The sequence below is a fragment of the Glossina fuscipes genome, unplaced genomic scaffold, assembly GCF_014805625.2.
Source record: "Glossina fuscipes isolate IAEA_lab_2018 unplaced genomic scaffold, Yale_Gfus_2 2, whole genome shotgun sequence".
Classification (NCBI taxonomy): Eukaryota; Metazoa; Arthropoda; class Insecta; order Diptera; family Glossinidae; genus Glossina; species Glossina fuscipes.
Window position 1 is genome coordinate 30,269,834 of NW_023998416.1, and position 144,179 is coordinate 30,414,012.

At 34.2% G+C, this 144,179-nt stretch overlaps 7 protein-coding genes across 8 annotated transcripts in view; 1 reads left to right on the forward strand and 6 right to left on the reverse strand.

Moving 5' to 3' along the window:
• Window positions 1-47,219: 47,219 nt before the first annotated feature.
• Window positions 47,220-50,623, reverse strand: LOC119634126. Its single transcript, XM_038028078.1, has one exon. It carries the CDS (start codon window positions 50,452-50,454, stop codon window positions 47,653-47,655), a length of 2,802 nt encoding a protein of 933 aa, XP_037884006.1. The 5' UTR covers window positions 50,455-50,623; the 3' UTR covers window positions 47,220-47,652.
• A 4,888-nt stretch (window positions 50,624-55,511) lies between these two features.
• LOC119633760 (histidine protein methyltransferase 1 homolog) lies at window positions 55,512-56,758 on the reverse strand. The gene is made up of 4 exons (XM_038027481.1): window positions 56,745-56,758; window positions 56,555-56,681; window positions 56,092-56,500; window positions 55,512-56,033 (listed from the first exon to the last, which is right to left on the reverse strand). Exons 2-4 carry the CDS (start codon window positions 56,638-56,640, stop codon window positions 55,632-55,634), a joined length of 897 nt encoding a protein of 298 aa, XP_037883409.1. The 5' UTR covers window positions 56,641-56,681; window positions 56,745-56,758; the 3' UTR covers window positions 55,512-55,631.
• A 536-nt stretch (window positions 56,759-57,294) lies between these two features.
• Window positions 57,295-60,084, forward strand: LOC119633412 (splicing factor 3B subunit 2). The gene is made up of 5 exons (XM_038026956.1): window positions 57,295-57,420; window positions 57,471-58,198; window positions 58,269-59,229; window positions 59,290-59,534; window positions 59,595-60,084. The coding sequence occupies exons 1-5, from the start codon at window positions 57,412-57,414 to the stop codon at window positions 59,956-59,958; spliced, it is 2,307 nt and encodes a 768-aa protein (XP_037882884.1). The 5' UTR covers window positions 57,295-57,411; the 3' UTR covers window positions 59,959-60,084.
• Window positions 60,085-60,094: 10 nt separating this feature from the next.
• Window positions 60,095-63,459, reverse strand: LOC119633411 (pre-mRNA-processing factor 40 homolog A). Its single transcript, XM_038026955.1, has 6 exons — window positions 62,731-63,459; window positions 62,418-62,671; window positions 61,009-62,360; window positions 60,880-60,948; window positions 60,725-60,811; window positions 60,095-60,652 (listed from the first exon to the last, which is right to left on the reverse strand). The coding sequence occupies exons 1-6, from the start codon at window positions 63,132-63,134 to the stop codon at window positions 60,344-60,346; spliced, it is 2,475 nt and encodes an 824-aa protein (XP_037882883.1). The 5' UTR covers window positions 63,135-63,459; the 3' UTR covers window positions 60,095-60,343.
• Window positions 63,460-65,776: 2,317 nt separating this feature from the next.
• On the reverse strand, window positions 65,777-67,841 carry LOC119633578. The gene is made up of 6 exons (XM_038027193.1): window positions 67,771-67,841; window positions 67,523-67,672; window positions 67,189-67,458; window positions 66,876-67,129; window positions 66,417-66,729; window positions 65,777-66,351 (listed from the first exon to the last, which is right to left on the reverse strand). The coding sequence occupies exons 1-6, from the start codon at window positions 67,838-67,840 to the stop codon at window positions 65,777-65,779; spliced, it is 1,632 nt and encodes a 543-aa protein (XP_037883121.1). The 5' UTR covers window position 67,841.
• A 6,663-nt stretch (window positions 67,842-74,504) lies between these two features.
• Window positions 74,505-120,116, reverse strand: LOC119632983 (myb-like protein P). Of its 2 annotated transcripts, none has more exons than XM_038026160.1 (4): window positions 118,505-120,116; window positions 76,089-77,882; window positions 75,209-75,445; window positions 74,505-75,126 (listed from the first exon to the last, which is right to left on the reverse strand). In XM_038026160.1, the coding sequence occupies exons 2-4, from the start codon at window positions 77,700-77,702 to the stop codon at window positions 74,596-74,598; spliced, it is 2,382 nt and encodes a 793-aa protein (XP_037882088.1). In that variant the 5' UTR covers window positions 77,703-77,882; window positions 118,505-120,116; the 3' UTR covers window positions 74,505-74,595. The 2 variants fall into 2 exon arrangements, with proteins under 2 accessions (XP_037882088.1, XP_037882087.1); XM_038026159.1 differs by lacking the exon at window positions 118,505-120,116 and adding an exon at window positions 103,928-104,455.
• A 5,782-nt stretch (window positions 120,117-125,898) lies between these two features.
• The window catches only part of LOC119633136 (lethal(2) giant larvae protein), a 29,499-nt gene continuing 11,218 nt past the window's right edge, over window positions 125,899-144,179 (reverse strand). Inside the window, exons 3-11 of the mRNA XM_038026440.1 lie at window positions 130,431-131,209; window positions 129,804-130,364; window positions 129,233-129,738; window positions 129,043-129,167; window positions 128,878-128,983; window positions 128,171-128,810; window positions 127,628-128,112; window positions 126,449-126,557; window positions 125,899-126,384 (exon numbers count right to left, since the gene is read on the reverse strand). Of these exons, the coding sequence (XP_037882368.1) occupies window positions 126,252-126,384; window positions 126,449-126,557; window positions 127,628-128,112; window positions 128,171-128,810; window positions 128,878-128,983; window positions 129,043-129,167; window positions 129,233-129,738; window positions 129,804-130,364; window positions 130,431-131,209 (3,444 nt within the window). The 3' untranslated portion in view covers window positions 125,899-126,251. The remainder of the gene's footprint in view (window positions 126,385-126,448; window positions 126,558-127,627; window positions 128,113-128,170; window positions 128,811-128,877; window positions 128,984-129,042; window positions 129,168-129,232; window positions 129,739-129,803; window positions 130,365-130,430; window positions 131,210-144,179) is intronic.

Here is a 144,179-nt window from a genome sequence, read left to right on the forward strand (position 1 = left end):
ATATTCAGTTGAACTGGCAACAACGTAGATCCCTTTCCTTACACCAAGAAGGGTTGTGAAAGCAAGCGCCTGATCCACGTAAAATTAAGCTTTTTGATACTAAGTAGTAGTAAATCGTATTTTCTAAGCGGCAGCCATTCAACGGCTTATGTTCGCACAGCTCTCGTTTAAGAAATAATGCGCAACGCGTAGTTTTAAAGCAACTGTAGACAAAGCCAAGGATGCTGGGACCGATTCATGGCTTGTCATCTTCCTTTTAGTCGCATTTAGTACAGGGAAAATCAATCAACACAAACTTGTTTTCGTCTCTTGTGTATAGACCGGTATTTTATGAGTTGTAATAACAGTCTGTTCTTCTCAATTAACTCGAAAATGCATATGAAATATTAATATTGACTATGGCTTTACTTTAATGGCTTAAAGTTTTTTATTCACTCGTTATAAAGCACAGTTTCAATTTCTCTTGGTTACTAGATTGACTAAGTTCTTAATTTCTCTTTTAGTTTTATTTTCCTCCCATTCGCCTCCCCATGCGAACAAATGTTCAAGGTATGCTAAAGTGACAGCAATTACACGACCATCAGCCGTTAACAACGATCGCACTTACTTTCACGCGGCACCTTGCAAAAGGGACTGACTAATAACAATAGCTGCGAAGCTCTTCAAAATAAAAGATTGCAAGCTCCCCGGAAATTGTTGATGTTTCTGTTGTCAATAACAGTGATAGAGTCTTTTTGATTGCTTGCTATTTCCTCTCTTTATTTGCAAAGACAAATATCCTTGCGAATGGTTCCTTGGTACGATATCTCACTGTATCGAACGCTTACAAAACTAAAGCATATAGGAGGGAGAAGGAGGAGGTCTTAAAATATATATCTATATATATGCAAAAGTAAATCATTGCTACAACATAACTTTTTTACATAATAACAAGTTACTGCGTATTCTTCAAAAAATTTTTAGGGAAATTTTTTAAATCGTTTGACAAACACAAGGATTCACAATCCTTCAATATGCAATAAAAGATGAAACAAAATCAAGCCGTATATGCACTTTATAAGTATACCATAGCGTATGTGATTAAAATGCAGAAATGTGTACGCGCGCTTGCTTTGTAAACGTTTGATAGAGTGCAGAGTCATATCAAGGAACCATTAGCAGAATTTTTGATCATTTTTCCTTTTGCAAAACAAAAGTGGTTTCAGTTTACGTGGTACTGTAGTGTTTTTTTTTTTCTCAATAGCAATCTGCGTGCCGCGAACTTGCAATGTTTCTGGCAAACCTGAAGCTTGCGTTTTGCAGTCTGGCGAATATTTACCTTACACCAAATGAATACACTTTCCCTTCCTTTGGCAATGGTTAGGGAAATGGGTGTCATCGACTCACACACATCGGCTCACAACGTAGAAACACACAACAACTGCAATTTGTCAGATTTTCTACTGTAACTTCATAGCCCGATAAAATACTTCTGAAAATCTGATAACTAGTGCAGTCTAGTCTAGTCTAGGAGGTCGAAAATAGCCCCGATCGGTTTACTAATTCGTGCACGCTCTACGATAAAATCTTTATTTTAATTGCTTTGCAATTAATTCCAGCTGCGAAACCTATTAACGAATAAGATGATAGCAGCAGATATCAAACTACTTCTCAAGAACACAAATTGAAAACGTACGCTTGAAAAAGAGTAAAAAACGAATGCTTGTGGACAGAAAAATTATAAAATTTCATTATGCAAAAGAAATAGAGCGTCTTATACTAGCACTGTAAATATGTTTGTGATACACATTTATTTAGTATAACTGTGCTCTCTGTGAAGCATGTGCATCATAATTATAGTTATAAGAAGGAAATACAAATAAACGTCATTTGAAGTAATTTTCATTTACAAAAATATATGAGTTTTAAGAGTAGAAAAGTGATAGCATCAAAAAGCATTCTAAGGACATAAAACGAAGTGTTATCGGAAAGTAAACCGATCGGGTGTACGTTTAAATCAGAAATGAATTCGATCCTGGCGAATATAAAAAAATTCTCGTTGCTTTTTTTTTCTAGAGGTTATTCAATTTTTTTTATTGGATATGGGCATGCACGTGGACAGATCACCTGTCTTCTTCTTATATCGGATTCTCAGTAGATCAAAGAACACTTATAAAGAATATCACCTTCTTATCTTCTTATCTACAGAAACCAGATAAACAAAACGCTCCCTTTTGGTAGAAATAGATATACGTCATCAGGATCTCAGCAACCAGATCAGATAGAAGGAAATTGATTATAGAAATTTAAAGACATTTTTGTGATGTACTCACGTTCTTACACGTTGAGTTATCACTTCTTATGTTCTTATTATGTGTACATTCAACAAACCCTATGATATTGACAGAGAAGCAAATATAGTGTAAGCTGAAGAGAAAGGAGATGCGTTTTTACATCGACGTTAATATAAAATTTTTTGCGTAAAAATAAATATCGTTCAAAAAAGTTAGGAACGTTACGTACATGTAGTAACCATTTGTATACCCTGCATCACTTGGTGCTGGTAATAAGGTATATTAAGTTTTTGCGGGTGTTTGCAAGAGAGTTTGCACCCAGAAGAACGTGAATAGATCCACGTTTTATTATATGGACAAGAATGTAATTCTAAATCGATCTACGTACGACGTACAATCCGTCTGTCTGTCTTGTTTTCATGTGTTCAGCCTACAAGACGCAATTATTGAAACATTTTCATGAAATGTGGTACACCGGCATGTTATGTTATGGCCCATTGGTGAAAGGTGTTGAAAATGGTTTTGATTGGATTACTTTTTCGATCACTCCATACATAAAAGCTTCTTTCAAAAGATCGTTATATGTATATGTAAGCGATGTAAGCTGTTTAATGATGGGCTGCGTTCCACTATAATGTTTTCACCTATTTTAGAGCTCGAAAATTTAAAAATAATGAATTCGACGCACTCGATTGTTCTAGCGTTGACAAGCACTTGAGCATAATAACAAATCTTTCTTACAGATTTTTTAGTCTATTATTGGCCTGCTTCTCAATGAATTACTCTCCATTTAATCTTGGGAACGAACACTTGGGGCAGATTTCAGCTTTCTCATGCTAAAATCCATGGAATGTCCGAGTGTCACAACCAAAATGAGGAAGTTATCAAATGCCTGAGTTTTAAGTATGACAAAAAAAATTGCTTCTAAAAAACGTTATATATTCGTATGTCGCTCTAAAGTGCTTGAAAGCAACGATTTAAGAGTTTAATTAAATTAATTCATTTATAAAATCGTTCCAAAAACATAAAAATATGTAAATGTTTTGTTATCTGTTTCGTTAACAAGGCATATATCCATTTACTTCAAAAAGGTTTAGTATAATTTTTTATTTATTTTATTAACAATTGTGACTCTAGAGCAAAAACTTCATTATAATCGACAACAGTTGAATTAATCGTGTATTAGGTTTGAGCGTATGTATGTAACAAGTTGAATAACTAAACGATTTAGAATTATTTTCTGAGTATATTTCAGCATTTAACGTCTGTCTATCCCATCGTCTACTTATCTCTCTGACGCTCCTCAATACTATCAATACAGACGTAGCCTATCTCGTCCATGACACATGGCCACATGACATTTTAACTGATTTTCACTAACGATATGTATGCATTTACTTTTCGATATCAATGTGAAGTGCTAGAAAAATGCAACGCTAGCTATGTAGTTGTGACCTCTTCTGCTTTTTCAGCTCTTATCTTGTTCGTACCTATCCATAGTTATCCATATATATATATGTATATATATATATACATAAACGTATATTTATTATTAATTGCTTTATTATGTGGTACAAAAATAATCACAACAAAATTGATGCTTATGTCTATTGTTGCTGTATTATCCACACATATTTCTGTTGATTGTATAACAATAAAAAAAATAGTAAACGTATAAAATGATAGAAAAAAAAAGAAGCAATCCATGAGTAGAAACAATTTTCATCCAAAAAAAAAAGAAGAAAAATACATAAGCAATTCGTAAATGTGAACATTTTATATAGTTTTTATGTGTACGTGTTTATGCAGGCATGTGTGCGTGTGTATATGTGCACAGTTTTAATTTATCGTTATTATTATTTTATTATGATTTTTTTTTCCTTTTTTTTTTTTTTTGGTGAAGCTATTTTCACATGCAAACTCGCATATACACGCAAACGTGTTTTATCGTATGAAATTCAATTAACACACACCACCAGACAGACAAATAGGGCAACAATGTGGTGAAAGGACATTTTTCGTACACTGGTAACAATAAAATGAATACAGAAAAAATGAACACCAAAAAAAAAATGTAATACGAAAAGATAAGAATTAAATTTAAATTTAAAAACAAATATACGCGGGTAAGTCATTAAGCACATGTCGAGATATACATACACGCATGTACATCCAATAGCTGTTCCTATACAACATATATTACAACTAATTAAATTAAAAAAAAAAATAAATAATAGAGAGAGAGAAAGAGAGAATCACTGAACATTACAGCTAAGTATTGAGCTTAAGTAAGACTTAGTCTTATAGAATATTTTAACAGATTGCCTGAAGTTGATTGTATGAACAAATAAATAATTATTGAAGGAGTTGTGCTATGTCGAAAAATTATTTGTTGTTAGCATACAAAAGCAATTCGATGAACATGAAAGCAATCAAAAGAAATTAGGAAAAGAAAATCATTGAATCATTTAATTAGTGTACTTTAACTTATCTTTCACTCTCATGGTCGTTCATTGTTTGTTTGTATGTATGTGTGTGTGTGTGTGTGTGTGTGTGTGTGCGTTTGTCTTGCAGGGATAAGAGAAAATCTCTCTTAATGAAAGCAAATAAGAAGAAAAAACAAAAATGAAGCAACTTTTATAGATTACAAGATATTTTTACACAAGCAAACAATAAATACATTTACTTATTTATATAATATGTGTACGTTCACATATATATATGTGAATATATATTTACATTGATATACAAATACATGTATAAATAAATAGATATATTCCGTTACTTTGTGGTCCCTCCCATACATTGAACGAATGCTCCGAATTGAACTGTGATAATAGTTCAAACTGTGAGATAATTAAATTGGCTTAAAATCCAATTCGACTATTTTGTCGACACATTACGAGTAAATGTATATACACTTACGTCTCATGGTTGCCACCTACCACATAACTTTAAGCACACTACAGCCGATGCATGGGTTAATAACGCAGCATAAGAGCATAAGTTATATATCGCTCTATAACTTCTATAACTAGCGCGAACGAACGCTCAAAGCTTGATCTAAACGACTTAGATCTACACGACCGCCTAACGCCTTTAACTTGCTCTATTGACTTCAAACGATTTTTCTAGAGCAAAAAAAAAACTTAATCTTACGCCCCCTTTCATTACACCCGTAAACTTGATTTCAAAAGTCAACCAAACCTTTGAAAATTGAACAATTATCTTAAATGTTTTTGTCTACTAAGGTCTTCTTTATTAAACTCCTTATAATCAAAAAAAGGTTCAAGGTTATTAATGTCATACTCTGTGCTTAAGTTATGTTAAGCAACTTGCTTTTCGGGTATGCACCGTTTGCTTGCTTACAAACAAAATTTTCAAATAAGAAATGTTGAGCATATTTTTATTATGCTACTGCTTTGTTTGCGTTGCCTTTGGAAATTCAATATCAACGAAGAATCTTCTTTGTATGGAACACTTTATTTTGTATACTGATGCTTAGAGAAACTTTTCAAGACTATCCCGCTTTAATTCCTTGGCAAAACACAAACTACCTCTCTGTGTAAATTGAAATCATTCTCTCTATAGGACACATCATGGATGCTATCCTCATTGCCAAGTTACCAACTATTGTTCTACTTTTATCTTTCATTAGGAGGTCTTTCAAACACTGGTGTGCATCTATTGTTTCGGAATGAAAACGTAATATAAATACTTATTCATGATGCATGTTCATCTAGCTTATTTTGTTTAGCTAATACTTTTTACGAACGAATAGGAAGACGAAGATTATTTATTAATAAGGTTATATTTAATTTCATACCTTCGATAGGATTATGGTGATTATTATCATGTTCTACTAAAATAGCCCCTACTCCGTCATTAAATTTATTAGGTGAAATTTCGTTAATTAATTTGAATTGTGGCATGATCTTGGATTCCTGTACTAATGTTCTCTTTATTATCATTTTTTAAAGCTGCGTACACTTTATATTTATATGCTTATAGACAAGACGGAGAAATTTGTTCAAGTGTTGTCAGCTTTAGAAATGGAAAAATTCGAGAGTTTTTTTTATTATTTATGCAATGATTTGCTTTAAATTTCTCTTATTATAAAGTATGTATAATAGATCTTATGATTGGAAGTCATATATTATCATACATTATCCATCTTACCAATAAATAGAAATATAAAGGAATAATCGCACAACATCAAAGAAGTGTCAATATAAAGCTCCGCAAGGTTCCGCAATAGTAAAAGGAGCTTCAACGTATTCATATGCTTGTAATCTAGTAAAAGAGTGAAAAATACTCCTTGAGTTTGTAACTTTTTACATTTTAAAATACTTGGTTCATCAAAAAAGCCTATTCATCAAATTTATTCGACAAATTTAGACATTGCCTTATGGTACAAATGGAACCTTAACCAATGCTTTACGGGTAGCGTGAAAGATTGCATAATTTATATTAAATGCAAACATATCACATTGAATAAAGATAAATTATTTCTAAAACATAAATTCTTTTTAATTATGAAAAATGTCTTGACATTTCCATTAAAAAATATCACTGAAGTTTATAGAAGCGTTTGACGAACATAAAATTGCGAATTTTTTTAATGTGAGCTGATATAAACGATAAAATTCATATATGCGTATGGGTATCGTAACGTATATGCACTTAAAAACATGGAAATGTATAATCTTCATTCTTCATTTCATACGAGGTGACGTCCCATTACGAAAGTTTTAAGAGAAAATTTGCCTACATTAGCTATGAGAATGAAGAAGAGGAAGCAGTTAAGTGACAGCTAATTTAACAACATTAAGTTCGCGTAACGTTCCCAAAGACTGTAAAAGATTCTGAGAGATTCTGTTCTATAAATAAACATGCTTCCCCTCAAGACTAGTTCTATCTGATATTGCAATTCCCGCGAATTAAAGACACTGAACATTAAATTCTTGGCTTTTATTATGTTATATCATCTTTTTGCCATTTTGCGTTAATCTACGAAATGTCCTGAAATGTCCTTTCAAAAATGCTAATCTCTTCATATATGTGATATTAAATAGCGCAGACCAAGTTTGTCACTCTTCATCTATATCGCAGTAAGTACTCTCTATACTGCTATACTACTTATGATATCTTATGTTATCTGATACGTTAATCTCAGAATTCTTAACATATTGCTATTATATGATTACGATCCATTTGGAATTTTTATCTTAAATATCTTGCTTCCTGTGCTTTGTTATGTTAAGCTATATATGATTTTATGTTAATTTACAAATATTTAAAAAATCTTAACTTAATTTTTTTATGGTGTAATTACAACAACTTTTCGGTACGTTGTTTGTGGCATACTAGATTAAGTATGAAGTGTTAACCTAAAGTGTTTAACTGTTCATCTGCATTATACTAAATGTTAACTTTGTTATTCTTCATCGACGTTCTGTGAAGGCGTTAAGTAAATTATCAAAGGTTTATGTGTATGTGCGTTAAGTTGGTATGCCTTGCATTTTACGTTAGATGCAATGAATTCGTTTTCTTAACAAGCAGTTTTTGGGTATAAAGCGATTCGGCCTAAGTTGTCTGTAGTTGTTTTCCTGCTTTATGCTTTTCAGTTTGCCTTACGATGTTGTTGTAGCTATTACTGTTACACTGCTGATGATGACGATAATGGCTTCACTAACTAGCACTTAGTCGTAATTCTAAAAATAATTAAAATTCCTCGAACATAAATTTGGACACAGACACATACATACATGCATGCATACATGCACATAAATACACCTTATCCATATATTCTGTTTACCTTTATGCATTCATATACATATATATATATATATAAGCATATCTAATAAGTATGGGCGGACGTATATGCGTAGTTCGGCTCTACCGCCCACACAAATGTTTCTATTTAAATGTATGCATTTATGCAGAAATTTTGTTATGCAAACTATTATAATTCCATTTCTCTGTTATGTGTGCCTGTGTATATACCTATATATTCATGTTTGTTATATTATAATTTATATGGATTATGCAACACAGTCGAAAATCAATTAATTTTCATTTATTTAGTTATACAAAATATAAATAAATCAATAAATTTTTATTTTTAAATGTGCATACGTTACTATTATTATTATTATTATTATTATTATTATTACCTATAACTATATATAAACGAAAGGACCTTAAATATTGATATATGCGTATAAATAAATAAAAACAATATTCTATGTATTTGCTTTTTTCTCTTTTGTTTTCTTTTCGTAATATTTACTAGAATCAAAAGTAAAGATTAAAATGTTAGCAAACATTTTACATATTATTGCAAAAAAATAAATCATTTGCGTTTTATGCATAGGGAAAAAATGTTCTCTAAAAATATGTATTTTCTATGTAATTCTAATAAGTATATGGAAATCAGTTGTCATGCTACAAAAAGTACTATCCCCTTCGCTACGCTTCGCACAAAATACCAAAGCATGTAATTATTTTCATTGCTTGAAAAACAAGCGGGATTAGCAATGCCCCTCCGTACTTTTTCATGCATATCTTACTAAAAGCTGTAAGCCGCAAAATTGAGATAGAAAGTTAAACAATGGTGCCATATATATGTGCTTGCTTCGGCGTGTGCAGAGATGAAATTTGAAAATCTGTCTCGATCAACTTATCAGTACGTTGATAATATTTGCAAATTTTAATAAACGAAAAAGAAAATTTTCAAAACTTACGCCTATATATAGAAACATACCCAGCTGTCCGCAGCTATTCTTCTCGTTTTTCGTACAATTTTCATACCCTATATGACTTGCGATTCAGAGCTTTATTAAGTTTACACGAATGTGTGCAACACTCGGAAGGACACACCGATCGATACGGTATCGCTTTTTGTGTTGATGAAATCTTGTCTGTTCGTCTTGTTTTCTTATGTTCAATGAAATTTGATACACTTATGCGTTTTGCCACAGGGACGGATACTATTGAAAATGGCTCGAACCGGACCACGTTCTCGATCACTACCCATGTAAAACTATGATTAACTATAGGATTATGGAGGGTATTCAACGGCCGGTGGTGCCCCAACCCAATGTTTTCACTTATTCTCTCTAGTTTTGTACTATTTTTCTAAGATTTGAAAAGAATTCTAATTTATAAATGAGATAAGATGAATGAGGAATGAGATGACAGAATAGTCACAGTAGAGATCGAACTCTAACTGTGGCTGACAAACTAGCGAAAATTTCAATTTCCTTAAGAAGACCCCTATTCGATAACTATGATATTTTGCATGAGCAATTATATAGGTCATCTTCTTCATCTAACCGCTTTCCTTACTTACCCACAAACCCACAAACATCAACATTTACTTTTCGTTTGTTCATGAACTTAAACAACTGAAAGTCTTCAACGTAGATATACTTGTGCATCATCATTAGATCAAGCCAAAAAACCTTTCTTGCTTTACTAACTAATATCTTGTCAAAAAAATATTTCAACTCGAGAACAATAACATATATCTCTATGTATTCTCTATATATAGGATACAGGATACCTTCGTAAAATAAGTTCTTGCGAGCTTATGTCATTGCTTTTATCTATTCTCTCTCTCGCTCTCTCTTGATATTTCAAGTTGTGAAAATCCATAATTAACTTGAAGAACGGTTGGGGCTTGAAAAGAATTTTTCAAAATTGTTTATTAAAATTCATCTTCGATGACGTATGTCATAACTTTTGCTATAAGTGAATAAACAGTTTGCGGAAGTATTAAAACATATTTCCTCATGTGTATGTATATTGATTTATTCGTTATATGAAGCCTGCACATTAAGGCAAACATTGCCGCCGTGTGAAGAATTGTTCGTAAAGAGCCAAATTTATTCAACTTATTTAACTTCTGAGCACTTTACGCTCTTTTTACAGCAGCTGCTTCAGAAAAATTTGTTAAATTGTTTAATTCCCAAAACTTCTTAACGGATCTCCGTGTGAGATGATCTGAGACGAAATTCTTAAAAGAAAACCCTATAGATTACAAACGCTACCAGAACATCTTTGTCGTTTTGAGATATATATTTTAATTTATTTTAATTTGAAAATTACGTCAGCGCACCTGTTAACAATTATTACAACATTTTAGACAACATTGGAGTAATCAAAAAGGGTAAACAACGATGAGTTTCCGACTTCCACCCCAGTTGAACTCGCTATAAAGCGAGAAAAAAACCGAAAAAGTAATGAATAATAAAACAAAAACTTAAAACTAAATAAATCATTCGCCTTGATTAACCTGCGGCTAATAATCCATTCAAGTCTCTTCCACGCGTATATATGTTGCTTGGATTAAAAAGTTGTTTTTTCTATATTTTGCAAATGAAAAAAATTATTTAAATCTTAAAAAATAATTTTACCAACAAGTTAAACAAGACACACAAAATGTGTTAATCTATAGCGACAAGAACGTGTTTGCACTCGTCTTAGATACCAAAGTGAACAAATGACGCGGTCTCTGAAGCTTGGCTCTGACTGCTGCAGACGGTTTGATAAAAGATTGAAATTTTAATATTGTATAATATTAAGTAGGCGTGGCCGATTTTTTTCATTTTTACACAAGTCTTGAACGATCACCCATAGAAAATAAATGCAAATTTTTTCGTTGTGCTTTATAAGTAACGACGAAAAATTCAAATTTTTGTTTATTTTTGAAAACAAGCGCGATCTCAGGTTACATTTTAATGTGCTCGTGTCGATATGGCTCAACCTCAATACCAATCTGCGTGCAAAAACGGCCGACCTCTGCGCGCAGTTTGAAGACAATCATTGGATTTCCGTGACTAAGACAATGTGTACCGCAAACATTTCATAGGTAGAAAGACAGAGGGACGTACGGTCGGACCGGACCGCTTAAATCGGGTTAGAATTTTATCCTGATCAAAAATATACATACACTCTGTGCAGTCTCTGAGGCCTCCTTCTTGGTTCATCCTTCGGCAGTGGGTACAAAAACCCCCGAAGGGTTTGGAATTAAAAAAATATTCCTGGAAAAACCAACCGATAAAAAGATTGGCAATGATATCAGAAGGATATCTTGACTTATTCGCAAAAAGTTTATAAACAAAGGATTAGCCTAAGGCGGAGAGAGCCGAATTGTGACATTAGAAGCAGGAAGTCGGTCAAGTGTGTGTGAGCTCAATAGAGTAAAGTGTTGCGAAATGCTAAAACTCTACTTTCTATAAATGGATTTCTTTTACGCTTTGTGTACGATTAAGTTTAAATATCTGTTCTAAAATTGTAAGTACAACGAATACCATTCGCAATCTATTACAAACCTAATCCGAGGAATAATAGGATAAACAAACAAAACTAAAAGGAATTTTACATAACAATGAACTTATTGTCTTGATTATAAGTCAAATTAGACACTCCTGTCCCGTGTGTACATCCATCTATTAAGGACATTCTTTACACAGCATACAGCAGAGATGCAAAACTAACCTAGCATGTATTGCTAACGTACCAAGTGAAGTTTAATAACGTTTTTAATCTGCTTGCAAAACTTCTTAAAATACTTAAAAAACAGCAACAACAACAGTGTTGTAAAAGTACAACATTTTTCACATGTCAGGATTTTCCCCAAAATTGCGTAACTTTATCGGACTGTTGTTGCTCCATGTAAACGCACTATCTATAAACTTTACGCATCTGTATAAGTAATCCGGCTTAAACGTGCGCAACAACACCTCAGAAACCACAGGATATGCAGAGCTTTCGATTGACAATACTTTAAATCAAATATTTGCTACCATTTTTGCTCTTTGAATAAAACAAAAAAAAAGAAAGAAAGAATGGTCTTGAACTATGTCTACATTTGGCGTTTCGATTCGTTGAAAAAGGCAGTAAATGTTTATCTTCCTCTTCCTTCATATTTTTGTGTGCTTATTTTTCTTGCGACGACAAATGAATGCCATTAACTACTTCCGAGCTGTTCGGGATGACGCAATATTCCCAAAACTTTGAACGGTAAAGCTTTTTAATTGGTCCGCATCTCTCAATACTTTTTTTAGGCATTTAAGACAATCGTGATGACGCTCTGTGACCGACCTACTGATGTGACAAAAAATTTGTACGCTTTTCCTGGATTTCGAAGCTTATGAACCAGTCGTCTTTCTTCTTCGCTACAATGATATGGTCGACCCATCTAATATTACTATAAAAATTAATTCATATTGCAATTCCTTGGCGAGAAAAACGATCCAAAATATTGGAAAAACCATCGACATGTAAAGGCTATTAAGGCCCTTGGTTTCTTACTGCAGGAACTAGCTCACGTAGGACGCGCAAGGGTAACTCTGAGCAGTGTTGAGGCATGTAAAAACGTTTTACGCTCTAAGTGGAAACCACCTTTTCCGCTTTCTGTGGCATAGAGCTCACCGCGCATCTATTTCTCGATTCACATATGTATATTCGAGGACGAACTCGGAATGATTCCCCTCTCGGCTATTTCCATATCAGCAATTAACTGACTATTATGCTAAGTTCACATATTTGCGTAAATCGCCTTAAGTCGAAGAAGATTATTCTACTTCGTAACTTCCTACACACTGCCTGATGTGAAATACATTTATTTGGGGTATAAAATATAATATTGTGTGAACATGTGCCGAAACTAAAACCAATAAGTGAACTCTGATTCGTTTCCAACATAGATTATTCGTTTGCTCGGTGACTGCATTTTTGTGTTCAACATAATGATCGCACTTGAATGAAATTTTATATTATATGAAATAACTTGATCGAGGAATGACCTTGATTAAAATGGAGAAGGTAAGACCATTTTGTCAACTGCCCCCCTTATACTTAATATAGGCCAGGACAAATCGGTAAAAGAACGAAATTTTGGCATATGATAGATGATTGTTGAAAAACTTGCATGGGAAGGAAGGAGATTTTTGAATGTTCCTACAAACATTAGGCTACGATATGGCAACAAAGTCGAATTTTTAATACTTTATGATGATTACTTGCGCAAAGGCAGATAGCCAATAGTCTCATATTCAAATCCAGTGGAGCTTACTGTAATTGTAGTAATAGCGCATACTGAGCCGATAAAGGTATAACTCTTACCCATCAGTTGCGCACCAACCATACTGCAGCCAACTCACTATGTTTATCTCGCTTTTCTCAATTCTTTTTGACGGTCACCGCCTTGCACGTACAGGCGACATTGACCCCTGTAACAAAAATAAGTGAGAAGAACTTTATTACGGGATCTAACCAAAGTATTTAATGATCGATTTTGCCTGAGCAAGGAACTAGCTTCTTTTTTTCCATTGCTGCATGACGTAGCATGAAAACACGCGTTTCACTGCAAATAAGTGCAGCATCGAACCAACTAACGTTCAGCACGTTGAAATAACCTCCAATCGCACACATAAGATCGTTCATATAAATCAGTTTTGCAAGGGTGCGTCAGCAAATTTTGCCAAATTTCCGAATTGCATTTCTGGATATTAACAACGGAAAAACAAAATTAGCGCTCTACCTCCCTCTCACCCTTCGCGAAAAGCGGAATTTTACTTTCATCACATTACAAACACACATGCACCTAAACGAAAGTTTATTGTAATTAACTACATATACGTATAGAGAGATGCATAAGCATACTGGAGCTATTTAATAAGACATAAACGAGTTACGTTCGCTCGCTCGCATATAAAATGAAAATCGATACTTTAAGAAATATAAAAATAAATAAATATATATATATATATATATATATATATATATATGTATACATTTTGAAGAAAAGCAAGAAAACAAGTATTGTATAACATATTTACCGCATTTCGCGAGTACACGTTGCGTGCCGATAATTATGATTATAATGGAGCAAAATGAAAACACACATACGTACATACGTAGATGTAATCAACACACATACGTACATACGTATGTATATATATATATATATATATATATAAGTACATCAATATATACATTCGCGTCGGCAAAAGCACACAGACGAACCAAATCATATATGTTTGTTTGCATATAAATACTCTGCACGAGAAGAATTTCCTTTTCTAGTTTTCTAAATATTTTTACAGACTAAATACTAAAATCCAATGAAGCAAAAAAAAAAAAAAAAAAAAAAGGAAAAAGTGATATACATGTATGTGCATATGCTTGCATGTACATCTATGCAGATCGAAAACATTTAGGTATAGTCGGAAAGCACGAAACAAGTAAATGAATGAGTTTTTGAGTTAATTAGCATTTCTGTCGTACCACACAAAACAGCAACATCAAACCCCAACAACACAAGAATGTTTGTATAAATAAACATATGCACGCACACCCAAACAGCCAACCAATACATACCATAAACAACTAATTTATTTTAGTTTTAGGACCGATATGTATATATACATTTATATACATGCACTCGTGTGTGTATGTTTTTCGATAATCTCTCTTTGCAACAGATATCAGTGAAAATCATATTATAACAGCAAAAGCGAAAAAAAGTATACCAGCAGCTGCAAAAAAAAAATTATTCAACACAATTTTATGATATCTAGAAAAATAAAGAATAAACATAAAAAAAAAAAAAAAATGCCAATGTCTATTAAATGGGTAGTAAGGAAAGCGTCAGCGTTTTGTTCTCACATCTAGCTCTTAGTGTTCTCGAAATATCATACATAGGAGAGAGGTCGCAAAAATAGAGAAATACATAACAGTTTGGAATATTAAGAAAAAAAATTTATTTTGCAACGTAACCAATATTGATGGATGATTCTCTTAGGTCCATTGCGATGCTAACTTTGGCTAAATGGCTTTTTAAAGGATTACAATAATTACTCAGATTGGTCAGCCCTTTCTTGCTTGCTCTGCAGTGGGTCTGCCTTACGATGTTGAAGGTTACCTGAGATCTCATCTTAAAATAAATTTGAGATAAAAGAAAAGAGAATAATATATAAGCATTTTGCAGGGATTCTTAAATAGCCGTCATCCACATAATTTCAAAAACGCTCTTTAGCAATAAATGTAAGATATTTTATATCGACATCTACTCTTACGCGTCAATAATTGCACGTTTCTGCGTTATATGCTAGAGAATGCATTCGACTTCTTTTTAAACTTGATTTTTGGCGAAAGAAAAGAAGTGACGGAATAGTGTTGAAGATATTGTTGGATGTACCAACCTAACGCATGCATGAACTGGGAAAAAAATGGAGCGGAAGAACAGACCAATGGTCTGACCTTTGAATAAATTATTGGATTCACCGAGCGACGGACGATAGCTCGAACAAGATAGCAAACCGATCGGAGTGACCAACAGTGGTCCACGAGTGTGGATCAATCAACGGACTAGACGGACCAGACTAGACGTAACGACTGGTTCACGTATTAGCGGACGTGGAGTGGTTTGGGAATGGTGACTGTCAGACAACGGTGTTAACGGACAAACGAGCAGAAAAGCGTTTCAATGGAGAGATTGTCGAATGTGGTTATGAGTCTGTGCAATGGTATGTGATGGGGTGCATTATGAAATCCTTCCGTCCGGCCGAATAGTTAACAAATAATATTATTCAAGTCTGCTTGCCTGGAAGCGAAACGAAAGTTAAGTCGACTTGATAAACGCAGTGAGCTAAGTTATACAAGATTTCTATTTTATGTTCTTGGGTAGGAGCGGCCTTAATTGTTGGATTACGTAAAAAAAATGTATCGAAATTATCCGACAGTACTTTTCTTGGACCCCCATAAAGATTTGCGCACGAAAGTTTCTATAACAGTAATATGGAGTAATATAGGAATTTATGTATATGCAGAAAATCCTTTCACAAGTTTTTCGAAAAATAAATTCAGAAATATAGAAAGCTTTATAGAGCATGTAAAGAATACAAGTAATACCCTAAGGGCAGAAATTTCATTTTGCAATAAAGGCATCTTCTATCCAGGAAAGTTATTATTAGAGCAGATATATCACAACAGCAGCAGCAACAATTAGTAGCACTTGAAAGTGCATTGCCTGTTTAGGGAGGTAGCACTTCTCAGGAAATCCCTACTTGAAAGTGCATTGCCTGTTTAGGGAAGCAGCACTTCTCAGGAAATCCCTACTAATATATATCCATATGCAAGACTTTTGGCTTTACAATTAGGGCGGCCTTCTCATGAGTAAAAAAATTAAAAAAAAAAAAAAAAAAAAAAAAAAAACAAATTATTTACAGTAACTCGTATAGATGTACCATTTGGTATCGAACACCATTCAAACTTAAATGTGTAAAGTTATACGTATGCAGCATGTTTGCCCCTAATGATCCGCTGAACATGTCGTTCTTATTTAATATTTTTGTAGGTATTAAAATCAAAATGAAAATAAAAAAATACAAATACTATATTCAAATTTTAATTCCGGTTAAGTTGGCATACAGCTATAATACCACCAACGCTGACGACAAACCTACAAGCAACAACTACAATACTCGCTAATGGTGAAATTCATGCAAAAGTATATTAAAATGGAACAAAAAAAAAATTAATAAATAAAATAAATAAAAATAAATACGAAATCTCTTTACACAAATGTATCCCCGAAAAATACCTGTACATTCAACAGTCGTACATGTACAAGCTAGCAAGGAGCAAAGTGAAACAAAAACAAAAAAAAAGCAAAAAAAAGAAGAGGGTGAGCGAGAAATTATAAATAAAATAATCCAATTTCCAGCGTAATATGCCTTAGACACGCAAATCATAAATAAAGTAATGATATTATGACCGACCGTGCACACACACAGAACTTATGCACGTACCAGCAGATGTGATTATATGAATAATTGTAAGTATAATGCTTTGGCTGTTTTCCCCCATCTACGTGAATTAAGCTTACAAACACACACAAACGTATTGTCTAATGGCTGGCAAATTGAAATTTTTTTTTTTTTTTTTTAACTCTATCAACTTTTCATTACAACAGAATTGTTCTTTTTGTGTTCATGTGAAGAATAAAAAAAAAAAAAGAGAAAATACGCATATACATACACACACACACACACATACGATATAACATTTTACCCAACAAAGACATTAAATAATTTTTCTCCGAATCAAACTTATTTTGCTTACTTTCTTTAGGTTTCTTCTCCTAATTGTGGGAAAATCCTTGAAAACAATTTAACTGTTAGCAATTAAAAATAAATATATATATATATATATATATATATATCTAATAATTGCAAGGTAGAAGGATTAACATTTAAAATTTAAAACCGTTGTCGATAATCGAAGGATAATTATTAAATTTTTATACAATGAAAAACGTTTTATTACATAATGCACGAGTGTAATTTAACACGCCATCCGTCATCATTATGTTGAGAGAGCGTAATTAAAAATGAAAATAAAAAGTTCATTTATTATTATTTCTAGATAACTAAATATGCGATTCTTATTAAAGCTCAATTCATTTAATAAACCGTGTGATGCAAATCTAATTTGTTAAGATTTCCATGTCGATCTCACCGAGACTTTTAGCTAGTAATTTTTCCCTTTATCCATTTACGGTAAACTTTTGCCTAAAACTATTAATTATTTTGTTAGAAATATTGTGCTTGAATTTTAATCTCTTCAATGCTTTGTATCAAGAACGATGAACGTTTCATTTCTAAAGCCAGTTTTCGATTTACTAGTCAATGGAAAATTTATTTTTGTTATTAAAAAAGTTCTATTCAAACTTTTTATTTAATTCACATACATCATGAAAGCGAAATTTTCAACAAATTATTACATTATTTGTTTCATCATATATTAGTACAGACCATACATACATGGTATACATATACGTGTATGTCATACCTTGTGATTAAGTAACCTATAAATGTATAGAAACGTGCATTATTCCTTTGCAAAATTACACTTATTATGCTATTGTTGCATGTTATTTAAAATATTATTTCCACACAATTTGTAAAACAACACCACGTCTATGCAAAGCGTATGCAATGTTTGCATTCAAAGAGGGATAAATAAAATGAGAATCACTTAAAAATACACCGACTAATTAAAAACATCGGTTTCCGGTACGAATCTCATCTACTCGTCCGAATTGTTTTTCGAAATTTGCCTTGAGCTATCCACATATAGTAGAAATATTTAAGAGCAAAATTTGCCGAGATCGAAAAGCGAAACCTTAATTTTTGGTCAAGTCCGGACGGGCTTACTAACAAAAAATGTTGCTATTTGTTTGAAGAGTATAGATTTTCCTACTGAGTGACGCTATTAAATATATTATGCCTATGAATAAAATATTTCATAGCGTAATGGAAGCGCTTTGTATGGATCTATAAGTATGAAATGATGATTTCTATTTCAAAAAAAGACAACACGATACACTCATACTCTTCTATTGCTGGTTACAAATTTTTTCATTCAGCTATCTGTTCCATCCGTTTTCCAAACCAAAGCTCTGCTTAGCTAATTCGTAAGCCATCAGTACAAACAAGTGATAATTGAAAGTCCTTGGATCTGGTGAATAAGCGGCACGGATTAAGACTTCCCACTTGCGTGCTTTTACCGCGTTCTGAATCGAAAAATTAATAGCAAATTTCATCCGATATACCATCATATCATATTGCATCCGATTTTCAAATTAGTTGTTGTCAATATCTTTCCCTAGCGATGGTTGCTTTTGCTTGAAGCAACCTCAACCGAAATTGAATAAAAGAACAAAAAATAAATATATTTCTTCCCATAGCTGCTTACACTTTTTTACCTATTGTAAGAGATATGTTTTTAGAACTAAAGAAAAAGTCGTTTATCAAAAACACTTGGCAGTTAAACAGTGTGTAAGTGCAAATAATTTATGCCGGAGCTCTAATGCAACCTTTATGACACCACAACTTACGTATAAGGAATATATTGGTCTCTATAGGATATTCTGCTTGCAAAACGCACACAAAACATAAATATATGTCTATATAATATATCGATTGATTAGTCCCGGGACTGCCAAAAGAAATATCCCATCTCTAATAAAAGATAATCCGTATTAAAAAGCCTTTCATTGGGAGCGATACTTTTTAACATTTGAAAAAATGCAACTCAACGTATTGTAATGGAAATCCGAAATCCAGATCATTCCAACTAATTGATTTTCCCACATAATAAATTCCCTAGAGAGGGATAACCCAAATGCACATTCGCGGCGCATCATACAGCCGCCTGCCGAGGAAAACGAGTAGCGGATTAAAAATGAAGCCATGAACTTAGGTAATAGTAATATGCTTATAAAAATATGGGTAGCAAATAAAAGAACTTGGAGAGTAGAATTCGAAAAGGATAATGGTGGGTATGCGAGGTTCGGTCCCCGCCGAATATAACTTTCTGACTTGTTTAAGATATCAAAACGAAGATTTTACCTGAAAACTGCGTCTTTAGAAAACCATTTTTCCCGAAGAAAGGAGAGTTGAGGAGTCGTGCAGAAGTCGACCCGATGTGCTTATGGGCTGGATATTTATGTCTCCAATTGTTGTAAACAATTTTCGATAAGCCATTTTTCCTACGCTACACCTAATGCAGTAATATAAACCTAATCTGTACAATGTTGGGAAAAGCATGTAAAACGAAAAATAATTTTATGCAGCAGTTTCACTAAATATCGAATTACATCAAAAAAAATAATAATAATAATAATAATGATTTGTGGTAAGGCAAGGGGATGCAAGGCATGAGATCACAGGATATCGCTTTCCTAGAATTCGCATATATATCTAACAGAAATTTTGTATTCGTATTTCGGGTTAAGCCGAATATAATTTCTGTTTTCGTTTTTGTTTTTGTGCTTGTTTTTGTTTTTGTTTTCGTTATTGTTCATTTACAATATATATGTGTGTGCATATATTTGGCGGTTATCATAAATTAAAGGTTTCTTAATTTATATACTGGGAAGCATATGCAACGAATAACGTTTAACATGGTAATTATCAGGCCATTAAAATGATTAAGAATATTGTAAAAACATGCTAAAGAGTGAGAGAATATAATTAACATATAAATGCAATAAAGTATTGCAGTTTCTCAATAAATTCAATTTCACATTTGCCACAATTCCAGGGAAAAGAACGAAAGAAAGAAAGAAGCACCTCAACGCAACGCAAACAAATGCAGTTCATTATTTAACTTTTAGTGAATGAAGGGAAAAGAAAGAAAACAAACGAAGGAAAATGTAAATAAGAAAACTTTGAAATGAAAACGGAAATCGATGTAATGGACACACATTTAAGTTTAAGTAACTACGTAAGTGAAAATACACACACACACACACACAGGCTGGTATATTATTTTGTGCTAGAATACAACGTTAATGAAGTTGAATTCATATACTGACCTAAGGCTAAAGAGGAACCAAAGAATAGAATGACTAAAAGAAAGGAAAGCTCAAAAAAGACATAGGAAAAAACAAAAAAAAAAAAGAAAAAAACAAATTATGCAATAATTCATAAGAAGACAAAAGAATTTATGAAGTCATAAAATAAAAAAGCATAGCATAGTCAGACCCGACATACGCTTTTACCAGACATAGTAAACCTCAATATTTAATAACATAAATTTAATTTATATATTTCTTTATATATATATATATATATATATATATATATATACATATTTATATAAATAGCAAAAAGGAAATTTTATGTACGAGTGTATGTATATTTATGTTAGTTTTCACTGACAGTGAGTTTACGGTTGTCATTAGGAAAACACTTGTAGTAAATAAAACTCTTTGAGAGCGTTCCATAATATTATTGTGAAACCTAACTACTCTGCGACAAGGCATAATTTCAATGACTGCCTGCCGTGTACTTTGTACCAGTTGCCGGAGAAAAAGCATAAAAATTCATATGCTCGTTATTGCTTTTTGTAATTTTTTTTTCTTTTTTTTTTTTTTTTTTTTATTTCCTTTTTCTCCTTTGCTTTGCAAACGACGGACGACCTACAAAAGTTTATGAATTTTTTTATTTGATTTGTTGAATATGCTTTTGTTCGCTCTTTTTTTTACACGGTATGCAAAATGCCAGACTAGGGAGTTTTAAAAAGGAATACTTTGAATATTTCTATATAACGTTGATCGGTTTCCTTTTGTCAATCGTTTTTATGCCGACTTTTGCTATGCGGTATGCTAAGCTTGAGAAAGGTTTTGGACCATTAAACATGCCCAAGCAGCTTATTAGGTCTGCAAGTTTAATTTGATTCATTTTATGCGCTGGAAGCAGGTCAAGAACATCGTACTCACACTCAGGTTCAAATATAGAACAATGGAGATTCTAACTCTTTGCGCCCATCTGTAATATCTCCTATGTTAAGACAACATAAAACAAGGAAGAAAGTGTAATTCGCAATGATGACCCACCTTATTAAAGCGTTTCAATATATGTAGGTCTATATGTTGTTAGATCGGCATTTCATTTAGACAGGCACCTTAGTTTGCTGTAAGAACTCTCTAAAGTTCATTTCAATATCTCTTATAGACCGATGGGTCTCTGCGTAAGCGGGTCAAAGTTATTTTCAAACGTGTTCTCTAGCCATCAACTAGGAGTGCATGTATGTGCAGGGCTTTAGCTTAAATAAAAAATAGACGAACGACTGGGCAGACAATCAAGGCAAAATTGACTTAGCTTCGTGTGTTGATCGAGGGCGTAAGTTTCTTAGCGGGTCGTAAATATTTTTTTTTTTTGCCGTAGGTGAAAAGGTCACTATTGCATCCCCTTGCACTCATAATACCACTGTTACGTGTTCCTTCACACCTGAGGGGAGTAGGCCATTGGTCTCTTTTTTATTTGGTCAGCACGTAAGTAAACAATGAATTTCTCGTACCAGAGGAATAGCGCATTAGCAGGATACTGCTAATGAATTATTGGAGCATTTAGTTTTCTGGATCTGTAGAGTTTAGTGTAGTAGAGTAGATTTATAGAATATGTTTATTTATTTATTTGCTTGCTTATTTATATATTTATGTCTGGATATTGGAAATAGAAGATTCAGTCAAGTTGTTGGTATACAAATTATATGGTACTCCCTTAAAGGGATAAGTGATGATTGTTTAACATTGCTTGCTTACTGTTCTTTTGAATGACCTGAATCTTAGGTATATAAAATATGTACTTTAACCATGATGTGAGAGGTTTTTGCTTAATGCTAATGAATAATGGCTACTTCCAAACCGAAACTGTGACTATCAGAGCTATTTGGCTTCATCAATACCCTCGTAACATTAGCTAATTAATGACAGTCTTAGGACAGTGTCGTGTCGTCAATGTAATTAAATGACCAAGCATACTTGCTCAAGAATTACTAGTACTTTGATATTCTATACTCACTTTTTGCGAGCGAAGTAAAGAGAAAAATAAGCGAGATTAGTAATTAAAGAAAGTTCATTATATAATATTCGAAAAGCACTGATATTTTAAAACTCGAAAAAAGTTTATTCCAAAAGAACAAGGGACCATCTGCTTTGTATCCGGGGAAGTGTTGGTCTTTTAAAAAGACGCGACGCACATCCCACATCCCCTTCTCTACTTTTCTAAACAATGAACTCCGACATTCTTAACGTTTTGCGTCAAGGAAAAAGTTCGTGGCGTTGTCCACAATCCATGAAAAAAGTCCTTATTTTTTATAAAACCACAAATTTGAGAAGAAAGTCATAGCACATATCTAAGTACAACTTGTTTGTCCTTCTACGATGTTCTATTAAACTCTTCAAGCTGAGTTCAAAACATGCGTGGAAAGATGACTTGATCCCGTTTCTTGGCTAAAAAAGCCAGAACTTCTACAGTAATAGCGTAACGGAAATTCTAGAATATGATAAGAGATTCTCAATAAACACTGCCTGTATTAGGTTTAATGAAGTTCTGCTCGAACGTGGATGCAATCTATTTGCATTTCACGGAAAACACCATCGCGATCTTCTTGTTGATTGGATATTTGAAAGTAGAATGCTTACGCTACGTTTATCATGCTTTATATTGAAATGGGTAAGTCGATTTAAGTCGAATATAATGTTACTTTTATTTTAGTATACCCCTCGGTTGGTTGGTGCCTTTGTCATGAGTTTTTAAAACAAAGCATTTACATAATTTATTTGATTTAACATGTTAATGAACGGTTTTAATGACACTTATAGCCTGGAATTCAAAAAGTTAGAATAGTAGTTCTGTATTTGCTATGAAGTACCATTACAAACGCCCCGAAAACAAAATAAGCAACAACAACGACGACAACGACAGCAAACATAAAGACCAATAAATGTTTTTGTTATTCTTTGTTGACACTTTAGTGTTAGTGTTGAGATTCTCTTCTTCTTCTTCTTCTTCTTCTTTTTTTTTTTTCTTCCTGTTCTGATAACTTTAAAATCTCCCCTTAGGGCGTATGAATGATTTTAATGTAAACAAAACTTGTTGTTCAAGTGTCAGCACTTGGGAAAACAATTTCTTTAACAGTAGCAGTAGTACAGCACCAGGAAGGGCAACAGCATCGTTATGTTGAACGTAAATTGTAATACAATATCTTTTCCATATTCATTGGCAGTGCCACAAGTTTTAATGTCATATTAGTTGTTTTAGTGTCGCAACATGTCCACTAGCTTTCAATCCAATCTCCAACAACGATAAGAGCAATTTTGCTAAACAAAAATGTTGTTCCATGGATAACAAACAAACAAACAAACACTTGTCGCATTGCAGTACACTCTTGAGCGGCTAGTGAAACTATGTTTCACCCGGTACGGTTCATTTCAGTACTATTACCAATTATTGTATTATGAAAAGGAGGAATTGATAGCAAAGAAAAGGAAAACTTTTCCACTTTCTTCTATAATTTTCAAGTCGTTGTAAATACGAACATACATACTTGCTTGAAAGGACAAAAACTTTTTCTTTTGTTTCTTCAAACTTGCATTTAATTTTTGCTTTTGCCTTTGCCTTTCTTCGCTTTCATACTCACTTGTCACTAAACCATTCCGTTCAGAGTTCAAAGTGCAATTTAAAAAAAAAAATAACTGCGCTTGTGTAAAGTTAGAAAAGAACTATTCAACTACTGTTAGTTCGATTCCCAATATAAAAATAAATATTTATCAAAAAAGCAAACAATAACAATAACATGAAGATTTTTAATAAAAACGAAAATATAAAACTAAAAAAAATCTGAAACCTAACCGCAGCCAAAGGACAAAAAAAAAAAAATGAAGAATTATGAAAAGAAAACAATTTTTAAATAAAAGATTTTTAACACAACACTCACACAAATCTTCTATGGCTATCAAAACTTCTTCAACCGCAAACGTAAATAAAATTATTTGAATAGAATATATTAAGGAATAATTTCAATCTGTTTGCATATAAATTTTAAAATACTTTACCAAAAATATTAAAGGAATTTTTTCGAAATTATTTCATAGAAAAATTCCTAATGAAAATTAAATGAAATTATATTTGAGAAAAATGGAATTCTTTACACCAATCAATTGTTGTTGTGTTTTAAATAAACTCTTCAAATAAATGTGACACATCACTCCGGGCTTAGCCCATACGCTTATGTAAATACGTTAATGGGCTCAGGTAGTAAAGCGGAAAGTTGGATAAGGTAAGTGAGATAGGCCGGCAGTTGTGTCACCGATCGCCAAGTATGAAGGCCGCATGCCAATCGCAATTAAAGTATGATTTACCGTAGTGTGTGGATTGAAGCCGAGCAAGGCAACTTGATAATCACCCTTCTTATCCATTATACAATATATATGATTGTTTTTTTTTTTTTTGTTTTTTAAACATACCATGGCATGTAACCAAAGTCATGAGATTGTCTATATAACAAGCACTTCACTTAAAAGAAAATCACTTGCAAAGAAAAAAACATTGCAACTGTAATCTCTCTTCAGTACTCTTGTCACGCTGCTGAATTTTGTATCTTTGTATCTTATTCATAGGTAGAACCAACTCCTATTAACGGCTAATCGGTGTGCAATTAATTATATCATTCAACGCCAGACAGACAATAGACGCCCAGCTTTCTGCCCGCCGTGCAGTTTGCTAAACCAGAGCACAAATCAAGTAAGCACACTTAGTACGAAACGCCATTGTTTATTTTCCAATTTTTCAAACGGCAATACTGCCCGCACACCTGCCACCATTCAGCCCATTCATCATATGCAGCTTTCGGTGAGATTTTCACCTTTATTTGCGTTTTTGAAAAGTAAAAGAAAAAATTTACGAAATTGTCATTGCGGTATGTATATCGTCCTAAGCGCGATTCCTAGGTAAGTGTTTATATTTCTCCTACACGTATATATGGCAGCAGCAGTTACATACCATGTTTTAGGCAAGCAAAGCTAACATATCAGACGAGGCGAGCAGATTTGCCGAACACAGATTGATTGGAAATTCTGGACATTGTGATAAATACAAGTAAACCTGTGATCTATATATGCAAAATTTCAAATGTAACACAATGCAAGTAAGTGTGTTAGAGTTCAATACAATTTTTAATTTTCTTAGCAAATTTTTTAGATAAAAAAGCTTTACATATATCTGTCAAATGCTATTCGCTGTTAATATAACTTTTCCTGTAAGTTAACTCCTAGGAAAATGTCATCTGTATCGGGAGGGATTACGATTAGACACAATATGTGTACCTCTGAAAACATAATACGGAGACGAGGCGGACTATTACCATAGGATTTAGTGGGGTCTCGTTCGGTAGGGTCATAGAAAGTCTATATTTGCAATAAATGATGCAATTCAGCCGAGTATTGAGTAATTTAGGAGAAAACAATCGTTATATGCCAAAGGCATGACACTCGACTCTATATTTCTACATATGTATGTATAGCCTATTCAGGAAACGTTAAAGGACCGCACTTAGTCTACCATGAGCTGTTAAACGTTAGTGACATCCAACTAACAGCTCCTCCTAGTAGCGCCACAAAAATAGCGCCTTATATATATGTCTCCAAAACTTGACAGAATTCATATACGATACAGAAAGTAGTGGTTAACGATAGACTATTTAGATAAATGTCGCAAAACGTCGCACATCATGTTTTTAATTAACATTCAATTTCACTAAAAAGCAGGCAGCAAACTACAGCATACATCTCTCTTCCCCGACAAACAATGAAAATATATTCAAACAAATAGTCTATAGCTTGAAGTTCCATAAGAATATTAAATGTGCTCTCGGAGAAAAAAGTTTCATTTTCTCGTTTTTACAAAGACTTGCTGACCGACGTCAGGCGTAAGCAATTAAATCTGCAAAAGAAATAGTTTCTCTTCATTCTTCTTCTTTCCTATCCTTTTTTTTTATTAACAAGTTCACTGTAATAATTGAACAATATTTTCTCTAATTACATAAGCTGATATTCCAATTTTATAATACAATTAAATTCTTAGAGTTTATTAATTTCGGTGTCCAATAATTCTCAAGTTTTGTCAGTATTGAAATTCGAAATTTGTACGGTACAAATATACGTGTGTATCTAAAATTTGTCTTTAATAAAGTGTAATGTAAAACTTTCAATGCCGGTCGATTTTTAATCTTTTTAAAAGTTTATGTGTGCGAATGTATATGTGTATATGTGCATGTGTGAATTTTTGCTCAAAACAAAATCTATTTGCCAATTAAAAGATAATTACATTTCTATAACACAAAAACTAATTTCCATTACACAATGTAAACACACCATTACACACACACAAAAATTCTCAAGCATGCATACATATACAATACATATCTACAGATATATATATAAAAATGTTTATAACTCTCTGCCTTTTGCTCTCTTCCGATCCCTATTTCTGTATCTTTCTTTGTGTATATATTTACTTTACATGCACTACTTGCTTTCCTTACTATACTGTTTTTTTTTTTTTTGTAGCCAAAGGCAGCGGCTGATGGCATGTTAAGTTTGTCATTCCATGACAATGGTCGGAAAGGTGCATAAAAACTCCAATGCTGTCTTCCAATTTGCTAGGAACTCTGGATTAATAGAACTTACAGAAAACTGGACAACAAAGTTTTGATTCCATACCAATAAATAATTGGTCTCAGTTTTCTCCTTCACTCTTGCTGTCCTCATCAGATTTCTATATACTCGCAAAAAATCTGCCGAAAATATCTCTTTTAATTTCTACTTTGTATTGCTAAGCTATTACATGCTCTGCTCTGGTTGTTGTGTTAACTATATTGCACTTTGTACTTATGGTCGAATATGGGTGCGCCTATGCATATGTTATAGTTTCAATGTATATTATGTTATAGCGAAAGATTACATTTGTTGTCATATTTGAATCTATGGAGTTCGCTTAAATACCGGTACGAAGTAAATTTCACGTGCTTTGCATAGCGTGTTACACTTCTGAACAATTGCGAATATACGTAAGTTCTTGAATGAAGAAGAATGAAGTGATAAGTGCCAGAAACGTCGGCATAAGCTAAATGTGATATTTTTCTGGTTTCTTTTTTCTTATATTCTCTTTTACTTAAATATTACAGTTATTACTGTTGTTGTTTTTATTTTACTTATTGTACTTGCTGCTCACAAACGTACATATTTACAAAATGCCGATTTCATATTTTTCTTTTCTGGTAATGAAAAATTAGAAAAAATAAATCATATACTGAAAGCGTTGATAGATAAGAAAACGGGTAAGTGCGGAGAGAAAGAAGGCCATGACAACAACAACGACAACGGCAGCAAAGACAAACAGTAATAAGTAAACATTGCAATATACTTAAAATCTCTTTTGCATCGTAGTCACTAAGTTAGCAATATTTTTGCTGTATAAATAGCAAAAGTTTGCTGTTAGGCCTTCTCGTAGAGAGTTGCCTCTTTCAAAAGGCAATAACGCAACTCTACGTTGTTGTCATTCAGACCGCTCTTAATAAAAATAATAATAACAACAACAACAACAACAATATCAATAGCCGTAGCCTAGGTTGTTTGATTGTTGATACTGCACAGGATATATGAATAAAATGTGCGTATATGTGCTTGTGTGGCATATGATAGATGAAGTAGTCTTTTTTTCTTAGTCTTCTTCAAAGTAGCGCTTCAGCATTTGAACTCTTCCACGGAACGATAATATATTTTATTTTTCTTTTACAATTCTTCACATTTGTTATCATTGTTCGCGATACTGAAGGAATTTCTTTTTTTTTTTTTTGTTGATTGCATGATTTGATGATAACGTGCTATTTACTGACGTTTTTCATTTACTATTTCCTGTCATTTTCAATTTTTATAATGAAGAATGGCACAAGAAGCGCATCATGACATATGCATATTTTACATATAAATAGACATTTTAGTGTTGTTAAAGTATTTTAATCTGCAAACTGGTTAAATGATTTCCTAATGAAATGTGTGCTTGTCATGGAGCGAATCAAAAAATAAAAATCAACTTTCATTCCCATCACAGAAGGATGCGAGTAGAGTCATTTCGTCATAATGTTTGTCATGCCCAAAGGAAGCTTTCGTAGTCCGTATAAAGTCTACATATTATTGATAAACTTAAAAGTCTGAGTCGACTAAGCCACGTCTGTCCGTCTGTGTGTCTCTGTGGTGTGGAGCACACGACCGCGATTAAGCGTAATATATAATCTTTTTTATATAAATGTATCGAAAATATGCATTCATCTCCCCTTGTACGTCTCCTGAATAGTTTTATACAATTTTTATAGGCGTGGCATTCGATTTTATCCTATTTTCAAAAAAAAAAAGAATATTCTCTTTCCATATATATTCACAGAAATGGTTTGGTTGAAATGTAATATATAATCTTTTTTATATAAATGTATCAAAAATATAAATTCATCTCCCCTTGTACGTCTCCTGAATAGATTGAAGCTTTCCATACAAACAACAACGAAGAATTTTTCCGTTTAGTTAAAGCGTTCGCCTTTGACATGTGTGAAACAAGTGGTAGCGTCCTCAAGCCGTCCTCTTAACTTTATAGAAATAGTACGAACATTGTAGGTTAAAGAAAAAAAAAAAAATCTATACGCCATCTCTTGCACTTCTGGCAACATTCTCATTAGTAATCGAGTCACGCTGCTCTTCCCGTGTGCTTAACAAATTCGAGAAGTGCAGGTGTGCATTCAATGGGATTGTTTTTTTTTTTTCAAATTTGAAGCATGATTCTCTACTACGGGCATATAGGCTTAGTCTCATCAATCGACGCCAATTTCATTGACTTCGAGAACTTCAAAACCAGAAGACAGATTTGCGAGCAGACATTCCTAGACGGCCCATCTTCTTCTAAGATCGAATCGAAGGTGTTAAATCGATGTAAGCAGGTCCGTCCGTCTGTATGTCTGCCTGTCCATCTGTGGAATATAGATCGTAAAAATTTCCTTGGTCACGATGTTAAAAATATCGCCTTCCAGTGGAAGTTATCGCTCGCAGCTTTGGTATAGCCAAGCTGCCCAAATCGCATAAAAAAAAGATGCATACAATGCGACATAGACCTTTACAAACAAAAGAATTTAAGTTTTTGCCCAAGATGCATTGGGAAACGTTTCCGGTATATTTCTTGGTTGATAGCAAACTAACTGTGCAAAAATGGAAAAATTCAGTCACGGCCATCTAATAGTATGCAGTATCGAAATTTCAATTTTTTTCATGTTTTTTTAAAATAAAATATTTGAATATAGACGATACGACCGCAACCGCATATAATGTACTTACTTGATTTTCTTCTAATTATTTCACTTTACATAATTTTATAGCTTCTACTCTTATTGAGTCAATTCCTCTTTTTCATCTGCTTACGTATTTGCTCTCATGTAGAAATTATTCGACAGATTCATCATATAATCATAAGTTAATATCGTTTTATTCAAGATTCTCATTTCATATTTTATTATAGTTCGGTTGAATAACTTATGCTGCAATATCTCTTCTAATTAACTAATTAAAGGAATAAATAATTGAAAAATAATTTCAGTTTTGAAATTCCATTCTGAAGTTGTCATAAGAAAATGACAGAACGGTAACATCCTCTATAATCATTATGCACATCACAGCGATTTTCGATTGTTGATTTGCTGAACAGAAGGTGAAGAAGAAGAATATATATGCTATAATCATTTTGTTTTCGGCAAAAATAATGAGACATTTCGTTCAGCTCATCTCAAGACATAAAATAAAAATATTCTCTTAAAGACTTATTTCGTTTTTGTGCACAACTGATCAATACTTAAGCTCTTAAAAAAAGCCTTGAGACGTGGAATTGGCAAATATCTTTTTTATAGCTGCCATCAAAAACTTTTGTTTATAGCAGCCAGAAATAGGCAACAAAGACGCCATAAACACTTTCAGATAATCAAAAAAAATATTGTCGGTGTATTCTTGATAGCATGACATATAAGTATTTCTTTGGTTTCGTCTAATCATTTCTCTGTTTGTTTCGCTGTCGACCTGCGCGTTCAGAAGTCTACTTTTTCTTCGTGTTCTGATTAGTATGCATATGTGTTGTCACGTCTTGCCTAACTATTATATGCTTCGATCGACTCTACGAATTAAGCTTGGTTCGTTTCATCCATATTTCAACACGAAATTAAAAAGAAAAGTTCTAGTAACTGGAGGACATTATAAAAACAGTTTAGTATATTAACATCAAGCATCAATGAGATGCCTATAAACATCAAAGGATTAGTGCGGTTTGAAAGTATATATCGTTTTTTTCACTTGACATTCAATTGCCTACAATGGGTATCAAAACTATTACGATGCACTTACTCTGTGACTATGACCACCACATTTATAACATAATGGAAAATTCATTCTATATTCGATAGACGGGAGTGTGAAGACCAAAGCGGTGACTAGTTGTAGTCTCACACATAGTAGGTTAAGTGAACTGTACGTGTCTTCAATTATAGTATGGCTAAGTTACGTGCGACTCTGACAGACGTGAGAGGTACGCTTACGCCCTATTCGAAGAGCGAACAGATGACTTCGACTAAGGTTTGGAAGTCAAATGACGATGCCAGGTGATAGATAGGCGATAGATAGCTAAGATAATGCAAGTCTCCAATTTCTGTCTCGTTGTTCTAATATGAGCAAACACGAGCGGTCTGTAATGAATAACTTGTACTTGTGGACTTGCGATAAAATATAACCAAATAATGAAGTGTAATAAATGAATTATACGTGAAGGTGTCAATAATACGTGCAAATGATTGTGCTGACAAGGCACAGTGATGATTATCAAAAAAAAAGGCCATGTAGACAGCTTAGGAACAGTTTTATTTGCATAACCTAATTAGACAATAGCAGCGTCCAGTCCATAGCTCGATTGTTAAGTGCGCAGCGGGAAATAGAAATCTTCTTATAAGGTAACGTGGCACATAGTTGAAATTTGGAACAAATCAAACCCTGCAAAATGATTGTAGTTACGTGGCGGACGTCATAATACGCAATACATAATAGATATACGTCTGCAATCGAGCTAAGCGCCAACTTTGTTAACGTTTAAATATAGAATTTCCTATATTTTACTCAACTCAGTAAATCGTCTATTGTTGATTTGCCGACTCGCAGAAGAAGCAAAAGACTTGACAAACAAAAAATTTTTGAAATTTATTAGATTGAGAAAATTTTAAGGAATGCGTTTCAGAAATTCTTTTGAATTCATAATAAAAATTGCAATTATTATTAATGGAAGCGTCGTGAATTGTTCACCAAACTACGAAGGAGGCAAAGGAGTGGTTAAGGTGACATGGAATGACTACTCAGGAGTTGGTACAATACTCTCGGAACGCGTTATCCTGGTTCATTACGCTCCAGATCTGACCGATGCTTTTGAGGGCGATAAATTAAAAAAAGTGAGAAAAGTAGGAAAGATTTTCTGTGGATCACCTGCGGAAGGTGATTATAAGAAGAGTTGTAATCAAATCAGATGGAGGAAAGCAATTAATTTTGCCGGCGATAAGGAGCCAGCAAACAATCAACCGCAAATTGCATTAATTAAACTAAATCGGGAAATTGATCCGGCATTTACGATCAATAAAGTGATTCCATTAGCTAAAGGGGATCGTCAAGAAAACAAAGAATGCGTAGTGGTCAGCTTAAGCAAAGATAAAAAAAAATTGATGGAAACCGAAGCTACCGTCGTTGGCTACGATGAATGTGCAAACAAGGTTCCTGCACTATACCAAAATGCTACTTGCGTAACTCTCTCGAGCGGCAACCACTGCGAAAGATTATATGGCGGCGAACCACTTATTTGCGGTGGCAAGTTGACGGGTGTAGTCAGCAGTCTTAGCAAAGCAGATTGCAAATCTGACGGTCCCAGAATATGTGCTGAAATTTCGAAATTTCGCGATTGGATACAGAATGCTGTAAAGCAGCCTCAATTCTCAAGATATCCTAGAAAATTGTCAAGTCCTACTGATATCCATAAAAATATTGCTTATCTTTCGTGGGAACGGGATGGGAAGAGCACGTTTAGCGGCGTCGCAGTTATAATAGCTAGAAATATTTTATTAACTAATCACGGTGAAGCCTCTGAAGAGGAGGAGGAAGAGGGCGAGGGAAGTGCAATATACGGAATAAATGGGCGGTCACCAAAGCAACAATATTGGTATAAAGCAATCAACTATGAGAATATTAGTAATCCCAAGCGTGAGGATATCCAACTTGCGTTGTTAGTTTTAGAAAATCGTATAGATGTAGACAATATTCAAACGGCAGTGATGCCATTACCACAAGTTGATCCCTTACAAGAAGGCGTATGCGTAGTTGTTGGAGTAAATTCGGAAAAAGTTCCAACCCAAACTATGGCTAATATTGTGCCTGAAAATGAATGTAAGAAGCAAGTACCTAAACCATATAACAATGCCATATGTATTGACATACCACCGGATTCTGCTGGTGTGAGAACGCATTGTGATTTGTTCGCTACGGGCTCAGCACTCATTTGCAATGACATGCTCGCTGGCATTGTCAGCTCATCTGATAATTGTGATGGCGCCACACCTCGCTTTGCTGCTAATGTCTACAAATATAGGGAATGGATGAAATCTACAATGGAGATGTATAGTTTCTCAAGTAGAAAGTCTATCCAGATTCCTTTCTTTTATATATTTTTTTATTATTTACCGGCTTTCTAACGGCTTTGATTACATATAAAACATACTTGATGACGTGTTTTCTGCCTAAAGAGCTTTCTTTTTCTTATTACATTCGCCATTATCCAGGCCGTCTCGTCAAAAACAAATCTGCTAATAATTTCTCTGACTAGTGTAGAAACTCTTAATGAAAGCTGCGTTGGAGACCAACTATGAATAGATGTAAACTGATTTATGATGTATTGATCTAAGAAGTTGAAATATAAATATTTTCCTTGATCGCATGCGAAGAGTTCTACAAATAGAGGGAACTCTGCTCTTTACAATACTACAAAGAATACTACAAAGGGTTTCATGACTCTTATGTTTACCAGGTACCTCCATATAAAAATTTCACATCTATCTGGCAATTTGGGGATGCCACGCCTTAAAAACTGTGACTCTTTTGAGGTAAGCAATCAAACCATTTTCAAATATTTTCTTAATGAGTGAAGCGCTGCTTAAGACGTGCGTGTCACACAAATGCAAACAAATTGTAAGGACTTGAGTTTGGTGAGTAAGCCCCATGTACTACCACTTGCCAGCTAAGTGCTTCCAACGCACTGCGATCTGATTTTACCTACAGACGTATGGCTGGATGGATATTATGTTGAAAAATTACTTCTGTTACTGTTCTGAACTGTTCAAATCGTTGGTGACTTTAATGGTTAATAACAAATCGGTCCTACCAAACAAAGAATATCGTCTTCCTGGCAAAGTGATTCATCTTGGCATTCGACCACTAAACTAGCATGCGATGGGATAAACACTATCTTTTGGATCATTCGAGTAGAGAATAAATGCTGTCGGCTTATACTGTATGCTTGGCACAAAAGTCAAAATTTTCGTTAGCAGAAAAGGTATTCTTGTGTTGGGGTTAATGTTGATACTACAACTGATTATTGTTGCCAATGTCCAAATGATAAGACGCACATAGCTTCAGACATATGTTGCCGCGACACATGACATTAGAATCATCCGATTTCTTATTTACATATCTAGTGCATGTTGAAAAAACGTATTTAGGAAATCGAATAATACCGCCATCCCGTGCGGGGGATATAAAGAATTGAAATAAATTTTATTCCCTTGCACGCTTGACTTATTCATATAAAAACTTAATTATCCGCAACAATATAAGATAATTATCATGGTCATGATCCTAATTCAAGAGCGCGTTAATTCTGGTATCGTGTTACATTAATGAATTTCTTTTCAGTTTTTTTGCCGTTGCACGAACTCTTGCTTTTTCTAAATACTAACGTTTTGTTATTGAAAATTTGTTCCCTCCTTTTTTCATTCTTTTTCCATTTTTTTCCATTACATTTCAATTGCAAATATTTCACCTAATGATGGAATTCAGTAAAAGTTTCTATGAATGTGTGCAAGTGCTTGAGTGTATGCGAAATAGTCATAAAAGATAATATTGAAGCGAAGAGAAAATAAAAGAAAGAAAAGAAAAATACATAAAAAAGTCGCTTTCATACCAAATTTCAAATAGGATAGGAAGGAAAGAAAGAAAAAACAGCACACGCGGAACACAAGGACAACAAAGAAAAATGTTAATATCGTGCAATTATTATCAGAACTCAATGTAATATAATAACAAATTCCCATTCTTTCTTTCATTAAGCTCTTTTTCGTGTATTACTTTCTCCCCGCGATGACCCCTCTCTTAACTCAATCACTAAGTGCTCAGTATTTTCTCCTTTTTTCTCATTTTTTAATATTCTCGGGGAACGTATTTAAATAAATTGTTTTGCTCGCGGCTGCATTAAAAATATTTTATGTTAATATATGGAGCAGGGAATATAAAAATTTAATAAACACATTATGAAAAACATAATAACGTTTAATTACATGCTTGAGAATTTTATTCTGTTTTATATAGCGCTCCTCAAGGCAAAATAGAGAATAGGGAGAATAGCAAACAGACAGTCACATTTTGCCAGGCAAATCTGTCAAGCTTATGTTATGACGCGCGACCAGGCACATACTTTTACCTATTATTCAAAGAGTCATACCCAGGAGCTTTTTAAATAAAGCAAAGCCTAACACTTCTTTTCTACACCGAGCAGCGAATCAATTATCTGTTGTTGAAGTTCAAAAGAAAACCACTTAACACTTTCCGAGTAAATGTGTGAAAAGGAGAGAAAGTGCTCGCCCGTCAAATAATGTCAAAGGGATATCAGGATATAAGAAACGGCAACAAAAGATTGGTGTCCTAATAAATTCTAATAAAAGTTGATTCTTCTTATAATGATTTTTCATTCTATCTTGCTAATTTTCACCTCTCCCAGCTAAAGCTTGACACCACTTGACTACACTCAAAGACACTCTCTGTCAATGCATCGGAATATTAGACCAGCTGCATTTCCATTCCTCCCGCACAATTCACAAATTTCTCGTCCACACCCTATCGCCATTTTAATCAATCTGTCTTCAAGCAGCTCGAGATATAGGCCTATTACCCGCAAGGCCTCTCTCCAACCGTTTACAACAAAGCAAAAAAAAAAAAAAAATTTTTAATTTGAAAAAAAGAGGTTACTTCGAACTTCACTTTGTAATTGGATCCTTTCAGATGCAGGCCTACCTTTAGGTACAATATAAGAAACGTGTAAATGCAGTTTTTTTTTACTTACCGCATAAGTGCCTGGGTATGCCAGATGCTAATAGATTTTAAATTTTACACCCAAATATATGCGTCAGGGACCCTGTAAGGTTTATATTTTATACCTGAATCCCTGTAGCTATGTACGCTTGCTTGTTCTCAATTATCTTTCAAAATCTTGAGAATGCAAAATAGAAAAGTCCAATGGAACTAAATGCGAAAATGGAGCCGATTCGCTCATAAGCTTGATTTCTCTCTCTCTCTCGATTACTTACAACTTACTCCATATGTACATCGGAATCAGTTTAAATATTTACCATCATACTCTTGCATAAAACGCACTTATTTCCATATCTATCTATATACATCCGTACAGGCCTATGGGAAACAGTCTTGAGACAGTTACTCCAATATTGAAATACCTTAAAAGTATCAATTTAAGATTATTCGTCTTATTGTTGTTCTTACAGCCATATTCTGAAGTTGCGACCGGTCACTAATCTTAAGACAAAACCGCAAATTTGTTTTCCTCGCAATATCATTTTTGTTATAAGACAAACAAATGGCAAACAAAAAAAAAAAATTCTTCTCCTATGAGTACTTGCTCCAAGTATGTTTTCTACTCGATGAAGAAGATAAGCCAATTTTGTTGTTCTGCCTATGAAGCCCAACGAAACGCAGTTGAACTTTATTTAAGATAGACCCAACTTTTTATTTTATACCGATTAATTCAGAATCACTTTTCGCATCGACCTATGCTTGCCCGTCTGTTCGTCCAGCTGTCTGTGTGTCTTGCCTTCTTGCGTTTAATCTAAATTCTCAACTTTTCAGATATTTTTATTAAAATTGGTTTGACCCAAGGATGCTCGATATTGAAAGTGGTTCGGATAGGACCATTTTTTCGAAAACTTCTCATATAACGGCTTATTTTGAACAATCGTCATATGAATAACCGTATTAAACGAAGTGGTCATATTCCTCGGCGCCTTTCGCTCCCTCGGTCTATAATGTAAGACTATAGTGGACACGGGAGATAAGAAGGAGAGACATAAACTAAGGTTTAAGTGTACCTTTAAAATCTTTTCAGCTTACTAGCGAAGAAATTTGTCTTGTGAGTACAACCAAAGTATTTCATCTAAAATTCTATGCTCGGAGTGTTTGCAGTTTAAGTAGCACCAAAAAATCTTAATTCGAGCGATTGACAAGATAAATGCGTGGCTTCCTTGCAAACCATTTTGTTTTCGCTATCAATCTATTCGCTCGCTTTCCTGTCTATCAGTTTGCCTTCGTATCTGTCTGTCAGTTTGTTTGTCTATTTTTCTATTTTCCCGTATGCTTATCTAACCACTTTTTTCTCTACGCGATATGTCGATCTATCTGTCTTGCATGTCAAACTGTCTATTGATTTCCTTGTTCCTTGACGACATTAAAATTTCATAAATTCCTCAGAAAAGATTTCACGTTTTCTCATACCTACTCTTTCGTTTTCTTTTCGCTTTTACTTTCGCTGAAGATTAAATGCTTTTACGAAGCAATAATTTCTACGAATTTCCAAATTCGACCATTAAGATGCCCTACATCACCTATGACGGATCTTTTTAAGTAAAACTCTTTGTAAGGACTCTTTGTCAAGAGTCGATCGTTTTTCGATCGTTTCCCCAAAAAAGTTGCCTTGTGTAGGTTGAACACAAAAAAAATAACTTGGACCTGACATTGAAACGACGCATGCACAAATGGCAGATAACCTTGGATCAAGTCAAAAATTTATTCAGACTCAATTGATGGAATAAAAAGTAGTTCAGTCTCAAATCGTTCGAGTGTTGTAAACAATCACACAAACTTATTATATACGCTATACCAAAAAATGATGTGTGCATGGTATAAAAAATATATGAACCATTAGTGTTAAGCTATTTGCTTGCAAAAAATGAAAAGGGGGAGAAACACTAACGAAAGTGAGAAGAACAAAGTTGTGGAAATTCTATAGCTAATCCTGAAAAGTATAAAAGTTCCAAATCCAACTAATTATGACCGAAGGTAATGTTGTGTATTAAGTTGGAGGTAAAAGCAAACCTTTATACGCATCCAAACCGGATAAGCTTTGGTTACTACGCGTTGTAAAGTGAAAACACGTTTGTTTTTGGTTATTATTTTTCTTTTTTTTTTTTTTTTCTTTCTTTCTCTTTCTTTCTTATTGTAATCCATTGGATAGCTGTTAAATCTTTTTTTCATAATTTATTTTTATTTTTTTTTTATTACATTTATGTTTTCATTTATTTAATGTTATTATTATTCAGTTTTTGGTTTTCATACTCCGTATATTTTTCACTTTTAATTTATAATCAAAAAGTCTTTTTGTGATTTGTTTTTGTTGCATTCTTTTTTTTTTTTTTTAATTAAAACTAAACAGCATTTTGCTTTCTATTGATATAATCACTTAATTATAAATGTTTATCTTTAAATAAATATGTTTTCTTGTTGTGTATTCATACATTTGCTCATTCATTCATTCACTCATTCATTTATTCATTCATTTATAATTTATAGTTAGTATGTGCATATATAGGTAAAGTTTATAAGTACATAAGTACATTGTATTCATATACATAACTAACTAACTAACTAACTAACTAACTAACTAACTGGATATGAATTTCTGTCTACATACAAATTATTGAATACAGTATTGTCATAATCATCAAGAAAATGACCATTATTTCTCATTTATTATATTAATTATATTAAACTTAAAAAGTGTAAATTATGATAACGACTACGATGATGATGATGATGATTATGATGATGATGATGATGATGACGCTGATGATGATGACGGCAATGCTAACGCTAATGCTTATGCTGATGCTGTTGATAATAATCAATGTTTAAGGGAGAGAAACGAATTATAAATACATCCTTACACCCTTACAATTACATACGTAACTAATCGTTTTATATTAATAGATCGATATTATCATTAATAGGCGTGTTTTATATATAAAGGATATGTACATAATTTCATATATATAATTGCTATTATTATTACATAACAGTTATACATATATATACATATACATATATATATATATATATATATATATATATATATAACATATATTAACATATATTACAAACATTTATACAAATAGATAGATTGATAGATAGATTTGTTATTTTAGGTCGTTTTAATAATTAGATAAAAATAATAGAATCAATTATTGATTTGCTTTCAGATAAGTAAACACATATGCAAACATACACATATATTATATATATATATATATATATATCTATATATATGTATATATACACGCATACACACACACACACACATATATATATATATAAACACACATATATGTATATATATATATATAACGTATATGACTATGCTTATTTGACAATTCACTAACTAACAATTCAGAAGTACTTCACTCAATTGGATAAATTCGATATTTATCTCTCTCTTCATTATTAATGGTGTTTCAGCTTATGTGGTTATGAATTTTTACATGCTATTATCGTTTAGTGTTATGCAAAGAAGTACTATGACCCGTATTCTATAGGCATTTACTCGTATGCGTGTATGTATATTTATATACAGCGAGAAATTATTATAAATTGAATTTTGATTGTTTGTTTTGATGAAAAGTATACACACACATATACACACACACGCACACATACACATGTACACAAGTGCACACATCCCAAATAAAATAGCCTACGTAATCATTCATTTATTCATTATTCACGTTATTATGTAAATATTTATATTGTATTTGTAATTGAAACCTCTTTTCTCTTCATTACATTTTTATTCAAAAATTTACATTTTATCCCACAAATTAAGAACTACGTAATAAATTAATGAAAGGAAATAAACCATTATTATGTTAATGAGAACACTCGTCAAGTCATAACAAAGATAGTAGTGGTAGATGGCTTTCCATCTACAGCTCCAAATAAGAACAAGCATACAACTTGGCCTTTTAACGAAAATAACGCCTTTTCAGCGACGCACTTCTTGTGGACGAAAAAGAAAAAAAACTTTTTTTAGCGACGAAGTTACTTCTGGACACTAGAATAGAGTCCTTTTTGGGATTTGAAAAAGATGTTCATTTCATTGTAAATGTTTTTCAAGACACATGCAGTGCTAAAAGCTAGATTCACCACCTTCTGTATTACTAATAATTAATTGATTTAATGCATTATACGAACTTTAACATAAAGGTATATCTGATCAAACTTTTTATATGAAGCGTTCGCAGTCTGTACACCGCAACATTGGACAGGGGAAACTTCAGCGAACAACTATCTTTATTCTATATCTCGCTTTTAAGACTAGGACGAAGGGACAATCTCGGTATGATTCAAAGTACTTTTATAATTTATTTTAACTATAGCATACAATCTTAAATGTTACAAATAGAACATTGGAACTTGTAAACCATCGCAAGTGAAGTGATATTTATGATTAATTTATTTACTTGTTTTATTTATCTATTTGCATTTTTATGGGCTTTGTAAAATTGATTTATCGTAAATGAATTCACTGCAATGCACAAACCGAACTAGAAGGGATTCAGAGATTGTAATGACGGAATTTACTCTAAAGGTTCACTCCAGCTGTTTATTTCTTAAAGCGCTGAACACGCTGAATGCAATTGCATCGTACATCATGCAAATTTTTTTTTTTTTTTTATATAATACACGATGCAACACTTAAGAGCCACTGAGAGAAAGCGAAGAACTGGTATTCTCTGCCTCCTTTACAACATCAGCGAGTACGGGTCGATCTTTTCTCCCATTTTCCTTATATTTCATTGCTCTTTCATCACAAACTGGCTGAAAAATGGGTATAATTCGCGGAAGGTGGAATCACAAGCTACGCATGGCGTACGAGTCAGTACGAATAGTGGAATTGGGTTTTTGAGATATATTTAAAGGAGGGAAAGCCCAGTTCGGTTTCTACTTCGATGGTTAATATAAAGCAGTTTGACTTAAACTCTTTGCGTTCACTGTTGTCTGATTAAAAAAAGATATATATATATATATATATATATTTATATATATACACATGCCTTGAAAAAATCCAATATATTTCATAAGAAGAAATTGCGTTAGTTGCCCTGTACTTGTGGGTAAGCCAACAAAATACCGAGCCTTAATTGAAATAAAAGATTTGTGCCGGCACTTTAGCGAGTACTATCCATGACGTGCAAATCTGAGGAGTAAAAACATTTCTGAAACCTTACAAATGTGCCAAATTAAGCGAACTACTGCGCTACGAACTGTATTACGAGATGTATTAAACTTAAAATTTTCTCCTTTCTCTATAATAGGTTTAAACTAAGACTACAGTTTGTCCGATATGTACTTCCTGGCTTGAAACTTAATCTAGTATACACCCCCCTCTTACCGAAACTACCGGACTTTGCCAAATTTCGTACTAAAAAAAAACTTTAAACGGCTGACAAACGACTTTTGGCGATTGTAGAACTATAACGTCAATGTTTCTTAATAAACTGTTTTACGAGATATCTTAATTCTGCAATTTGCTCCTTTCTCTACAATAAGTTAATACTGAGCTCAGAGGTGCTCCGATATGTACTTCGTAACCTTGTAAAAATTCGAACAATTCAGCATAAGCTAGCAGAAAACTTTTTCCCGTTTAAGACCAATGTAGCGCTTTCACTGACTTGTATTTAATTTTTCAATCGATTTTAAAAAGCAGACTAAATTATTGAGATGGAATCAATGACAATGAATGCTTTTTCATTTTGCTCTCTTCATAAATAATTAAAATCTGATATTCACAACATTTTCACATATGCACGTACGTATGTAGTTACGTTCAAATTAATTAATAATTTATAATATTTTATTTGAATTAATTTGCAAAAAGAAATAAAAATGCAAAACACTTCCTTTACGTCATTGTTAGCTATTTTGATAAAATTTAATAAAACTTCCAATAAAAAGAGATTCTTAAGGATGATAGGGAACAAGAGTAGGAGTAGGAGACTGTTAAGTATGCGGGCTTCACGTATGCGTTCATCTAATTATGTATATGTGAAGTAAACTTTTCCATCAATAGCAAGAAACAGAAAATAACAAAAGGTAGCATTTAATTACTTAATTAAATTTTAAATCACATTAAATCGGAACCTACTTTTGATTTAATTCCTACGCCTATTAACTCAATTTAAAATCAACGCGTATTGATTTCTTTCTATTTAAACAAACTGCAAAGCAATTCACTTTATAGGAGAAATAAAGTGATTTTCTTCATTTTTTGCGTTTTCAATTTAATATAAAATAAAAAAAAAAAAAAAAAGAGAGAGAGAGAGAGAGAGGAACAAACATTCACTACTTAACGTCATTCAGCATTTATTTTACTGACCGCATAAAAATAAGAATAAAAAGTTTAATGAACAACAATTATAAATATTTAGGTTTTTTATTTATGGGTTTGTCTAGCAAATAGATCTTTTGGCCTCCCTCTCTCGTCAAATTAAGTTCGAAGATGAGTTAAATCGATCCTAAGCTTTGTCTGGGATTAGTAAAAAACTCAATATGAAATATTTACTCCATAAGCGTTAAATTTTCATTATGTTATGTCCGAGCTTCAGAAACAACAACGCATTTTTTCCTTTCGTAGAATGCTTTAATGATGACTTACAAATGAAGGCATATTTAGGATGTCGGCAAATCTTTTTAAGAACAGTCACACACTTATTGTTATAAAAATTATGTTAAATTTGCTGAGGATGTGTGCTCGACGCTCAGAACAATTTAGATTTGACGGACCGTAGGTGACACCAATCCACTCTGTTCTATTTTTGGAATGTCTTTTAGCATGTCCAGCTGCCTGTCTGTATAAATACATCCCTGTATTTCTCACTTTACCGAGATATCCTAATTTTTGAAACAATTTTACGAAACTACGTACACTGGCATCCTTTGCAAGGAAACCATGCTCCTTTGCATGAAACAAGTTTTATGATCACGCCGTACGTATTGCGACATGTTTAAGAGAAGTCTTTACATATCTTTTTTTTAATATGAGCCAATCACTCAGAGCTGGTTCCCTAATCGTGTAGCACTGTGATGATCGGAAGAAAGTGGGCAAAATGAAAGAGATAGGGAATGTGATGGCCGCAGCAATCACTTTAGCTATGACAAAAGTAACTTTTAGCGCATTTAAGATTTGAAACCGCAAACACTGACTTGGTAGCCGCAATTCTTACCTATTAAGCTAATATACGACATAATAAGAATAGTAGCATGTGACACATGTGGATAGTATTCTATTATGCAAAGTGAACGCGGAAAATGTAAATAGAATGAAATGATTTTTCAAAGCTCCTCCCCTATAAACGTTCTTGCAAAAGCGATGTCTTTATGCGACGACAAGATCAAATTGACAATGGTGCGATTTCGCTACCATATTAACCCACCAATGTTAGAGCAGTTTTGTTACTTTGATGTTTTAAGACGAAAATAGATGAGGAGAATAACTTTAGAAAAATAAAATTTAGAAAAATAAATAAATAAATAAAAAAATTTATATTCAATATAATAATCAAGAGTAGCCGTTTTTTTTCAATTTACTTATAGATACGCTACCATCATCCAAAGTATATAAATGTACAAATATGTGAAGACTTTTATCGTAGTATCTGTATTAGGCTAAGATTGACAAGCAAAACCCAATATATTTTGATTTTTGAAACAGCGGCGCTCCTAGTTTACCATACTGTAATGGTGTTCTTTGACAAAATGGCGTTTGCTCACTCGGTTAGTCAGTACGCACGTACCGTCTAAGTAATCCTTACGGCCGAACTTGCATGTAAGAACTTCCAATGTTTTTAGAAATTTTGGATTTTTGCGAACAGGATAGTGTTTGTTGCAAATATTTACGGAATGAGAATTTGATACTAACCACGAGCGTATATAGTTTACAGGGCGTTTAAAACTTTTTCTGAGTGTGACATCCTTTTTGATAAAATGATGAATATGAGAATAGAGCTTTGAATGGAATTTGCCGCCGTCACAAGCTACGCTTGCACCATTCTCATATATATACTAAAGCAAGATTGAGTTTAACCCGAATTGCTTTCCAATGAGAGCGCGATTAACCTGCAGTCAAATGTTCACATTCAATAGCGCAAAACTTTTATTTATGCTAACTAATAATTTTTTGCCATATACAGGAGACTCTTACCAAGCGAACTAAACAATTTAACGAAAATTTATTAAATAATAAGAAAAGATTCGCATAATTAGGTAAAGTTACTCATGAACGGAAGTATCGACAATGCTCAAAAATGATTATAAGACTCAAGCTCAAATCGCTTAAATATGATCAACAAGTACGCAATTCTCCTCTTATAGCCAGAAGGTTCAACAAATTGTTGTTATGTAATTCAAGCATGCGAGGGACTCTATATTGCATTGCTATAGCTAGTCTAAAAATTTGATATATATATAGAATCGTTTAAAAGAAATGCTATAAGCATTGCCTTCAGGGGAACAAAATCGAGTCTCGAATAAAGTAAATGTGAAATATTAATAAAAAAAAAAAAACCAAATAAACATGATATAAGCACATTAAGCTAATAGTCCTTCAATCACATTATATATTGAAAATTTTTTATATGAATATGGCAAGAATAAGAACCTCTACAATGAGTGAAGGTCATGCTTGCATGCACTCATCCATAACATCTGACATTTTAAATATCTTAGAAATTTCTTAGACGCGCTATCAAAATAAGAAGTAAAATAAGTTTGCCCTTTAGGTTTTTTCATTATCTTCTTCGGAGTGAAAATTCTTGCTTTCTTTCAAGTGTTCTTTTAAGTTTTCATATATATATACATCTATATGTAATAGAATATTCATCGATTGTCTTATGAAACTTACAGAGTACACGACAAGGCATATTTAAGCTTAATTATAGCATCGAATACGGGAATCTATACTGTAAAATTCTATTCTAGAAACGTATTCAGCCTTTAAAAGATCAGAATTCATATTGTTAATAACGTGTGCTTTCGATACCCTTTAGAATGCCTAACATATTAAATGAAATGGCAGCGTAGTCATATTATGAGAATGTTACTTTTTTCTTAAATTATATAACTGTTCACTACTACTACTACTACTACTACTACTTCAATTCGTACCGAGAAATATATTACATATTAATTCAGAACCGTCTGTCTATCAGTCTGTGAGCCTATCTATTTTGCCTGTTGCCGACCTCATTTCACTAACAACCCTTGTACCTTCGCCTTATTTAGACGCGTAGAAAACATCCAGTCCTTTTAAAAAAATCCGTACTTCGAACGATTATGATTGCAAGTATTGTTTGAAATATCAAATTTGGCCCACACATGCTTAGTTGATGACCATAGACAAAATTTACAGATGGGCAGCAATCATTCGCTATATGAACGAATACACAATGTGTTAACCTAAAACTAAAAAGAAATCTTTCGTAGAATCCTTTGAGCCAACTCACTGAACCACGTTACAATTTTAAAGCATTTCAGTTTATGTTTGAGTCAACGAAATTTCACAAAACATAATGTAAACAATAGTTTAAAGTTACGCTAGTAAAGCGCGAAGACGCCAGTCATTCTCTTTAAATTTTATTTAAATATTTCTTGCAAAATATTAAGAAATCTTCGCGATTAACAAGCGAAAAAAGAGTAGTAAAGTGATGACAACAGCAATTCAACAGTTGCCAACGTATACCAAATTAAAGGAATAACAAATAAAACAATAGCGCAAGAAAAAATAGTGAAATAAAAAAGAAAAAGAGTAAAATCTTACTCATCCGTCAGTGAGTTGATTGCTTTGTGTGCATACGGACCATGGAAAGCCATCGAAAAGCAGCAAAAGGAATTAAAATGGTTAGTATGTGTTTACGTTTGCGGTAATATGTTTACGGTTTTACGTGTATTACGCGAATTTTTAATAAATTTCAATTTCACATACATGCACATAGACCATTGTATGTATATACGCGTAAACACGCATGCATATGTATGGTGATGATAACATGCTATGTACATAGTTCTATATATATATATATATAATCATACATTTTCTCAGTTCTTCTTTACCGTTTCATTTATTTTTATAAGTGTGTGTGTGTGTGTGTGTGTGTATGTGTGTGTGTATTGCAGATGAAAATATAAATTTTCAGAGAACTTAAAATAAAATGAAATCGTTATTTAATCAACTCTCTTCTTTTCTGCGAAGGAGGTATACAGCCTTCAAGCAGCCGTTTTCCATTTGCAACTTTTTAATGAGAAAACATACAACTTTATGAAACTTTTATGAAATGTACATTCAAGCATTTAAACATTGAAACGTTCAAATTTACATACATATTAACGTATACATGTATATATACAAATGTATATATAAGCATAGATACATACAATATAACATACAGACAGTATATAAATGCTTTAAAAGACAAGAGCAAAACTTAAACAAAAGAATAATTTAACATTGAATACTTAGTTTCAGAAGAAAGATAATAATAATAAATGCATGCATGTGTAAGTACATATGCCGCTGCATATGCATATATGAATTGCTTATTCAGTGAAAATGTTACTAATGTTCATTGTTCAATTTCAACACTCAGCTGAACTAAACTATAAGCTAAACTAAACGAAAACTAAACTAAACTGAACTGAACTGAACTAAAATGAACTGAAATAAAACTGACTGTTTTTGCGCTGTTATCTAAAAACTCACATACGTTTCCAACATAATTTAATTCAACTTAAGACTACAAGAACACAAAAAAAGCAAAAAGGAAAAAAAAAAAAAAAAAAAAAAAAAAAAAAAAAAAATTAATGGATACGTGTACGAGTACATATGTATATATATTTACATATAATTTTGCCCTCACCAGAGGGATTTTTTGTTTTTTTTTTTTCTTTTTTTCAGATATGTATAGCGAGTAAGTGAATGAGTAGATGTACTTTAATTATAGTATGTTACAAAGTGACCCAAATTCTCTTTTAGTATACTGGGAAGATTCAACTAAAGTTTCCTATAGAATATAAACAATGTATAGAAGCGATATATATATATATATATATATATATATATATATATATATGCTACATACTTACAAATCCTTAACCCTCTTTAGCTTTTATATAACGTGAATCTAGCAGAGTTAAATTTGTTTATTGTTACTCTTATCATAATTATATGAAACGATAATCTAATTATTTTCTTATACAACACTATCACACAGTTCTATCGATGCTAACATCGTTCATGTTAGCAACATTTGCAGCAACTTTCCAATACTCTACGTATATATGCATATATAGTTCGTTCAGTTTGAACTTTTGTATATGACGGCTATCGCTCGCGTACAGACTTTTTAATTTAAGAATGTCTGCTTTTTTTTGTTGTTCACATATACCTGTGCATACATAATTCAGAGTTTAATTAGATTCAATTTAAATTCAGTCAGGCGGATATGCAAAATATGTACATATGCGTTTATATTATCTTCACAAATTTTATTCTTTCCTCTGTAAAGCATATTTAAATACTTATACGTCGGTGCCGCAACCTTCTTGATAGCCTTCATCAGGTGAGTTGCGACTATTACTGATCAGTGCTCGCTTTAATGCCGAAACAGGTGGTAAGACGGGCACTCCTCCTTTTTGCCAAACTCGTATCGTTTTCGCATTCAATGTCTGCGTGTTCGTTTGGGCCGGAGACATTGTAGCAATGCCATTTGTATGTACAGGTGAGGATCTTGAACTATTTAAACTATCGACAGTTACATTGGCTTTCTGACGCGGTAAAGTGCGACTTGTGAACGGTGACATACTGTTGTTTATTGTTACTCTACTGAAATTATTAACATTAGCTCCCCGCCCCAAAGTACCACTTGCCAACTGTTTTTGCAAAGGATGTATTTGCAAATGATGGTTATGTTGCAGTTCAGCTCCCGGTACTAGGGGCAGACCATAGTCATGGGGATAGCCACCCATTATGCCTGATCCCGAATTGGATAGGTTTGTGGTTGTGGTTGATGCTGTTGAGTCGGATCCACGCAAAAACATAGCCGACGAAGGAGAATTCGTATTCATGTTAACACCATCCTCCGTAACCAATGGATTGTGATTGAAATTTGTTCGCGGGAAAGTTTTGCTGAAATTCTCGCTACTCGAAGTGTTGTCCTGTATATCGTACAACTGATGCGTTTCCATGATAGGCGTTTTGTCAGTGTAATGGCGCAGAAATAAGTCATCAGCTGATGAAGTACATCCAACGGATGGCACGTTCTCCCACAAACCCGAGGGGTATAATGAATCACAACCACCTGCTCTTTTATAATCACCACTATTAGCAATGCTGGCGAATTCCGCGATCAGTTGCTTCGTTAGATTGGTTGAGATTTTCAAATCAGAAAACTCTTCGCTTTCAAAACGTTTAGTATCGTTTATCAAATCAGGATTATTACCCGTCGAAGTTGTCGGTGAAATGAAGCAAGACGCTGTAGCAAGTATGCTCCCAGCACCTTTATCATAACTATTAGTAGCGTACGTCATGTCCGTTAGACGGGGTGGCTTCTGTAGTGGGTTGGCACACGTGCCAGCGGCATTTTCTTTCTCTACTCCATCCCTTACATCATCTAAGCTATTTTTAGAGTCCAAGCCATTCGATAATGTCCCACTCGTACTTCCATTCATTGATAATGGTTGAGTTTTATTTATAATCATATTTTGGTGATTAATACTCGTTATGACTTCAAGGTGATTGGGCGTTTTCGTGGCGGTATAAGGTTCTCGTTTCAGGCGCAGCAGCAAAAACAAGACAAAGAACAAAACGAAAATTATGAGAACGACAAGAGCAGCGCTCAAACCCACGATTTGCCCGCTACCAAGAGAAGCCATACCGGCGGCCCGCATTCGTACATGTAAAGTGAAATTTGATTCGGCAGATCCGGCCCTATTCTCGGCCACACAGTAAAACTCGCTGGAATCGATATCCTGCGCATTCGTTAAAATCAAACGCGATATTTTTTCAAAGCCACCATGTTCTAAAATGTGTAGTCTCTGATGGGAGCTAAAGGCGGTATTATTTGACAATAGACGACCGTTCCAATACCAGCTAACGTGAGGTTCAGGTATGGCCTTAGCTCGACATGACATAGACGCATTCTCTCCCATAGTTGTCTCTACGTAATGACCAACCGGCAACATTTCTGGTTTACAGGCAAAATCATTGACACTCAGTTCATTGAATGTTTGATCAATTACCCTCTCCGGGCCTCCTGCGCAGGCCGGCGCTACAGGATACGGTATATTCTTTTCCATAAGCCAAAGTTTTGCGTCACGCAAACGGCAGTCACACATCCAAGGATTATCGTGCAATTCAATCCCATGCAAACGACTTAAGGTTTCGATTGTCTTTGGAACTAATTCACTCAATTTATTACCATTCAAACGCAACAAAGTGAGACCATGTAAGCCTTCGAAAGCCTGCGGAGCGACCAGTTGTATATCGCAATGTGACAAATCCAACTTATGAAGTGCAGGAGTATCGGCAAACGCCTTTGATTCGATTTTATGGATACGATTCGACGACAATGTTAAGTCGCGTAACGACGATATATAACCCAAAGCCATTGAGGGCACGGCCATCAACAAATTGTGCGACAAATCTAGCTCGACCAAATTGGTCAAGCCTTTGAATGTATGCGGTTCGATATGTTCGATTTTGCAACTACGTAAATACAACTTTTGCAAATTTAGGAGATTAACGCGTACGAATTGCTCATTCAGAAGCGTATGCAGCTTATTACCCGACATGTCCAGCACTTGCGTGGAGGGATCAATATTATCCGGTATCTTGATAAGCAAGCGATCAATGCATTCTACCGTCTGCTTACCACCTTTCCACTTGCAGGCGCATACCGTTTGACAAGTACTCATCTGTTGATGACTAACAATTAAGGTATTGTCAGCCGCCGACGACGACGACGACGACGACGAAGAAGATGTCAACGAAGGTTCTTGAAATGGATCCATGTATTCATCAGATAATGACTGAGCGTCAATGATAGCATAAAGTCCATTCGGACTACCATTTGGATTCGCATTCGTATTCGCAATGCTCGTGTACTGTTGAACTTGATTTTTTCGGTACGGGGGGCGGGCATGTGACACATACACATTCGAATCGGTGGGATACGAAGGAGTTATTTTCGGCGATTGCTGCGCACCACCCGCATACGGTTTCAGTTTATGAGCGCGATTATAATGCGTCGCCAAGACTGTAGGCGTTAGATTTAACGCCAGCAGTTGCAATATGAAAGTCATATTTAAGACTTTCATCATCATTTCTGTTACAGGAATGCGATATTCTTTATCATTCAACGACTTATCTAAATGCAAATTGATTAAGATAGGCGAAGCTTTGCAGCCAAGCTGTTACCAAACAATAAAAAGTTCATTTTAAGTTCTCATACTATTTTTTAATTGTGTATGAACGATGATGATGTCTTTAAAATAATTTTTAATTTTTTCATATTTTAAAAATTTTTTAAAATTGCGTTTTTTTTTTTCATTCATTCACTTTTTTTTTTTAATCTTACGAAACGTTTAGTCATCTGAAGCATTATGCTGTATTTTTCTGACAGCCTATCATTTTCAGATTAATTTTGTTTTGTTTTTAACGCTTTATTTTTTTCAATAAATTTTTAATCAAAGTATTAATTAAATAAATAAATGATTTAATTATTTTATGATATTACAATTAGCACGCATTCAAGAGGAGACACATTTTCGCACATTATATACATATTATATATGCATACCCCATATATATATATATATATATTTAGATTTTTTACGTACACACACGCCGCGACGTCCGTCTTATTTCATGTCATTCCATTGATGAAGACGCGAGTCGTTTTCGGTTTACTAACATCAGTAATAATCAAAGACTCGCGATTTTCTTTACACTTTCAATTGAAACTTTTCATAAGAAAAGCAAAACTCGCGATATGTTAAGTAATCTAAAAATTCTTGGATAATATATATTTTGATTCTCTTAAATCTTTAACCACTTTTTCATATGCTATACTTGAAACGTTTTGTATGCAATAAGAATGCGACCCATCGAATGCGCTAATCGAAAACGAACTGAAGTCAACAAACTCAAAGCAAACTTGAGATGCGAATGTTTTATAAAGTTTCGTATTCAACTTTTTCGACGAGTCATACGTATTCTCTTAGACTTCGTCATGCCATCTGCGCAATAGCGCATTGAGAAAACTTTGCAAAATAAAAAAAAAAATAAATAATATTCCAAAGTTGCTTTCTTCCAGTAAAAGGTTGTCTCAAGTTTACTAACATTGCTTGTACACATGTATGTATACAAGAGTACAATGATATGTTTTAATGCTCTCTATCTCTGATATATGTTAACAATTTTTTTTTTTTTTTTGTTTATTGTGTATATTCGAACAACTATTTAGTTAGCTAAAAAGTTACATGTATGGGAGATATCGTCGAATCACGTTAAACCGAAGAGATAGTGATTTTCTTTGAAAAACTGTTAATTTTTTTTTTTCTGTTTTTTGCTTTTTTTTTTTTTGTTTCTTACTTGGCAGCATGTTTCTGCAGAGATAAGCCAAAAATTTACCCAAAAAAAGTAATTCGCAAACAAATCAACATGTTGTTGAAATTTGAAATTTTAAATATTTTCAGTTTACTCTGCTTTCTACTTGTCATTGGAACGAAAGACTGTATGCGTGTGTGATGTAGACAGCTAGCAGCCAACAACAACGAAAAACCAAACATAACATATATAATCCGTAGTTGAATAAACGGCCTTTAGAAATGTTATTTACGTCGTACAATATCATTCTATTCAAAGTTGTGCTGATGTATAGCGCACTGTTTTGTGGATGCAATACATATTCCGACTTAAAACTTCATTTTCTAGGCAACTGGGCTAATCGATTTTTTTTTTGGTTTTTTTTTTTTTTTTTTCGTTTTAACATTAAGAGCGAACGAAAAAAAAATGAGTAAAGAAAAATAAACTAACTACTAATAACATAAACATGATGAACAGCACACAATAAACAATCGATAAACGAGTATGTTGTAATCAATGGCAATAGTTAAGTTAAGTCTCTCTCCTCTTTCAAATTTCATATTTATGAATGTACAACGGATGGACATGGATTTTAAACATAGATGAGATGGTAAAGTCAATCATCTGAATCATGAGTCTTCCGAATAATAAAAGTATACTTTCATATGTGGTTCGTTGCTTGTGCATAACATATTTCACATTTCCTTATATAAAAATTTTGTCTCCATAAAATGTATAAAAGCACATATGCTACTAAGCGCTCGCGAGTTACGTTTTCCTACCTATATATCCACTGACTTGTAACATCTTATTTGGATAGTTACGCTTTCTTACCACGGTACCACGTCATGTCACTTTTAAATTACTCCCTCGACTGTGTAATGCGATGTTGTTTGCAATATACTGTAAACATAATGCACAACATTTGTATGTAGATATATAATGGCCCGTTAATGATTCAATTTTTATAAATATATATAAAAATACGCAAAAAAATTACTGCACGAATTTCGAAATCCGAAAGATCAACTTTAATTGATCTTAAATGCTAGTGCTTGAAGATTTAAGTCTTAAAATTTACTCTCTGGCCAAATTAATTATAATAACAATAATAATAATAATAATAATAAAGAAGCGAGTTTTCTTCACTTTATGATGAATGGCGGATAGTTGGCAGCAACCATCCAAAGAACAAAGCATTCAAATCCCAAGTCATGTGTCATTGGCTTTTGAGGAAATATTTGTGTTTCTGCTTTCAGATGTAGACTACAAATTATAGACTTTCGCCTCTATTATGCACTTATTTGTACGCAGCCGACGACCATTTTCAGTTCTTTCTCTATCAATTTTTGAAAACATGAGCTTTTCGTTGAAAATGGGACGGGTTGAAACGGATGAATAGTCGTCGATTGTGAATGTTACACTGTATTATCAAAGGTTTAGCCCATTAAGTTCATTCGATTTTGCTCAGCTTAATCACAAACGCGTGAAAACTCTACGCTGGAACGCGGATCAGCATTAAATACCCTATACCACTTCTTTTAATACAATTATTCATATAACGAGTTTCCAAAGTTTATAGAGGGAGTGAATGAAAAAATCGTCTGACCCGAATAAATTTGAATAGTGTCTTTGTAATAAATTTCATCAAAATATCTCAAAAATTGCGACCTGTGAATTGAACACAAGAAAGCAAGATATACGGACAGGCAAGCTTAAACCTATCTGGACAATGATTCTGAATCGATCGGTATAATAAAAGATGGAACAATTTCACGTCCTTCTGGTGTGGCATACATCCGCACGACCTTAATACACCTTTACATTACAAGTGATGTAGAGAGTGTAGAGAGACTTATTCGATGAATTAAGCTTTGCTTGCACTAATATTGGCATCGATTCCATCCGAAAATTTTACTTAATACTCCCGTGTTATTGTTTCACCACGTCACAACACGTTTTATGTTCAAAATGTTACCATTTTAGATGATTGATTTCATTTCAAATTGTTCTATGTCCGGTCCCAAATATGTTATTATTATTATAAAATTTTAACGAGGCAGTTTTTAGTGAAAATTTAACAAATCGTACAGTTGATCTTCACGAAAAAGCCCTATGACCTGCACAATTCCTCTCACGACATAATGCCTAGAAGTACCCATTTATTGGTCATATTGCAAAGAATGCATCGAAGGGAGAAGATTTCCATAAGGCAAATAGCTGTTTACTAAACATTTCCAGTCCTCACATATAGAATTTAAAAATAAACGCTTTTAAGGTTCTAAAGACTTTCCAACTTCTCTAGACTTTTCAACGCATAGAGACTCTTACTTACTCTTGCTGTTTATTATTTTAATAAACGGAAATCTCAATCCAATCACGCAATAGGAAACCACTACTATCTCACGATGGTTAAGCCGTTTTTCATGTATTCACAGTAGCAAAATGTGTTTTTTTTTTTGATTGTGTTCGTCGTTCCGTTGGTCTTGTACAAGAAAATCGAATTCACTTTCAAAGAAATCTTTTTTTCTTAAGCTTTTTTGTACGAAATGTATCGCGAGAAAACTTCATTACGCACATTTGACTATATTCGTATGTTAAGAAAATGTTTGCGCAAATCTTATGGTTTTCATAGGCCAATAAGTTCATAATTCTACGAGATTAATTATCGCAAGTTCACCCAGTTCTCTTTTGTAAAGACTCTCCCCACAGTCACTAAACATGCCGAAATTAGTTTAAATTTGTTTATAACTCATCCATGCAGGTCCTGAATGTATTTAAAAAAAAAAAGCGTTTTTAATTAAATTTTCCTGCAATTTTTAGGTTAGTTAAATGCTTACTTAACTGTTTTAGGTCTATGAAGAACAATTTCTGTTCCAATTTACGTTCATTTAAAAGCTCTTTCAAAAAGTTAATAACACTTTAACTATAAATTTCTTCATTCACAAAATATACTTAATTTCATATGAAAAAAAAAAGAAAAGAAAATCGCGTCGACATCTATTGCAATCAGAGTCCTTTTAAATAGATACGAAAACATCTCTCTCGCATACAATGACCGCAAAAAGTAAACACTCTTTATAATTGAATAATAGGTGATAATCACATCATCCCGCAAACCAAAACATGTCCGTAATCAAGACGGATAAATGGCGGCATAAGCAAGAGCTGTACTAGGCGAACATATTTGATGCGGTATTCCTTAGAGCCATTACGAATATTTAGGTGCCGCTGCTTTAAGTCAAACGTAGGCGACATTTCCAATAATTCCGTGTCTTTCGCAAATAAAAAAAATACTTTTGCGTGTTATATGATTTGAACACCAAAACTTGCCCCATTTTTACAGCCCTGGGATTTTACACATGAGTAAAGCTAGTATCGTGAGTGAGATTGTTAATGTAAAGCTCGTGTCAAGCGTGAGTGTTGATGCAAATTCGAATTTTTATTTACATTTGCCCTGCACGTGCAATTTAGTGTGCGTAAAAGTAAAAATATAAATATATTGGAAAATCCATAGCAAGTATTTTAGCAATAAGCACCAACCGATTTAATAAAGTACTCTACTGGTCATTTACTCTTAGAAACAATTTGCTGGGCATTTATGGTCAGGACAAAACGCATTTCCTCTATGGTTTATATTCAAATAAATAAATAAAAAACTTAAAAATGTTTCTACTTCTTAGTAGTTGTTAATTTAGCTTCTAATAACTTCTACGATGTTTTTCGGTGCTTTTATTCATTTATTCTCGTTCAATAGAATTGTTACAGTGCTCCTCTACCATTCATTGAAAGCAACTGTGTTCTCTCTCTCTCTTTATTCACATTGGTTTTATTGCTTTAAAATCACGAACTAATTTGATTATCAAATATTTTTACAACTTTTACAATTTTGTATACAACATATTACTCTTCTTCACCTTCTTCTTGTTAGTAATAAAATTTGTCTACTGACGCCTTCACATGAAGTCCACACAATCTGATAGTCGAAACATTTTTCTGAATTTAATAGTGCTTCGAATTGATGCAGTCCTCCACCAACTCCAAAATAGTGAGTTTTCGCAGCCAAAATAACGACGCCGTTTAGTTTTAATTTATCTTTTAAGCAACGCAATAGTTTTTCTTGATTTCTGGGATTGTAAATAGTTTCGCTGGTCAAAATAACATCATAAATATAGGAGCCTTTGCAGAACTCTGTCCATTTGCTCCAATCACCTGAATAAAATTTCACATTTTCGAAGACTTCCTCTAACGGCATTTGCTCGGTGATGTTGATTAATAGATTAGGTATAGTAATTTCCTGCAAGACATCTTTATTCTATAAATGAGTAGAAGTTTTCAATTAATAGTCTTTTAATATGTAACCTTGTACATACATAATCTTGAAAATCGACACGAGCCCCTTGTTTGTAGGCGTAAATGCCCAGTAAACCAGCACCGCAGCCCAAGTCAAGTACTCTTTTACGCGTCCACCAATCTTGAGAGTACTTTTCCGCCATAAAATTTAAAACGTCATCGGTACACTCCCAGATCTTTGCACCACCTTCGTAAACGCCTGGCACTAAATCAGAATGTTGCTCGTGGGCTTTCTTAATATCTGAATTAGAGGCATTCCTTATGTCCTCTAATAAAAAACCGCCGCTTAAATGCGATATACAAACATTCTTCAATATTTTAGTATGACATTGCAAGCGATAGACGTCGATATTGTCCAGAATAGATTGCGAAGGTAAAATTTCTGTGGCTTCATGGCAATTAAGTGAGGAAGTTTCCTCTTGGTACAAGCTGCAAGAAATGTGGATTTAATAAAATTTATCAATCAAACAACGTTATTATTACCAACTTGGCGAATCTTTTTGGTAGAATGTGTCATTAAAGTTATCATCCTTATCACACTCGTCAACCCGAAAATCAAATTTGAACATATTTGTTTTTAATAATTCGGGACAAAAATGATACGAAAGAGCTACGCAAAATAGTAAATGAAAAAGACATTAGCGAAAAAGATTTCTAAAAAAGAAATACGTACAGCACACACACTGTCTGCATTAATTTTTTTCTTTTTTTGCTTACAAATATGTTTATATAAATACATTTATATATATATATTTTTTCTTTTTGCAATTAATATGTATATTTGTGACCAAGTGTTGCTTTGTTTTCATTTTTATTTTCGCAACGATAACAATTCTTATTTCTTTATAAAAAATAAACAATGAATTTTGAATTACCAATTTCACTGTTAAGACACAACCGGATTATTTTCGTACAACATTAACAGAATTAAAACAGTTTGCTTGGAAGTCCGTAATAGCAATTTTTGTAAACTTATCATCCGATCTAAAAGAAGAAACGACTAAACAATTCACAATAAACATTTTGTTTATATTTCGATGCCATGAGCACTGCCAACTGCAAATGCGGGGCTGCTGGATATTTGAAAACAATAAATGTTCCAACAAAAATTTGTTTAATTCGAACTCTGACTAATAATAATTATAGAAAAATTATAATAAATTATAGAATTCATCGTATTAATTTGCACAGTAAAACAAGCGCTGGCTTCTTTCTTTTGGGAAGCTGGCAACACTTGACTGAAACATTTGATTTTTTGACAACTTAGTTGTGGGTAACTTTGACGAATTCTGATTTTTCGATAGTGAAAATTTTTATATTTAGGAAAAAAATAAATCGTTATGTCTGATGTAAGTTTGACGCTATTATTAAGGATAAATTAAAATTTTAATATTTGCAGAGAGCACCGCCACCGCCGCCAATGATGCGTCCGCCACATTATCCAAATCATCAACAAATAGCACCGCCGCAACCGTGGAATAATCAACCTCCGGTTACAGTAGATATTAATAATAAACCAGCAGTTAGTGTAGCAACACAGCCGAAAGAAGTCAATTCCAATGGTAGCTCTCTTAGCTCCCTCGATAACGGCAACGATGAAAATTGTAATAACCCTGAGGACGGCAAGGATGGCAAGAAGAATGCAGAACTAGTTTTGCCAAAGGCTTTAGAGGATGTGCTGGCTTTAAAAGATCAACGCGCCGCTGAATACGATATAAGTACTGAAGATTTCTCGAATGCTAATAATGCGGGAAGCGGAGTTATAGGCAACGATTACGGTGATGCAGGCGATGATACAGACGATGAAGATGAAAACCAAGTAAACGGTGGCGGGCTGGGTAAAGCACCACGACAGAGCAAAGCAGAAAAAAATAAAAAGAAAAAGCGGCGTAAGAAGCTAAATAAAAAACTAAAAAAACAACAAGAACAAATAAGTTACGCGGAACAACCGCCAGCCAATTTGAAAGATTTCCAAGCTAACGAGAATGTAAGCAATGAGGGACCTCCGGAAAGAGTTAATGAAAAAGAGAAAAACAAGAAGTTGGACAGCAGACAAGAAAAATTAAAAGAAAAATTAAAAAAAAAAGATTCTAATAAAGAAGGTGCGGACGATAACGTGATTATTGAGTAAGTAAGCCAAAAGTAAGCCTGATCAAGCAAAGATTTTCGAGTTTTAACATGTTTTATTTTGACTTAGATATGTACCCGAAAAGATAACTATAGCCGATTTAGCGCCTATGTACCGTCAATTTTATCGGGTGTTTGAAATATTCAAATTGGAAAACAAACCTAAAGCCTCAGAAAAGGATAAAGCTTCCATTGAAGAGTCTGAGAAATCGCAAAAGAAATCGGCTGACAAATCTTTGATGGATGATGACGAAGAGTTAGAGGAAGAAAATAAAGAGGAAAAGGAAAAGTTATCGAAACGTAAGCTAAAGAAGTTGACCCGTCTTAGCGTAGCCGAATTGAAGCAATTAGTTTCGCGGCCAGATGTGGTGGAAATGCACGATGTCACAGCACGCGATCCTAAACTGTTGGTGCAGTTAAAAGCTTATCGTAACACGGTACAAGTGCCACGGCATTGGTGCTTTAAAAGAAAATATTTGCAAGGGAAACGTGGTATCGAAAAACCTCCATTCGATTTGCCGGCATTCATTAAGAAAACCGGAATCATGGAAATGCGTGAGTCCCTGCAGGAAAAAGACGAGGCTAAGTCTCTGAAATCGAAAATGCGAGAGCGCGTGCGGCCCAAGATGGGTAAAATCGATATTGATTATCAGAAATTACATGATGCTTTCTTCAAGTGGCAAACGAAACCTCGCATGACCATACACGGCGACCTATATTACGAGGGTAAGGAATTTGAAACAAGACTTAAAGAAAAAAAACCGGGCGATCTCTCAGAAGAATTACGCATCGCTTTGGGAATGCCGGTAGGTCCAAACTCTCATAAGATACCACCCCCGTGGTTGATAGCTCAACAACGTTATGGTCCACCACCCTCTTATCCCAATCTTAAAATACCAGGCCTCAATGCACCAATACCAGAAGGATGCTCTTTTGGCTATCATGCAGGCGGTTGGGGTAAACCACCGGTCGATGAAAATGGCAAACCATTGTACGGTGACGTCTTCGGCACCAATATTATCGATATAGACGTAAGTACTTAAGCAATATGACGGAAAAAATATATTTATAAAACATTTTTTCTTTGTTAGAACGGCATCGACGAAGGCGATATTGAACGCAATCAATGGGGCGAATTGGAATCAGAATCAGAAGAATCTTCGGAAGAGGAGGAGGAAGACGGTGAAGATATGACCAATCAGCCAGATGAAAGCGGATTAGTAACCCCGGCAGAAGGCTTGGTAACGCCATCTGGACTTACCAGTGTTCCAGCCGGTATGGAAACGCCCGAAAACATTGAATTACGTAAAAAGAAAATTGAGCAAGAAATGGAAGAGTATGGTTTCTCAGAATATATGAAAGCACATTTATCTGAAAATCTTTTTTTTGCTTTCAGTAATGAGACTCCTGTATTATATCATGTGCTGCCAGAAAAGCGCACTGATCGGGTGGGTGCTTCAATGATGGGATCAACACATGTTTATGACGTCGCTGGTGTCAAGCAAACGGCGGCGCGTACTGCCATTACTACGGAGCGTGAAGGTACCGTTGAATTAGCCTTGGATCCTTCGGAATTGGACATGGATAATGACGCAATGGCTCAGCGGTATGAACAGCAGATGCGCGAACAACAGAACCATTTACAAAAGGAAGATTTATCCGACATGTTGGCAGAGCATGTTGCTCGACAAAAGTCTAAACGGAAACGTCAAACCGATCCAACCAAGACTACAAAGAAATATAAGGAATTCAAATTTTAATTGTGTAGCAACGATGTCACAGCCTTTTTTTTCATACGCAATCATTTCAGTTCAGTTAGTTGGGCATTAATACAAAAGTTAAATAAAGTTCGCAAAATATTTCCACTAAGCAAATGGAATGAATGACTTGCAAATCTTTTCTTTCCATTACTGTTTATTTCACTTTTTTTAAGGATAAGAAAAGAACACCACAAAATTGTTATAATTGTTGTAAGGATTTCAATCTTTTCTGTTGTTTTCTAGGAGTAAAAAGTTGAAGTATTCTTAAGTCAAATCGAACATAAATACAGAGGTGTGTTGGCTCGTGCGTGCATGTGTATGTGTTTCATAGAAGCTAAACTTAAAACTAGTTCAAGAGGATTCTGTTAATATTACAAATATTTTTCTATTCCTCCATTTGTTCGTTAAGTTGAGCCAGGAGAGCGGCGCGTTTTGATTCTAATTCCGACTCGCTTAAAGCCTGCTCGTCATTTTCATTACGTGAACTAGCCTGAGAATGGGCGCCCTCTGAATTACTAGCTGAAGGACTTAGGGGCGTCGCAGAATGTTGCTTATCATGGTGGTGTTTGCGTTCCTTTTCTTTTTTGTTCTTTTTATCTTTCTTCTTCTTCTTATGCGAAGGCATATCAATACTTTCCAATAACGCCGTAGGTGAACCATTTACAGATAAAACGCGTTCAGACTCACAGGAGGACTAAGCAATAAATATATCAATCGGGTTTTAAAAATAATCTACGACCTGCGGTTCAAAAACTTTTTTACTTACATCTCTGGAAGATTTTTTATTTTTTCTTTTCTTCTTCTTTTTTGAAGCACGATCACTATCCATACTCACGCTGGAGCTAACGGACAGCTAGTAAATGTAAAAAATAATTTTTACTTAAAAAATACGTGGTCTAAAAATTTTTAAATTTAACTAACCGAACGTGATCGTGATTTTTTTTTTTTGTTCTTCTCCCGTTCGAAGTCTAGAGGTTCGTTTTCAATATCCTAAAATAGAAAAACAGCTATAAAAAGCTTTTCTTCTTAGCATATTTCGACTTCATTTACCGATTTCGAGCTGGAACGTGTGCGCTTCTTATGCTTTTTATTTTTCTTGGATTTTCTTGACCTCGCATGGTGATGGCTGCAAGCGTCTTCACTCTCTTTAATGAAGTCTTCCCAAATTTTTTGCACCCCTACCTCTTTCTCATAGATAGCAAATGCTTCTAGGTGCTCGACCAATTTCTGGGCCGATTCATACGGTTCATGTATTGAAACATTTGCCTCCAGCCATTCATTTTTAATTTCATTTTCCAATTTCCGCAGACGTTTTGTTTCTTCTTTTAAACGTTCTTTCTCAATGGCTTCGGCTTTTTCTAACATAGAATTATATGTAAGTTTTACATTTCCCGCATCCAATGTGGCTGAACGTTTATCTTCGCAAACCACAGTAGCAAAATCTTCAAAGCTTGTACTGGCTTTAACAAGGAAGAGTTTTTCCTTTAAAATTTCTCGAATGATTTTCTTTTCATCATGGTAGCGTGCCTTTAAATCTTCCACGTAGAATTTGAACAAGTCCAAAGGTGTAGAGCCGTTTTGACCAAGCATTGCGGAAAAACGTATATCAGCCGAAATAATAGGGTATAATTCCACCCACAATGACATCGATGTTAGTTTTCCCTCTTCATGCAAAGAGTCCAGCAAAGTTAGAAAAGCATCTCGATTCTTGCGCTGTTGTCTCTTTAACCGTTTCTTTTCTCGTTCCCGTTCTTCCTCCTCTTCTCGCTCCAATGTGCGTATGTGCTCTTCAAACACTATAAGAGCATCTTCTTTATCCATACCCAAGAGATTAACATCATTTTTGAACGCTGAATTTTCCAACAGCATCACTTGGGCCTCAGCCCATGTAGTACAGTAACTAATTGTGGTCATGGACTCTAGCAATTCGCCCAGCACCTTCATATTGCGCTTCTTTAATATTCGAGACTCCTCTTTTTCCCGTTTAGATAAATTGAAGATGCAATCTTCATAGATATCGCGACGATCTTGTTCCGGCACTGAAGTCCAAATTTTGTTTCCGGCGAAAATCTCTTCGCATTTATAGTATTTAACACCTGAATTCATTTTTTCAGACGTCATTAAAAATTTCTCCAAATCCTCTTTAGCTTTTTTCGCTCGTAAGCGAGCTTCTTCCTTTTCATCTTTGAGTTTCTGTGTTTTATAAGCGTTGAAAGTCTGTTTCTTTTCATTTAGATTTTTAAATGCATTATAACGTGGATCCTTAGATAAGATTTTTACACACTGATCCCAATTAGCGTTCGACGGTACGTTCTTTTCGCGTAAAAGATCTTTGAAAGCCTCAATAGCTTCCTTCTTATCTTTAAATACCTGTTTTGGATCTTCGGTAGCCTCTTTCTTGTCTGAAATGGCAAAAATTAGTTTATATTCAATGGGCATTTAGTTTCGCAACATCTCACTTTCTTTATCTTCTTTATTGTTGGTGGTCGCAGGAATTTCTATGGACGCTAGAGTGGCCGCCATGGCATGATCCAAAGCAGATGATGAATTCTCATTGCTGCCTGGTGTAAGAGGTGAGTGAATATCAGGAGTGTTAATTTTCGTCACTGTAGGCAAAGTGGCAGGCAATATATTGGCTAAAGCCGATGGTGGCACTATGCCTGCTAAGCTGGAAGAAGTCATTGCTGCCACAGCTTTAGCAGCGGCCGCCGCTCTGCAAACAAAATGTCAATCAAATCACTTATTGTCATTGCGTGAAATATAGAAACTTACTCCTCCGCCTTAACTTTAGCCTGCATATCCACAAATTCAGCTGGCGCTTCCCATCGTGACTCTTTGGTGTTTATATTGTGATAATAAACCTTCCCAGCATCTGATCGATATTCTTTCCAAGGACATTGATGCTGTAATCTTTCCGCCGGCGACATTAACGCCTCCGGCTTCTCCCAGGAGCTTTGCTTAGTCACATTATTATAGTAATAAGGGCGCCCGTCCGGAGCTTTATGTTCTGTCCATTCGGTATTAGGCGGCGCTGCACCAAAAGCAGCTGCTAATTCGGGTGGTGGAGGGCCACCAAAACCAGGTGGTGGTATATTAAATTGTGGCACTATTGTCGGCGGAAATCCCATACCGCCCATAGCTGGCGGAACAGCAGGAGCAGCTGGCGGTACATTCATATTTATTTTCAACAAATTGTTTTTAACTTAATATTCACAAGTTTCTAATGTTTATTATGGAAGCATCATAACCTCAAAGTAGGTGAAACTTTCTCCGTATTTTGTTAAGCCCAACAAATATGTTATCGAATTTTATATTTAAACTATACACAATATTTATAAAAATTGTATTTTTTAGTGGAATCTATGTACAAATTTTACATATTTTTCTTGATTTTAATATGCGAAAAAGCACCGAGCGAAACCTATATGGTTTTCCGTGACAATAGTGCCAAGTCTACTAAAATAAGTCGATTTATTAACACATTAATGGGAATTACAAAAAAAAGACACTTTACATTATGGGTTTTCTTTAATGATTCATTAGTCAACCACATACTACGTAGACTGTATGTAGTGAATGATATCACGTCAGCTGTTTTTTCCAGATGTTGGATTGTTGTCCAATGTTTTATAAGGATTCGAAAAATGTATCCAAAAAGTTATTTAAAAAAAATTCGATTCCATAAGATTTGTGCAATATCAAGAATTGCTCTACTTTTACTACAAAAAATGAAACCATAACACATTGCCCAATTTGTAGTTATTTAAAAAAAAAACTGGGGAATATGAAAAAATTGAATTAAATCGAATATAAAATCGATAGTTTCTTTTCAATGAACTTTTATGTACGTCTACTTTCAGAATAAAGTTATATAGGAGCCAAATCGAAAAGGTTTGTCTCACTGGTCCACGTCGGCAAATGTCTTTCTAATGTTGTTCTAATAACAATAACACACATATTATACATTAGTAATGGAACAGATGTTTTTTAAATTATCTTAATTTTAGCTTTCTAGACGAAATTGTGAGAGTCCATATTACATAGAGTCCATGTCTGAAATACATATTTCTTTGAACTCATTTTTCATACATTGTATATAACAATTGTTAGCTAGATTCACTAGTCTTCACATGATCGGACGTTTAGGCTTTTGGAGGTTTACATATTGATGTGTTATTCCTTTTTGGGGATGGTATTTCAATTTTGCCAACTTGTTACTGTATTTTGTGGGAATTGGCATATCATATGGTTGTGTGTATATACACACATATAACATTTAGGAGAAGAAATAAAGACAATTTATTTTAAATTTGGACGTTATTTATCTAATTTATATTTATGTATCTACAAAATATTACACAAACCAATGATTTTTAGTTACATTATACATTTTTGTTCATTCTGAACTTCAGTGGGTGGGGAGTGATTGCAGTTCTTGCAATACTTCCAAGAGCTTCTGCATTATCGATAAAATATATATACCCTACACCACATGTACACTCCCTATACGGAGTATATTAAGTTAGTGCGGACCTATGTAACACGCAGAAGGGGTTAAGATAGGCCCATCCTCCATTATGCCTGTCCTTCCGATGTCTGACTTTGTAAATTTGTTTTTAAACTACAGGCCGTAATTTCTGTGATATTTTGATAAAATTTGGTACACAGATGTGCTTTGACTCAAGAACGAACGCTATTGAAAATGGTTCAGATCGGCCGAGTTATTCTGAAAACTCGTTATAAGAAAAAAATTAGCAATTTTCAAAAATTCTCTACAAAAGCGGCTAAGTAATAGTATTTCGACATCCTAAATTTGTGGTCTATTCTTTTGGACTCTAACAAATATAGACGTTATCAAGAAAAGCGCGTTCTTATACAGTAAGAAAATCTGATGATTTTCATAAGCATTGTGCCTTTGACTGCAAATAAAGTTCTTTTGATGTATTATCACCAAAACTAGTGAATAACCGTACTGGACGAACTGGTGTAGGACATGTAAAGGACGGCGTTGCCCGACTATATTCTTACTTGTTTTCATTTTCAAATGTCAATGATTGATCGCAATTTTCTTCTCTTCCATCACTTGTTCCTTCATCTATAGTTTTCGCGAATTGCTTCGATTCCAAAAGTTTGCTATATCTTCGTTAGTTCAACAGCCGTGTACCAATTTCTTACTTGTTTAAATTGAAAACAAATCGCCTCTATTGTGGGGGGGGGGCTTCATTTCTAATAAAAAACTGTTTTGATGAATTTAACCCAAAATTTGAAGTCATGTTGTGTACATATAAAAGAGATTAAAGTAAATATAAACTACTCCTATAGTCTCTTTTTTTACTTGTTCTAGGTTTGCATACATTTAAGGCCTTATGATGCGCCAATTTGCATAAAGTCTCGTAAAAAGTTGAAAAACTTGAATACGCGTTGTTTTGTTTAAGATCCTAATTGTGGTCGTCGCGGTTTTTTCCGTGTTCTTTTGCACCAATAGCGTTCGCTTACTTTTTCACTTGATTTTTTTCGGTTAGATTTTGTAACAAACTGTAGTTTAGTATAGAAATGTTGTTGCAGCGTTGTTGGCACGAAACAAGATCGCGATTCACAATGTGCACAAAGGTTGTTGTATTTACTACACGATATGATATGCGTATTATTCGCTACAGATCTGCTTGTTGTGAAAACGATATCATTACAAGGAAAGAGTTGCCAATACAAGAGAAGTTTCTTGTTTATACGTAAATATCTTTGATTTGACAGAAGAGTGGTAAAGAAAAACGGTTAGGGAAATTTTTTTGCTTTTATTTATTGTCTTTTAAAACAATTATCACATGCACTGAGCTTGTTGGAATCTCAAGCAAGCGCCAATGTTATCTTCAGCGCTACCTTTGCCCGCGCCGTCGCCAAAGTGTATACCGACATAAAACGGTGTTACGGTAGACTCTATACGACACGGCCATATGCCAGATGAACAGAATTGGGCTCCGCAATGAACAGGTTCACAGCCGGGTAACGGTCCCAAGCCACTTTCAATGAAATCTTCGATAATGCAGGGCATAGTCAAACGATCTCTGCAATTACTATAAAATTGTCGTTTTCGGCGAAAATTACTTAATGGTACAAAAGGCGGTACTCTACGATGACGATTGCGCCAATCAAAATCAAAAGCTGTACGTAAAAGACCCAAGATATCAAAGCCTCCGCTTACTGGTCGTGGACGACGTGATACATTGGCGCCCGAGGGGGTAGGACCGAAACGGGTAGCGGCATCATCGTCATCACCCGATCCTTCAACGTCATCACGTAACGGAGTACTGGGTATCTCGGTAGTAGTAGTACTGCTTACTATAGAGGAACCGGCGGTTGTACCGCCCGTAGCTGTAGTAGTATTTTCAGTGTTAACTAGAAAAGAAAATAATTAAAAATTAATCGCGATAGTTTAGCTGGAAATCATAAATGAAACTTGCCGACTGCAGTGGGTGCAACTGTCGTTGTTGTCGCACTCGTTGCACTGGTTTCTTCACTTGTACTCAAGGTAGTAAAATTCATTAATAAAAAATTAACATTGTCACTTATTGTTTGAGATACGGTTCCGCCCATTTGACTACTATTGCCATTTGAAATTAAGCCCCCATTAGCTATTGGCGAACTAAGGCCAATACGAAATGATTGCTCATCGCAAGGCTGATAGACTATTGAGCACATATCCGTCTCCTGACGTATACATATCTTGTAGTTCTGATTGGCCAAATGTCGTCCGTTATCGGCAAAGTTAAATGTCTATAAAGAAACGATAAGCTAAATAGTTATCTATAAGTGTTTGCTACGCTCTGTAAGTTATAAGCCGTAGTTTTAATATCCTCTAAAGGGACGACTTAATATTAACAGACGGAACTCCCTTGAATGAGAAACGTATGCAGACTCACCTGAAGAACGCCTTCATTTCCGGTAAAATATTGTAAACAACCAGGTGGGGCCCTTTGGCTGAAGGAGATTTGCGCTATACGTATTTCCCAGAGACGCGTTGGTAAAAATCGCTGAGCGAACTTTAAGCTAATGTCAACTACTATGCTTTCATTGCTGGCAGTGCGATTCGGATAAATATCTTCGTAACGTATGGGACTTAAAGTTCCATAAAGTGTTTGACGCGGAGCTATGCGACCGCCCACATCGTAGTAAACTGTATAAACAACTTTTCAATGCACTTTATGACTATAAGAAAATAAATTCCACACTTACTGTGCTGACCACTATTCTGACCACATAATGAGAATGTTCCACTCGGCCCACCTGACACTTGAAAGACATCACCATCACATACCCCGCTCCGGCGATTCGGTTGACCCAGGGTAAAATGATAGAAATCAATACGTAACTGACTGATGTCATCGTTTAACAAACGCACTCTCAAACTGCAATCGGTAAAATTTTCAGTCATAAAACTGGGAAAATTTGGTGAAGTCAGGTACGTCATATTATTGGTAATCGTTTCATTGCAATTAGCTACAACTATATAGACAACTATTTGATAGGATCACTTCACCACTTTCATATTCAAACATATTACGCTCACATATACAACAGACCCCGAAACCCATTGCACATTCGCCTTTTGCTATACCACCCTTCGAACGGCATTCGTAAGCGTTGAAACAAGTGCCAGAACGCCGGCCGTCATTTGATAAGCATTCGCCGTCCACCGGTACTGGAAACAAGTGTATCACTAGAAAAAATATGGAAGAAGTAGTTTATCTATGATTGTCTATCTAAAAGTTTGTGATTTTTGTTGTTGTTGTTGAATCTTTTGCTTCTTTAGTGTACCTTTGCTGTTACGTGATTTCGTTTCGACATTATTCGTTTCGGTTAATGAGTGATTTAATTGAAAATTCATTAAATCAATTGATTTTTCGGTTTCTTCTTCATTAACATTCCAATTATTTAAATGAATTTGTTCATTATTATCTATATACTCTATTGCTTCTTCTTCTTCTTCTTCATCTTGCGGTCGATTATGCTTAAGAGTTTCTAAAGATTTTAATTTAGAGATTTCTTGTTGTTCTTCGTTTTGTGTATAATCATTCCAAATGTCATAGTGTTTTAAGGCTGGCCAAGTGGCATGATTGAGATTTATTGCTAAGCTATTGTCACTAATAGAAACCGACGGAGCCGCTTCATGAGTTTTGCAGAATAATAAAGCGAGAGATATTCCAAGCAAATGCTTTAAAAACACTTTCTTTGTCATATTATTATTAATATTTAATGTAATTATTATTATTATTATTATTTATTTTTATAGATCAATGCACTTTCATTGATAATTTTCGTCGTTTTGTTGTTGTTGTTGTTGTTTTCTTTCTTTTTTTTCCGTTATTTTGATATTTTTTTGTTATTTTTGTTAGAAATTTTCGTTTTCTAAGCGAATTTCCTTTCAAACAAAAACAAAAAAAAAAAAGGAAAAAATCGTTTTCTTTTTCCCCTCTAATACTAAGTTATTGTATATATGTGTGCTTTCCTTTTCACTGCCCGATGGTAAATAATTTAACTGGCTAAACTCCAATAGACCAAAGCTAAGAGTCTGATTAAGTCAAACTGCTTTGCAAAAACTTCATTATGATGTTGTCCATGCCGTATATAAATTTGTTTTTGTAATAGTAATTAAGCTTATAGATATGGTTGCGCGCCCGTCCGTTCTGGGAGTTCAATGTGTGTAATGACTACGCATAACGTTTTTTTTTTTTTTTTGTTTTTTTATTGTGGATGTATTGACTTTTCATGTCGCCAACACAATTCTTCTATTACGACTTCCTTTAAGAATATCTCTGGTGAAATTTTGCTGTTTACTTTTGTTTTGTTTTCGTTCTATTCAATAAATTTTTTTTTTTTTTTTTTGTTTTTATACCTCTATTTACAATAGCAGCAAACTTGACCATTTCAAGCTGTTTATAGTAAATAAAAAGACTTGAGCAAGAAACTTGAATTTAAAAAAAGAAATAAAGAAAAAAAACAGGTGACATTAGCTTCCATGGCAAACTATTAATTTAATAAAAATGGTCGGACGAGAGGACGAGAGGGGTTCCAAATACACGAACATATATACATGCTTACAAAATATATATTCACATTTCATTTACTCATATTTTTCATTTTTACTTTAATTTTCCCTTTAAAGAACTATTTAATCGAAATGAAAAGACTTAAGCGCCAAACTTGATTTTTAAGAAAAACAAACGATAATAGTTTTCATGGCGAAACTGCGGGTTTTGTAAGAAAATATCATTGGAAAAAGAAGTCCCACTTCTATTATTTCATTTGTAATATTGGACTTGTATATTTATACATATATACATTTATATATGTACATATTTGCAGTTGATCTAAAATTCCCTTAGAACTATTTAGTGAAAATGAAAAGACTTAAGCAAAGAACTTGACATACATGAAAAAACAAGTGCTGATTATGTTATGGAGAGCAATTCTAGACCAACCTGGAAAGTAGTGTATGATTTTTATCCTTCCATTTATAATAAGAGAAGACTATATATATATATATATATATATATATTTACTCATCACCGAAGGATAAGGGGTATATTCATATAGTCAAAACGTTCGCGACGCCCAGAAGGAAGCATCGCAAGTCTCACCAAGAATATATATACTTGATCAGCATCAAATGCTAAATCGATTTAAGCATTTCCGTTTGTCTGTCTCTATAAGGCCCGTTGCAAACATTCTCCTGGCCACAAAAATGAAGCTATCGACTTCAAATGTGGCAGAAGCATTGGAAGTTCTTACACGCAGGATGGTATTGGAAATGGGCCAAATCAGTGGAGGACACGCCTACAATGCTACGTAAACTAAATTTACATTCTATGTGTGATTGTGTAGTACCTGCATACAAATGGTGAAAAATACGCCTGCCCAATGTTATAGAGTGTCATAATTACATTTTTTTCCAGCACCTTTATACCGCCCAAAAGCAAGCTCCAAAAACTCCATCAAGTATACAAATTTTCGACCAGTTTCAATTTTGGAATGCACCTAAGCATATTCGTTTGTTCGGCTGTCCACCAGTCCTTCTGTCCAACTAATTCATGCTTTGGTTGCATTCTTGTATACATCAATATTTGAGATTACATTCGAGACGCAATAAATTAAGTTGCCCAAGCTGATGAATAAACCAAATCGATCTGTAGATTTGCTTACATTTAGCAAAATAATGTGAATATCAGGTACCTATCTCCTAAGCTTCTTTTAGTATCACTCTTCCCCGCTTATAACGCACAGTACACCAACGGAAGTGACACGAAAGACTTCTGAAAAATGATTAAAGCTTCGTTGGACACAGAAATCATATAAGCAAGAAAAGAGAGAAGAATAAGAGTGATTTGTTAACAATTCTCCATATAAACCTTTCGATAAATGTTTATTGTTGCTCTCACGATGATGTGCTATTTATATGCCCAGTGCCGTAACCGGTACTTTGTGTCTATGAATGAGAGATTTTAAATAGTCTGTTCGTTGTATGCGCTTTTCCCGAAATGTGAGACGCATAAAAGATATTCTCGCCACGTCATTCTTTTCCAAAGATCGCTTAGTTGTATATACGATCCGTGTAAGGAGATAACACCTACCGAATGTGTTTACGATCATTATGTCAACGGCAATCACCGCGTTTTGTTTATCCAAAAAGTAAGCTTATCGATGTGGCAAGGCGTTTTAAGAAATCGAAGAAGCAGCCGTTCCACTCGCATACAATCGTACATATGAACGACATACTCATCTATATGTTCGCAGTCTCGACTTGTGTTCATCGTAGCAAATTGTCCTGTTGAACAACATTCTGGTTGATGTTTTGTAACCAAAACACATCAACAACGTCCACTTAATGATAAATCGATTGGTCTTCATTGTATACAAAGATTTTTAATCAAAAATGCTCGAAGAAGTATTGCACTCACCCTATGCAGCTTTGTCCGACCGTTTCTTCTCCTTTCCAAAGCTAAAGCTAATACTTCGTAGATAGCATAGTAAAAGTACGAGCGTTAGAAGTTAATTTGAAGCGAATTATTTTTTTTTTTTTTATAAATTCCGGATACTTTTTACACAGTTAATGTATAGTATACAAAGCAATCTGCAATGTCTATTGGTAGATGGGTAATGAATTTGACAAGAAAACTCGTAGAACGGCATACGCTTACGGTGCGTATAATAAATATTATTTCTTTCCCTCACACATTCATTATGGATTTTTCCCCGAAAATTTCACTTTGTGGTAGAATTGAAGAGTTATTTGGTCTTACAATGGCACGCTATGCGTTCATAATGTTCAGAGATTTTGCATTAATAAGGTGTGCACAAAGGAAAATTAAAAATATTTCATTCAATTAAGTGCATTCATCTTTGTTCGTCGTGTGAATGCAAACCTTTTGTGTTCGACATATAATTGCAGATAATTTCATTCATGTTTTTTTTCTTAGAGAGAGAGTTAAGGAGAACGAAAAAGAGATGGGAAAAGCTTCACTTTCATTTAAGCTATTTTTATTTTTTTCTAGAATTGAAGTTTGGCTTTGCATTGTTCCGTTTGGTTTGGTTTTTTTTTATTTTTATTTTTATTTTTATTTTCATTTTTTTTTTTTTTTTTTTTTTTTTTTTTTTTTTGAACAACGGATGTTCTCACATTCATGCATATATGTGTGTGTGTAGCAGTTAAACAATAAAACACCGGTCGTCGTGTTACCATTCTCTGGCAGTTGTTTTGATTTTAGTTAATTCTCTTCTTCATTTTCTTATGTTTGACTCAAATTTATGTTGTAAAGCAGCAACGGCAACGAACATTAAACAGCCTGCGAGTTAGCGAGTCAAGTAATCAAACCGTCAGCCAACCGGCTAGTCAGCCAGTCAGTCATTCATGCATAGTTAAGTTACGCTATATAGGTGCGTATGTGTTTGTTTTGTGGCAAAATGTTGCAAGTTTTTGTGCTTTAACTTGTTGGTTATTAACTAGATTCCAATGCGTTTTACCTTATGGTGATGATTGTCACTCCGTTTGACTCTCTTCATGCATGTTGCTGTTACTGTTGCTGTTGCTGTACACACAATAAAATTGTCATGGCGGGAAAATCAGGTTAAACGACTCGACTACGAATATATATGTATGTTTGTTTGTTTGTATATATGTATGTATGTATGTATGTATGTGTCGATGCATGTGTCGATGCACGTATGCTATGCTATGATATGGTAAGGAAGAAATGAAAGAAAGTTTTTCGTTATTGCTGTTATTGTTGCTGGACTATTGATAGTAATAACGATACTGTTAGCGGTGTTTGTTGTAGTTGTTGCTGCTGCTGCTGATGCCGTTGTTATTTTATTGTTGTTGTTGTTGTTGTTGTTATACTTGCAATTGTCGTTTTATTGACGCTGCATGTAGAGTAAAGTATTTAAAGATAAATGTATAAATAACATAGCGCTGACAGGGGAACCGGGTCTTGGAAGGAAGATTTAATATCATTGCCGCGTTTATGTTGCTGCTATTGAGTTGACACAGAAATCGATAATTGTTAATAAACATTCAAGTAAACAGAAGACCAATAATCAACACATCTGGTGGAAAAGCTGGTGACACAGATTTGTTTAAATTTTCAAACATTGTTTTGTTTCTTCAATTTTTCAAAGTGCGCGGCGCACTAATTCCATCAATAGGTTGGTAACTTGGTCTCAAGATTCTCGTTAAGGCATCTTTGGATATAAAGTTTAATATCGACTAAAACATATTTGTCCGTGTGTCCGCTTACTCACGTAGTTCACAATATCGGAAAAAAGTCATAGATAGGCAAAGCTACGATACGGCTCATCGTTCGACCCTTTCCTCTCCTATCTTCTTTATGTGCTGATTGCATAGTATCCGTAGTAGGGATTTTATACCCAAGACTCGCCGAATAGATAAGAGTTCCGACTACGAAATCAATGTTCGCTGAGTTCACTTTTTCTGCAGCTACAGTGAGTGCTCACCCGATCGGTGTTGGCGTAATACTTACCGATTGGAGAACGCATCCGCTAGGCTGCGACCATCCCCTGTCTCTTTCCCTTTTTTCATTTCTATTTGGCCGACACCATACTTCAGTTTGGAAGTAATAACTTCGAGTGTTGATAGGCTTATCATTTGCTTCACGTTGATTACATTATTGATAAAAAGATAAAAAGCGCTATAGCTGACGACTCTCGAATTTAGGTGAAAACTAACTAACTAACTAAAATAATTGCTCAAGTATTGCGTACCTTAGCCCTGACATGATATGACGTTTCCTTATTGCAGAAAACTAATGCACTATTTATGGAACGGGATTTGAATTGCTTTACGTTGCGAAGAGATCTACGAGAAACCATCACAAAGCTCTCGGAAAATCTTGCAATTAGTACAAAATGTTAACTTAAAAATATCATTTCAAACGAACCGCACTTCAAAGATGTACAGAATAAAAATGTGGTTTTGAGATTGACAATTCCTGCTACTTTTTTGACGGAATGACACATTATGAGCCTTAATAGTTGCTAAAGTAAAAATCCGCAAAATATATTTAGTTATCTTGGATCCGTCCCTTCGTCCATTTTTGTTCTATACATATTTGTAATGAACGGGCATCGCAGCGATACCTGAAAAAGCTGAAAAGTTGGAATAATTTTTAAAAATGTGATACCAGCGCCATTACCCTCCTTCTCTTAGCACGTGCTCTAATTCATTTTTTTTAAAAGAAACATGTTTTTAAAGTATTTTATTTATGTATTTATTTTATTTTAAATTTTTCGAAAATATATATAATTGTGAGTCGGTATGTAAGGTGCCGTATAATCAAAATGATATATTACTTAAAATATATATTTGATATTGTGTGTCTTGTTTATGATGGGTATGAGGGTGAAATTAAAAATTAAATAAATGAGAATATTGAAGTCGACTAAGGCCGAATTTTGGATACCCTTCACCTATTTAGTACAAACATTTTTATTAATCACTTTCTGGAAACAGTTTCAAACAGTTCAAACAGTTTAAAGGCCATATAGGGAAATGTTCAACGGACTGGCACATAAATTAATTCATTGCAATTTCTATTAATATTTTAATTTTTTATATATAAAAATATTTTTAAAATTTTTGGTGTTGGGTATAACAGTTAAATGTTAGATTTTACTTGTTGTTGTATTGTTATCATTATTAAACTTATAAACTTATGGTTAATTATTTAAAGCTTATCAAGTTAGTTAAAGGCAGGATTTCCAATCATTTGTACAGCAGTTATCTTCTTGCCGAGGTTTCATTTACACAAAATCACATCCTTTTCAAAGGGCAAAGGATACATTTGTGCTATATGTATGTAGTAGGTACATACATATTAGGTTGGCAAGAAAGCAATTTCCGGAGAATTTCTTGAGGCATTCTACTTCTCTCTCTGTCACTCTCTCCCGTTTTCTCTTTCTCCATTTATTCATTTAATTCGGCGAAAGAAAAAAGTTGAAGATTTGCTTATTGCCAACCCAATGTATATATATATTCGATTAATACGGAGATTTGTGGGTTAATTATATAAATAATTATAATTGTAAATGAAAATGAAATGAAAGAAAACTTAATCGTGATATAAACTTCTACAATGGCTCTAAGGCTGTTGGACCATTTGGACTACCTTCCAATTTACGCCACACAACATTACACATTTCACGTACTAACGCTTTTTCGCCATCGTCCATTTGATCGATAGTATGACCATTTAAATTGCCCAGTCTATCGCGTTCCAATTGCTCCCGCACCTCTAGAACCTGTAAAGCTCGTACTACTGCTTCAGGTCGGCCTGATATCGGGTCGACAAGACCATCAGCCAATGGTGACATAGTCGTTGTCGTTGTTGTCGTTGTTGTTTGTGGTAATTTTTGGGTTACAGTTGTAGACGTTTGAATGTGTTGTTGCTGTTGTTGCTGTTGTTGTTGTTGTTGCTGATGCTGATGCTGATGCTGCTGTTGTTGCTGTTGTTGTTTTATCAGTACATTGGCTGTAGCAAGATTTGTATTGTTATTATTATTATTATTCATACGCTCCTCCTCTAATTGCTGTATACGTCGTTCCAATGAGCGTACGTACTGGAGCGTTTGATCTTGCAAAGAAGTTCGCAAATGCAAATCCTATACACAAACGTTAATAGTCGAATTATTGCATCTACATATTTATATAGATTAATAAGATTTTTATGTTCATTTTACTTACTGGTATTTGACGTTCGTATGTTCTGAGGGCGGCTATATTTTCATCGTTATTTGTACTAGAACTACTCCCGTCACCATCGTCTCTTAGAGCGTTGCGTGTTGAAGCGCCGCAATTTACGCACATTGAATTTGCTGCTATATGCGCCCGTTCCTCATCCAGATACAAACATAATTCTTTTAATTCTAAATTGTCGGTGATAAGTTCTTGCTGTTTATCGTCCAATTGACGCAATTTGTTCTAAGAATTTACATCAAAAATTGAAAAAGTCGCTTTCATATCAATATTAACATTTGAAGAAGAAGAAATATTGGGTGACATGTTTGTGTTTATTTATTGGTTCATTTACATATCGATCCAAGTTCGTATGGGTGTTGTAGGTTGTCTTGTTCGTCGAAACAATTAAGCTCATGTCCACTATTGATCAAAAGTCACCTGAGACTTACCAATTAAATGAAAATTGTTTCCACGATTTGTTTAGCATCCCTTTAACAGACCAGATACCCAGAGACCAGACTCTTTCAGAGAACGCTTCAAAATTGATGACAAAATTAAACTGCTGGGTTTATCTGTTCTTTACTATCAAAATCGCTACGCGACCCATAAGAAAATGTGTCCCAATCGACCAAAAAACCTATCAAGCGAAAGCTGGACAACTAATCTTAACTTTAGTCGGAAGTTGGCGACTTCGCCGATCAACCAAAAAAAAACGGTCGATCAAAGATTGCCGGATGCGATCAATAAAAAAAAAACCGTTTACCATCAAAATGATCGAAGAGGAGTTGCTTAACGAGTAACCTTAAATTTCGTCCTTAAACTGAACGAAAATATTCTTGTCTACGCAACCGATAAGGACGTGTGAGAAAATTCAACTTAATCTTACCTGATAGGCGGCCACCTCTTGACGCATGACACTGGCCGTATAACGACCGAAACGTTGCCATTCTCTTGCCAGTTTTCGGCCTTTTTGACGATCGTCGTCTAGAAAGCAGCATAAATCGCGCAATTCCTGATTATCATCCATAAGACGTTGGTTTTGCTCTTTCAAAGCTCGCAGTTCGGTAATCAATGATTGCAATTGACGATTTTGCTCGGCACTCAAACGTCCGCCGTTGTTCACAAGACTCATGCCCCCGCCAGTTCCACTCGATGTTACTGAATTGGGTGAAGGATGATCTTGCTCCGATTTTCGTACAAATTTCAACATATCCTGTTGGTGTTGTTGCTGCTGCTGGTGTTGTTGTTGTTGTTGTTGCTGCTGCTGCTGCGTATCGTTATTTGTAAGCAAATGATGACCGTTTATTTGTTGTTGTTGTTGCTGCTGCTGCTGCCCACTAGTGGTACCGCCACTACCACCGCCACCAACACCAATACTACTGCGTAGCCTTTGCTGTGTTACGCTCGTTTGACGTTGTTGCGATAAATAACGTGAATTATTTGAATTGCTTTGCGTTTTAATCGTTTCCGGTATGTAAACACTAGATAGCTGCGGTATGTCCGGGGGATATTTTAAATTACCGAACGGATTTGCGTTCGTATCGATAAAATACGGCGTATAGGATTTATTGTTGCCTCCCGTTGAATTGCCGGCTATTCTTTGCGAATGCAAATTCTTTAGTATACTAGTGTGATATTGAGTGGGCGGATGTGGTGGTGGTTGATAACGTGGCGGTATAGTGTGAGCAGGAGCTTTAAGATTGTTGTTATTATTGTTGGTTGCTTTAAGTGTTTGTAAATGGTAAAAACTACGGCGGGTTGCTGTTTGCGATGGCTGCTGTTGGTTCGAAGTGGCAGAAGGATGCTCGCTAAGGGAAAAATGCTGCTGCGATTGTTGCTGTTGGGCGTTATTCGCAATGTTGCTGTTTGCTCCACTAGTGATTGTCGTTATCGTATTACCGTTTAAGGTCGCTGTAGCCACAGCCGGTGAATCGTATGAAGCTGGTGAGGAAGAGGAGGCAGAGTTCGTAGTCGTATTTCCGATTGGATGCTGTATGGACGGCTGATGAATTGTGGCTATTGTCTGCAATTGATTTGCCTGAGGCAGTGTTAGCGTTGTTGTTGTCGTTGCGGTTGCAGACGATGTGTGTGCGGTTATATTCTGCTGTTGAAGCGTAGCTGCTGGTATTAACGAACGTCTTTGATGTTGTTGCGGTGCTTGCAATTTACTACCAATTACAGCGGGATTACAATGGATTGATGTTGTCGTTGTTGTTGCTGCTGTTGTCGCAGCCGAAGACTGCGAAGATTGTTCGTTGCTATTATGCTGATGATGATGATGACTGATTTGCGGGTGATGATGATTATGATGATGATGATGATTATTACTCTTATGATTTTGTATTGAATTGATGTTGTTGTTGTTGTTGTTGTTGTTATTGCTATTGCTATTATTATTATTATTATTATTGCTGTTATTGCTGTTGTAGTTGTTGGCAGCGGAATTTGCACTCGATATCAAATTTCCATTAATTTTCAAATTATTGCTAACGGCCGACATGATGGTGGCCCACGCGTTCTCCCCTGTTATTATGGCATAAAGCTAAACTGCAACTTTGTTTAAAACTCCACACAGCAGGGACGTTTCTTTTTTGAAAAAATCCATGCAAAACGAAAAAAGAAGATACAAAGTCATGACATCCCGATTGCTTTATGCGAATAACAATGACGGGGTAAGCACCTAAAAAAAAAAAAAAAACAAATAAAACAATAAAAAAAAAGGAAGGAAAAAACAAAAAAATTAAATCTCCTGCATTAACAGAAGAGGAATAAAATTGGAAAGTGGAGGGAAAAATATTTATAAAGTTTCGAAGAACCAGCCTTATGTCGATCAAATAGGTTTACATATGCGCTCGATGTACATACAAAATGCATGCATAAAAATTCTTGCTATAATTTTGTTAAAATTTATGTTTTATTGTGCGGCTGGCGGGCGAGTGGGTGCTTGATTTCTAAACGTGACTTTAACAGCTGCTACCAGCTGCTTAAGTCTCTTAAAGAAATAAAGAGAAAAAAAATATAGTTAAGTTTAACTTGACGTCATTCGCATAAAAGCTTTTCTTTTATTCATTTTAAAGGTAATTAAATTGTCATCAATGTTTGTGTAGAAGAATTTGCGAATTTGTGCCGACTGGCAGGCTGTAGAAAGTGAAATGCGATTTTAATTACATTTATACCGTCATAACTAACAATAACAGGAACAAGTGTTCAATTCAAAAAAGAGAAAGAAAGAAAGAAAGAAAGAAAGAAATAATAAAGAAACTTAAAGAAACGATCAAACGAACACCTAACTGAGCTTATAAATGACTGTATGTATGTATGTATGTATGTATGGTCGGCTGGTCGGTCGATTGGTCGTCCGGTCGGTCGGACTGTAACTGTGCCTGGATCTGGGTAATTTTATTACAATGCCAACTGAGTTCATAACACTGACTTAACAATGTTCATCGTAACATAAATCATTCTGTTATCCGATAAGGAGACTTAATGTCAACATCACTTACACATTGTAGTTCACATTCCCTTGTTTCGAACAGTTTTTCAACAGTTGAAATAATAAATTGATTGTTTATGGGCTTTTGTTAAACGCAACTCAACAAAAGGAAATAAGCAAAGAGGAAGAATGAGAAGAAAAAAAAAAAAAGGAAAAACCTGAACATGATCTGTGGAATTTTAAGAGTTTTCTTTCGGTTCTCGCTCTCTGCGCTGTAAAGAACGGTGGGAAAGAATTTGTTTCAAGTAATCAAGAACTCAGACAATTTGTTAATAGAATGAGATAATGATTTCTTTAGTTTAATGTGAAAAACCTAAAAAAAAAAAGAAAAAAAAAAAAGAAAAACACTTCTACGAGGGTAGTTTGAGAAATCCCTTTTATAAATTAATTTTTATGGATTTATTTTTCAGGAAAACCAGTGTTATGATGAGAACTGTGTTAGTCTTCAGCGTACGACTGATGCATTCAAAGTTTTTTTATATAGTATTTTTTATCAGTTTTACTTATTGGGCCCATGAAATATTCACAATAGCTGGATAATTCGGTTTACTTTTAATGTTTTTTCTTTTTTAGTTCGAAAATGTTTTTTTTTTAAAGTTAAGCCCATTGTAACATCTATCTGGTATATTGATACATTCTCTTTCCTATTTCTTTGGTGACGCTGACATTCATTTTCATATATATGCCATCAACTGAATTGTGTGTGTGTGTGTGTGTGTACATTGTCAAAGAAAGGTGGTTTAATATTTTCTCTTTCTCATATAAGATGGACACAAGGCATAAGAGCCTGAGTTAATTGAATTTTGCGCCTTCGTCCGTCCGCTTTATTATTGTTGCCATATTCAAGAAATCTGGCCATCCAGCCTATACTGGATGATTGTTTTCCAGATTTGACCGCCAGCGACTGTTAACTCCTTGCAATTCTCAATTAAATGCTGTAGGGAAAAAGGTTTAAATCAAATGATGATATGATTATTGTGGAAATTGACGTGAATTTCGAGGATCTCAAGAACTTGTTCTCTAAAAAAAGAAATCAAAGAGCTAAAGAATTGTTGGGCCGACTGCGTCAGATTTGAAGGAGACGATGAAAAAACAATATTTTTTCTTACTTACTACAAAGTTAAAGATTTATTTGAAACATATATAAATAGTCAAACTTTCACTTTATAATGCACCACATTTGATAATTGTCCGTGGGGAACGAAGTGATAACAACACATATATCTATTGATGAGTATTACGTTTAATGATAGATAGGATTCTTCCCTAAGAAATGATATACACTCTTATTTAGTGCCGAGGATTATTGAACGATGTGTTAAATTTACAGTCCATTTTGGAATGATTAAATATATCTAGACTAGGTCTGGTTAGTAAGCTCAGCTTAATATGAATCTACTATTTTGGATAGATCAGTGTCTTCAATTTCCTACGTTAATCTTGACTGCTGAGGCAAATCCAGCAGAGAAGTGAGTCAAGGGAATATCATCTTGCATCAGTATATATGAGGCATCGGTATTTCAATAATTGGAAGGAGAACAAAATAAACGACTGAAAGCGTTTAAAGGTATTTTTACTTAGTGAGGAACTAAGAAAACTTTTCGAAACACGATTTGCTTTCTATGCATTTTTATACCGTACCCCACATATGGTGAAAGGGTTTGGCGAAGTTTGCGAGGAGGAGGGCTTGAGACAGAACCACCTTTTGTTGTACCGATCAATTAAGAGTTACTGTGTAGGTCGATTTAGGCTTGTCCGTCCGCCATAAGCTCGACCGTACAATTTTTAAGATATATTGATGGAATTTAGTAAATCGACCCGTTTTGGCCGAAGGAGCAATGGTAATTAAAATGGTTTGGACTATTTGTTTGACCACGTTTCATATAACGCATTGCATATATATATATATATATACTGATGTATACCTATATGAATAAGGGCCGTTGCCCATTATAATGCTTTTACTTGTTTAAAGTTCATATGAACTCATAGACCGTTTTTTGCAAAAAAGAAAAAAACTGATGTAAAGCATGCATATGCTGCAGGTAAAATCATTGATTACCTTTGCTTAATTTGATTAAGGAATTTCTCAACGTAACCGTAAGCATCCCTTTATCTCGATTGTTGTCTCAAAATTTAACCTTATTTAGTGTGCGGTGTGACATTATGTGAATTTGACCAGATAGATAAGTAGGCGAGATGACAACTGTTGGTGAATTGCTCTATAACAACTTTAAGTAGGAAGGTCTTTCTCATCAAGAATGCACTGTCATTCTAGCGGCTGCAATATGTGTTCTTCTCTACACTTTTACGTAAGTAAGTAACAATGCCTGGTGTGACTGTAATGGTTGCGACTATAAAAGAAACTATTTTAAACACAGTTATAGCAAATTTTTAAATTAGCAACAGTTTCGCACTTATACAATACCATTACATTGCAAAGAATAAAAGAATAAGAAGCAGAAAAAGAGAGAGAAAAGCTTGAAAAAGGTTTGAAAATGAAAAACATTTAAGCAAGTAATTGACGAGGCAAAAAAAGGGAGTCGAAAAAGAAATAACAAAACAAAAGAGTCATAAATGACGTTTCGTTTTGGTCGGTTTGCGAATGCGTTTGAGAATGTGAACTCATTGCGAATACGCTCATCTCGTATGTTTCGTGTCTTGCCAAACCGTATTTTGCAAAAAGAAAATAAAATGAAGAAAAAAAAACCTCTAAATTGTAATATATTTGTACGGTGATTTGATTTCTTTTGAATGTCTGTCTACCTTTGTCTGTATATATGTGTGACTATTTCCTCTAAAGTCTTACAAAATTCCATAATAACTATACAGCGATGTTAGTCTGTAATACAATAGTAAACGCCGTAAACAATTTTACAAAAACACGTTGCAATGCCATCCATATCTTGGGCGAAAACAAAAGCAAACAATGTATGCAATAAACAAGAAAAAGCACTCACACATAAACTCACACTCTACACACAGAATTGAACATGCAAAAACAAAAGCCAAAAACCTAAACGACGACGTCGACATAAGAAGGCAAAGTATCGCTGAGCTAACAATTGTGTTGCAAATCATCGAAATTATTTGTATTCAAAGGCAATCCGTTTTTTTTTTTTTTTTTTTTTTTTTTTTTTTTTTTCAAATAATTCAGAACAAACAACTACCACAACAACAACAACAACTTATTTACAAAAGAATAAGTAAAAAAGAGACTGCACGGAGCTTAGACCGAACGGTTTGATACCCAACACTGGTGGTTTTCGTTTGTTCTATGCAGTTGTTTTAAAGCATGATTCATAGCTCAGTTGAAACATAAAAATGCCACCAAGTATTCAAATCGAAGCATAAACTCATATCCTTAACATAATCTTACCCTGCGGACAGAGGACAGATTCCTCTTCATATACCTGCCATGAAAGTCTCATCTTCACGGCGCCTAACAGCACAAAGGCTTAATTGAATAAGCGTTAATTCACTTCCCCCTCAATAAATACAATAATTCACGAGGAGGGCGGCCCCGCTACTACGGTACCAGAAATAGGAAACGGGTATGAGTAGCTTTCCTCGTAACTCTGGCCAGCGTCGAGGACTAAGCATTATTTAACGTCCTTATAATACTTCGGAAAGACCGTACTGACCACAATACTCGTCGAAAGTCTACGACCGGCAGTAAAGCAAGAGAGCTTTCTCCGAATAATCGTATGGCGAATGCATCACAATCACTGGCAGCAATCGTTGTTCGAGCAACCTGACCGCCGTGGACTCATACTACTTTGACTGTTGCACAATACTCCAAAATAGCTTTGGAAAATCTCCCGGAAAGCCAGCCAGCGTCCTATTCTTCCTGGAGGAAAAATGCTTCAGAAGGTGTAATCTCCACAGCACAGGCCCAACCTTACACAAGGGGACTTGAAGATTCGCAAACTTTAAGCAAGTGTCTAGAAAAAGAATACGTAGTGGCCTAATTGAAAGATTATCACTTAAACATTCCTGAGCCGTTCATTTATAATTGTCAGACTCTCGCCCCGACAACGTTTTAACTGAATATTGCACAAAATCTTTTCAGAAGGAATCAGTTTCAAGGGAAGTTTACTAATGTGGAGAAACGTTTGAGATGCTATTTACAGAAACAACAAATGGACAGATGGACTTGCTGCTTACTAATTACATTAGTAAAATAAGAATCAATGTAACTTGAAAAAGCTGAAATGCTGTTGACTGCAAATTTAGTGTACAGGGCGTACATAATAGGTCGTGTAACGGCTGTAAGAAGAAAACATTTAAAGCTTATAGTTGGCCAAGGGCTATTTATAAATGCCCTAAGCCTATCTGCCTAAAATTTTAAGAATTACGCCTTATACTTACGTAAAGGCTTCCATCAAACACACCTATGAGTATCAAATCGCAGTAGATTTCATAAGTGAAATCATTATTTATTTGGTTTCGTTTCATTATAATATACTGAAAATCAAAAGCCTTGTTATCATCAAATAAAGCCTATTGCTGTATGTGCGAGGAAGTCCTAAAATTCCACTTTCAGTTCCATTTCAGTCAACTTCTTGAGATTTGTTTGCTTTGCGTAAATATTATTTTTCGATGGTCTCTGTCGAAAAATGTTGAAAGTGTAAAATTTATTTCATATAAAGACTTCCGCTTTCCACAGTGTCCGTCTGTCCGTCCAAAGAATTTCAGAGAATCATCACAATATTCAAATATCTTAAAAATGCATTGTTGAACACAATAGCGTAGGGATAGGCAGGTGGGCGGACAGACTTGCTTAAATCGATTCAGAAAAATTAATTTACATCGATTGACTGACTGATAGTAAAAGACCTTCCTATCTCACATCATTGTGAACGTTGCATACATCCAGGCAAGTAGTGTAGAGTGTAAAAATTGGTAGACGAAATTTTTGAACGACCCCGCAAACAGACACGCAACATGCATAATGCTGTATAAAATTGTCTGCAAGATGAAAACGAAAGGTATTGAGCGTCAGCACCCTACAAAATGAAGGCAGAGTTAACTGTCTGTTAAAATAAAACGCTTTAGTTATGTCTTAAGTTTTTTGGTATAGATTCACACAATTTTGTAAGACAATTCATTTTACATGAGAACACAGTTTAAGGAGGCAACAAGCAGATAAAGTAGAATGAATATACAAATTGTTAAACGAAAATGAGAAAAAAAAAAAGCCAAAAAACCAAAAATTCCCGAAAAAATCAACAAAATTACAAATTCGTGTTTCTCAGTTACGCTTAATGAGCATTAATGGCAACAATAAAAACTGCAACGACCATAACATTGATTAACCACCATTCCTGTCTTGGCTTACAGGTATTATTTGTTATACGTTATGTGGCACGGAAATGTAATACCAATAAATTAAAGACCAAAAAGAAAAAAGAAAAAAAATGATGGAAACAAATTCCTCTCTCGGTCTGCTTATCAGCCTTGAAAATACATGTACAAAATATGTACAACCGTTTAATATATAAATTTTCTCATAATACTTGTATGTTATTCCCAAAATAGCCTTCCAAGCATGTGTACTACATTTCACAAAACAATAAAACATACGTTCCTATGGAAATTACTGTGCATCTCTCAGAAAGTAAAGCCTAAGTATGCGTGAATTCTTGTTCTTTTCTTTTTTATTTTTTTATTTTTATTTTTCATTATTGTGATAATACTGATTGATTGCTTTACTCATCAGTATGGCGTCGTTTATTCTTTTCCTCTTTTCTTTTTTCTCATACACTTATACAATTTTCTCACGTTGAGGGAGATCTTTTTCTTTTGTATATTTTTCGTATTTTTTGTTGATTTCTTACTTGTTGACGTTCCTTGTTAAAAACTGGACCATAAACTTTATATTTCGCTTATAATGTAATGGCCTTCATATGGTAAGTGCGTTGATAGTTGAAAAGTTCGTGGAATGCGATGCGGTCGTGCATCTACTAACTTCTTATATGTGTCCTTGAAAAGCTTTAATCGACTGTTTTTACTAAAACAGAGCACATTTTCAGGCGCAAACCTAACTTCCTATCCATTCGCATTTGTCAAAGGCGTCAGACGAAAGCAAAGACATTGATTGAGAATAATCAGCAATTGTTTACCAAAACAATGTCTTGACTCAGAAGGCGTTTCCTGCAAAGTCGTCCAAAAGCATCCATCATCTTGGCCATATTTGGCTTATTCTTGAGGGAAAATGTTCAGGGGGCATAGGCACACGTTTTTAATTAAAAAAGGAAATTGCTGTAGCTCGCTTATTTCAAGCTACTATGAGAAATGAAATGAATTGGTTTACGAAGTGCTGGAAAGTCTTGGGAAAGAAAGAAAGTCTATAAAAAAAATCACCATTATTTAGGATATCGTTTTCGTACCCAAAAGGGGAAACAACGAAGGACAAAAGTGCACGAGATTTGTCTCGCTTTGTATCAGGCAGAAATATCCCTTACGCATGCGCATACTTTCCTAACCAAGAACTTTTTTTCTTAAATTGGCAGCAGCCGTCAAAATTCCTCTCAACATCTTCAACACTTAATGAAGTACGTTCGTTCACTTCCCCAACAATAGAAATGCAATTTTTCAGCTGTTGAATTCCTTACACTGAGTCACATTGTTAATTAGAAATATTTCTTATGCTTCGTTTGCTTGAAATTGTTTGCCACAACGCACCGGAATTATGGACAGAGAGTACATAGTTTTTGCACCACGATAATACGTCCGCCCACTATTACGTTAGTTCTTTGCCACTGTTCTACTCGCCTAGTTCAGCTCTATTTGACTGACTGTTCGCGATACTCAAAAAACCACTATAAAGATCCAATTTTGGCCCGATTGTTGTCATTGCCAAAAGAATCAGAAAGGTTTTGGGATTCAGCTGGGAAATAAATTCATGTCTTCGCAAACGTTTTCGATGATTGGTATAACCGCACTTTTTATTTTTGCATTCCAGGAACTTTTCAATTAGTCGACTACATGGAAATGCGCTAGACTGTGTAAAATATACTTAAGTACATATACTTGATTATCATATGATTTTATCCACAAATATTTAGACACTCCATCGTCTGTAGGCCACAAGGCAATTATGGTTTTGTTTTGTTTATTTCGTTTTCTTGTTCCTTTCTTTTTATACACAAAAATTTCAACTGAGTTGAATGATATCCAGTCTAATGTGATATAATTTACATATGCATTTAAGAAGAGAAGAGAAATTCTTTTGTAAACAAATTGAAGGGGGAGATTCTTTAGAGGATCTGCTTTGTAATTGTTGTGGGATTCATTTTTCTTTGCGTTTTCGGGTTTCAAGTAAATTATTAAAATTATAGGTTTTGCTTTACGGCTGTTAAAGAACATTAATCAAATGTGTTTGTGCTAACGATGAGGGTGGAATTGCTTTTAATGATAGACTTCTCATAAAAAAAGAGCATTTTTTTTTTTTATTCAATCTCTTAACTTGAACAAGGTAAAAACTTACAAATTCCGATATTTTGTTTTAGTAACATCGACATGCGAAGGCTGTTGCTATAAGGCTATCCTTAGAAATTTTTTCTCCAGGAAAAGCTAACCCTCGTTGATTTTAACAATTTTCGACTTTGACTTCACGAGTCCAGCAAAGATGAGTTCAGCTTCTTATAGTGCAGTCGCAAAAAGAGCTATCATAATAAGTTTATTTAGTGAGTTTAAACCTGATCGTAGATCGCCAGTGAATGAATTTAACAAACACCCTCTATATCGGTTGAAGCTATCTTCAGTGCATGTTGCACGATCTAATGCAGCAAGATTCGTCCTAGAATTAATCACTGTACATATAGTACTCTTAGAAAGTTTTCATTAAGTAGAAAACTCCCGCTCAACCTAGAGAAAGGCCTGTTTTTCAAATGACTTTCACGTTTGGCACAACAAAGATATGCTAATTATATCTTCTTTTTTTATTTAATGCTTTTATTTAATGCTTTAACACCTGCCTAATAGCGTACGCGAATATTATAATTCTCGTAGCTGCCTTTCCGCCCAAAGAAAATTGTCAACAAACCCGTTCTTTTTAGCCTGTTAAGATCATGTTGTTCTTTCTGAATAAAATTCTTCATTATATAGTTTATTGCCGTAGTGCGCGTACACCCCCAATCCTATCTCTGTCCCCTTCCTCATTTCGTTCTGATCATCATCGTGTTACACAAACAGGCGACATTGGCTGAGTGATTGGTTTTACTGGAAAACAGAAGAATATGTTAAGCCTTACTTTTCGTAATATTCCTGGCATAAGAGGGGGCATGAAAAATAAAGCAACGCGGCCCAAATTTAGCTGGGCAGATTTGCATGTCAAATTACAACTACCAACGAAATTTTCGTTATAAAATCCTAAAAACTATAAATTGCCATAAAAAGTATTATTTTTTGTAACTAAGTTTACGTAGTAGGGGGCAAATGGCAAATTTTTTTGGCGTAGTCGTAAAAATCATTTGATCCAACCTATTGGTTAAACCGAGTCAAGATATGAAATTTCATTAAAATATCTTGCAAACTGACATCTGTAAGTTGAACGCAAAAGGACATGGATAAAGAGTGGGCAGGAAGTGACATCTAAAATGGTTGCAAAACTATGTGAGGGCCACATGGCTGGGGAAATGATTTACATGAAAGATACCGAAGACTGAAACGCCTGATTACTTGCATTACTTGCGACGAGACGTGAAGTTATGCTTAAGATTCAACCAAAGGTATTCCACCTAAAAGGTCTAATAGTTAACAAGAAATATCCTACACACCAATATATACACACACACATATATATATATATATATATGTATTAAAGGAGATGAAGTTTTACATTTAAAATTAAAAATTTGTTTCAACTCGAAATTCGCCTTATTTTTTGAACACGCTGTTGTATTGATCTATCTGTGATAGTGAAACACACTACTACACTTTCAAAATTATCTTTACAGTACTAAACACCTGCAAAGTTTTTCTTATTGAAAGTAACTTTGAGTAGTGAAGCGAAAAGCATTAATACGAAATCAATTTCGGAGAGAAAGAGAAAATTAGAAAAAAAAAATTTTCTTATAAATGAAATGTAAAATTAACTGATCTTGAAGCTGATATAAAAAAAGAAAAACCGAAAAAGTTTTCCTGTTAACCAGACCGTTTAGAGGATTAGAAAAGCCATTGATCTTAGTGAGTGAAAAGGACAAACAAGGACAAATAAAGTGTGCTTAGGATGTTTGCAATTTTACTTATTATCTTTTCTTGATATTCTTTCGCGATTAGTCGAGAAGAATTGCAATTCTTTAATTGATTTATAAATGACAAGAGAAATAAAAAAAAACATTGCCATTATTATAAGGAATTCTCGCTTATAGTTTTGCGTTTTTTGCTTTTGCTTTTTCTTTTGTTTTGTTTTGTTTTTCTTTTCCTTCTCTTTTAATTTTTATTCGATTAAATGACTCAACAGATGCAGATGCTGAAATTGAAATTAAAGCAAACTCATCGATTATTTTAAAATGTCAAAATGTTAAACAGACTCCTATCTACATAAGTCTCTTTCCTCTCTTTACAATCGCCAATTTATTTATACAAGAAATGTTTTTTTTTGTTCAGGCCCCTAAAAAAAAAAAAAAAAGAAAAAAAAAATTAAAAAAAGGAAATGTGCAAAGGAGTTAAACATGGTAAAGGGGGAGGGACTTGTGTAAACACGATAAAAGCAAAGAAAACATAGTGCGGTAGGTCGACAAATAAGTAGCAAACTATATACAATATAATAATAATAATAATAATAATAATAATAATAATAATAATGACAATAACAACAACAGCAATAATAAAAAAACAAAAAAAAAAATAAATAAATAAACTTTTGCAATATTTATTGCTGTCAAAGTTGATCGACTTGGACAAACTGTCGAATGTACTTAGGAAGCAAGCGAATTATAGTAATAATGCAAACGGAGTGCAGTGCAGCGTTTCCACCACCTTCACCCTTACCCTCATCATCATCATCATCATCATTATCATTATCAACATGATCACCATTGTCATCATCATCATTGCTATTACCCATTCACATACACAACCTACAAGCTTCTCTGATCTCTACTGGTTATTTATTAAAACTGATGTTTAGGACTGTTGTTATTGTTGTTCTTATTGTTGTTGTTGTTATTGTTGTTGCTTCCTTCCAATTGTATCTGCCTAAGTGAATTTATTCATATATTTGTATATCTAAAGGTATGTATAAATATATATATGTATATATAAATTGTTTTATATGCCTATGTATTATGTTACTTATGGCATCCCGTTCGGAATAGATGTTCGGTTGGTTGATTGGTTACTTATGGTAGTTTACTCGAAGGCTGTATGCACTCTTTTGTTGTTGTTAATGTTTTTGTCTTCGTATTTTTTTTTGTTTTTTTGTTTTATATTTCTTTTTTTCTTTCTCTTGTTCTTCTTATTGTAAGTTTTGTTGTGGGCTGTAGAAATTTACAATATTTGCGATGGCTGTGGACGAAAAATGGCAAAAAGAGGCAAAACAAAAAAAAGAAAAAAAAAGAAAAAAGGCAACGTTTGATGAATGATTTGTTTGGAGGGTTCGAGAGTGTTGAGTTGAAATTTCATGTTTCATGTTAAGGTGATGAAAGCGGGCTTTTCTTTTAGTTTCTGTTGTTCTTTCTCTGCTTTTTCGGAATTCATGTCTTTTTGTGTTATTTTTTAATGTTTTCTTTTTTTTTTTTGTTTCCTTTTTATATTTTACAAATGATGCTGCAACAATGCAATTTGCTTTAATGATTTGAATGTTTTATTGTTTGAGGCTTGATGTCCGCGATGTTGCTGATAATGATGATAATGATAATGATGATGATGCCAATGATGATGATGATGATGATGATGATGATGATGCGCCACACACATGGCATTCAAAATATTTTTGTATACATAAGCATTTATATATCCAGCATACATATGTACGCATAAATAAATATACTCGTATAGATGTGTTTATGTTCAGAGAACCTTTTAAAATAAACACTTAAGATTACACATGTTTTTTTTACTTTGGGGCAGAGAAAGTCCAATGTCTAAAGATAGAGGGAGAAAAAAAGCTAAGCTAAAACATCGTTTTTGTTTTTCTTCAAGCAAAGAGAGGTAGCATAAGGAATAATTTCATTTGTCCAAATTCGCAGGCAGCACAAAACAACATAAATGTGTTTTAACGTCTTTGTAAAAATACTACAATAAATCGCTTAAATTAAATGATAGATATAAAATATCCCGTAATGCGTTGGAAACCGGTCAGGTATATTAAGAGAAGTTGTGTGTGTCTTCGCAAATGTCTTTACTGTGACTGCGAACTAACTTGCCTAATCTCATCGCGAATTCCAGACCATAATGCATTCATTACATTAAGAAGAGGAAGAGCTCTTGAACCCCCTTCCAACGTTTCTTGTAAATATGTTTCGTTCCTCCCAGCTTCCCTACCCGAACTTTAAAAAAGCTCCTTATTTTCACTGAAGCCTGTGCAAAACTTTTTACTAACCTAAATCTAACCTTTAGTAACCTAAACGAAAGTTCCAGATGCCCCTTGCTATCCTTCGTACATCGAACACTTACAAAGATTTCTCGTAGTTGCTCATACATGGAACAGCTTTCCAGGCTTTACAAACAAAAAAATAAAAAGTCGTACCAAGCTTACCAGGTACTTTTCCACCTAACCAAGTTTAATATGATTAACGTATTGACAAACTCCAAATTTCTTTTACCCATATCTCTACATATTAGTAAACGTTATTTCGCTGTAGCTGTTGTCCTACTAAGATTTATTCTATCTGTTCAGTAGAAAGACTTACTTTTTCCGCAATCGGAGCAAAGTCTGTCATATTTCAATTCAAACTCATACATAATACGTTATACCTAATCCTTAATATATAATAAATATGATAAAAAAGACTTTATACATAATCCGTAATGCGTACTAAATGATGCATAATATATAATACTCTACAACACATAGTACATTATACATGATGCATAACATATAATAAATAGTATATGATACATAGTACACATAGTACATACCGTATAATAAGTAATACATAATAAATATATAATATTTACTGCAAAGTAAATGATGATTAATAACTAATAAACTACAATCTACGTTTAGATTGAATTTTTGAATATTACAACTATTTACTTATTCCAGCAAAAACATGTACGAATAAAAGTCACTTGCTGTGCAAGAACAAGCATGATGAGCTTAGGTCTATCACACATATAAATATGCTTGCCTTATAAAATAATTTTCCAATATAATACTATTTGGGAATATATTCGGTCGAGTGGCCGAGTACGCAAAGGACTTCGACTAACAAGAGGATCGTCTTGGGCCCAAATCGTAAGTGAAGTAGATTTTTCAATAAACCTAATAGCCTGAGATGCTGGTGCCATTAGGCCTTTTGTCTTAGAATTTGTATTTCTACTTTATTTCTCTAGGCAAGTTAAACAACGAAAAGCTAGAAAAGGCATACGACATGATCATCTAACAGAAAAATTTGTACACTGACGTCAGTTGAAGAAGAAAGCATCAAAACATCAAGTCAAACAATTATAATGCGTTACATTTTTGATCAAGAAATGAGTCACAGTAGAGAAAGCTATTGATGAACGAGATTTCCGTAAAGAGACCGACCAGCAGTTAGATAGGTTGACCAAGCGCGTACGTACATCAACCTTCTGATGGGAATGAATTGTTCATGACTTTCAATTCAATTTGTAATTATAAGACTGCTGACACTTTCCAGTGTAACCCATGGATATGGGCTTTAGCGAATTTTGTAGGGCATTCGTAGCCCATTGATTAACATTATATAAATAAAATAAGAAAAGTTTAGTTAGATACTTTAATGTCTATAAAATTGATGTTCATTTCTAATATGTTTTACTTTACTTTAAACATGTAAACCTTTTCTACCTAAGCAGTACATACATTCGTGGAAATGCCAGTAGTTGGTTATGTCTATGGCTATGTCTTTCCCTCCCTAAATTACATATGCTATGTATGTCGTGCCTGTATTTGTTATTTAAATTTGTTGTTGTTTGTCTGTAAAGTCTTTTTTTTTCTTCTTTTTTTAGCTATTTAAGTGCAATCACTGCTATATCCTCTTACCGCAGGTAATAGCTTAAAATGTCGTGCATACGAAAATCAAAAAAATGTAAGAAAAAAACGCCAAAAACTTACTTCCAATTACACTGGCATTTTTCATATAGCGCTAAAGCAGAGGCGTAGCGATAAAAATTTAAAAAAAGTTAGACATACTTAGGTCATCTATCCATTTTTATGTGCCTTTGCAGCATTGCGATATCAGCTAATGCTATCCGTTTACTGAGTTCACCTTCATTCCAAATGCGAAAACCATAAAAACAATATATGTCCTAGATCAGAGGAATATGATGAATCTATTTTATCGGTGTCCGTCTATCCATCAGTCTACGATTATTATATAAGTTTTACACAGTTTATTGATGTATATCGTTACTGGCTTCGACTTTCTCTAAAGTATCAAAGATAGCTTGAAAGGTTCGGTAAAAGAGGTCGGGCGCAAATTTCAAATCAATTTCAAGCCAAGAAGTCCATTTTCCGAAAATAGTCAAAGAGTTGTTGTACGTAGGCTCTGAAGAATGTACTGTATAGCTTGTCGAGTGTAAATATATATTAGAAATGGATAAAAATTTGAATTATAATTCGACCATGCCCATAAAAGTGTTCAAAGTCATTAAGGTAGTTATATGACGTACATATCATAAATTAAAGGCGAAACGAAGATTTTTTTAAACTTTCCTTTCTTTGAAAATCATACTTTTCGAGTTTACTGTGCCGATGTATCGCATTTTTTGAAATTTGGACTGCAACTTATGATACGATTCTGTAGTAACTTTTTCTTTTATAAAATAAGTTTTCTCCATTGTGAGACTGATTTTCAAAGGATGCTTCCTAGTGCACAAAAAAAAAAACGAAGATCAACTCGAGGATATTTTTTTAAAAATCATTTTTTCGAAACAGTTACTACATTTTGAATAATATTTTGAAAGATTTTTGATTTAATATCCTATATGGACAATGATGGCTTTAAGCAGTACGGCAAGGAATGCCAAGCAGAAAAGAAAAATGAAAACCTTTGCAAAAGCTGCCATGCCTCCAACTTCTTCCTAAGTAAATAAAAGCACTATTACGAGCTGCGACTGACCAATAAAAACCCTGCACCAGCCTACTGCTATTCATATAACAACTTTTAAAAATAAGGCGTGGTATGACAAGTGATCGAAAAGTGGGCCGAACTGTTTTCAAAAGTCTTAGGTCAAAATGGCTCAATCTACCAGATGTGAACAACACATCTCAAAAATTACTTGAGTTGAACATAAGGAAACAAGACATACAGATAAGCTTACATTAATGCACAAAGTGATTCTGAATGGATTGATGTAATAAAGGATGAATCTACAGAGTCATGTATGATACGCTGACTATACATGATCTTTTTGGTTTTTAATTAAGAAAAATAATTCTACTTATATTTAAGACAAAGTATCAGTGTTCTCTTAAGAAAATGTGAAAATGTGTGTGCAAAATGCTACATTGCATTGAAGATATGTCAAATGGCCAGTCCTGACAATTTCTTCCATATAAACTTAAATGGATCCTGCAAATATTTTCCTCTCTTCTATCTCACGGACACAGGACATTCGCTGAGCGACTGCCCGAAGAAAAAAATTCCGATTTCTCTTAGCAATTTCAAGTTATTTGCAACAGCAATTAAAGGATTTTTATTTTTAAAGTTAAGTTTATATTAAGAGCACATCTTGCCTTTCTTTGGATGAGGTTTTTTCATTTTTTATCCCCTTAATTTCAAGTGCGACGAAAACGGTCTACACGACAGCCGTATAGGTATGTGATTAAAAATCGATCTACAAACAAACATATGCTCCTCATGAATGCTTACGTGTATGTAAGATCTCTAACGACTCTGATTTTTATTTGTAGACATTGAAAAATAGAATAACAGAATAGTGTGCACCTTTGCTTCGTTGCTGGGTATAATAATTTTTCAATGACTGTCAAAAAATGTTTCAAGTGAGTGCCAAAATAAAACAAAAGCATAACAGAGCTGTGACGACGGTGATGGCGGTGGCAGCTACATTTAATAGTACCAACACCAGCCACAACGCCAGTAACAACAACAACAATAACAAAAACAACAATAAGTAAAACTACAACAAACCCACAATTTCCGCCACTTATGACAGTAAAAATGTGTACTTTCTAATTTCTAACATATTTTTCCTCTTCTTCATAACTGCTGTTGTTATGTTTTTTTTTTTTTGTTTTTCTTATAACTCCTGACAAACTGAAAGAAACAAGTTCGCCTGGTACATATAGCATGGGTGTGCATGTAAGTGTTTTTTTATATTATATATATATACACGTTGCAGTGTGTGATGAACAAACTGTAAATGAAGCAGTTAGAAATTTCTCGACAACAACAACAACAACAACAACAACGACGACGACATTCACAGCAACTAATAATTTGACTAAAAAGCAAAACTTACGTTTACACAAATACATAGACGCTATCAATAGATATATAAAAACCAATAGTATAATAATCAGCTACAGTAATAAGACATAATCACAACACTTACATACATATAAACATACAATGCACATATGCATACATACAAACTTACTAATAAATATTTGCAAAAGCGAAACATTTATATGAATGTTTATATGTGTATATATATGTACCGCATCAACGCATTCATATACTGTACTTATAAATGCTTGTGTGTGTGTGTGTGTGTGTGTGTATGTATGTTTCTTTCCATTTTTTTTTCTTTCTTTTTTTTCTATTAAACATACATGAATGCTGCCGGCAATGGGGCACATCTACGTATCTACTCATTCAGTTTAAAGTTGATTTTCTAAAACAAAAAAAAAACAACAACAACAACAACAACACAAACAAAAGCAACAAACATACTCTATATTGCTCTGTGATCTGATCAGTTTGTCTGTATGTCTGTCTGTCTGTCTGTCTGTCGGTATAATATAAATTTATATAAACATTCGCTTCTTTGCTATCAATATAATTAACATTAAGTGTCTTGCATATATATATTTATGGTTAAATATATGTGTATGTATGTATTCATGTTTTCAGTATCTAACGTATGTGAGTTTGCGATTACAAGACAAGACAGTAGCCATGCTCATATAGAATCTTATATCCCAGAAAGATCGAGTTTATTCGATTCAATTTATTTAATATATAGAAATGCGCTCCAATTGGAGGTCGACAACGACCAGTGCCAAGCGAACGGTGGTAATAGTAGTGTTATTAGTCGTAACTGCAACAACGGCAACAGCAACAGCAACAACAACACCAACAGCAACAACAACAATAACAACAACAAAAGGAACAACACCAGTAGTTGTAATAACAATGATGGTCGTCTACATGTGTGCCGAGTAAAACGCGCCATAACTGTGTTGTTCCATTAACTGGCCGGTTTTGTGCATCTGTTGTTGTCAAGATGTCATTTTTTTTTGTTTTTTTTATTTTTTTTATGCTTTTTGTAGCGTATGTAGAAACGCAGGCTTACATGTACACTTTCTTACATTAACTACAATTGCACGTTTTATTACTCTTACTCATGCTTGTGTTCATACACTTGGGCATATATTAATAGCGACTAAAACGTAAAGCCAAGTAATCTATCTGTCATTCGTAGGCCATAGATGCTGTAGTGGTGAAGTTGAGTTAACTTTCATGTCGGTGTAGTGGGAAGAATTTATATCAAATACTTGCCGCAACATGTGCTCTTTGAAAAGCATATATACCTCAGCATTGCATCTCTCTTAGCCCTCGCTTGTGATTCTCGCCCCTCCCCAACCACCTCTTCTCTGTTTCTATCTTTCTCACTATCACTATCTTACTCCCTTTTCTTCTTCCTTTTTTTTGTTTTTTTTTTTTTTGCTTTCCTCTATTTTGATCGGCAAAAGAAATTCCGCCTTTGGCCATACAATTAGCTAATAACTTCATATAATTAGACAATACAGATGTTGTGGCCTATATTTGTGTGTTTATGTATACTCGCTTGCATTGTACAAGCATACCTGATCGTGTCAAGTTTGCGGTTATATATGTTTGTTTACCCTGTGTTTTAGTTAGCATATCTTTAAAGCATCTACGTTTATATACACAGTTAACTAACTATATGAAAAGAAAAAATTGAAAAAAGAAAAAATATATAAAAATAATAAAATTAAAATATTTCCTATAAATCGATCAACTGTCAATCATTGTAACAGCACTTTAATTTTTAATAAATAAAAAAAAAAAAAAAAAAAAAAAACCACATGCATAGGTGTGTGTATGCTTTTCTTTATGGGTTTATTTAAAGATTTCGTTTTAAACGATTAGATAACGACGAAGTATAATAAATTGTGTCGGGGAAGATTTTTATATAAAAATTTATTCAGTTATGCAAAGATTTTAATTGGAATTTATGACACAATTTGTTGTTGTTTTTTAAAAGTTTAAACATTTAGAGAAAGAACGGTTTCTTTTTATTCCTTTATTGATCGGCATTACATTAAGTGGACGGCAAAGTGCTTTTGCACATCCAAGACCTAATTTCGTTACAGAGAGCACATCACAAGAAAGCCATCAGCAGCTTATATGAGCTGCTTGGTTGTAAGCTAGAGAAAAGATCTCTTCACTCGCCATATCGATCATATATAGTATGGTACTGGTACGTACATTTTCAATATATACGATAGACGATTTTCGATGTCTTGATTATATAGAACTTCTCTCTATCATATTAATAGATTTAGGAGTAGATGTAGAAATAGATGTAGACAATTTATATGTAGAATATAAGAATTATAGGTTTAATAGTTTGATATCCGGATTTTTTTCCGGAAAGCACTGTAAATTTAGAAGAGTGATAAGAAGTGATTAAGTCAAAGTATGCTTCACCGTTAATTACACATTTGTCCCTTGTTTCGGGCAACTTGTGAGTGTCACGCCTATTAAAATCTTCCCTTTTTTGCCGCGAATCCAACATCAAACCTTTTTCCTATATATCTAAGCGACCCTCCCGGAAAGCACCCGTGGTGCCCTTCTGTTGTAAAAAGGTAGTGTACGGAAATAACCGAGTTTGGCGAGTAGGCCGCATAAGTTAATCCTTCCCAGATGTGTGATTCTAAACTTTTTTTCGGTTCATATGACCAGTCCTTTAGGAAATTTCCCCTATAAATGTAACCGGGTAAGAGTCAGAAGGTTAGCTAGCGATCAGAGCGATTACCACCCATGCGATAAAATGAGTCTGCATACAAACTACCCCATCTTTTGAGAAACAAATAGAAATTCATGATGCCTTATCTGCCGTAGTGGCCGAGCACTGGCGAAAAATAAATTTTAAACAAACGACGGACAAGACATTCATTCCTGGTCGAAGAAATTAAGTGAATGTCGGAAAATTGCGTTTGTATCAGACTACCCATGAGGTATATATTTTCTTGATCGCTCCGAGATAGATTAAAAATCATAAGTTCGTTTGGAGAGGGATCCTGTCCTAGCTCATCCGCCTTAACGCCACCAATAATAGATTGCAGCTCATTGATTTGCCTACACTTGGAAAAGGGCGTGAAATGTAACCCTCTTTCCACTTTAAGCTGATGTGATGTGTATTCGCCGGCTTTATTAGAACTTATTAATATTCACATCCCTATTAGGATCTGAAGACGTTTTGTCCTCTTGCAGCTATCACAATGCTGTGCCAGTTATGAGTTGTTCAATCCCTTTCGGTTAATGTGTATAATGTTCAATGATTATTACCACTTACTTGATCTGTCCGTTTTGTCCGTTAATAAGGTGAGAAGCATTATATTATGTAACTGACTGCTAAACATCTTTGAGTCTTGTGTAAATGTAAGTAAATTGAATCAAAACACTCCTCTTCAATTGATTTTTTCGCATTTGTTACTAGTAATGATGTAAAAATAAGCTCATATTCATTCATCAATTTGTATCCCACTGGCTTAATTTAGGGCTTAGATGAATTTTTTTGTATTTTATGTGTTATTTTGTAGGTTACGTTCGGCGGAATTTAATTAATTAAATAAGTAAATAAATTCACTTCACTATAGGGCTAGGTCCGCATATTCTCGCATAATTATTCAGAGCCCTCTTAAGTGAAAGTGAGGTTTGCTAGTGGTTTACCAAAACGAGACAAGAATTGTGTGAATTTCCAAATTAATATCAAGTACGAAACTTGTAAGTCTCAAAGAAAAGGATTATTGAAATTGGTTTATGAAGACTGATCTCCTGAAAAAGCTAACTGCGTTCGTAGGAGGACATGAGCTACTTGTTGCGTCAATCTTATTTGTTCTTGCAATAGCATTGCAGTTGATATACGACTGGTCTATAATTATAATTAGCGGCATTATGAAACTACATATAATGAAAAAATAGTAATTACATGAAGAATGTATTGCTAAATACTAAACATAAGCTTATGATATTGTAGTGTAGTAATATTTTGTCGTTTCATGGCATCTTTTTTGTTTCCTAGTTCCAGTTCTCATGAAAGAAATATTAAGCGTATTAAAGAACACATACATAATGAATTTGATGAAATAAGGTATACCGTATGCCTTTAGTACTCTTATTATTACAGGAATGACAAAGTTAACCACATGCATGGCTCGTAGGAAGCATATATATGTGAGAACAGAAAATTAACCTATTAACCTATTAACAACGAATGGATTAATTTTACTCTAAAAAAACCAAAAACATTTTCAACTAATTTTTAAAACAAACCCGACAACAATAAAAGGCAACATAAAATAAAAACCGCAAAAAGCCCGTAAAAAAATTACATTCCCCGCGATACGAATATTGGATACTCCTCATCGAAAGTGAATGCGTAAACAATCTACAAGTTTCACTTAAATATTAACACAACGGAGGTTCGATTGAATCTTTATAACCTATTTTCACATTGCTTCGGATATAAGATAGACATCTGCTTCATATGTAGAGTAAAATATCAATGAAAATGTCTTGCACTTCTTAGTTACTTTCCGAATTCGTATACGCATTAAAAAACAAATTTCGTCCAATTTCAGGCACAACCCGGTGTTATGCGGCGTCCGTGTCTCAGCTTTTTGTTTCAATTTTCACGATACTTAAAGCTTTTATAGATAATGGACGGACGGATTAGAATTTGTCTTCAAAGGTTAAACTAATCAACTTGATTAGCTTTACGATATTTCGTTTTGTAAATTTCTCAAGCCTTATGACGTCTTTGTGGTAAATTTCAAAATGTTACCTGAGGTATGACAAAATCAATAGACCGCCTTTGCACAGTTGTGGCTATATAAACGCGTTTAAGAAAAAATAAAACTGCAAATTAAATAGTTTAGCATAACAAATACGAATTTAGCTAAGAAAACCTACAAGCTTACTTACATACATATTTCTATGTGCATATAAATTTAAATAAGCGCAACAATGAGTTTTTTGTTTTCATCGTCTACATTCATATGTCTGTCAGTGTTAAACGTAAAAATAAAGAACCAAAGCACGTAAAACCATTATAGTTAGCGACGGCCGACTATTATGTAGCCTACGCCATTTCGCTTAATACGGTTAAGACCGTTCTTTTGCCACAAAAACCTCAGCGTACCAAATGTTATCAAAATGTCTCAAAAATTGCGACCTATACGTTAAATGTAAATTTACAAGACGGATAGACCGCTTAAATCGATTCGAAAAGGAATTCTGAATCTATCGCCATAATGAAAAGTGAGTCTATCTCAAGTCCTTCTATCATTCTATCATACCACACCAGTGGGTGTAGGGTGTAAAAATAAGTAAAGCTAACTTCTTTTATAAGGCGATGGAGAAAAAACAGAGCAGAATTTTAAATCAAGTTGGCGAAAACAAATGTAAAGTAGTATACCACATATATATATATATAGTGTATATAGGCACTTTAGGTGTACATTCATATATATTTATATAAATAAACCCAAGTCGTACATATCGTATATATATTTAAAAGCATCTATTTGTATTTGTATGTGTGGTGCGGTAAGTGCTTTTAATTCTAAGTTGTACTTATTGCCAATACGCTCAAACATACTAAACAGCAAATATAACAACGACAACAATAAAAGCGACTACGACGATAACAACAAGAGCAACAATAAAAAAGATTAAGAAAACAATTCGTTTGGTAACTTTCGATTTTGCAAACCTGAAAAGAAGTCTGTTAAATACCTATAAGTTTTATCTACCTTGATATAGTTATGGGTTTGTTTGCGTTCATTTATTTATTTATTTTCTTTTGGTGCTTAAGAGTTTGAATGTTTGTTTGTATGCAAATGTATCTGCATTTCAAGCTAAAATGAAGTCTTAACGAGTATTTACAAAAGTTCTTCGGCTTATTTGGTATAGTAATTTATCGAAATGATTAATTGCGTATGCAATACATACATACATACATACATACATAGGTATATATACAATATCATGCAGCATACAGTCCTACATATATGTGTATATTGTATTAAGTGCTAAGTATTCAGATTTGAACAGAGTTTTCAACACATAGATACATAAGTCATGTTAACAATCAACCGGCCTACTAACGACATGAATGACTATTTAATATCCGTGCAAAGAGAATTGCTATAAATATAACAACAACAACAACAACAACAATAACGATAATAATAAAAACAAAGATTTTAATTTACATTAACACGAACTTTAGATACTCAAAATTGTTAGATCTTGTTTACAGTTTGAGAAGGTTTGCAGGAATATTTCACTAATCGAAATTTAGTGAACTAATGCTACGTAAATTAAGCCGAACGATATGCAGATCCGAAGACCAAGATCGAAAATATCGCGCATTACTAACAATTTTTATAATTCTAAGCTTTTAACCCTTGTCCCTTGTAAAGATTTATTGAGTACACTAAGCTTTTCATTTTGCTGCTCTCTCGAAATTTCACTGGTGGACTCTAATATTTCACTATACTAAGGAACTTATTTTTTTTCTCCTCTCACTATCTAGCGTTGGTGAGTTGATTTTCGAAATAGTTCAGCTCATCGGCCCACTTTCCTTTTTACACTCAAAACGCTGATTGAACAAATTAACTTAAAATTTTAGTTTCTTAATGTTTCGTCATTCATTTCAATCTCTATTTCTGTTATTAACTCGTATTCGTATATCATCCACTTACTTACTACGGCTAGATTCTAAACTATCTCACATTTCAACAACTTGGCGTGGTAGAGTGATGCCGCGATGAGAAAACCTAATCAGAATTTAATTCTTAGTAATCTATCGAGAGCTACAGCATGTTGCTGTAAACCGACAACATATTTAAGAAATCGCCCAGTTAGAGAAAAGTTTTTAAATTTTGATTTCCTGAAAAGAGATTTTCATTCAAGTTCGAGACCTGAAGACTTAAAAACTTCACTGACTATTGTGCTAATTAGCAGCTCACTGGCTTGAAGTAATTGAAGCGTCACCCTGGCGTAAAGTTCGTACGATCTTAATGATCTAGTCAGATAAGGGACTCACTTAGGGATTCTCTTAAGAAGTGAATTATCCTACTTAGAGACTCACTTCATGTTCTTTTTAAGAACAAAATTGAGAACCAAAGGAGTTTACTTGCTTACAAAAGTACCTTTTTGTTTCTCTTTGCACAGGAAGCCTTTGAAATAATTATGCTACGATCTTTGAAAATTTATGCTTCCGAATCTCAAGCAGTATATTATTGAATCTGAAGCTACTGAATTGAAGGTAAATAACTATTGTAATACAAAGCTATGTAATGATTCGACAAAAACGATTTTCATCTTAATTGTGATCGTGTGCTCCCTAAATTATTGCAAGACGTCTGCTGCTATCGAAACCAAAATAAATGTCTTTCTATTCGTTCGTAAAATCTAAAGACACTGCAAGTACTTTGACTTTGCTTAGGTAACCCACTCAGTTCTCGCTTTTTTCCAAGAGAAAGCTTAACAAGCACTATCTTTAAGCTTTACGTCGCAGTATAAGTTAACCCATTGAAGCGCAAACAATACCGTTTGATTAAGCCGGCAATGAGTTCTGTCGCAAAAAGAAAGTGTTAATTACGGGAAAAGTTACTTTTTCCGTTTAATCCGAAAAGAGAAGTACTGCTAAATGGTAACAGATAGTGATGAAGAAAGGATGCGTTCTAATACCCAAAGGACAATTAACTACGATGCAAAGTAGGTAAACTGTCAACATCGATGGCAGCGCCGAATATCAGTGCCGCTCTTACATGTATGTACAGCGCAGTATAAGTGGCGCGAAGCAAATAAAATCATCGCTAAAGAACGCTATCAACACCAAGTAATGCCCTTACGCCAAAGGCAATGATGTCGTCACATATAAAGATAATGACTGTAGAGTGTTATTGTTGCTCGCTGCTTTATTTATATTCTGTAGTGTGTTATTATTTTATGTAGGGTTTTGTTATTAAATCATGTAGGTTTTGAATTTATAGGAGATATTTTTAAATTGACTTGAAGCGAAGCACATCTCGGGCTTGTATAATAAAATTCCTCAGCAAAAGTTTGCAGCACGCAACTGAAACGTAGAGTTTCCTTTGCTGTATTCACTAGACATCATTCAAGGGCGGGGACTTTTTTAAGCTAGGCTCGCAAAAATTACAAATACTTTTAGTACAAAATCAAACATCTCGTGCCATCTTTCGTTCGTAAATGCTCACCTTTTTTACTTAATCGCCATAGAATTGTTCACATTCCTAACATTTTGGCCAACTGCTGTCGTCCACCTTTCGTTGCTATCAGTTGATTTGAACAAATAATGAAGCAAAAAGTAATTTATCTATTATCTCTCTCTTGATCTTACAAAAAGTAACAACTCTTCTTCTTATTCAAAGGCAGTTAAGATACATATTTCAAATTCTTCAACGCCTTCTTTTCTTGTTTGAAATTTTGAAATTTTCGGAAGTACACCTAAACCAGGGTCTTAAATGAGTAAAATCGGTTCTCGCAAACATATAATGTACCTGTGCCGTTACTTCTAACCTCAAATACTCGTTTCGAAGCGAATCTTCAACACCTACCCTCGCAGGGTAATTAATAAAAATTCAAAAAAGTTTTGTATCAAGTGCTGCATTGTCAACCGGCCGATTCGTATTGCTTTTGACCTACAGGGCATCATCAAAATTGTTGCTAAATGTTGTACAAAATTGTAAAGTGATATCTCGTAAAAGCCATCTTTTTTTCTTTAGTAATTTGTGGTGATTTTCAGTTATCGTAAAGGAAAAGGAACTCATAGGCCGGTCACTACTTGGATATATTAAATGAAAGCAGATCTCAAGTTTATAGTAAGTAAGCAATCAAGCCGTCTACAAATTATTAAGCCTAACGTCACACTTAGATCCACGTAGGCAAAGATGCTACTATAAGAAGGATTACTAATGAAATGAATTATCCAAATGTTCATCTCTCCAAGACTTTCTTTTTTTTTTCCTCATTTTATGGCCCAGTACTCAGAAGATGTTTCTTATATGCGTAACATGGTGGTGGTCATTGAGAAGTGAGCGGAGAAAGGTAGGGAGTAATGGCTAAAGGAGGTGCATCAGTCTTTATCAACTGAGCAATCACTGTAGTTACGACCACAAACCAATCGTTCGCTGGGAGTTGAACCCGGCTAGACTGAGTAGCGCTGGCCCGCGACCGCCCAGCCTCAAAAATTTCCCAACTTCTTAAAACCTTAAGGACGATACTAGTAGCCGGTCAAAGACAGCCGGTCTACACGTCCGTCGCAAGTATTTTTCCTTTTTATAATGAAATTAGTTTTGGAAAATTTTGCAGTGAAACTATTGCTTCAGAAGGACAAATTAGATAGAAAATCACAAAAACTATAACAAGAAAATGCAATAACAAGTTCTTATGACTAGTGACCGCTCGTAATATCAGAATGTTAGCTACGTGGCTAATGTCTGAATGTAGCGAACGGAATGTGAAACTTAGTATATTCAATATATTTAGGGTAACGAGTATAAAAATTTCAATTGCTTGCGCTCTATTATTATTGTTATGTCTATGTGTGTGCATAGCTGTGCTTACGTTGGCTAAAGGTGTCACGTGCAATTTAATCCGCTTGAAATCGCATTATTTCTTGTTTAAGTTAAATAAACTGAACAAAAACAACAACTGAAGAAAAATGATAAATTGATATTGTTGCTGTTCGGTATACGCTGCCAAGCGTAAAGTTGTCCGCTCTTCTTTGTTTTCAGTATGGTCGAAGTTTGTTAAACATCCCATACTATACCGTCATACCATCCCACCTCAATCATCACAAGTAGTTGTTTATTTAAGTTTTTCATTTTTTTTTTTTTCGTTATTGTTGTTGTTGTTGGCTAGTTTTTTTTTTTTTTGTTTGCCTGTATTTGATTTTTGGCCTTTCTAAAGTTGATGTTACATTCAAAATTGACTGAATGTTATTTATTGTTGTTGTTGTTGTTGTTGTTGTCGTTATGGTGAATCCACTAAGATACCTACATAAGTTCCGAGGTTCGTTTTCATTCATGAAAACCTATACTTTATTTCTCATTTTTTTTGTTGTATTTGTTTTTAATTCTTTTCTTTTTTTTTTTTTTTTGTTTGTTGTAATACATATATATATATATGTATATATATAGTTGAACTGAATCATCGCGTCATCACATCAGCAACAACTACAGCAACAACAGCAACAGCAGCAGCAGCAGCGACGTCAACATCATTTTGTATTGTTTGTCATTTGATCGAGGCATGAAGGCAATTTGAGTGAGTGACGGATGAACTGACGAGCTAATACACTCGCTAACTGGCTGTCTGGCTACTCCGCGCTGTCTCTTTTTCGTTTTTCTTTTTCCTCTTCACAAACGAATAGATTTGAACGACTGACTGACTCCAGGAATATTGTCTCAACTCTGTTTCTTTTCATCTCTTTTACTCCATCTTTTTTTTGTTGTTTTTTTTGCTTTTTTCTGTCTTTTATATAAACATTTGTTTTATTATTTTACAATATATACGCATCAATACACTAATGTATATATATATATATATATATATATATATATATATCTGTTTAGATATGTCATTATGTAGCTTTGTGAATACGTTGACGTTAGAGTTAATGGAGCATTAAGGAAAACTGATCAAAGTGAAGCTGCCTTTTTTTTTTTTTTTGTTGTATACCTTTTCATTATTATTCAGTTACAGCGTAAGCAGCGTGTATGTATATGCATGCATGCGTGAGTGTGTGTGTGTGTGTGTGTGTGTGTGTGTGTAGGTGGGTTACTCTTGGTGTCACATTTCCGGCTGGTAGGAGTTATGCGTACATTGGTGTTCGTAGGTAATAATATAATGCCTGCATATCTAAATATATATTTCAACGCGCATATATTTCTTATTTGTATTAATATGCAAATAATTCCCAACCCAAGCATTCGGGCACTTTCGAAATGCCTGCGGCATTATTAATACCTTTCTATCTTTCTTACTATTTACGAGATCTTACGACAAACATTATACATATGAATATGAACGCCTTTTGAAATTTCTTTGCTTGATTTCGTATAATGATTTTCAATAGAAAAATTTAGTACAAAATGTGTTTACATCTAATTTTTTTATAAACGAATATTTTAAAAACAAATTTCTCATGAAATTTTCATCTACATTGATATTCGAGGGGCGTTTATTTTGAAAATATAAATTTTGTTTACTTCTTTGATTAAATATGAATGTACTTTGTATGCGCAGTAGCACAAGAATAGAGGAGAGTAGAGCGCCTTTCAATTGTTGGCCAATCGTTTACCATTTCTTCCAGTCTTAAAGGAGAAAGCACCCGGAGGTGGCCAAATCGGGTGAATACAGATGTTTATTCAAACTTTAACTCTTTCGGAGTTGGTTTTCTGGTTTTGTCTTAAGGTTCATTTTACTAGTTCCCACGGAAAAATTCACCTGATATTTATTTTTTATTATTAATATGATATATCAATCAGGTACAACATGGTGACGGACAAAAAGTAGCTAGAAAAGAAAAAAAGATAGGGATTGGCAGCGGCCTAGTGGGTGTTATGCCTTTACCGACTGATCACTCGCTACAGCTCACTGCAACAAACTCTTTCACACAAAGATTTCAGCTCACGAAGACGCACTTCGTAAAAGCGATTGTTACCTATTCGTCCATTCATGTGGAGCTGGTCTTTCAGATTGTTTGAACTAAGCGCTTTCGAATGGAAGCTTTATGTCAATCACATGACAATTAGTATACATTTTTAACCTTACAAATGCTCTGAGAGCTCTCAATAATGATCTCAAATAAATACTAAACAACGTAAGTTCTTTACGCTTCAAACTCAAACTTTAAATGACTCTCACTTTCGCCGACAATAATTCCTTTCACATAGCAACCAAAGCCTTTCTGCTGAGAGTGAGTTTCCTCTTTCTTTGTTAATTTTCCCAACCATTAGTTATCCAACAAACGACCAGATGGATAGATAGACGGAACAAAAGCTGCACAGAATATTGCGTTGATCAGGGAAATGTATACTTTATAGGGTAATAGAGCAATGCCAACGCTTGGACTAGGGCTAACAAGCGCCATCTAAACTTGTGTGAATCAATATAAAACCTTAATATAATAGATTCCTTTTTTGAAGCATAAATAAAATTAAGTAATAATATTATTAAGCACAGTAATTATTATTTAGTTAAAAATAATAATAGTAGTAATTAAAATGATAATAACAACAATAAAAATTATAATAATATTTTTAATAATAAAAGTTACAATAATATTAAGCGTAGAAATAAGTTCCCCCCGTTAAAGGTGATTGATTCACAAAATTTGTAAATCATGACGCGTTCATTTTTGCCTAATTTTTCAGTAAATGTATCGTAGATATTGGTATTTGGTATGGTTTAGATTACAGCTATTTACACAAACCGTCTTTCAATGTATATCAAAGTGTAAAGACATGGATGTCAACAAACAGCATTAGCGCCATTGCCGTATGCTAAATTAAGAGAAAATACAGCCGGATATTAGAAAATGATTAAGTTGATTGAGGTGAAAGTACAATGAAGCAGGAAATAGTTAGAAAATGATTTGCGTGATTTCGGCCAAAACAGTGTAGTCTTAAGGGCGATAAACACTCTAGAGCATTGTATGATGGAATTGGAAAGGAAACATCTATTATAGACTTCTGAAACTTGGAAAAACTGCACGTCCTCTGCACGATTGTAAGCCGTTACGTGCTTGAGAAAAAAATTAAATTATGGATAAATTGATATTGCTTCATCATCAAGATGTGCATATGTCCTTCTGTCCATCGCCTGCAAAAGCAGGCCAGAAAGTGACCTTCAATTTGAACTGGTTACTTCTGCCCATTGAGCTATATTCATCAGACCTGGCTACGTATGAGGGTTACTTTGTCATGTCATTGCAGTCATATATAGCGGATCAGCGACTCTCAAAAGATGAGGAAAACGTCAAAATGGATCGATGAGTATTTCACGTCGAAACCGCGAAGCTATCACCGCGGGGACATCCGTGCATTACCCGATCAGAAACGAAGTATCATAGATTGCAGTGATGAATATTTCGATTATTAATCCTTGCAAGAAGTACGCTTTAATTAGAGTACTTTCTCACTTAACAATAATAATAGTAATAATAACAGTAATAACAATTATATTAGCAATAATAATAATAATCATTTGTATTTATATATAATGTTATCATCACTATTATCATTATTATTACAGTGAAACAACGTCCGGCTCTCATCCGAAAAATCCACTTTCGATTCCTGATACAAGATGCCACACTTCACTAATAATAAGTGGTAATAAGTGAAAACCGCATGCAAGTATTAATTAATGCATGCTTCGAATTTACAATTTTGTATACATCGTGTACAAGCTACCAATATTTCTACCTAATTTGAAGTGGATATCTTTGCTTTTTGCGACCAGGAGAGTGGTAACTACAAAAACCACACAGACGAACCCACATGGCTTAATCAATTCAGAATTTCCCGCTGATCTAAAATATATATACTTTACAGGGTCTCTGAAGCTTCCTTTTGGGTGTTACAAGTATTATGAAGAAAAACAAAGTGAGCATAACCCATTTTTCAGTGGTGGGTATAAAAATATCTGAAAGGAACCGACAAAACCAAAATTGTACATAATTGACTGTTAGTGTGTCGGGACCATAAAACAATTCACAATTTCGGCCGCCTGGCTTACATATTCAAGCAATGACGGCGAAATGTACAGAATTTCCTCTTTTTTGGCTTCCAATTTTAACACCCAACTGAAAGGACCAAACAAAAAAGCGCGAAATGTCACCTTTCCAACGAGAGTAAATCTGGAATTGGTTGATCGATACTTTACGAGATCTCGATCGCTATAACCATCTACTGAGAAAATAATGGATTTCTTTTTCCCCAAACTACTATTATTGACAACAATAACATTCCTGCATCTCTGGCTTTTTAAATTTGGGGTACAGCTTGAGGTAGAATCGTTTGTTATTAAACCGATCGAGCTATTTGTCTGTCCGTTTGATTTCTATCCATTGTATCCAAACTACAGATCGCATTTTTTTTTTTTATATATTTGAGAATATTTGGTATACGTACGCGTTCTAGCCTAAGAACAAAGCAGATTGAAGATATTTCGGATCGAACCACCCTTTCGGCCGTTTTCCAGATAACACCTTGTTAAGTAAAGTGATTTGGCTACAGCTGCAATGGCTGACACCAGTGCTTTTAATTGCTTTTTTTCTATATTTAAAATGTTTTTCGTATACGATATCTAATTTCATTTATATACACACACATGATGGAAGTAAAATATTCATTTCAATAAAATTAAATATATTTAAAGAAAGAAAAAAAAGATAAGGGATTTTACAATTTTCTAATAAAATCATATATTTGCGATGATAACGGAAGATGTCATTATAAAATCTATTCAACAGAAGATAACACCTTGTTCGACATTTCCTTGTGATGGAAAAACATAACATTGTCGGGAAATGTGAACTCTAAACATATTGTTTGCACTGAACAATCTACGGAAAAAAAACGAGTAAATAAAGAAAAACGAAAGAAAGACGTTTCTTTTACGGAAGTGCATTAACGGCAATTTTTTACATATAAAGATCTCACCGTTTTTATTACATCACAAACTACAGTTTAACGTACGTATAAATTGCTTAAGTTTATTCGTGCGTATGTATGTATGAATTAATAGAGGTCGTTAATTTCCGTTCGTTACGTTTCATATCACTGTCTTTCGCTATTGTTACCAGGTACAACGGCCTACGTTTAATAATAAATGGAGCCCACAGTTATGTCTTGATGTCTACAGCGCAACATGACTAAGTCTCTTGGCCATATGTTTTGCTTGGCATAATTCTAATGATTCCTAATAAGAGCAACGTACACCAAGCAATATGTGTATGTGTTTGTGGATGTGTATAATACATGTCGTGTTAAAATGTATTCAAAATCAATGAAATCAATTTACAAATGATTTCAGTTGTAAGACTTAAGTAACACTATTCTTGTTATTATTATTGTTGTTATTGTAGCTATATTTTCATATCTTATAGTCCAAGATAATACATAATTGTAAGCAAGAAACAATCAAGAAACAAAGATGAAACATAACGTGCCGCAGCTCATCTATGTAGATATGTATATTAGTTGTTATGCAAGCATGTGTATGCGTGCCTATGCTTCATAACATTTGTTTTGTTTTGTTTTGTTTTTTTTTTTTCTTTTTTGTTGAAAAATGTTTCCAGGCATTCATTAGATTCTTGAACATTAAGCCATCAATGTTGGTTGGATGGTTGGTTGGTGCAAAGTAAACTAAAGAAAGAATTCTTAAGATGTGTTTTATAAAAAAGCTAAACTGTCGTATACAACAAGAAGAACTCTTGCCTTCGTCGATCGGAGGAAAAAACCTTGGCTTTGAAAGCATTTTTTTTATCGTTACTTAATGAATTAACTTTTTTTTTTCTCCTTTTTTTTTTTCTAAGTAAAGAACGAATATTTGGACACCAATCATTTAATTAGTTTTCTCCTCTTTCGCTTATGTAAGATAACGTAAGTGTAGAGTGCCTTCATATCTTTTCAAAGAAAATGTAATTCTATACCAAGTCAACTAAGCGTAAGCAAGCAATTACATAACTACAGCTTTGCTGATAGCGTAGTGTGGATATGCCGCTATAATCTTAATGACGTTTTATGCGAAGAGTTTAATTACAGTCCAGGAGAGGAAATTCAAATTCCTGATTTAGTTCGATAAAAAAACGTGTACGTTAAGCCTGGTAATTGGAACTATTTTCACCAGTTTTCAAACTCTTCTTCGATGCTAATCTTCGCAAAAACCGATCCATTTAAAAACCATAACACTTTGAGAATTCTATTGAACCAATTGAGATCATTTTTATGCAGACCTTTCAAAAGAGCTTAATAAGCCTTCCCTTTAAATTTCAGACTAATATCTTCTACATAGCGTAGGGTATTGAAATATGTAGAAAATATGCTTAAAATTGCGAATGCATTTATGGTCAAATCTTTATTTCTTCTCTAACTTAAGCTAATGACAACTGTGCCCAGGTTTGCCTATACACTGTTTAATGAACGATCTGTTACCTTGATATTTTCTCTTGCAAAAGAAATTCCTTTTGTTTTCATCAATAGATTATGCCATATGCATTGCAAAAGACATATAATGTGGGCGTGATTCGGCCTCCTTTCGAATTCAAAAATTAAATTTTTCCGTTCTTCACTTGATTTCGGCAAATAGAAATGATCCAACTTCAATCCATAGTTTCAAGAAACTGCGAAGAATTTAGGCTTTAGAGATCTCGTCTTAAACGAGTTCTTCATTAAAACGATCACACCAATGTGCTTCTGTGCAATTGCGAGCGGAACGGTGTGGATACTATTTAAACACATCATCTGCTGAAACAGAATCTCTGCATTGTTTTTCCAGCCTTCTTGTGGTTTCTTTTAGTATTTTAGCTTGCAAGTGATTAACTACGGGACGACGTTTACCTTCGCCTTAAACTTTTTCTATCCCAATTTTTTTATTTGTATGTCCCCTTGTCCCCCTTCCCAATTAATTGCTCGAATATATTAGGCAGGTGTTCTCTTAAGATGGAAACAGGCAACGGATGCAATTTAACATTGTCTGTCTGTCTTACTCTAGTATGTTGAAATCAAAAGATTGCACGCTCAGCACATTTTCTAAATAGAAAGCTCTTTCTGTTGCTTAAGTATCATCTAAGTGTAAAATGTAATTTATGGATTATAAGGTTTACTTAAGAGTTGTGTCTCTTATACATATATTTAAAAATCTCAAAGAGGGCTGGCTGGGCAGTTGCATTGTTCCAAAGAAAGAGTTCGACTTAGAAACAGAGGCCTATTTTAATCTACACGAAAAATCGTGTTATTTGAAAAGCGTAGAAAAAAAAATGGGAAAACAATCAAACTCGGCTTATGGAGCTAAATGTAGATCGTATCACACTGGTCGAATTTACATAAGGGTCATAGCTTATCCGGGAAGAATGAAAGACGCACACCAATGTAGAAATAAATTTAAAAATCTTTACAAAATATAAACCACATAAAAATATTATAAAACTGCCGGAGAACCAGAGAACTGTGTACAGAAGAGTCTCGGCTACCATGACGGCGTTCACGGGTTCCAATGGGTGCACTATCGAGAAAGTCGCAACACTTACTAATCGGCCACACAACCCATTGAAATATATTTATATACATGAGTATAAATACATATACGATCCACATCTTACTCATTACTTTACATATTTGATTTCGTTTCAATTCGTACGATGTATTTAGCTTGTTTGGAAATGTCTTAATAATTTCTTCAAAACTACTTTCAAACCCACTTAAAAATTGCGCTTAATTTCGCTGAAAAAAATTGAAAGAGAAAATGGAAAAGGAAAATTTATTTATTAATTTTAACGAGCGTGAAGAAAGAAAAAAGTCATCGTCGCTTCAACTTTGTTAAAAATTATTAAATAAAGATTAAAAAAATTAAAAAATTATAAATAAAAAAAGGAACGCGCGCGCGTATATCGTACGTTTTTTAAATACAATTTTAATCATTAAAATCTTTTGTAAGTGTTGAAAGTAAACAGGTTACCTTCCTATGTAGTTTGCTTATTCTTTGCCCATTGCTTTATGGCCATTCCCTGAGTGATTGATCATATCAAAAAGGAAGGGCAAAAAAAAAGTTTGCGAAAAAAGGTGAAAAGGGAAAGTGAAAGATTTAGAATTGCATTTATTAAAGTCTTATGACTGATGGGGGTAAATTTGCAGATACATGTGCCGATGAGCAGATTTTATATTCCAAAAAAACCCACGCAGCCTGATAAGTCTCCGATGCGTACATGATTTCACAAATTATTTCGTTGTGTTATAACAATTAGACCAAGTAGAGGGAGTGAGAGAGAGAGAGAGAGAGAGAGATAGAGAGAGAGAGAGATAGAGATAGAAAGAAAGAGAAAGAGAGTGAAAGGGGGGACTTTCATAAACTATTTAAGAAGCAACTCTTCGTGCAAAATTCATTTACTCATTGACTCCAAAAAAACGTCCCCTTTTTCTTTTTCCTACAATTTTTTCTCCTCTTGGGCTTATCTTGGAAATGTTAATGAATGACTATTACTGGTAATTAAAATAATTACTAATATTAATCAAATGCACTGTATATATAGGTATATGTGTAAACTTTATTTTTGTTGCAAGTACTTCGATCGACTTAGTATATGAATCTATTTACTTTCTTCGGTAATGGTAAGAAAAGCAAAAAAAAAACAAAAAGAAAAGATTTTATTTTCATTTTTTCTCACACACTCTCAAAAAACACAAAAAAAAAAAAAAGAAAGTTTTTTTTCTTTTTGTTATTTCTTCATTGCAAAGTCATTTCATTGACAAACCCAAGAGTTCAACACTGAGAAAAAAAACATTACATTGTCAGACAACAAACACATATACATACATGTTTGCAAAATCTCATTTATTAAAATCGCGAGCTTTACTGCAATCAATGGAAACGGCAACGAACTCTGTGCACATTCGTACATAAAAGTGTATTTAAAATTTTCACAAAAAAACACTAACAACAACACAACAATATAACACCATAAGGTTGATGCAAATGATGTTGATGATGATGTTTTTGTGTTATTGCTGCTACTGATGACGATGACGATGATGGTGACGATGATGGTGATAATGATGCTAATCATAATTATGATAATGATAATGATGATGGTGACGATAATGATGATGATGATAATGATGATGTTGATGACGACTGTAATAAGCTCGACCAAGAAATGCTGTAAGAATTTTGTACATATAAACCGTGTATATGGAAACCCAAGAAAGTCGAGCACAGATGATATGTTTTAAGCGTTTCGAATACGTTCTTGATTACTAATTTCAATGCATTACATTTAAGGCTGTTCAAAGATGGAAGGGGTCCTGTTTTAGTACTTTGCTTGACTGTTCCACCTCACTTGCTGATGCTGACAATACCGAAAAAATATATTATTTCTATGTGTTAGTTGATTTGGTTACTTTAAGATTACACACTGTGTAATGGGCCAAAAGCAAAATCACATGTATACATTACGCACACAAACATAAAGCACAAACAAACACACATGAGAGACAATCGTAATACGTGAACGTAAACATATGCTTCCCATGTCGTTCAGAGATTCAGATTTCAGTGTATATGTCTCCTCAACGGGTCGCATTTACAGTGGAGCTTCATGCAGATATAGTTGCCATTTTGGTATTGCTGTTGTTGTCACTGCAATAAGTAGATGCTTCTTACAGCCAACGAGGCAAGCAAGCAAACAGGCAAGCAAGCAAGCAAGCAGGCAGGCAGGCAGGCAGGCAGGCATAACATTAAAAAGATTTTTATATGAGTTTCGCTGTCATTATGTGGCTTTTATTATTGTTGTTGTTCTTAATCTTGCTGTTGTTATTTTTGTTGTTGTTGCTGTTCTTGTTGTCGCTGTCGCGTTTGCGGTTTTTTGTTTCCATTTGCCATTGCTGATGAGAATTGTATTTCGTACTCGAAATGTTGACGTTTTTATATAATTTCGGATGCTGCCGTGTTTGGTCGTCTATAGCGTTGTTGTTTTTTTTTCTTATTATTATTATTTTTATTTATTTTTTAATTGTATTTTTTTACAAAAATATTGTTAACCCAACCATTGGCGACTCGTAAAAGTATATCGTATTTTACGGTTTTCATTTATTTGCCTTAAATCATTTCACTCTATAACACCAGGCCTATCAACCGCCGCCGCCACTGCCACCACCACCACCGGCGCTGCCACAACTTATTAACGCTTCGTTCTACACTCGTGCACGCACTACTCTATAATTAAAAATTCAATACCAGATGCCGGTGTTATTTTTCTCTTCTTTTTTTTTCTCGTTTTCTGAATACTCTGGTGTTTTGTTGTTGTAAATTTTCATTTAACATATCTGCCGTCTGCTGTGAAATCTACGCGGCATTCGTTACAATCATTGTTTGATCTTTTCACATATATCTTTTACTTTTTTCTTTTTTTTGTTTTTGTAATATTTATTGAACACTCACACCTACAGCCTCACCGAATAAGTAACAATTATTATACAAATAATAAAAATTAAAATTTTTTAAATTTTTTTAAAAAAAAAAAAAAAAAAAAAAAAAAAAACGATTCCAACACAACATAATGTAAATGAAAGTAAACACTCCTACTAAATTTAGGATTAAGTTTTGATTTCTTCAACGAGTATGACTAAGAATAGAGATTTGTTCATTTTAGTATTCGGTTTGTAACATTTCAGAAACAACGAATGAAAGTAATCGGAGAAGTGTGCCACGACGAGCAACGGTAAAAGAGAACGTCAAGGTCTCTTCTTTTTTTTTCTTTTAATAGGTCAATAGTTAGTTCGAGGCGCAGGCGAAAACAAAGCAAAGTAATAGATAGGCCGCAGTCTAGTGTTAATAACTCAACTCAATCAGATTTAAACGACTCTGTTGGCAAATGATTTTGATTGGATAATCTGTTAACTGCCGATGAGACTTGAGCCGTACTACTTGGCAGTAACACGAATCAGAAATTCATCATCCGAATCAGCCATCGCCTGACATTCCAGGAAACCATATTAGTGCCTAAATTAGTTCAACTGGTTCCTTAGAAGTTTGGCATATTGATCGCGTACTTGATCAATGCATAATGTTTATATTAAAACAAGTTCGAATAGGCAAAGGTGTTTAATTCCTGCATAAGCATTCTCCATTTAACATGCATTTATGTGCCGCTTAAGCGTAACAAGGCAATTAAAAAAGGCAAAAGAAAAAGCCTTACTTGGAAAGGTAAGGCATTTACCTTCATTTTTAATGTTAATACAGATTTTTATTTTGCGGTAACGACTTGAAACGATTTTTCGTTTTCTAAGACGCAAAACACCTAGCAGCACTTGCTAAAGATTCCGCAAGACATGGATCTACTTCATCAAGCGCTATTTCCGATCAAATTACGTACGACACCCGTCGACCTACTAATTGATAGAACTAGTACGCTCTATAGAAATGTAAGTAGGAATTTAGTCTCAATAAAACCTCATAGATCAAGTTCGGGAGTAGTCATGACTAGTCCACAAGCACAACCCTTTCTATAAATAAAAGAGAAAGCTGCAAAAATATTTAAAAAAAAGAAATTTCTAAACAAAAAATTGGATGACAGGTGCGCCTGCGCATATTAAACGGTTTTATTTTTCTTTCTTTTCCCAACCGATTGTGTCTTCAACATATCGGAACGCTTAATAGTCCGGCCAGAAATTTGGGAAGCAAAATATATATTAATATGTGTTTCGAAGTAAGATAACGGTTGTTTGTTAGCACGCCCGCTACTCGGAAGCTAAGTTTCGAGTCTGTGTTGGCTCTGCCATCCATTCCATTGATTATGAGTAAATTATACAATAAATCCTTATATTCGTCGCTGTTGGAGATTATGATCTGACTATTGATGCGAAATTTTCCATAATTATTACCTTTGGATAAATATTTAGATTTAAAACAAGCGTTTACATGGTAATGCCAAGCTCAAAAGCGTAGTTAAACTTAAATGGTCGAGACAACTGTTCGTAAGCGTAACTTTCTACTGTTAATGTAAGCCCTACTCTTGCAGCTTACGTAACCTATCTACCAAACTACCTCATTTAATAATACTATGCTATGGCGGAAGCGAAAATGTCTACTGCTTGGGCTATCTCAAGAGTCTCGGTTGTTCACCTGTCATGCTCACGTCTAACAATATCGCAATAACATTGCAATTTCCTCGCAAATGCCTTGCAAAGAGTGTTTCATATTCGTCTCAAGATGAATGCGACTTTCTCACTGGTTTATTTTTCAATTTTCATTACAATAATGTTAAGCCTAAAACCCGAAAAAATGACTCATGGAAATAAAGGTTTGGCTGTAAATTGTTTAAAAAAAATAAGAAAAATAATAAAACAACAACAACAAAAAGGAAAAGAAAACTAAATAAAAAATCCTAATAAAACTTGTGTGGTTTGTTTAATGTTAATCAGTTAAAGTTTTCGAAAATGAAAACTTAATGATATCCAATTGTATTCAAAGTCCTACACAACTAAAACATCAGTAAATAGGTTACCCTTTTTTAGAAACTTTTACAAAGTGAATCTGTAAAAAAAAACTCTACGTATCCGTATTAAGCATACGAAGGCTTAACGAAATGTCAAGCAATTTTTTGAAAGGTTTTTGAAAACTTTAAAAATGTTTGCTAAGATTTTACTAAATATTTAAAAAAATTGGTAAAAACATTGTTCTCAGTTATTATTATTATTATTATTATTATTTTAATTTTAGACTAATGAAATGAATTCTTAGACTAAAAAAAAAGACATTGAGCACTACACAGGCTATCGGCTCTGCTCTCAGTTAGTAAGCATACAACGTATGTGAAAGCATCGAAAAATGTTTCAGTTGGTAAGAAATCAAAAACGAATTATATTCGAATTTGAGTGGAAACTTCTGATATCCACTACTCGATATCGATACGATATACCATATCGTATATAGTCCTTTTTCATTACTTTTACTTGATCATTATTATATCTTATAATATATACGTAAAATATGGATTGACAAATGAATCCATATTCGGCTGATTTTCAAACCTACTCTGATAAGTTTGCATAAGTAAACAGACGAAAATGACTAAATCGATCATCTTCCTCAAGCTAAGTAGAAGCATAAATATACATACGCTTTACGGGATCTTCTGGATTATCTTTACGGCTTACTAAAGCAAAACGGTAGATTTTCAGCTTAAGTAAATTTCGGTTGATTTAGCATATTGTTATACCTACCGCAGGGGCCTGGGCATATATTTACTTTGTGAAAAAACATTTACAGCAATTAAAAGGAAGCGGATTCAGTGTTTTAAACAATATGAAATTTTTCTTCGATCTGGGCATAACTGTCCATCTATCTATGTATCCGTGCGAGTGTGTATGCATGGCGAAATATCAAAATATCATCACGTACACTAGCTTCGTTGAAGATTATCGTTCCCTTGGGAGCTTTGAGATTATTCTTAATAGATCTGTATGGCCGGTAGACGAGCTTCCAAAAGAATTAATTTCGCGCAGAAAGCAATCAACAGCCACTTCGCCTAGACGTCTTGCACCTCTATTGTCAGTGCTCATGTCATCGATATCCTTATCGCCTGCTCTCTTAAAGAACTAAGTCGCCCTTGAAGTGAGCTATCGTTGTACTTGCAAAATGTTAGAGGCTTGAACACGGGATACCTCTCCAGAGCTTGGAGATGCTGAAACCTTGTATCCAGGCAGGTTTTAGGTAAGACAGAGTGACGAGAACAGGTGATGGTGTATTAATTGTCGCACAAATTTGCCTGTCATCGAATTTATTCCCCAATCTAGGGAATTTTGAGTTCGTCACCGTAAAAGATAAGTTTGAGTTTGATTTTGCCTGTTTTTTACTCCACAGTACGATATATACTGTGAACGTCTTTCTTTTCGAAAGCAAAAATTGGATTTTTTTACGCATTACCGATAAAATACAAAACCTATATAGAAAAGGGGTAAAATTTCCCTATACAGTTTATTACTGTCTGACTGACTTCTTTTGGCCTAAGAATAAACACTATTTAAAATGGCTCGGATCGGACAATTTTTTTGACCACTACCCATATAAAGCCTTATTTCGGAAAGTTGTTATATGAACATCTGTAACGTAATGTAGGATATTTAGTAATGATTGTGTATTTAATGTATTTTAGATGTTACTAATTATTAATAAACGTTCTTTTAATTGGTGGATCAATGGGCGCTTGCTTTAAAAATGCGCGCCTATTAAAAATTCAAAGAGATAGTTAATTGTGAAATTTGTTGCGTTCAATGGCAATTAATAATGTTACATAGAAACAAAAACTTAATTGCCCTAGTTTTACTTTTCTATATGTAGATATAAATGAAACAATTAAAAATTTTACGATCAATTGAAGAAAAATAAAATATAAAAAATAAAATGCGTGATACATACATGTGAAAAGTAATCCTTTTAGGGTATACTGTATAAAAAAAAAAAAAAAAAAAAAAAAAAAAGAAACAATTTTTAAATTGCATAAATAAACGGCGAAAAAAATTCCTTGTTGGTTATGTTGTTGTAGCCTTGTACAACAAGTACTTGTTGGAATGCACTGCTAGCAGCCTTACTGTCTTATTCTCTGCCTTCTGCTTCTTCTTCTTCTTCTCCTACTTCTTCAACCAATGCTATGTTGTCTCTGCTGTTCGTCGCTCGTTTTACTCTCCGTTCTTTTTCATTGCGCCACACGTTTTCCACTTGAATCTGTATGTTTTTCTGTATTGTTTTTATTTTGCCCCTGTTGTGTCCTGCTGCTGCTGCTGCTGCTGCTGCTGCTGCTGCTACTATGACTGCTCTCGCTGCTGCTCGAGCAGCTGACTGAGCTCAATAAAGTGGTTTTAGCTTAATTTAGCAAACACAAGGCGTAGATGCTTTAACTAAAATTCAAGTTTATATGTATATATATAAAAACTTATATACATATAGATGTACATGTTTGTATGTACATATAGTTGCATGTGTTCTGTATATCGTGTTTGAATCTTTTTTCAAGGCTTCTCTTTTTGATTTAACGAATATTTTTCCACCTTTTTTTTTTTTATTTCAATTTTTTTATGCCTGTAGTTGTTGTTGTTGTTATTGTGCGTTGCTTTCAATATAAAAATTTGTTTTAAAAGCAAACCGATACCGCTTTTTCAATTTATTTGTTTATTTCTATTTACCACCACCAATCAACTGACGCACACTTCTCGCACCCGCACGCGTTTCGCACATAAAAACACATATGACGCACTTCGAACAATAAAGGCGCATTCGAGCACAAATATGCACCTATTTTTATTTACTTATCACTGGTTAAATATATATTTAAAATACAATTATTTAAAGTTAACCGAACAAAAAGTGTATTTGCTAGGCTTTGGAGTTTCGAGCTCCTCTTCTATATTTCAATTCTTGTAAATATTTAATCCTCAAGCAAAACTGTTTACTCTTGGCTTTCCTCATAAAATCAATTGACTTCTCGCATATTATTTTCTTTTTTTTCCACTTAAAAAATATTTATTTAATTTTTTTATTTTTTTTCTTTTCCTCAATACTTGGTTGGTTCTTCGGTTAGCATTCTTGTTTGATTTTGCGTTTTGGTCACATATTGAATTAATGGTTTGTATTAAATTCTCGTCTCTAGCAGACGAAAACAGCAAAAACGAAAAAAAATAAATAAAAAAAAAAAAACAAAAAGAAGAAAACCGTAAGTTGTTCGCGTTGTGTTCTATGTGTGCAATTTAATGTCTTAGCCGTTGCTCAATATTAAGAATTTTCTTCAATTTTCAACTTGCAACTCCACTTAATTCTCGTTAAGATCTCTCTAAGAAGTTCACATAAGCTAAGCTAGAAAAAAATTCGCATTTTTCTTCTTTTTTTTTTGCTTCTTCTTATGCAGCTTGAAAATATTTTCAATTTAACGTAAAGACAATCGTTTGTACGCGTTCACCGTTGAGTATAAACTGAATTCAGGCATAAGGAGTGCATGTGTTGTAAGCCAAGTGTTTGGATTGAGATAAATTTTAAACAAAATTTCGAGATACTTTACTGAAAATGTGTTACCACCTGTTCGCACTTTAAAACTCTCTGTTAAGTTTGAATTTTGCAACAGTTTTTAATAACCGCCCCAGCAACGACAAAGACCAAGGGATAATTAAAAATGAATATCTAAACAATTGAAATGGAAAAGAAGGCATTTCCACACAATATTATACGAATATCGGAATCTCCAAAAGTGTGCATATAGAATATTATCGCTTCACTACTTGCTTCTTTTTACCGCTACCCATTACTCCGTTAAATTTGTCAAATATTTGTAACACCTAAAATTAGGCAACGGTGAACTATCATTTTGCTACCATGTCCAAAAAGTAAGACTAATCTTTTTTTTTCTTCTTTTCATGTTTCTGAAAGTAATTCGCAAACTCATATAAAATTCCCTGTTAATAGTTTGGCCCGGAGGAAGGAACTCATAGTATAGCATATCACTACGATAATCGAAGAAAACTATTAATATTACCTTAATTATCGAGCGACTTTGGCTCACTCTTCGCACGATATTCGCTCGATCGGTCGGTTGTGTCCGGGTCATATGCATAGATCCAATTCTCATCTCCCGAAGTTAACGCAAACATAAGCTTTTCTGCTCAACAAAATCGCACGTTGTACAAAACCAAATGCAGTTGAAACACTAATGACATATATAATATGAAATTTGACACAGATCAGCGGTCTGTCACAGTGCTACCAATATAGAAAAAACTACTTCTGATACTCTATATAACGGCGCAATTTAACTTCAATATCGGTCTTACTTTTTGCTCATTTCCATTCTCCTTCATGTCTTCATAGAAGCCTTTGAAGCTACGCACACTTGATGACTTTATTTTATATCTGTCCCATTACTCCCATTACTGCGTTCATAATAAATCCAACTGTCTGAATTCGCGAGCGATTAGCAAATGTCTCCCTCATAGGGTTTTTATTAAAATAGTCAGGCATTACTCAATAAGTTCGTACTCCTTTTTATTTCGCCTGAACAGCGCTCGTAGTCATTTGATCAAAAATGGGCAAACGCGCCTTCACACTGCCTTCTGATATCCTTAAGGTGTTGCCTATCTCGCGCACAACTTTGTATATACTTTTCGACCTTCCAAAATAATTTTATGCATTTTTTTTCAGGTGTTCTGGAACATCTGCCGGGCAACCGCTCTACTCAGTACCACGACTTTCTTTAAAATGAATTAACAACACACAAATTAATTTTTTGAACAGACGAGAAAGTCAACATTACATCTTGATGATTGCGAACGATGTTTTTTTGCTATTAAAAGGCTATGCTTTATCAGCAAAAGAAAATTAGATTTTTCCAATGTATTCAAAAATGCGAAAGCAGCCTCACTAAAGCAACCGTAACTTGTAGACTAACTATTGAAATCTCGGGAAGTTTTAATGCATTCGTTTTGAAGGGGCTATTAACTAAACATCGTAGGATTCCTTCAATCGTAGCGGCATCTGTATGTCAAGCTAAGAGTATGTTATTTTGCTATGCTGCGCCACCAAGTCTTTATTATTACACCTTTAAATGATGAGCTCTTGCTTATGAAAGAAAAGTTTAGTTGACGCTAATGCGTCTTGTTCTTCAATTTATTATTGAATAGAAAGACTATTCGTAGACTCAAGCAACTTCGTTGGACTTTATGCATCAATGATCACTTTTCTTTCATCTTACATCTATTAATCTTTTATCTCATACTCAGGCCTTTTTTCTTTCATGTAGTCCAGATTGACTGTCATTGGGCAGACAGTTTATAGAAATCTGGGCGACTGGCTCAAGTATGTCAACTATGACGACTTGAAAGGCTAGACTGTGCGATAAAAAAAGTATTAAATGTTTTCTTTTTTCTATAACGTGGGTATCTGTATGTCGGCAATGCGATTCAATAAAGACGTCAAACATGGCAATATCATAAAGCGGTTACAAAAATTTAAAGACAGCGATTACAGTAAGTGCCTTTCAATTGCTTTGCGGTTGCATTTTATACAGGAAAGCAAAATAATTGAAATAAAGAAAACCCGTACAATTCAGATAATCTGCAAAACGGTTAGTAGTAAATATGTTTTTGGTATAAAACTTGATCCGACGTATAGTTGAAGCTTAGCTACTTCTTTTGAATTATGGAAGAAAATAGGTTGAGTTATGCATTGCGAAGATATTCAGTTTTATAAATGTGCGTAAATAAATATAGTGTCGAGTTTTAAGGGAATAAAAATACCGTTTCACACGCCAATAGCAATAATGGATTTATTGGAATTTTTTGTATTTTTTTAATATGACCAATCTCTCAGAGGTTGTCCCCTATTCGCGCAACTCGGTGATGGCCAGAAAGAGGTGAAGAAAGAGAAGAATAGACAAGTAGCCGCAGTCCAGGGAATGTGTTCCCGATCGATACGTGTCATGTCTTTACTGACTAAGCAGCGACCAAAGCAAACTTAACCGCGCACTTGACTTGACAGTTGCTGATTCTTGCCTATTCGGTTACTCTTGTAGAGTTGCTCCACATTCTCCCAATCTAGCTCCCAGTAACTGTTATTCATAGCGAAAACTGTGGCCAATGGTTCTGCAACAAAAGCATCCAAATTGAACTGATTATAGCACTCTTGAATAAGACTTTCGACTTGAAAAATAATTTTTTTTTTTTTTTTAATAAATTACTCTTGGGTTCTGTCTTTTATTTTCCCAAATTTGCAGCTCATTTACGCATGATTTTTTAGTTTTTTTGTTATCATTTGGCGACGAGGAACAACGCTAGGAGAAGAAAACGTAGAAGTTATGCGACAAAGGGACATTTCAAGACTTGGAAAGAACAAAATTATTGTGCAGACCGAAATTGCCATAAGAAAAAAGTTTATTTACATAATTTTATACAATACAGAGGCTTCTCGGAACACCAGAATCTCTTAATGTACGCATTATTAGTGCTGTTATGATATTAATAAGAAATTACAAAAAAGATCCACTTATCCTTCTCCCAATTAGAATCATGTAATGCCACGTGAAGACTTAATTTCTATAAAGCACAGAATATTAATTTAATGTGCATGTCGAAAATTGGGCCAATTCGATTTTTTAAGTAAAGAATTAATTAGACTTCAATTATTTATGTCATATGTTATGAAATAACATATAAAGGTTGGCTCTTCCTGTAGGAAAAGATTCAAAAGAACGGATCCGTGTACTCCAAATTTAAAATAATAACTCTATTTATGAACTAACCAAATGTCCTGAGCCAATTCGCCTCATATTAATAATCTTAGGAATTATCCTTATTGAAAGGCTGGCTTTTTGCGGGAATGTTTAATTCACCACTATTTGATGGGTCAATGTCTTTCCATATGTAGTGCTTTACACGACAAATGAACGTGAAAATCAAATTCATTTCTCACAGAGTTCCATTTGAGATTAAACCGTATCAGTTTAGCAGCAAATTTCTTTGAAACACATCGAGAATTACGATACGTAGACTGAACGCACAACAAGGCCGGCCTAAATTCAAAGACCAGTATAGCGAAATTCATTCTGTGTTCACACATGAAACTTAATGTACCCTATGTAACATGTGGTCACGAAAACACTGAATTCGATTTTCAGGGAAAGCATAATACAACACCAGGCGCCTTATATTGCAGAAAGAGGGCTACTGGTGCAAATTGCGAAGGAGTTAAGTGTAATATGGTCGGAGCACTGTCTAGAAGAAGCTTAACTATCCTCTTGCATGCAATTAATAACTCCTGGTCTGTTAACCCTTTGCAACCCAGTCGTGCCCAAGACGCACCGCGACTATTTTTGATAATATTATTCATTAAATTGTGCACGCGTTGTAAATTTTTTTTACTTGGTGTGAGATTAGTCCGGTATATATCAAATGGTGGACACTAGATCATTAAGTCTGAACACTATAGCATTTCTGGCAAAATTGTAGCACAATTTTTTGATATGCTGTTAAGTGAAAACACTGAGAAACAAAATCGAAACAAAGGCTTTTTGATATTCTGTTAAGCGAAAGCATTGGTAATTAAAATTACTTTTTTATGACTTAAGGTCATAAGAATGGAATCAATGAACGAAATTTGTAGCAGTGAAGATGAGTTGGAGATGGTGTTTAGATCGATCGATAACATTCTAAATGAACATAAAGAAGAAAGTAATCAAGACAATAGCAGTGAAGGGTGTGATGAAGTTTATGGTAAAAGAAGAAAAAAATTAGAATAGAAAGCGAAAGTGAAGATTCTTCTAAGCTACATGTGATGCAAAAAGGAGAAAAAAAAGTGTGTAGAGTGTTGCTCTGATCGAACGAAAAAGAAAAGCGGAAAACGTGAAACGATGTATTACTGTGACACATGTCCTGAGAAACGTAGGATACACCTTGAAGAGTGCTGCCTCATATATCACACTAAGGAAAATTATATTAAATATTATGTTTGTAGTATGTAAACAAAAACGAAACATATAAATAAATTACTTTTGTGTAAAATTCTTATGTTTAATGTGTTCCAACTTTTTATTAAAACTTCTGTCGGGTAGCTGAATACCCATACTAAACAAATAGTTCGGGTGCAACGGTGCAAACTTTACACACTTGGATATGCGATGTATCAAAGTAGTGCCCATTCCTTTGTCATAATGTATTTCGTTCTATTTAGCAATTTTTCACTTTTGTTGAACTTCATTGTGCACTTGTAAAACGGCTTTAATTCCTCAGTAAAACCAGTTAAATGTTTTTTTTCCTTTACATGGTTTATAAAAAAAACTATCATAGGTTGAGAGTTGCTTTCAACAAATTGCAACGCTTCGAATGAAAATTTCGATAAATTTCTGCCCGATTCTGTTAAAGTGAGATAAATTTGTTCCAGTTTCTGAGTTGATTTGTACCGACAACGGGTGTAGAAACTCATTCAAAGGGGAAGTAAAGCAAAATATTATTGCAAAAGAACATATTTGATACAATTAATAAACATAGAAAGTTTATCTAATCCGTGTCACGTGAAAAACTTATAAAATTATTGACTTCCGGCAGCTCTAGACGATTTTGGATGTGTCGTCTTTACAACTCTGAATGGCATATATTGCCACTGTTACTTTAGTACACTTACGCCCCAATGCCAATTGCAGTAAAAATGTAAGACAGATGATGTAATGTGTAAAAAGCCACAAAATTTCATTAAAAGTTTATTTTTTTTCGTTTTTTTTTTTTTTGTTTTTTTATTTTGTATACATATATAAAATAGAATATACATAGAAAATGTTTGGATATGCCTTTTCTTGTGTATTATAATACATAAAAAAAAAAAAAAAAACTTTTTATTAAAAAATAATATTCCACAGATAGTTTTATTTTTATCAAAAAAAAATTGTGATATTTAAAAAGAAAAACAGATACATCCACTCTTCCCATCTGTTTAGGCTATTGTTTCCGTAAAATGATCGCAAAGCATTATTATTATTTGCTGAACGATGGAAGTGTACAACATATATATAGAGGGTATTTAAAGCAAATCCCCCGGAAAAGCACAAATAACCATATTAAAATTTAAAAAAAAAAAATAATAATTCATTTAAGTTTAAACTCGAGTGTAAGGCGAATTGTACTTTCTTTTCCCCGACTCTTTTTCATCGATATAGACGGTTTCTCTGGCTACGTCTTAGTTTTGTAAATGCTTTTTTTTCGTTTTGTATATTAGTTTTTCATAAAATATAAAAAATATTATTAAATATAATACGTATAAAAATCGTTTAAAAGAATACATTGTTTTTTTTTTTTTTTTTTTAATAATAATTGCTAATTAGAGTAATACCAAGGAAATGGTATCATTAAAATCATTTCATCAATACATGAGTCAATTGGTAATACTAATAAAGATGATAATAAACTGCAACAAATGCGGTTTAAAAGTATGACGCAAGCGACAGTCACATATTTACGTACATAAAATTTAATAAAATGGAAAACATGCAAACCGATTCGACAAGTTTACAAAACTTACTTACGAATATGCAAATCATTTAAGAAATGGGTTTAGTGTATGCCTTAGAAGTGTAGATTGAAAACAAAAAGAAAAATCGAAAAATGTTGTTGCTTTAAATGATATAGGAAAACCTCTATTAAAATTGACTTTCTTCATGTGTGGTGGTCTTGGTGGTGACTACTTCAGTTTCACCATTAGTTTTTTCATGTGAAATACTAGTGATAACTGATTTAATCACAACCGAACTTGTATTAGTTTCGGTGGTATTGCTGCAAATAATAAATGAATGTGAACACTTTTTTCTATGGAAGATTGGAATAGATCTTATCTTACCTCAGTGGTGCCAAATCCATTAAATTCGATATATTTACATCGGTAACGTCCTTCATATTAACACTGGTCAAGGTTTGATTTGTTTGCGTACTCAATACCGAGAGACGTCCTAGTTAAATATTAAAAAGAAAAATATCATTTTAAATGCATTTATAGTTTGGCTTTGTGACGAAATTCCAATTATTTAAAACATATTACATTTTGTCAAAAAACTACCGGCGAATATCAAAAAAGTAAAAACAACTTTTCATGGAATTTATATGACATCTTTCAAGTTAGGCTTTATTTGACGCAATGGACAAATGCCATGGCCTGAACGAAAGCTCTTTTGGTTAATCAATTAAAATTTTCAATAAAAAATAGTTTTCATTTTGGGAATGCAAAGAAGTGTAATCACATTCGATACATATCTATGGTCAATTACGCTAGTCAGCTAAAAATATCTGTAGAAGAGGTAAGAAGAAATTTTTTCGGATCACAACAAATTACAAGGCATGCCATGCTTGATATCTGAAGCCATTTGCCCCTTAGGAATTTGGAAAAACGTATTTCTTTCAATTATGTCAACGTGTTGTTTATTATACCAACGACAAGCTTTTAATCAAGTGACGCCTCTTCTTCCCGCTTGGGACGAATTCTTTACTCGATATTAATTTACTTCTGGTTTTAGAACGGGACAATAATTTTACTAATGTATTGGTGTTTGCCAATAAAAATAAAGAGAAAGCGACTGTGATATCAATCCCGATATTTTTTTGACATAACGTATTCATGTTCAATAAACCCAAAATTACCTTAAAAGTGTAACATGCATAATTACAAAAAAAATTATAAAAGCTAAACTAAATCAGTGTCCAATCGCCGCCTGCAAGCAAATTACAACAGCAAGTGTAAAAGTAAAGAACGAAACAAAAGCAAAAATAAAAGTTTTCAGGTCATTCGTTCATTTGTTTTTTTTTTTTCGTGTTCGTCCAGTCAATGTTAGTAAAAGAATTGTAAAAAGGTTGCTAAATTAAAGTAGCTTTAAAAAATTAAATAAAAGTAAATGCGTAAAAATATTTTCAGCCATTCACACGAAATTACATTCTATAATATAAGTATATTAGTTATAGACAACAATTTATTATCAAAATTTTTTGTAGCTTATTTTCTGCTAAAACACGAAAACCCTACACTTACCGACTGTCTCTTCGGTGGTGGTCGAACACAAGGTAGTGGTAGTGGCATTTAAATGATCACGTACCGAATCGACAGTTATATCTCCTACCGAACTAGTAATCGTGTCATTGGCTCGATTCGGTGAACTATTTTCACCATTGTCGATACCGTTGGTGAGCCCGGGATTATCTACATTGACTTCAAGCAGTTTAGCTGCTTGAGTAGTAGTTTTGGTGGTTGAAATGCGATTTGGAGCATGAGCTGACAGCTTGGCAGTTGTACGAATGTTATCATGGTATCCTTTGGTTTCATTCCCGTGAAGCGATTCTTGATCAATGGCCTTACCGTGGTCATTAAGCTCTTCAGCGATGTTTAAATCTTGCACATTTACACTACCCATAGGTGTAATTACTTTAGCAGTCGCCAAAGAGATGCGTTGCAATTCAGAGGATGACATCATGTAAAGAGCTTCACCAGAATTGGTAAAGCATAGAGAAGATATGCCGCTAAAAATGTGTGTGCGAGACATTAATTTTTTACTTATTTTTTTCGCTTCTAACTTACTTAATATCTTCCCGTCTAACAGCAGCTGCGTTAAGTTGCCTTCTCAATTCCGGAATGGACAAAACCATAATATCTCCGAGATTTGTTAAACATATCAAAGCCATTTCACGATAAAGTTCTCCTTGTCCCGCCCCAGTTGTAGATTCTACGCTGGTATTAGCGGCATCATGGTGTTCCTGGGAACGCGTTGATTTTGTTGGGCTTCCACCACTCCCGCCCGACATAGCACCTTGTATTATTTCTGGAGCAACACGACACATAAATGAAGCAAAATGTATGCGCCGTACTCGAGCACCTTCGTTGGCGGTCAACTTATACTTATTCAGAGGTTTCAATTGCGGCAACGAGAAAATCTTGAATTGTTCCTCGGAGGCTATTAACACGCGATGTGGCGCCACTCCATTGCCTGATGTAATCTGATCTACCGAACAGCCGGTATTATCGAAAACTGCTATACCCACAACAGGTGCACGATGTTTCAGTTGAATTTCTTTAGCCAGTTGTGCAGTAATACGCCGTGGCGTGTTGGCAACATCTGCTTTATCTCCACTGGACGCCTGCGAAAGTGGCAAATGCAATAAAAACACGGAAACTGTGCTGGCGTTAGTACCGGACCACAAGGTGGGTGATGTTGCGTTTACTGTGCTCCAAAATTTAAAAAATTTTCTTAATTCAGCCTCTTAATGACAGAGCTAGAACAAGCTTACCGTTTGTTATATAAGTTTTGGCAAATGTTAAACAACGCACCATAGAACCCATGCAATCATCTGTAGAGCGCGCCTCGACCTGTCGTTCCACAGGACGGCTTTCCAACTATAATTTTTAATATAAGAATGCTTTACTTCTGTGTGTTTAAGTGAAGATCAACTTACCAGTGTAGTCATTTGGTGTGGATTGTGGCGGGTTGATCGGCCTTTGCGCAGTTTACGGAAGGATTCACGTAGTGATTTCTTAAACGATTTGCGACGCGATAACTGTTCTCCGGAGCCCGTAAGATCTACAAAACATGCAAAATCTCTCAATTCTTAACCAGCCACAGTTTTATTGCTTATCATTACAAACCATTAGGATTTAAAGTGCAGCGATGATAAACAGGTAGGAAATTTTTAAAATCGAACAGCACCAAACCATGAGCGGTGCCACCAGCAACTAAACCCCAGTTAGCCTCTAAAGCCAAACAGGTAATGCTGGCTGGGGGCAATACTTGCAAAACGCCCATTATGTGAACACCTTCATCCCCTATTGGTTCAGCATCCGCTTCCAAAAGTGTGTCGCGAACATTCAATTGATCATGGCCTTTCCAAACGAACCCATCACGATCGCTTACCAAATTCATAGAGTTTACCCTCAGTGGAGCTTTCTTAACCTCATCGGTAACAAAGTCAGCGACAACCATTTGACCAGCACTACCGCCTACAATTAAGTGACCCGTCCTTGGACATAAAGCTAGCTTTTTAACAGCTAAACGAGGATCATCAGAGTAAGGATCAAAAAGACCGGCTTTCCGAAACGGCGGCTCAGAAGGATCAGTGGTTTCTATATTTTCCATCATGACATCATTGTCATGTCTTTATAAAGAAGAGCAAGCGACATAGGCTGAGTTTGTAATTGAAGAAATTTTAAGCGAACTTACCCGAACAACAAAGATGTTCTAAAATTGTAAATCGGTTTCAAAACTATACCGGTGCAATCCCAAAATTTAACCGAACCATCTTCATGGCCAGTTAAAAGAATTTCATAGTCCTGTTGCTGATTTTGATCATTACTCTTAATCTCTTCTTGATCCAATGCCTCATTCAGTAAACCGCCATTTATGGGCCATTCTACGGAACTGTAACGTTGGTCTTGCTCCTCTCCTGCTTTTATAATTTTGTCATAAACTTCCTGCGTTACTTGTGAAGCCAAATAATTGCAAGTAACTGCTGAAGCGTGAACTGAATGCAAATAAGGAGCTTTAATGGGTGATACTTTGGTATTAGTGAGATCGAAAGCACAAAACTCCTCCTCCAGTAGCACTACCAAAACATCAGCTAGATCACTTTCAGCTGATTTATACGTTATAAAAAAGTCTATAACTTTAGAGGTAAAGTCTAAGCAAATTCTATGACCGTCACTAGTATGTACCGACACGCAGTTACGATCACCATACGCTGAACGAGGCATACCACCTGAAAATATCGACATTTCCATGCCTCTATGTAAGGAAAAAACAGAGGGAGAAATTTCAGAGGAGATTTGTGGGAATAAAATAAATGCTTACCCCCTCTTAGCCTTGTAAAGACGATTAATACTTTTACATGGATCAGGGCCGTACGGAACGTTGTTGACATCCTTCGGTGGATCTCCGTTAGTAACATTCCAGGTGGCGAAAGAGCCGTCAGCATGGTACCAAGTAAATTTAGTCCCAGCTGCATTGACATGCAGACCCACGCTTTGCCCATGCCCGGGAGCAATATAAGCTCTCATAACCATCGCATTTTCGAGATCCCATAAAACGCACAAACCGCGATTGTACGCTATTAAGAGTTTATTACGATCGTGAGGTATTTGACGAATAGCTTCAATAGCACCGGGATTCAATTTATAAGTGGGAGGCACCTGTTCCATAACTTTATCATGATAGATAACTGTCTCAGTTACTGAGAATTTTTTTAAATCGAATTGATACACATTGCCCGCCTCTGTGCCAATCCAAACAAAATCGGTACTTAGCGAACAACAGAGCGACGAGACTTTTTTCAGTTCGTTGTCGAAGGCCAAAGATTTGACGGCTAAGAGTGTGGTACCAGCTGGCTCCCAGAGTATTAGCTGATTAGCAGCCGTTAATGAAAGTAAACGTCCCGTACCGTAAACCCATTCTATGAGTTGTACATTTAACTCGGCTCCCATATTATTTTGCAATGTATGCTGACCATAAAACTCAACACCTGGTTGACCAAATACCTTTAAAGCACCCGTTTGCGTGCCGATGGCCATTAATTTGGATATGGGATCAAAGGCCAATGCCGACGGTTTATGCGGAAAACCATGCTGAGCAGTCTGTAAAAAAGTAAAGAAAGACGTACAACGGATAAGAACTAATGGGAAAAATATACTTATGAATGAAACATCTAAGTAAATACATATGTTATAGAGTAATACATCACACGGTGATCAATGGTGATCAATCCAAACTAGAAAAATCTCATCTGCCACTCGAACTAAGACGAGTTTTGCATATCTTCGTTTGATGCAGCGCTATAATGCTCGAATAAAACTAATTAAACTAATTAAACGCTGAAATGCCTGTAACAAAAGGGCTTATTAGCGGCCTGTTGATTGCAGATAAAATTCCTTAAAAAGGAAATGTGAAAAAAAGAACAAGAGCGGAAATAATCGAAGATTTGAACATTCAACTCAAGAGGAAAGTTCCTGTCCAATGACAATTTGATCGCAATTGAAAGCGTAAAAGTTTTTCTCACAAATATTGTCCGCATATATACATACATATCCGTAAGCACACATTTACTCTTTTAAGCGCATTCGTCGTTATTATGCTGCATATCATGCGCAGTATTGTTGTTGAATTTGTAAAAAAAAGAAAAAAAGTAAATACCTTTTGAACTTTTTGATCGTCAATTGTACGTAAACTTTGTTGAAAACCTTCCGTATAGAAAAGCATCTTGCACTTAATTGATTTACATTGTTAAAAACGCAACACTGAAATGGCCTAGAGTTCACTAAAAAGTCATGATTTTACCCAAAAAAACAAACCTATATCAGCAACTGCTACTAACTGCTAACATCTTTTGCGGTTTTATTTTCTCTATTCATTTATAGTTCTTTCTTTTCCTTAACTAACACATTAAACAACAACGATGAGATTTGAACTTGGGGAAGAAAAGTCTTTAAAATAAAACATAAATACGTTATCCCACACAGGTATAATAACCTGTATGAGATGTATGACCGACCATTTCCCTGAGTACATATGCCAGCGATTACAGTGAAGAGAGAATAAATGTGAAAGAAGGTAATGCAAAAGCACCACATTATGTTAAAATCAACAAACCAGTTACAAAATAATACAACAACACAACAAGTTAACGATATGTGTAAGAAAAAATAAATGAACTTCTCCGTGGCTACGTATAAAATGAAACAGTGCATTGTTGTTGTTTTTGTTGTTATTGTTATTGTTATATTTTTGTTTTGCCTTTAACTTTGATATTCGACCCAATTTGGTATAAGAATAAGGTTATGTGGTTGATGAAAGAGAGTTAATTCTTGCATGTAAGTATATTAAATACCCTCGTAATTTGAGATTTGTTTTCTTATTTTATTTTTTTTATTTTTTTTTTTTTTTGTGTTTTTGTTTTTTTGATTATACAAGTAAGAAGAACAGGAAGGAGATAAAGTTCGGTTTAAGTTGAACAGTTAACACACTTATATGAAAAAAGATCATACTTGGAATTGAAGTGTACCGCCAAAATCTTGATGGATCCCAATGCTCTTAGCTATCTTCGTAATGTTTAGGAAATAAGATTAGGTCAAGCCTTTACGTAACCGTATGTAAACTAAATATCTCTGATCGATTCAAAATAATGAGACTTTTTAATCTTCTTTTCCCTCTCATCTCTCGCTCTCTAATCGTTTGTGATGATTCTAAAAAAGTAGATATCAATGATTGACACAAACTATTGACTCGGTTCACACCTCTTCGCTGCTATGCAACTGCTGACTATGTCAAAAACGCAAAACGTCTAAAGTTTTTTTCTTATCTCAGGCACAAGTAAGATGTAATGCCTACGCATAGTAACGCCTTTACTGCTAGAATGCTTGTAAAAATTAAGATACAAAGTATGAATATTTTAGATTGCATTTACAAAATTTAAAATTGAAAGTGCTAAAGCACTTTTATCTGTAAGTACACCTACCTATTAAAAATAAGCAAAATATTTCAACTTTACTAATAGGCCAACCCAATGTTACTCTATATATATATAGTAGCATTGTACTATAAAGATCTTTGCGAGCATACAAGGTTCGCTCGGTGAGATTAACTTGTCGCAAACCGCAATGTGATGGTTTAGCTCGTTCACTCAACAACTCTATAAAAATTCTTAGAAAATGTATGATTCAACCGGTAAGTGCTCAAGTGTATACAATATTTAAACACAGCTCCCATTAATGTGCTATACTGTCATTCCTTATTTATAAAATGTACAAAACCAATTCACGTTTTGCACCAAGGGCCGTTTTCATTACCTTATTCCAGACTGGAAGTGTATTAACAAGTACGTTTTTTTTAACAGGCGTTCTTAACTAGAAGTTAAATTATTTACTTCTGATTAGTATATAGTTTGCTTAGGTTATTGCAGTTGACTTCATACGTGCAGTGATTCGACTTGTTTGCTAATTGCAAATGGGACCCAAAATTATTTTGACAAACATGCAGAGTAAGTAATAAAATACATTATTGAAGAGAACGATAAATGCTTAGAACATTCGCATAATATATCTGTAGATTAAAAAGCCGGCTGTTTGCTTTTATTATACCCTGCACCTGTAACACCCAGACGGGCCTAGAAGAGACCCGCCTTTTGTTATACCGATCCAAGCCCACTAATTGTGTCGATCTGTCAAATTGAACGATATCGTACAAAAAGAAACATCGCGTAAACATGGAACTGAATGTACACATTCTCTTAAGGCTTCTCACTCAGTGCATTATTAACGAAGCGATGCTCGTTAATGTTTGCATTACAACTGAAATAACTTTAGCAGCGCTATTCTAAGCCCAGAGTCACAGTGACGTCGCAGGTCAAAAGCCATTTTCCTTTCTTCCTAGTTTGCATAGCTTAGAAACAGCGCTTTCATTAGCTTTTTTAACAAAAGACGAAGGCACCAAATGTAGCGCGGGATTACAAGAACGCGGAATGATAAGAAGACACTTCGCTTTCATTTATGACTAGAGTGACCAGTCACAGCGCGCCAATGTGGCTATAAATTTGATTCTTTTCCTTCTTGTACGCTCATCTAATCACTACCCATTGAACTAATCGGCGGTTTATAAATATACAACATTTTTAAATTTTCCTTTTTGTTTTTTTTTTTTTTGGTAAATGTACTTCTCCTTTACATATTTATCAGCCTTACATTAATGATTCTTAGCAGTGCTTGTAATAAAAATAAGAAATTAATCGTTTGTAACCACCGTATAATGAGTCAAAATATACACAAACAATTGTAAGAACACATGTGCAAATAAAGAAGCAAAAGTCGATTTTTATTGTTAACATGACCCTCTCTCTCAAGAAATTGCACATCAATCGCCCAATAAAATTTGAAATTGAACGTGAAAGTAGAAGAAGCAGAAGAAGCAAATGTGGCCGTAAATACCGATTTGGTATATATATTTTTTTTGATATTGGAATGTTGTTCAAATTCCACATTAGGTTTTGATTTTAGGATGAGTAACATTTAAACAAACATATGTTTCCACAGCGTGATGAGGATAAAAATAAACAAATGCTATGTTGAAAAGAATGCGTGCAATGCTTCGTTGCTTCGCGGGAATAACATAACATAACAAAACTTATGAATTTCAAATCAAACGAATTATGGCCGTAACATTTAGATTTTACAACGAACAATAAATGCATGTAGTGTATGATTCGTACAACTATTGCATATGTAGAGCATCATGTATATATATATATATATATATATATATTCATAAGCTACTCATCATGGTGATGTTAGGTGTACGAGTTCGCTTAAATAATTCATAGACACCTTAACAGACATATTAATTATATTGCAGCATTTGTAACATCCACCAGATATTCTCTTATTATCGAGTTCTTCAATATAAGGGCATATAGGAGCAAGGCAAGGGAACTGCATCGGTATTGGGGTCCCTCCCCCTCTCCCTCTCTCTATCTCAACCCAATTCACTTTTCAAGGCACTCCTTTAATTAATGGTTAATGTTTAATTAATTATATTATCTCGCTCACCTTAAAAAAAAAAAAAAAAAAAAAACAAAATTCTCTAATGATATTTGGAGCCTAGTAATTAGGAATCTCTTCTGCTGCCTTGATGTGATATGATATGATATAAATGACCTCTTGCTCGCTCTGGCAACATTCTGTTCCGCCAGCAGATATTGAGGAATGCTTGAAAATTAGGACCTGCAGGCAGAGAGCAAGAAATTGTCATTGGTTCGACAACGTCTGGTTTCGTCAGCGCTGCTCTATCAAATGCACCGTGGTTCGTTTTTCGTCAGCCACCAAAAACCTAAAATAGTCGCGTCTGTATGTCAGACTTGTTATCAACTCTAGACAGAACGGGTTTATTGAAGTGTAAAGTTACTTTTCCCGCGTTATTTTACCACAATGGAGGTCGTCTTACGTTGATTGCGCCACAACACTTTAGATGAATTTAATTTTTATATATATTGTAAGTCCGTATTTTTGAATCGCTCCCGTTAGCAAAAATGGTAGCAAAAGCCACAAAATAGTTAATACGTATAAACGAATTCGGGTCGAGCCTTTATTATTTTTAATTTTTTTTTTTTTTTTTTTTTAATCTGCTGGCCTTATTGCGAATTGCAGACTTTTATTGCAACTTTTATGCATGCAACTCGTAGGAAAGAGGACAGCGACAAGATGATTTAAACCGTGACCGAATCTAGCTTTGTGAACAAAAATGACAAAAAGAAACCAAAAAAAAAACAACAAAAGCCTATGTTTAGTGCCCTGCGAATGCAGAAAAACATACATGCATAGATGATGAGAGACAATAACATCATCATGCAATAATGTTTATGCACACTACGGTAAGGTACGTAAAGCACAGTAATGACTGTTTATATTGCTTTTCTCTTTTGTTTTTTACGTGACAAGAGTAAAGCCTGAGTTATGAGGGGAAGCAACAAGAAAAGCATAACAAAAAAAAAAGAAAAAAAAAAAAAAAAGAAAAGAAAAAAAAAAAAAAAACGCGAGATATATTTTATGCTACTAAAGTGGCATTGTCTTCTTCAGCATGATAGTCATTATCGTCATCATAATCATCAACAAAACAGAATACCATCAACAAAGCCATTCACCAACCACAAGTAGTAGATTTTAACAACAATATTGGTAAGTAATACCGCACCGCACAATTGCAACATTAAACTCATCTGCATGTTCAGAATTTTGATTAGTAACGCTTGTTGCATTCAAATAAAAATAATAATAATAATAATAACAACAACAACAATAATAAGAACAGAAAGAACCTAACACTGACACTTTCCAGTTACAGTCACAGATAGCTCTCCTTTTATGCGGATTTCTGTGTTAGTTCCACGCAAATTTCTGACAATTTCGAGAGGAAACCTTCGATTACGAGTTTGGGCTTTGAATTAAAATAAAAATATCGCACGTCTCAATAAACGTATTGCGATTTTCTGCTCTCTACGCTAGGCCGAGTTAATTTAATGCGATCCTGCACTTGGTTCTTTGAGTGGCAGACCTGATAGCAGAATTTGATAGAACTTCTTCTTTCAACTATCAAAGCTTTCTTCTTAAATCTTAAAATTTAACTGACGACTTTAGATGCGATCGCTAACTAGAGTTGAGATCGAAAATTTTGATTTGTTATGAGATCGCTGAGAAGTATTCATTAACAAAGCAGGCATTTCGTGATCGACGACGATTAGGCCATGAGTAATAGACCCCAATCGCCGAAAACTGTGCGATTCATCAAGGCAACCAAAACGTGAATCGCTAACATTGCGTCATGGATAGAAAGGGATCGACCAACTTCGCTGTAGCAAATGCGAAAACTAGCAGAAGTAACCGGGACATGCATTTTCTTACATGGCGTTGCCTTGACCCTACGCATAAAAAAAGTACTTCAAAAAGTTGTAAATAATTTATTGTATCCTGTTATCATTCTCATAAAACAAATGATAAGATATCTTAATATGCCTTAAAATAAAAACAATAAATTACTTATTGGTGACATCAAAAAACGCGTTGCAATGTCCGAGTATAGCAATGAATTTAAGTCTTTGTCCTCTTAAAAGCTTAATTCTACTAGAAAACATAAGAACAAAGAGTACACTCCGTGTACCGAGTATGACACTTTAGTCCCGTTTAAATTTCGATCCTCGTAGAGATAATTGTAAAACGGCATGAAATCCTCCAAAATTTTTTAGTGAATTTTATTCTATTTGTAGCAAAAGACCTTTTTAAATATCTGTAATTAATATTTTTTCATCTGATCTAGTTTTCGAGATGCTGATGACTTTGGTATACCTATTTCTATCATTCCGATCTCAGTGTTTGGCGGAATAGTCGCAGTCGTTAAACATAGAAAGCCTACATTTAGCATTTGATTGGTTAAAAATAAAAATGTAACGTCAAACAAGAAAGAAAATTATATTCGGTCGTCACCGAATCTTGTATTCCCATCACCGTTATCCTAAAAAAGACAAACGAAGAAAAAACTAAATTTTTATCTTTCACAATATGGAGTGGGTGCGGCTGATTTTTTCTATTTTCAAAAAAAAAATTATTCTCGCATAGGTGTGTAGGCATTTTGGGCGTGTCCTAAGAACTGTTTAAGCCGCTTCCACATTCTCTTGCAAATTTATAGGCGATGTGACTAACGGAGGAGTCTTAGGTTTGGCCCATTTTCAATACCAACCTGAGTGCAAGAACTTCCAATGAAGGATGACCGGTATCAAAATGGCTGCGATCGCCGAAAATGGTTCCATGTTATCGTTGGTAAGCTTCGATCCCATGAAGATATTTCTCCAAAGCTGCGATCCAAAAGCTCATTCCCACCATCTTCATATACAGCTCGAAATTGGAATAAGCCTACAGGGCTAGATTATGCTGATGGATAAAAATGGCGTCATTTTGTATGCCCTTAACAAAGTCGATACACCGCCAACGATATGTGTAGAAGGACAACTATATTTAAATAGAGTGAACCTTAACCTTAAAAGCTAGGGTAAGAAAACTTTTCATGCTCCATAAGTGCAGGGTATGAAATTAGTTGTCAAAGAGCCTTTAGCAATATTCGCCTAAGGTCCCGACAATACAGGTGAACACAGGTCGAATATTTACAATCACTACAACCATTCCGATAAGTGGTGGACGTCACGTACCTTCATTGCTTGGAGCCGTAAACAATTTCAAGCGTAGGAAAGCAGAATTGCTAAATAGACCTGAGGGGAAGTCATGTTATCCGCGACCTATGTTTAATCGGATACTCATGGGTTGATCACTATTCAGGGCTTTTGGGACACTCATTCTCCCTTCTTGCGCCATTGCAAATTCGTATGACAACAATTGGATCCCAATAAGTGGACGGCATGAATAGAATAAGAGAAACCAGCCGTGCACAAGCCTCGTTTTCACGTCACAAGGCATTTCTGCAGGCACTTTATTGATAATTAAAAATTGTTTAGCTTACTCTTTGCGTGCACATAAGATTTACTGATACGATATATTCGAGTACAAAAGCATCGAAAATGTCAAGCTATTGAAATGAAAGTTGGGTGAGGAGAACGCGGAATAAAGAACTCTTTACTATGACAGTGCAGTTGTTATCAAGTTTGTTAAATAAAGTAAACTAAAAATCTATCGAGTCGTTGCTGAAAACAGGTGTTTGAGGACGCATAGAGTGCACATCAATTTTATCTATACAAGCAAAAAAAAAATGAGTTCTATTAAAAAAGTGTTTAACTTCGTCTGAATGTTAGACACCCTTCATTATGCCCTAGTAAACGACAATGACTGTGAACACGTAATGAGATATGAGTCTCTTAAGGCATATAAATATTTTTATGCCAGATTCCCATATTAATAGGGATAAACTTACACTTTTTTATTTATGCCTGCTACAAACCGATTGACATATTTTGTATGTCTTTATCGCGTGGTAGAGAATCTCAACAAATTTTTTTTTAATAAAAGTAAAAACAATGCTCTTTCATTATCTTATCTTAGTTTTCACTGAGTGTAAGCGGATCAGTGCGCGGAGTATTGCAGGTATTTTTAAATAATGATGAGATAAGAGACAATTGAATGAGCCAAGTGTATATATATATATATATATATCTACAAATTTCCATTTCATTCCATTTGCAACGTATCATAATATGCTACGAAATATATGTAGCATTACTCTCCCTATAATTACGATGCTGATGATTATGACTGCAAACAGATGCTTATACTGATGGCGAGATTAGCGATTTTGTTAAATTATTTCAAAGGAAATCACTGGCGTTTGTTTTTAAATTTATAAAAGGATAAATTCACAAACTTGTTGTTTTTGTTTACATTTGAAGAGTTATAATAAAATTATGGATCATTTATGAATTCAGCGACTTATCCTTCCAGTACTCCCTACACGTATGTTCCGTCTCTAACGCTTTTAGGCAATCATTTCCATTTTTCCATTGCTGGGCAGGCTGCAAACAAGCAAACATATTGGAATCTACTGTCGCCTATCAATTTGACACAAAGAAAGTAACTCCAATGATTTCAGCATAATTTCACTAAAATCAATCAATCTTTGTTGATTTCATTTGATATTTAAAGCTTTCGTCACTTGTGGTATAGGATTATTAAGCTTATACCGGCAACGATAGACGCAGATTAGAATGAATTGCTAAATCAATTCAAGCATGTTTGTCCGTCTATCCGTCGCAATTTTCGGGAGGTTTTGATTAAGTTCGGCAAACTTTCAAAATGGATTTCTTATTAGAATTGTGTGTCATTTTTTGTGAACTATGCATTGATGTGTTATTATATCTGGAAGTTTCTCATCATCAATGCGATGCACATGAAATTTAGATTTAAGCAACCCTTTAACCAAAGTTCAGGTTATTAATAAAATCCCTTTAAATAAATCATCTTCTCAGAATTCAAGAGACATTCATACCAACAAAAATCTTTTTTTCCGCGTTCGATATATTCACTTGAAATGGAATATAACGAGAGAAGCTGTTCTCACGGACACTTTTTGTTTTATGCATTTAGCTCTTCCCAGTTTCTCAAATTACGTATTCCGCTGGTCATTAGGAGCGGTGCCCTGCAGTGCCAAATTTGCGAAAGCTACGTGTCTAGGGTTTCATTAGAAAGGCACCATTTTTGCTTATTTATTTGTGTTTCTACTTTCCTATAGCGATTTCTGTAGCTACTCCTATCGTAATGACGTAGCTAGAAAGTGGTATTTGGAAAGAAAGAGGTCTTGTAATTAGATATGGGAGAAGTCATGCCTCATGTTTCGAATTCATGTCGTGATCTCTTCGGCATATAATTGTGACAAGACGCAGCAGAATGAATCATCTGTGAGCGTGCCCTATACGAAATGTTCACTTCTCTTAGTATCACTCTACAAATGCGACTGAATATCATCTCCTTGACCCGTGTTTCTAGAAACCTCTATGCATTTGCATTAGAAAACTATGTTTAAAACAAGATAAGACAGCATAAAATGCTTACAAAACACACAGGTGAAGTACTAAAAGCGTTAAAGATATTTGTGTTCAAATAAAAATTTATGTCAGGTTTTAGTTTATTATTTAAATAGAAAAACCCGCAACTTGAAACCCAAAAATCTTTCAATAATAATGTGATATTAATAAAAAAAAAAAAAAAAACTATTAAATTTAATAGTTTTGAAAATGAACGGTACGATGAGTAAAATGGAAACCAGGTCAAAAGTATTATTTTTTTTTTTTCAACTATTCAGTAAATTTGATAACACAACATAAATAACAAAGAATATGAAAATTTAATTACATTTCCTTCACTTCTTTCATTGCTATACTGGGGAGTATTAATAATAATTAACTTTGAATTTTTTCCTTTTTTTTTTTCTTTTTGGAGACACTTCAAACAAAAAGGAAAAAACAAAATGTGAAAATGTGAAAATAAATCACAAATAACTACCGACCCTAAAATATTACATTTTCACGCTTTTGAGAGAAAAAAAAAGAAAAAAAAAAATTAAATAAATGAAAACGAGTTTTGTACACAAAACGGAAGTATTAAATATTTCTGTTTCCGCAAGAATTTTACATTGAACGATAAATAACTAAGAATAACTGTAAAATAATAAATTATGGTAGAGAGAAAGAGCAAATGGGAATAAATTCATCTAATCTAGGCTTATGTTGTTTGAAGACCAAGTATGATCTCATAAGCTATTGCGTGCATATAATTTTTCAAAAACCATTTCGCAGTCTTTTCAATAAGACGCTTAGTCATCATTAGTCAAATTGTCTTTAAATTAATTTTCAAATACATTTAATTTTACAAACTACATTGGCTAAGAGAAACGAAAGCAAAGAAATTAATTAGATAGTAGAACCCGGTCCCCTTTTTAACAAAGGAGTGTAGTATGTACCTGCAGAGATATAGACATAGCGATAAAACTAAATATTTCTGGGTAAATAGTAAACACAAAAGTATGGAAATTTATAAAAATCACATAGCAATGGATGAGTCAGTCAGTCAGTCATCTTTTATGCATATGCTTTTAATTGAGAATAAAAACAAAAATTATATTTTTTATTGAAATCTCACAATAGACAAACGAACAGCCAAGTTTCAATAGCTTAAAATTTATAACTATGCTAATATAATAATAATATGTAGGCACCTCTACAATTCTTTTATGAAAGATATTCCAAAGATATACAAAATAAGAAAATGTGCTCGATTTTCGTCCGTCCACAAGAGTCAACGTAAATGAGAAGGAAAAATCTGCAAATTTTCCATGGAGACACCTGCTCAAGTACGTATATCCACACTGTTGGTATTTATTCGGAGGTCGTCTCTACCCAAAAAATTCGGCATAATCCTTATTATAGAAAGTAATGGTTTTTTAAGTTCACAGAAATGTGATTACTTCCACCAGCGGTCCGACTACGAAAATTTTTTGAGAAATTATGTAGTCATTGCGGTTATTAGAGATGGTTGCGCTTGAGCAAAAATGCTAGAGAAATTGCCTTTGCTTCTAAAGCAATTTTGCGTCCAAGCATTACATGAATATCGGAAAAGATTCGCACAAATCCGACGATCGCTATAGAAAAGTTACGAAGGAATGGAAGACTTCCGTTCGCCGGTCGAAGATCAATTCTTTACTGGTTTGACCAAAAAAAACCGAAACATGCGTCTAAGGAGATAATTAAGCTTTGTGGAGGTAGCCTTGGATTTTAATATGCGTTGTTGCTAGGTCCACTAACGATGATTTCTGTTGAACTTTGGGATATGAAACCTAGAAGATACCTCCCATCGAGTTTCTTCATTTTTATGGAAAGATTAGCGGCCAAGTTTTGCAAGGCATTCATGAAGTACACTGCTTGGGAAATGTGGTTCCGATTCAATGAATTTTGGGCGCGTATAGCGGCGAGTATAATGAATGTTTGGACGTATGTCTGTTTCTAGATATTTAATGTAAATTTCTGGCGGGGAAGCTTAATCCTACGGAATGAGAAAAAACCGCTCATCTCGAATGTGGAGCGCAATAAGTAGAAACCTTATGAACGCTTCCCCGCTCTTCTGCTGAGATCAATGCAATCTGCCTTCCAGTTGCAACGCAACTCCTTATCGAGTAAGCCCTCTTTCCACTATCAGAGCTAACTAAATTGAACAATCCGCTGACCCCTCTTGCCTACATTCAGGTTCTAAATTCAGGTTCCTAGCAATCAGTTCCTAGCCAGCCATGGCGCAAAATCACAAATTAATGCCTGTTTTACATCAACTGCCTTGTCCTTTTTAGGACGTTCGTCACATTGACAGCGCAATGTACCGACGCACAACTAAACAACATAATCTACGGCCCATTTTTTCATCCTATCTGCAATAAATTCCTTTCATTCATTCAATTCGCCCAGGAGCACATTGATATTTGAAACCAATTGAGGATATCTTCTTTGAATATTACTTCTTTTAACTGTCTACTGTTAGGTTGTGTATTGACTGATGCATATACGAAACGAATGTAACTTTGTAAATTTCTAAAAATATCTATCGTAAAGAATTTTATATGCAATAAAATAACTAAAGTTGAACATTTTCTAGGAATTGCGAAAGCTATTTTAAACTATGTGTAGTGCTGTGTTGGGTGTGATTATCGTCATCGTCATCGACATCGACATATAAATGCAAGAGAAAGCCACAAAAACGAAGAAAACATTTCTAATCGAATTAGTTTTGCGATACTTTCTTACGTATATCAATAAGCTTAAAATAAGAGCCGAAGGGTGTATCCACGGATGACTAACACTTTCGCTATATTTATATCGCATGCAAGAATTTAATAAATTTATTATTTGAAATTCGAATAATCTCATTAATTAATTAGACATGTGGTCAATATCATAAAAGACAATTAACTGGAGCCACACCTATTGGTTTAAGACCAAAGATCGCATTAAGTTCTTTTTTATTGCACATACAATGGGGACAATAAGGGCATTAACAAACATGAACAAAGTGGTGGTAAATTTCCATTGCTTTCGATTTTTTGGGTTAATTAAAATGTTAACATACAGTCGCGTGGCATATGTGCTGCACCTTTTCTGACTTTGGCTTAAAAGCCATTGGCATCGTTACATTAACAACCTTTTTAACAAGATTCCCCGGTAGGTGCGAATATTTATTTTCTCTCAACATAATGTTCATCGACGTAAGATTCTGTGTTGGTTAAGTGAAACGCCTCTTTTCTGCCCACTTGAGAGACTAATACAAAGAAATAAAACAATATTTATATTTATATATAATATATCGCTTAATAAGTTCGTAGTACAACATACAGATACAGATGTCGCCACTTATTAGCAATCATTTAGGTTTTTGGATAGTTTGAAACTACAAATGAAACGTGGCAAAGTCTCATAACATTCCGTCCTTTACTTTATATATGTCATCAAGATTTAATGACGTTCCATCCATTACTTTACAAATTCCTGTCATTTTAATGAAACTGCTTTTACTTTGTAAAAAAAACTCG

Bases quoted from the DNA above. Each gene is read 5' to 3' on its own strand.
- LOC119634126 (XM_038028078.1), bottom strand. From the start codon at position 50,454: ATGATGATGAAAGTCTTAAATATGACTTTCATATTGCAACTGCTGGCG.
- LOC119633760 (XM_038027481.1), bottom strand. From the start codon at position 56,640: ATGTTCAAATTTGATTTTCGGGTTGACGAGTGTGATAAGGATGATAAC. The intron at 56,501-56,554 runs GTAATAATAACG...CATTTCTTGCAG, and splicing joins CAAAAAGATTCGCCAAGTTG to CTTGTACCAAGAGGAAACTT. The intron at 56,034-56,091 runs GTATGTACAAGG...ACTCATTTATAG, and splicing joins GTGTCGATTTTCAAGATTAT to AATAAAGATGTCTTGCAGGA.
- LOC119633412 (XM_038026956.1), top strand. The intron at 58,199-58,268 runs GTAAGTAAGCCA...ATTTTGACTTAG, and splicing joins GACGATAACGTGATTATTGA to ATATGTACCCGAAAAGATAA. The intron at 59,230-59,289 runs GTAAGTACTTAA...TTTCTTTGTTAG, and splicing joins CCAATATTATCGATATAGAC to AACGGCATCGACGAAGGCGA.
- LOC119633411 (XM_038026955.1), bottom strand. From the start codon at position 63,134: ATGAATGTACCGCCAGCTGCTCCTGCTGTTCCGCCAGCTATGGGCGGT. The intron at 60,949-61,008 runs GTAAATGAAGTC...TTTCTATTTTAG, and splicing joins CACGTTCCAGCTCGAAATCG to GATATTGAAAACGAACCTCT. The intron at 60,812-60,879 runs GTTAGTTAAATT...TACATTTACTAG, and splicing joins AAAAATCACGATCACGTTCG to CTGTCCGTTAGCTCCAGCGT.
- LOC119633578 (XM_038027193.1), bottom strand. From the start codon at position 67,840: ATGAATTTTCAATTAAATCACTCATTAACCGAAACGAATAATGTCGAA. The intron at 66,730-66,875 runs GTGAGTCTGCAT...GTTTCTTTATAG, and splicing joins GAAATGAAGGCGTTCTTCAG to ACATTTAACTTTGCCGATAA. The intron at 66,352-66,416 runs GCAAGTTTCATT...TTTCTTTTCTAG, and splicing joins AGTTGCACCCACTGCAGTCG to TTAACACTGAAAATACTACT.
- LOC119632983 (XM_038026160.1), bottom strand. From the start codon at position 77,702: ATGTCGGCCGTTAGCAATAATTTGAAAATTAATGGAAATTTGATATCG. The intron at 75,446-76,088 runs GTAAGATTAAGT...GTAAATTCTTAG, and splicing joins AAGAGGTGGCCGCCTATCAG to AACAAATTGCGTCAATTGGA. The intron at 75,127-75,208 runs GTAAGTAAAATG...GTTTGTGTATAG, and splicing joins CATACGAACGTCAAATACCA to GATTTGCATTTGCGAACTTC.